At 42.2% G+C, this 143,389-nt stretch overlaps 4 protein-coding genes across 7 annotated transcripts; 2 read left to right on the top strand and 2 right to left on the bottom strand.

Annotated features, from left to right (window-relative positions):
- Positions 1–2,726: 2,726 nt before the first annotated feature.
- Positions 2,727–13,080, bottom strand: CHCHD4 (coiled-coil-helix-coiled-coil-helix domain containing 4). The gene is made up of 3 exons (XM_076346418.1): positions 12,953–13,080; positions 10,745–10,843; positions 2,727–3,889 (listed from the first exon to the last, which is right to left on the bottom strand). The coding sequence occupies exons 1-3, from the start codon at positions 12,972–12,974 to the stop codon at positions 3,594–3,596; spliced, it is 417 nt and encodes a 138-aa protein (XP_076202533.1). The 5' UTR covers positions 12,975–13,080; the 3' UTR covers positions 2,727–3,593.
- A 258-nt stretch (positions 13,081–13,338) lies between these two features.
- Positions 13,339–29,040, top strand: TMEM43 (transmembrane protein 43). 2 transcript variants are annotated; one of them, XM_076346419.1, is made up of 13 exons: positions 13,339–13,446; positions 14,226–14,375; positions 15,442–15,576; positions 16,300–16,394; positions 18,318–18,367; positions 21,258–21,327; positions 23,142–23,212; positions 23,378–23,499; positions 24,121–24,195; positions 24,277–24,378; positions 25,898–26,015; positions 27,087–27,322; positions 28,888–29,040. In XM_076346419.1, exons 1-12 carry the CDS (start codon positions 13,435–13,437, stop codon positions 27,287–27,289), a joined length of 1,203 nt encoding a protein of 400 aa, XP_076202534.1. In that variant the 5' UTR covers positions 13,339–13,434; the 3' UTR covers positions 27,290–27,322; positions 28,888–29,040. The 2 variants fall into 2 exon arrangements, with proteins under 2 accessions (XP_076202534.1, XP_076202535.1); XM_076346420.1 differs by lacking the exon at positions 27,087–27,322.
- A 1,284-nt stretch (positions 29,041–30,324) lies between these two features.
- XPC (XPC complex subunit, DNA damage recognition and repair factor) lies at positions 30,325–43,679 on the bottom strand. Of its 3 annotated transcripts, XM_076346422.1 has the most exons (16): positions 43,551–43,679; positions 42,599–42,797; positions 41,553–41,680; positions 40,597–40,720; positions 39,529–39,613; positions 38,852–39,009; positions 38,520–38,640; positions 37,043–37,132; positions 35,664–36,599; positions 35,025–35,185; positions 34,683–34,764; positions 34,096–34,230; positions 33,424–33,593; positions 32,996–33,089; positions 32,359–32,448; positions 30,325–31,695 (listed from the first exon to the last, which is right to left on the bottom strand). In XM_076346422.1, exons 1-16 carry the CDS (start codon positions 43,648–43,650, stop codon positions 31,483–31,485), a joined length of 2,886 nt encoding a protein of 961 aa, XP_076202537.1. In that variant the 5' UTR covers positions 43,651–43,679; the 3' UTR covers positions 30,325–31,482. The 3 variants fall into 3 exon arrangements, with proteins under 3 accessions (XP_076202537.1, XP_076202538.1, XP_076202539.1); XM_076346423.1 differs by lacking the exon at positions 37,043–37,132 and having other exon boundaries at positions 43,551–43,676; XM_076346424.1 differs by lacking the exons at positions 30,325–31,695; positions 32,359–32,448 and having other exon boundaries at positions 33,031–33,121.
- A 74-nt stretch (positions 43,680–43,753) lies between these two features.
- LSM3 (LSM3 homolog, U6 small nuclear RNA and mRNA degradation associated) lies at positions 43,754–47,092 on the top strand. Its single transcript, XM_076346425.1, has 4 exons — positions 43,754–43,813; positions 44,825–44,935; positions 46,264–46,359; positions 46,689–47,092. Exons 1-4 carry the CDS (start codon positions 43,793–43,795, stop codon positions 46,767–46,769), a joined length of 309 nt encoding a protein of 102 aa, XP_076202540.1. The 5' UTR covers positions 43,754–43,792; the 3' UTR covers positions 46,770–47,092.
- Positions 47,093–143,389: the final 96,297 nt, after the last annotated feature.

Here is a 143,389-nt window from a genome sequence, read left to right on the forward strand (position 1 = left end):
CCTTCTCCCCACCAATGACTACTTTTGACTTGACATACAAAAGCACATGATACACCATGCATAAAATCATTACAAAATGACTCCATGCAAGCAATTTCTCAAAAACATTTGAATCTACTGCTCCCTGCCCCCCAAAGAATCAGTAGCTCACTGATGGCAGACAGAGAACCAAGACATTATTTATGCAGAAAATAAGAAACACATTACAACAAGACAGCAATATGCAGCTCTAAGTTTTGTATCCAGACAATAAAAAATGTAACTTCTTATCATCTGCTTATTTCACAAGCTTGCCACATGTTGCCAGGGATCAATTTACCATCTTTATTACATACTAAAGTAACCACTGATTGATTTTAGACTTAAAATGGGAGCATGCAACTATAAGAGGAAAATCATGTAAACAAAGCAATGCTGGGAAACATAATAGAAACAAGGAGTTAAATTATCTATACATAGACAACTGCATTAGTTTACATAGCAAAAAAAGAAATTCCAGATACTTCCACCCTGCCCGCCCCCCCCCCCCCCCCCCCAGTTCATCTAGCATTAAAAACAAGTCTACTACTAGAGATGGAAAAGAAATCTCCATGTAAATTCTGTAATACTTTGAAGGGATATATAATGGTCAAGACAGACAACTTGACCCTAAAATTGCATCATCAAAATCAGCTGCAGAGTCCACACTGAATAGCTTCTCTTTCTTTACTTTCACAGGTCTAACGAAGTGGCAATATGCTTTTACTGTTGATCTACCTTCTAATTCCTAATCTTTCACTGAAGTGCAAGCTATACCACATGGTTGTCACAAACTTAAAATCCAGAAGGAAGTCTAACTGCATTTTACTTCTCTTAATGCAGCCAAATACAAAATCCATGGCAGGAAATGTACTCTAAGAACTGAACCAGAAAACAGGAGGGACTGAACTCTGTGTCTCAACCTATAGCACTAATTCCTTGTCAAGCAAATCTTTATTACTATTTTAGTTTTTAATGGTAAAAAAAAAAATTCAGTCAAAAAATAGAACAGGCTGGCACTCACAGCAGGAGCAGAAGTAAGGAAAAAAAAAAGAATAGGTGAGGAGAATGAGAGAGACTTGATTTTTTTTTTTTAGTCCAAGTTACATCACTTCCACTTTTAAGGGATTATCCAGAACGCAAATGCAGTGAAGTGATGACAGTTATGCTAGTTTCTAGTTTGACAAGGATAGGAGGAAAAGAAAGTGATAATTTCCACAAAGACCTCTTTAGGATTAGAGCTATGACTTCCTTTCTCAAAATACCTCAAACATTACATAGTGTTTTTCACAATTTCTGATGTAAGGCCCTTATACATATTCCGTATTTGTACTGGATCTAGCACAACAGGTTACCAAGCCACAGCAGAGTCAGAAAGACGCAACTCCATCCTAAGCACACCTTCAAATACATTAATTATATGCTGCAAGTTCCCCCTGTCAGTATTAGGTTCAGGTCCCTAGCTACTGTAGGACCAGGATTCTTGCATTTTATGTTTTGTACACAGATGCTATAAATACTGTTACAGAGGATAAATCCAAAACCTGTAGAGCATTGAGGCAACGTGGGAAAGAAAAGCACAGCAGAAAAAAAATAGGAGGCAAACCATTCTTCGAACAGAGCACCCCTTCACAAACGGCTCTTGCTTCTTCACAAATAACGCATTGGATTTCCATTTGAACAACCAAAAGCTTGGATGCATGTGATTTTTTTTTTTTATTTGGTGCCCAGTGTTTATCTGATTGCCTAAGATTTCATTTTCATGGTCCAATTGCCTAAGTGCCAAGGTTTATCACTACTGCTTTTGTGCCCATTTACTCAGGTTAACTTGGCATTTGTCTGCCTACACCTGAAAAAGTCACACTGAGAAGCTCTGTCACACTTTGTTTCTTTTAAAAGCAGAGATGCTGAGAGTACCTGCTATCTATGCCCTCAGAACTGAGTAGCTGTCAGCCACTTAATTGCCTACAGGTTTTTTTGAGGAATCAACAGCTGTACTGAAATATAAACAGCTCAAACACACTGTAAAATTTAACAGAAATTCCCCTCAAACATTCAGAAGCATCATCACTAACACTGAAATAACTTATGCAAACAACAAGATACCAAAACATTATATGGAAGCAATGTTGCTGAGCACTCAAGACTGCTGCCCAGAGAGACAGGCAAGTGTTTAAACATTACTAGACTTACTGGGCTGCATTATTGCCACTACAACTTTTTATGCTTTGGTTAAGTTAACCAACACATAAGGAGAGAAAAAAACCCAAACAACCCTGTAATAAACAGTTACTGAAGCCACAGGTAAAATTTGTTTTGTAATACAATTCTCACAGCCTACATTTTGTTACGAAAGAAAAACAATGTAGCATTTCCTTATCCACAGGTATTAAACTATAGTGAATTACTATTAAATTATTTGCACCTCTAAAGTAACTTCTAAATATTTTAATAGCTGTTCAGGTCCTCTGTAGTGCTGGTTCATGATCTACAGTCTACTATAGCTACTGAAAATGCTTTACATTTTTTATGCCTTGCTGCTTGGGGCTGAGGATAAAAGAATGGGACAAGAATAAAAATCTGACAAGCTGGAGCAATCTTCACAAACCACAAACTGATTCAAGAAGTCCGCTTACAACGCAGAAGAGTATCTCAAATCCAAGCAGTGTTAACAAAAAACCACACCACACAGAAACAGGAGCTTTCAATGAAGGTAAAAAGTATTTGTTTTTTAATATGCACTTAAGTCACAGTATCTGTTTTGATATCATTCACCAGGTAACATTTTCATTGTATTCTCAAAGTATTTTCAAGAGCCTGTCTATACACTAAAGGAGCAGGTGCTAACTAAAGGAACACAAAAAATGTGGTTTCAGAGCAAAAATAAAGCCAGAGACCAACATTCTTCCCATTCATCTTTATCAACGGTTGTACAACACACTGGTTTTAAAAATGCAAAAGCCATCACAATAAGTAAATTAAATCAAAGGAGATACACATGTCAACATTTTTCTGGCAGTCCTTACCTGATGCTGGTAGTAAAATGTAACCATAACAATAAGACCATTTAAAATTATTTTACAGATTCTAGATTTAGGCCATTTTCAGTGTCCTGTATCATTCTGGCAAAAAAAAATCTTTAAGGAAAAACAATCATTTAATGCAATTTCTATTAATAGAACAGAATACATTAAAAAAGAGCAGCTATTGATCAGAACATGCTGAAATGAAGACAGACCTGGTGTGCTAGTGGAATTTTAGTTAAAAGCTATATATATTTAATTACATTATTCAAGTCAAAACTCAAGGAGAACTTGAGGGTAAGAAACAGCTGTTAAAGTATTAACTGTGTCTGATAGCAGGTTACACAATACATACACGTACTCATTCTTTTTGCAGTATTTATTTGCAAGGCTGTAGCACTGAGATTTCTCCTTCGGCAATAAATTATTTACTATGACACAGTGTACAGAACAACGGTGAAACATTTCTTGAGGACTCAGAAGACAGACATACCGCAAAAGTCCATGTCTCTGAAAATGAGAAATGGAGACAACAGCCTCCTTGCATCTTCATTAGCTAGATCCCGTCTCCTCTTTGGCAGCAGAAGCCTCCATAGGAGTAGCTTCCAAATCTTTGCTTGTCTTCTCTTTTTCTTCATTTTCATCCTCTTGAGGGTAAAGATCTGGGTATTTTTGCATGCATTCCTGCATGGCACGGAATTGGTCCACACAGTCTGATCCCTTTATTTCTTCTGTGCTATAGTGGAAACAAGAAAAGGCTGACTTGAACTGTTCCCCACAGGGACCACTAGCCATTCCACCCAGACATGGGCAATTCCAATTGATATCTCCATTGGGCAATATCAATCCTGAACAAACAAGAGAGAAGAAAAGTTACATGCACTTTCCAAAAATTGATTTCACTCAGTGAAAGCTGCTAAGTTGCAGGTGTAAGTTGAAGTACTAACAATGCCATATTAGTTCTGTAGCTTCAAGGGTGCTAAACACCTTTCACTTCCTGGCCAGTCTGTTTCTATCTCTGATTTGTATGATCCTTTACTGGGCACAAGATGAGTTTATATCCATGCCTGAATTAAGTCTTTCTCCCTGGACTACACACCACTGAGAATAATCTGAGGAAACTGCAAAACAGATCAAAGTCAAGTCAATCCACTTGCCAGGCTCTGTCAGGGGAACAAGCAAACATTAAAAATCATGTCATACAAGTCATAAGAATTTAATCCCAGTATTAAGACTAGAATTCTTTTAAATCAGGTTGGAAGGATGAATTTTTCTTCTTGTTTTAAATGAACTCTGGAATACTAACCTTGAACTTTCCCCCTTTAAATTTGAACTGAAAAACCAGAATTACAAAAATGAAAATCAGTTTATTTGCAAGACACAGATTAAGTCACATGGCATGGAACACAAGGAATAGTGAGAGCATGCCAGCCTGTCTGGTTCCCAGAAACCAAACTGCACTTTAGATCACAACTGAAAGCGAGTTAGGTCTCATTTTAGACTCTAAACTGGAACAGCTGTAAGTTTTTGCTCTGGAACAGTTAAAGTCATCACAGAAATACTTTAGTGATGGAATAGCAAGGTGAAGATTTAAATGGGCATATATTCTTTGAGACATCAACTGATTTGCACAATGAAGTTCAAGCAGCAAGCCAGAGAACTCATTTCCTCTAAGTTTTAGAAAACCTTTTAAACAGTCAGGTATAGAAATGTAATGTAATGGACTTGGTTGTGTGGGCTTCTAGAGTCTCTAATATATTGCTCTAAAGCAATACATCTCCATTCCCTTTCTCTACTTTGCATGAACATACATGTAGTTATTTTCATCTACTAAGAACAAGAGAAATACTGTGCTGTGATCCAAGCTGGTTTCTTCTCCACTTTAACAGTTTGCTCTCCTCCTCTCTAGTAAACTTCCCTAACTTCATCTCCAGGTTGAGTTTCTGCAGAAGCTAACAGCATGTGCATAAACCTGAAGTTTAAGTACTTTCCCTTTGGAAGCAGGTATGAAAATATCATTGTCAGAGAATAAAGTTGTATTAATTCCGATCCAAACATGAAGTTATATTTACGGCCTGATGCAACTTGACGTTACCCAAAATACTCCCACAGAATTCAATAAGCCTACATATTGTCTTTGTCCTGTGGGATCATGAAGTTCCAGATATACGTTTCACTCCCACTAGCAACTCCTTGGACACTAGGCCACAGTATCATGAATCTTATGTACAAGTCAGCAAAAGCAGCTCCATCATATTTATTGCTATATTAAAAGGAATGAAAGGAAAATTTTATTCTGATTTGCAATTCATCATTGATGGGCTCTAACTCAGTCAATGCAGTTCAGCAGAAAATTACACTGAGTCAGTCAAATCTCAGTGTTGATCAGTCTCCTTAGCACGATTTAGTCAACTACAGTAATACTGTCATTTTTCATAGATCATGCTTTATTCGGCAAGATAGTTTTGTAAAAGATCTGTAATAATCACTATACTGAGAAGATACACCTAGTACAGTGCCTCACGGCATCTCTAGCTGCCTGGAGGAAAAGCAGAACTTCTGAGACAAGGAAATGGATGGCTGGTGCCAGATTCCTTATTGCCAAGGATGACAAAGCAGAAAGATGTTGATCATACAGTCTAGAAGAAATACAGCTTGCTTTGTAAACTAGATTTTGAAGTCCTATATTCCTTCTCACTAATATCAACCAGTCATTTTAAACAGTCATTTTTCTAATACTTCAAAAAGAAAAAATACATAGTTTTGAAATGTTCCTGAAGACACTACAGCAATAAAATTACTTGTAAAATAATTCTCTTAAAATAAATTGTTCCTTTTAGAACCAGAACTGCCTTGTAAGCATGCAAATTTTAACAACAATGTAAGAGTTATCCCATAAATAATACATTCTTATATATCGTATGAGCATTGATTTGCACCTATTTGACTCGATGATCTTAAAGGTCTTTTCCTACCTAAATGATTCTACGATCACTGAAATAGCATCAGTTTCGGATGTTATATGCACAGAAACCATGCTTTAAAAAAACAAAACAAAAATACAGATGAATAAGGCAAGCATTTCCTCACTGATAATTACAGCAGAATGCACACTTCAATGAGTAAGTGTATCAGCTAGCTTAGAACACAATTAAAATGGAAACATTTCATCCATCACCCTCCCTGAATCACAAGTCTGCAATCAACGGGACTACTATTTTTAATTAAAATTGAATTAAAACTTCTTTCAAATGCAGCCTAAACCTCACTGATCCAGCAGGTCATAATATACTTGAGCCTGCAATTGGGGAAGAAAAAACAACCCTGTTTACATCATAGCAGATCAAGGCTTACATTAGCAATTAACTGCTGACATCACACAGCATAATCTCTCTTAGCTCATGGGAGCTGTTAATATCATGGATGAAGGCAGGCCCATCTGCATTTATGTCAACACTTGTCTTTGTACTTGCTGTAATGAAGTCCCACTGTTGTTCTGAGAAAAGCTTCTTCCCTGTTATGTGACAAACATTCCAATAACAAGTTTATCTGCCAATGATTCACAATGTAAGATGACAGACACATAGGAAGCAGGATTGAAAGGGACATCATCAGTCATAAAAACAGTCCTGTTCATCTAATCATTCATCAAGTTCTTTCTTAAAAGAACTAGGGGTTTTGCTTCATCAGTCCTCTGTGGAAACCATTTCAAAACTGTCTCTAAAATAAGATGACAGCAACAAGTCTGGAAAAACAGAGAAGGGAAAGGACAGCAACCACCTGTGTTTGAGGTGCAATTCCATAAGCACTTTTAGCCAACTCTCCTATCACAGCTGTAATGCTAATAAAAATTACTGTAATGCATAAAACTCACCAGTGTTTCATACATATTCATTTATATTTCATATAAGCCTAATAAAACAAGAAATTATTCTAACTGATGGGAGCAAAGATCTCAATGAAAACTAGATGTCTTTCACATTTAAATTCTTCCATCTGCAACACATAAGATCAGAAACAAGCTTTACAGTGAGAATACTATTTCAAAACTGCTGCAAATGAATTCTTAATTTGTTTCCATCAGCCACAGCTGTTAAAAGGCACATACAGTGAACTTTGAGATACACTGCAATATGAAATGCTAACTTGAACCTACCCTGGTTTGTCTATCTTCCAATTTCACATAGCTTCATTTCTTTCCATGTTTTTGGCTTAAACTGAGCCATTAACATTTTGCCTATCGAAAATCCCATAACTGATAGAACAAAATAAATAAGTCTCATAACTGATAGAAATAAAGAATATACAACTTTATTTTCTCCCAAGGGAAACAGAGCACAAGTTTTCCTGAGTATTCTACTGACTAAACTAGACTGCTCCAAGACTAATGTCTGTTAATGCCTGAAGCAAAATAAGAACTATCCAAAAATACCAAACTACATGTTTATCTTAAGTATGAAAAGGGCCCATACAAAAAACCAAAACCTCAAATAAAAGTTTCAGCTCTATTAGAAAACAATACAGATTATGGTGTATCTATGTAATAAATCTATTCTTTCCCAGATATGATTGTTCTGTGTATAGTGCAGCAGAAAACATGAAGAATCATTATAGTTAATTATGCCACAGAAGTTGAACACTGGAAACCAAGTCTTCTATTCAAAGTAGAAGCTAAATTAGAAAAGCCTGCATGTTACTTTATGTACAGCAAAGCCCTCTCCGATTTTCTTTTAAATAAAAACCACATGAGCCAGAGCTTCTGCACTTCAACATATTCCAAAACATTTTGCCCATATGTCTTTCCTGCCCACAAATTTCACTCCCATTAGATGCAGCTACATTCTGTGATATGTCAATTGTTTCTGTTTTGATCTGATGCATTGTAGCCCAAGATTGTTCAAGTGACAAGTTTTCAGAGAACCCTTAAAACATGGCAGTTGACCACATGCTAAGGAAAAAAAAAAAAAGAAAACAAAAAACCCCCAACCAACCCAAACTTATTAACAGTATTTAAACAGAGTTTACAAAGTTTCTCATTTTGAATCACAGACACACATTTCCACTGTAAGGTGTCCCCGACATAACTAGCTTCTGGCTTTCTCTGTTTTCTTCTCTGCTCTATAGTTTAGGAAGCAAGTGATCTAACATGCTGTAAATACAGGATTGCTGGGGAAAAAACCCACCTCTCCTCCTCACCATGGCCTTTCCATATCCAGCAAAATACACATAAGAGGAATCAATGAATATGGCATTTAAACAAGGAGGAAGTGGGTCTTTTAATTTTGGCTAGTTTATTACCCAAATATATGGTACGAGACTATATACCTGTGGTATATGTACAACCAGAAAAAGAATAATTTGGGGCAGGGCGTGAGACAGAAGGAATCGTATCCCCTCTTTAGAGGTACCAACAGAATTGTATTCTATTTTCACATTCCAAGCCTTTGTAATATGTCTCTCTATTATGCTAGATCCAGGATGGGGACCCTTCCCTTTCCTCTTAAAAGACGGTGTCAAAAATAGATGCTTAGTTATAGGACCAATATGCATCCACATGCTGTTGCTAGAATATTTAATTATCACCAAAGACCATGAATGATTATAAGGGGAAGACAGGTGAACTTTAAACAACCACATGTAACATCAATACAGACTGCATACATGAATTTACTTAGCTGAACAGCAAGCCACTTTGTTTAGCTGTACACCATGCAAGGTAACTTCACAGTTCAGTGAATGATAAAATCTCCAAGGGTTTGTATGTTCTCCAGATGTGATATCTAGGAAAAAGTATCTTTCTTTGCTTTATTTTGCAAGCAGTCTCCAGTTTTTCAGAGGAAAGAGAAAGCCACAAGCCACAGAAAAGGAATGGGGAACTTAATTCCACCATCTGATCATTAGAGGCTGTTAACTCTTCACTTAACAGACCAATAATGGATTTTAAATTTGCCTGAGACAGGAGTTAAATACTCTTTATTTCACTTCCACATAGCATACTGACAGGAGCAAATACTCTTAAAAATGAGCTCTCCTCAGATGCTGTTTTCCACCTAAGGATGAACTACTTTACATGAATCATTTATAGGTTCCACCATCCATCCTGGCCAAGACAGTAACAGATATAAGTGCCACATAGATTTTATTGCCTGTAGGGGTCTCTATTTGAAATCTGTAGGGGCTGAAGCACCATTCCCATGGTGAAGATGATGACAAATCCCAAAGCATAGATTGTTTCCACCAAATAGGCAGTTTGGGTATTGGATCTTAGCCAGCAAAACAACCTACCTGAAAATATGAGGTAGAACAATTCCCGACAGATACTAAACTGGAGTTTTTAAACACCTTTCTGAAATTGAAATTCTCTCATTATTCTCATTTGGGTCATTATAAAACTGAACGGACTCATCACTGCTGACGAGCAAAACTTTTAGATAGATCTACCAACTACATACAGTTATAATGAAGCCAAGATAGGCAGCTAAATGCAAAGTCATTTCAACACAAATCTATGTATGAAAAAAGTTATTTTAACGATACAGGAAGATACGGTTCAAATTAAACTACATATCATATCAGCTAACAAAGCAACCCTGTGTGCTCCAGCTGCTAAACTGTGCTTAAATACTGCCCTCTAAAGGTCACAGAGCCACTTGCATAACTTTTACTAACAAAATTTCAAAAAGGGTGAAGCATTTACTTCTATCTCAGCTGAGCTGAAAGCAATAAGATCACTTCACACAAAGTGAAGAGGCTAAAAGACCCGTAAAGCATAAAGGCAATTAGAAAAAAATTTAACCCAAATTCACAGATGTTCATGACAATTTATTAACTTAGGGCAAAATTTATTTAATCATTATGATAGGAAGATTGTTTCATTTACCCATTAGAAACGACCTAAAATATGCTCTGTGCAATCAGATTATTACAAGTCTTGATCTCAGAAATATTCTGCTCTCTTAAATCTCCATTTGCAGGTTAGATCTACTTCATATAAGAACTGTAATCTTCACTGAAAACTTTAACTTACATCTTTTCAAGGCAAGATGGTTACAGTTGAAAACTGAGTAATTTGAACTTACCTGTCATGCCATTGAAAGATATTACTACTAGTTATTGATTATATTGCTACTAGTATGGTACAGGATTAGTCAGATACAATTTATATTAAATCGCATATTCAGAGATCACCAAATTAGGCAATTTCAGCTGTACACAGGCAGGTGAGCAGCTCACATCAATGACAGCGGTATGTAACTCACTTCAGCTTCTCTGAAAATTGCACTTCGTCATTTAAAACAGTTAAAAAACAACTATAATTTTCACTGGTTAAGCTCTAACTTTGTTAATAAAAGAAAGGAAGGAAAAGTTTTTTCTGGATATCTCTGGCTACTAACCAAAACTATAAGCCATCAACTGATGTATTTGAACAGTCCACTTTGAAAGATCATTAGAAATGTAGAGAAAACCCCACTGTAAGGAAAGCATATAATCTGTGATGTCCTAATTTGGAAGTTAAAACCGCTAAGAGTTTGGGTTTTTATCTACTGAATAACCAGCTGCCCTCAGTGTTCAAAAAATGAATGAATAATTTGCTCCTACTTCATACAAGGTTTGTTTTTTGTTGTTCTTGTTTTTTAAGATTGTTAGAATACGATATATGTGATGTATCACTCCTTACTTCCGTTCTTCTACTTACTACTGACCTTGTTCTTCATAAGGGTCATCTGGGTCATCTGCAACCAGCTCAGCACTGCTTGGTGTCTCGTGGTCCTCCTTGGTTGCAAATATAATTCTGTCTTTTCCTACCATATAGGAGACAACAAGCAAAAGTTCAGAGAAAGCCAAGACAGGAGGAATCATTTACAAAGCTGCTGAACACCGCAAGGTAGTAAGATATTCAACATGATGCATTAATGTTAATAGTGAATGAATTCTGTTGTACTTATCAATCACCTTCAATTAGAACAGTTGTTGGCTCAGAGGAACACATACACAGCTGAAATTCTATTCTTCTAAAGTTCCAATTTTCACAGCAACATACTGTAATGGCTGCAGATCACAGCACAGTTTATTGAACTGTGAAGTTAAAAAGCTGTTTCAAAACAAGCTCAAACTAACCTAGGACTAACCTAGATGAAAGGGTTAGACAAAAAAAGGAAGAGTGAAAGAAGAACTATACTAAATTACAGGAAAGTGTTCAATAGGATACTTATTAATAATAGTACTCTCCATTAAAGACTGGTGTAATATTTTACAGGAATTATCTGAATTAAATACTGAAAAGCACCTTAACAGTGTAGAACCAAGTATATTGAAAGGTGCTGTGAACACTACCAAGAATAGAAAAACAACACAGCGTACTTCCTGCTCTTGTGCCACTCTTGATTTAAGAAAGCAGTTCTGTAGCAGGGTGGGGGGAGGCTTGGCTGGAAACCTGAGTAGAGTTTTCTAACAACTCTGTAAAACTATAAAAGACATTGAGGCAGACACAAGCAGAAAAGAACAGCTAGCTGAAACTCTTCTGAACGCACAACTGAGTATTCATTGAGTTGAAAAAAAATGGTAAGTTCCCCAAGAACTTCCTTTCATTCTCCAAATTCATAAAGGCCACTACAATGACTCGGTATATTAGAAATTAGTATCTTCTTGCCCCTTAATGTGACCTCAACTAGCAGATGTTCAGCAACTCCCTTTACTTGCTTACTTAAATGCATAACTAATATGCATTTAAACACGTCTGAGAAACAGATAAAATTAAACCCTTTTAAAAAGGCAGTTTTCTGTCAACTCTGCATTGTACTCCAGCAAACTTTACAATGTAGAACGCCCAGTCATTTCTTATATATAAGGTACTAGAAACATATGAACTCTAAGCCCTGACACTGTAATTTTGTAGGATTCCATAAGACAACTTACAGACCTTGCAAAGATCCAAGATGCTGTTAAAATAAATAAATTAAAAACATAAGCAAAGAGGTCCATAGGTTATGACTACCTACCAGTTTATAATTGGCATTCACTGTGCCGAAGTTTATAATTTCAAAATGGCATTTAGAACTACAGAATGGCTTTTTTTTTTCACTTTACATTTAGTCTCTGCACATTACTTAAAGGGGGGAGGAATATATCCCCCAGGATATGAAGTGGTCAAGCCTCAAATTCCACAACCCGTACAACATAATACCTTATGCAGATACAGAAACATAAAGCTCGCACTCTACCCACCCTGTCCATCTATCGTGTTTTCCTTAGAAAGGTAAAAACCCCCCACCTCTAGCCACTTAAGCGAAGCTGATAGAAATTTAACTCCTACGGGACGATACCATTCCGCGCCGCGACAGGGAGCGTGCCCGCATGCCTCAGCCACCCCACAGCAAAGCCTGGCGAGCTAAAATAAGAGCCCCGAGGTGCACACACGCTCAGCTCCGGCCGTTTCGCGGCGATGTTTCAACAACCAGCTGCAGGGCGGCACCTTCTCACCACACCCGCAGCTACCTGCTGCCGGGACGCGCGTCCCGCGCACCGCCTCGCCCCGGGGCCCCGCCGCAGCCAGGCGGGTGTGGGCACCTGCCAGCCCGCAGCCGGGCGCGGCCCCCACGGCGCAGGCCGGCCCGTAGGGCGGCGGACGCCCTCCGCGCCCTCGCCCGCCTCACGGCCAACCGCCCCGCCGCGGCTTCCCGCCTACCGTGAGGGGAAAAGTCGGCGGAGGGAGGCGAGGCAGCCCTCTCCCCGCCGCCACACGCGACCCGCGGACGGCTTTCGCGCCTCTTCTCCCCTCAGGCTGCGCCTTCCCTTCAGGGGCTGAGGTGAGCGGGCAGCCGCCCCGCGTCGCCCCCACCCGCTGGCCGCCTTAGGGGGAGCCCGCCCGGCCTGTCCCGGCGGGGTGACATTAGGAGGACACCCGGACGCACCTTCTTGCCTGCAGTAGGACATGGCGGAGCCGTCCGGTGCCTTCCCCCGCAGCGCGCGCCCAGACTGACCCCGCCGGCACCCCGCCACCCCCTCCGCTCCTCCTCTACCACCGCCACAGCAAGGGGCAGCGGCGGGCTGCTCCACGCTATGACCTCCCGCCTCCGGAAGCACCTTCCCTGCCCGCCGGCGGCTGCTGACGCACCTCCTGCCGACCGCGGCCCGAGCGCTGGACTACATCTCCCACCTTGCCCCGCGCCCGGCGGGGAGGGCGCCATTTCACCAGGCGGGAACTACGTGTCCCGGCATGCATTGCGGTGGAGCCGCGGGCGGGGAGCGGCTCGGAGGCGGGAGGGCCGGGTGAACCCTGAGGAGGAGGGCGCGGCTGCGGGCGGCTGTCGGTGCGCGGCTGTCGGTGCGCGGCTCCTCCGGTGGCTCCTGCGGCCTCTCCCAGGTGGGACCCGGCGAGGGCAAGAGGCTCAAGATGTCGAGGAACGTAAGTGCTGCTCCGACCGGTCCTGCCGTTACTCCGCGCTGCGTGGGGCGGTCCCCTGGGTCGGCCCCTTCCCGCTCCGGCCGCTCCCCCGGGGCGGCCTGTTTGAGGCGAGGGGCCCTGTGCAGCGCCAGGTGCAGCGGAGGGGCCGCTGTCACATCCCGCCTGGCATCTCGAGATGAGCAAAAGAGAAGCCTCGCCTCCTGTCTTGGCTACGTGTGCTAATCTGAAGTTACTTCTTGGTTATTCCCCACAGCCAGCATACATGCAGATAAACCCCTGGGCCTTCATGCTTTAATGTGGCACTGGCTAGGACAGCAATAGCAATTTTGTTTTAAGTTATCTCTTTTTGTTGCTCTAGATGCAGTTATTTTAAAGCATGCAGGCACTGACCACTGGTGAGGTAAAATGTAACTTGTTATTTATAGCTATGTTTTAGTTGGTCTGGAATTCAGCAGTATTACTCAATTTGTCATGGCCCGAAGGCGGGGTGTGGGCACCAACTAGGGAACCTAGAGACAGACTGAAGAAAGCTTGAAGGAACATGTTGAACCACTATAATAGCAATTGTTTTTTCCATTATGCTGGAGTTTTATTTATTGACTGTATTTCTGGTATCAAAAGTGTGATGAGGCATTTAATAAGTGTGGGAAGGTTTTGGTTCAAGGCAAGAGGTGCTACTCTGTAGAGCAGCAGTATTAACAAAGCTAAAACACTTATTTTGAAACAGAGTGCCTTCCCCTGTCACACCAATATTGCATTTTTTGGTTTATCTCCAACAGTTCTCTGACACAGGAAGCAGAAAAGAACATGTTAAAATCACAAGTGAGTCCAAACCAGGGTTCCTGGAGAGGCTCAGCGAGACTTCTGGAGGCATGTTGATGGGACTTGTGACATTTCTTCTGTCTTTCTACCTTCTTTTTACCAATGAAGTAAGTGAAATACCGTCAGTGTTTATACACAGCTTTAAAATGTCACAGCTGAGGTGACACTCAACTAGTTTTGCATTTATAGGCTTACTAAAATGATCATGTTAAAGCTTTGTTACTTCATCCATGAGAAGAGGACATTATGTCTGGAGAGTCTGGTGCTTATCCTTGGGAAATAACAGAAGAGTAAAATCACTAGGCCACAGATAGTCTTTCTGTAGAACTGAGTGTGGTAGAGGCAGAGGCAGTGGCAGTGTGTGATGAGAGATAAGATCCAAAACCGGTGCTGGTGCAGAAACAGGCTGTAGTATTATTGAAAGAGGGTTGTATGAGCCAGCCGCATTCCAGAATTCTCTTTTCTTGGGATAACATGAGGTCCTAATTTCTACTGTTGTTACAATTGCATTAAAGGAATTCATATTCCATGTTGCAAAATTGAGGGTGCTAATTATTCTCAGTGTTATTTTGTGTCTTTGTTTTAGACTGAAAAAATAATTGAAGTAAGCAGGGAATCCTAACACCCTACCATTGCAAACATACATGCTTTTGGCAGTTTTGGAGTGGGGGAGCAGAATTCTGTGAATTTTCACCTAAGACTTCTTTTTATACCTCTACAAGAGGAAACAGAACTAATCCCAATTTTCGTGACTTTGCAGGAAAAAGCACACCGTAACATGATGGTAACGTAAGGAAAACTTCTGCCAAGTAGTCATATGGGTCTGTGGAAAAAGGACCATAATTGGCATAATTTTTGCAGTTATTCATGGACAATGAACAAGGCAAGAGGTGAAGAGCAATAACTTTGGACCCTTGTAGGAATAATCTATGTATGTTTGAGGAGCTTAGTCAATGTTAATGGTTAATGCATGGGTGAGAAGTACTGCGCCAAACTGTGTCAGACACACAGAAAGAGAGTGGAGAAGTACAAGTGTGTTTCGACAATATGCCTTGAGGCTGAGTATACAAGCATTCCTTGCAGTCTTCAGATCACTTGTCTGCTAACCTTTTTCACAATATACTGCTGTACCATTGATTCTCCACAACTTGATTTTGCTTTTCTTGATTGCAGGGACGAGCTTTAAGGACAGCCAAATCTCTTGATGAGGGACTTTCTCTTGTGATCCCTCTTGATAGCATCCACAGTGTGTCTCAGCAGAATGAAGGGAGATTGGTGCACTTAGCTGGCTCTCTGAGTACATCTAAGGTAAATAAAATAGTATCTTGAAGATATGAGTATTTCAAGCTTGGAGGGAAGGAAAAGTCTTTGCCAATTAAAATTATGTTTGATATCCAGGGAGAAGACACGTAGCTTCTCTCTTCCCCTGCAAGTATTGCCAGCTACTACCCAAGCTTTGGTTCTTGACCCGGAGTCGGGGAGATGCTGTACAGCATTGGTCTCCCTACTCCCAAACAACATGGTACCTCTAGCTGTGTTTACCCTCCCACTGCCTTTGGTGGATAATTTCAATTCCTCTTTGTGTAGGGAACCTGTTGTGTATTCATGATATTGTAAAGTCTTTAGGCTCTTGCAGTACAGCTCTGCAAGTTCTGACTTTTCAGTAGTGATGGCATTTTCCGTGGTCAGCCTGCAATGCAGAAGGTAACACAGCACGGTAGCTTCCAGCAAAATAAAATCTCCCCCTGGTTTAAACACTTAAGCCTGCATACCATTAGCCAGCATTTCTGGTTTTATTCTTCACTATGGCAATAATTTTTGATGATGATTCTTTAGGTCGGATTTATCAGTGATATAAAGAGATGCTTCTTTTTGTCTTTCATAACATTTATTCTATATTCAACTGTATGTAACATAGTACTAACTATGTACAGTGAGATATGTAAAAAGGTTTGATAATAAAAGTACAGTGTTTGAGTTTGTGAGGTACAGCATTTATGCTGACTTGTAATTTCTTTAATTTTTAAATAGCCTTTGTTTGATCCCAGCTATGGGCTCTCCATCCAGGCTGTCAAACTTAAGCGTAATGTGGAAATGTACCAATGGGTAGAATATGAAGATTCCACGTAAGTGAAAGAAATCTTTAAAAGTTGTTTATAAAGCTGTTGTATTAATAGGGTCCCATCACTTTTTTGTTTTCTCTCCTCACCCCCAAAGAAAAAAAGCCCAACAAGTCTTTATGGCAGGAGAATTCTGGGGTGTTTTTAGAGAGTCACTTCAATTTCCTTGGAGATGTCAGGTCTTATAGGTGGTCAGTGCTGCAGAGTTTGCATCTTACAAAATCTGGGTAACATCTGAGGCCTTTTATCAAATGTTTCCACTTCTTGATTTTGTATAACTTCATATGGGGTTTCTTGGCCTCCATGCTGCAGCTGTGGTTTTTTGTTTTCATTATTGTTGTCTGATGCTGGGCCACCTCAAAGCCCATTGATCTATTTTCTGTCATATGTATTGTCAACAGAATTCAAAGATCTTTACCAATTTACGAAAAAGAAAAAAAAACGCACTCATGTTTTTCCCAAAGACTCAGTTGATTTCTATCCTTTCTGATGTTGCTAAAGCTTCTTTTATTTATTGATGTACTTTCTGCCCATCAGGATTTCTGTAACTCCACCCCCATAATACTCCCTGCCTGCTAGTTGATTAGCAGAATCAAAACCAGTGTCCCAAAATACTTTGTCCTGAATTTTTTCAAATAAAACTTCATAATGCTCTTCTTCCCTGCATCTGCTAAGCCTTTCCCATTACTTTAGCCATTCTCTAAAACTTGATCATGGACCCTCAAGCCAATTTTCTTCCCTGTCCTCAAAAAGGAAATACAAAAAGATTTTTGCAGAATCCAGAAATTTCATTATATTTTCCCTTGGCTTTCTTCCTTTTTTCCACAATGACAAGGATTTACTTGGGTTTTTTGGTTGGTCGGTTTTTGGGGTTTTTGGGTTTTTTTTAAATCTCCCAAGGGGGTCTTAACTTTTGTTATAAAAGTAAGTGAACCCAACAATTTCAATTACGAATTCCAGATTAAACTCTGATAAACCCATTGACCCAAAAACTGCCTGGTTGATACCTACAGCCTAACATACACTAGAATATTTCAAAGCAATTAAAAAACTCTATTGCATCCAATTGAATCCAGAAGTCAGATTCTTTTTTCAGACTTGTGGACACTTGAGACTTTTTGGCGTGTGACTATGAGGGAAATCTCTTAATTTCTTTGGTACTTCATATGTGTGCAAATTGAAGTACTTAATTAAACCAAGACATGATTTCTTGATTTTTAGAAGACTGCTACACCTTATCCTTAATAATCAAAAGCCAACATTAATTTCTAGCTGTGAAAGTAAACTGCAAATTTTAGTTGCTTGAGACACTCAGATTAGTTTATAATAGGCAATATTGCAGTCTAGGTACCTTTTCAAGGGGATTTACAAAACTGTAATGAGATGTTAGCTACTCTGCTAATAGTTGCAAGCAGAAGGGGAAAAACATCTCTGTTATTAATAATAATTCCACTGACAGTAGTATAAAAGACATTAGCTATTGTGTAGGTCTGACTCCACAGAACGCACGTGCCAAATGTCTTATGTGTCATACAAAAAAAAAAAAAAGTCAGAGGTTGTGAAGATGTGAAAAATAACTTCTCAGTTTTAACATGGTTATGGTGCAGCATCTGTAAAAGACTTGTTAATTTAGGTCAGCTTGTCTCCCTGTCTTTAATACTGGTCATTCCACATCGATCTAGTCAACTCCTTATTGGCAACATGGGAATAAAAGGTTTGTGGCTGTTTAGCATTTGTGTGTAGTTTTCTCCTTGTACAGAGAATCTATGTCTTCAGAATAGGTAGTTCAGAGAAGAGTTAGTTTACTTGTAAAGATAAGTTTGTGTTGCCAGTGAGCTGTCTGTGCATTTCATTTGTAAAGTGTATTCTGCCCTGAGCAGGGGTGTGTGTGCACTGTTTTGGTTCTCATCCCACCCCTTTTCTCTGCAGGGAACATGAAGAGAATGGTGAGATTAAGAAAGAGACAAAGTATTCCTACAGTAAGTTGATCAACAGAAAGTCCCTTTTCTTTTATGCATGTAACTTTGGACTTTTCTGTGTGTGTATTTTATGTGTGTTTATTTTCATTTTTGTTATAAAGCCTGTATTTTCTTGTTGGGAAAGAAAGGAAAGGAATGTGAAGAAATAAGCAAATATTCTGTTTCCTAAACAAATGGCAGGACCTCCCGTTCTTGAGGTAACTGAGGTGAAAGGACGTGTGCTGTTAGCAAGCAACTACTGCAGAAAGTCTTGTCTTGGAACTCCTAGAGGTTCAGAGCAGCATCCAGGGATAGGATGCTCCGGAGATAGGACCCATAAAGTCCTCAGTGACGGGAGATGGGCAGAGATGGGAGCGTGTTCAAAGCTATACCTGAGGTTACTCTTCAGAAGTGGAGTAATTGAGCATATGTCAGGCGTGAGCAGAAGAGAATAGACAGGGAAGAACGGTGTAGCTCCAGCCTGTAAGACAGCCTGTTGAGAGTCTGTTGTGGTTTAACCCTGGCCGGCAACTAAGCACCACCCAGCCACTCGCTCACTCCCCCCAGTGGGATGGGGGAGAGAATCGGAAGAGTAAAAGTGAGAAAACTCGTGGGTTGAGATAAAGACAGTTTAATAGGCAAAGCAAAAGCCGCGCACGCAAGCAAAGCAAAACAAGGAATACATTCACTGCTTCCCATGGGCAGGCAGGTGTTCAGCCATCCCCAGGAAAGCAGGGCTCCATCACATGTAACGGTGACTTGGGAAGACAAACGCCATCACTCCGAACGTCCCCCCCTTCCTCCTTCTTCCCCCAGCTTTATATGCTGAGCATGACATCACATGGTGTGGAATATCCCTTGGGTCAGTTGGGGTCAGCTGTCCCGGCTGTGCCCCCTCCCAACTTCTTGTGCCCCCCCAGCCTGCTCGCTGCTGGGGTGGGACGAGAAGCAGAAAAGGCCTTGACTCTGCGTCAGCACTGCTCAGCAGTAACTGAAACATCCCTGTGTTATCAACACTGTTTTCAGCACAAATCCAAAACAGAGCCCCATACTAGCTACTATGAAGAAAACTAACTCTGTCTCAGCCAAAACAAGCACAAAGTCTGTTTAGGTGTTGATACCAGCTAATGAAAACCATCAGCACCTTCTGATGTGTGCTATGGCTTTTGCCAAATGCTTTTTTGGCAGGAGCAGAAATGAGAGCATTATTCTGATCTACCCAGTGGCAGAAAAATACTCTGAGTCATCGTATATCTGGAGATTGGTCTCTGTGCTTCATTTATCTCTGATTAAAGCACACGGATGTGTAACATGGGTGTGTAGCAGCTTCTGGGTGTGATCATAAAAATAGCCCAGCTCAGTGAAGCATGGGACCCTGCAGCATGGAGATACATAAGGAGCAAAGCTAGTGGTTGTGAGCTGTGAAAAACAGCCTTACAGTGGCAGGGAACAAAAAGAAATGCCATTTAAAAAAACAGCTGCCCTCTCAAGATTGATGGATTCTGTCCAGTAAAATCTGTATATTACTAGATGTGGTGGGTTAGCTTTGGCTGGCAGCCAAGGGCCCACACAGCTGCTTGCTTACTCTCCCCCTCAGCGGGACTGGGGAAGAGATTGGGAAGAAGAGGACTGAGAGAGCTTGTGGGTTGAAAGAAAGAGAGGGAGATCGCTTACCAATTTTAGCATTGTGGGCAAAACAGACTCGACTTGGGGAAAATTAACTTAATTTATTGTCAATTAAAATAAATATTTAATTACTGATTCGGGTGTTGGGTAAACACATTTGCTCTCACCCTTTCCCAGGCTCAACTTCACTCCAGACTCCTCTCCCCTTGCCCTCCCCACCCCCTGTTATTGCCACAGGTTACACTCACTCCCTATAGTGAAGCAGCAAGGGGTGCAGTGGGTGGGAGTAGGTTTACAGTCAGTATGTAGTGGTTTCTCTCTGCCACTCTTTCCTTCTTACACTTTTCCCATGCTCCAGCATGGACTCTTCCCATGCCGCAGTGAATATCTGCTCTGCTGTGGAGCACTTTCTCCTCTGACTTTGGTGTTCCCTCTGTTGTTTCTCACTCCTTTTTGTTCCCTCCCTTCCCCATTTGGTGTTTTCTGCTCTTTCTTAAAAATGTTTTCACAGAAGTGCCCCGAACTTCACTGATGGGCTCAGCTGTAGCCTGCAGTGGGTTTGATGTGGAGCCAGCTGTGTCCAACACAGGGCAGCCTCTGACCCATTCTCACAGAGGCCACCCCTGCAGCCCCCCAACTACCAAAATCTTGCCACATCCCCAATACACCAGAATATCCCTTACAGTGATCCCTACTCCACTGTTGAACCGAAGTCCCTTTCCTTCCTCATTTCCTCTCCTTCATGGAAGTAGAGCAAGCTATTTTTAATACGGAAGCTGCTCAAAAAAGGGGCTTTAGTTTTATAGGAGTTATAAGAAACCTAGTGGAATCTGTTCTGGGGATGTGAGAAGGCTGCTGTGGCCTGAACGAAGGTAGCATTATGTATTTTTGACAGTGGCACATACAGGTACTATCTCTATCTGTCGCTTGACTGCGCTGAAATTTGCTAGTTCCAGCAGAGCTCACAGCCCTTCCTCACAAAACCCAATTATTCCCAGAGTGGAGCCAGGAATCAAACCCAACAGTAAAGCTCCCACTGAGCGAAGTTGAGTTACAATTTTATTGCTAAAATCCTTTTTTTCTAAATCCTGCCATTCCTTGTTAATATGCTAGGAAGATGGATTTAAGTATCAGTACGGACTATCGCATACATACTTTGATGTAAACGTTATTATTGCAAGTGTAACTTAGAACTGATTCATTGATTGAAAGGTGTCTTCAATACCTAAGATATGAGTGGCAATTTTTCCTGTTTTCTCCTCAACCTTCATATAATTTTCTTTAGATACTGAATGGAAATCAGAAGTTGTGAACAGCAGAAAGTTTGATCGAGAAATTGGACACAAAAACCCTAGGTAATTTACCACTAGCACAGTCCCTCTAGATTCTGTCACTGTATCTGATCAAAGATGAAAGCTAAATGACTAATCTTCATGACACAGTGAAGTCTATGGAAACTGTTTGTCTTTTGGTAGTTGGGAGAACTAAGGCATAGAGAGATTAGAGAGCAGTTCAAAGCTGCCTGGTGGAACCAGAATTAAGCTATCCATTAGCAATGGCTGGACATCAGGCTATTATTGTATTACCTCTGGACCATGTGGTCTCCATGTAGGAGAACTTGAATGGGTTCCTTTCTGACTTTTATTGTCTGTTAGTGCAGTCTATTACTAATTCTTTCCTCTATTACAAGTACAGGGTTAGAATAGCAGGCATCCCATGAGCTTGTCACACCACTTGCATGCTGCTTTTTCTAAGCTAGCATGTGTGAGCTCACAGGCTTATTTGTGGCAATCGCCCTTATATAATTTGTTTCATGTCTCTCTCATCTGCAGCATTTCAGTTACACTACAATGTGCCATTTTTAATGCTAAGTTTTAGCTTGCTTGTCATTCTCACAGCACCTGAGGATGCAGGATGCCATCTGGCAAAAAACATCATGTGCGAGTGAAAAATACAACTGGAGAGATAGTAGGACCACTATTTCAACAAAACTTTGAACTTTGCAAAATCTCCAGAACTTTGTTTTGGTTCTGTGGGCTCATCCAAATACACTGTCCTTTATTTGGAAGTACTACTTCAGGAGGGAAAGCGAAGATCTATGTGTTTTTGATTATAAGTCCCAACTAGCAGACTTGTATAGACAAGAGATAATGGAAAAAAGGATGCACAGATGACACACCTGCTTTGTCTCTCCTCCCCATGCACACTTTTTTGTTAATGAAAATTCTCTAAGCATTCTCCAGTAAATGCAAATCTCCAGTTGAGAGTAAGAAACATTTTTCATTTAGTGCTATTGCAGTACATAATTTAAAAAGTGCTGCAGCTAAGAACATTTCGTCTGAGTGTATTGGTACAAACCAAGGAGACTGAGCATAACTGTGGAGGATCCTTGCATGAGACAGCACGATGTCTGCAGACGTGCTGAACTTTAGAATTTGTGCCTAGCATTAATAAGACTCTATTTTAAGTGTGTACTACATGTCATCTTCCTTCTGTCCATCCATCTTATCTTTTTATGCAACTTAGACATTTGTGAAAATAAAATCTGTTGTTTACTGCCAAGGAGATTCTAGTAGTACTACTTAGGAGAATGAAGTCAAGTCTGTAAGTAAAGCATTCCTGAGTTTGGAATGTAATTAACTTGGCCATGATGTAGAAGTACCTTTACAGGGAGAAGGTTTATGATCTAGGTTTGTTAATTTAGCAGGTAAGATCTAGCAGTTGACAGCCGAAGCTAAACAAATTCAGGCTAGAAATAAGTGCATTTATGAGCGAAGTTAAATGTTGCAGGAATTCATCTAGGAATGTGATTAATTCATTGTCTCTCAAAACCTCTATATCACCACTGAACAGCTTCCTAAGAGCTGAACTCCCTTTCAGCCCATTATAGGTTCAGTACAGAAAAAACTAGTGAAATCCTATAGTGTGAATGGAAGGTCAGGTGAGGGGATGAGACAATCATATCTTGTCGTATTTTAATGGCTCCAACACTATGAAGTCTGGACACAGTTTCTTGATGGATTTGTTTTCACATCATGACGGCCATTTAGCTCTTTGAGTTTCTTCTGATGTTTGACATAGTACCTTTTATGTGCTGTATATTACATACTGCAAATCAAGAGTTTGATCATAATTCTGGGACTAATCAGGGGCTCTCTCTGTTCCTCAGTGCCATGGCTGTGGAGTCTTTCACTGCTGTTTCTCCTAACGTCCAGGTTGGCAGCTTTGTTCTTTCCAAGGGTAAGGATTGCTTTGTACTGGCTTTGTGTCTGTTGTTGCATCAGCAGTGGACTTTGGTTCTTTCCACAACGGCAGTCATTTCAAGTGATAATCGGGAAGCCAGCCAGCAAATTGGCTGCTCCAAGTTAGACACTGGACCTGAGCTTGTTTCTTTATTCTGCTTAGGTCTTGTGGATAAAATTGATGACTTCAAGCAGCTGAGCTTGTCAAACCTTGAGGATCCACATGCTGATGTTACCCGAGGAGGAGATTACTTTTACCACAGCGAGAACCCCAGGCGTCCAGAAGTAAGATGAGAAAGATAAACCAAAGCAGTGATTACTATTGTGTGAAAAAGAAAGTTGGGGCATGTCCCATTTCTATTTAAATATGTAAAAATTGGAGTGCAGACCATCACATAGGATGACACCCTTAGTACAGTCCTTCAGCATGAGTGCTTCTCTTGCAGGAAGCTTCTGATCCTGCTTCTTCGTCTTCTGTTTTCTTGAGTCTGCCATACTTTTAAATGGAAAGACACGGGATGGTGCTGGGAGGTGGGTTCCACCTCTGCCCTGCTGTACTGAACAGAGTACAATGAAATAGCTTGTTGTCAGCTTGTGCTGCCTGCCCTACTCTGCCAAAAGATGAAATGGCAAGGGATGAACATAGGATCTCTTTGGTGTTAATGTACTCCTGCAGCTAAATCCGGGGGGGGTATTGCAAAACAGCATTTGAGCTATCCTGTTTCAGCTGTCAACTAGGCCTGAAAAAAGTACAGCTTGGAAATCATTCTGGGTATCCTCTGACTTGACATAAACATTCAGAAAAAGTGTTGATATATAAAGAGTGTTCCCATGCAGAGTTGTCTTTTCTGTGATTCTCCTTTGTAAAGAAATCTTTCTTGACTTCCAATATTCTCTTGTTTGTAGGTGGGAGACCTTCGTGTCTCGTTCTTCTATGCAGGTCTGAGTGGAGATGACCCCCATTTGGGCTCTGCTGATAAGGTGAGTCTTCAACTGTTTCTGTATTTTGCAAACTCTGTTCCCAACTCAGTAACCGGTAAATATTTTTCCCTTTCTTCCAAGGTGACTGTGATTGCTCGCCAGCGAGGCGATCAACTGGTTCCATATCATACCAAGTCTGGAGATGTCCTGCAGATTCTGTACCCTGGGGATCTCTCTGTGGAGGTGAGATACCACACTGTACTAGTTAAAAGTGGAGATGGTAGTGCAGAAGCAGCAGGGGAGTAAGCTCTCATTCTCCTTCAGACCTGCTCTAGAGGAGGAGATGCTCGATGTAAACATTGGCTTTTCTCTCTCCTTTTTCTAGGACAACGCGTTATAGCCTGTGTTTGCCTTCCAGGTTTCTGCACGTTCTTTGTGTTGCAGCAAAATGCCATGCTTCGCCCACTAGTAGTACATAATTTGGCTATAGTTATTCCTGATTTTTTTTAAATTTTAAAAAGGAACCATGGCTAAAGTAGCTATATATTTATTTTTTTTAAAATACCCTTGTGTTGCTGCTGAACATCCTTTGCTTTAAAGGCTGTTTCTGTGCCTTCTCATTTTGCTTTTATTTGCTCTTTGGTAGTTTCCCACTTACACATGCAAGCACGTGCTTTTGAAAAGGTCGTATGTAAAAATAGTAAAAATCAGGCTTTAATTAAACAAACCGTAGGAGCTGTCCTCTCTTCAGCTTCTAATAACAGGAGTTTAGGCTTGTTTGAAATGTTTATTGCTATTCTGGCTGAGAAAGAACCTTCAGGCAGAGCATTATGCTCCAATAAATCCTGCATGCTCCGGCAATTTGGTGATTCATTTACTCCTTTTAGTAGGTTTGTTTCCATTAATGATTGTTTCATGCCCTGCTGCAAAAATCCCAGATGCCAAGTATTTACAAGAGCTCCCAAAAGCAGTTAAAAAGGCTTTTGTTTGGAGTTGAAAGAGAGTAGCAGGAGAATCGGCTCTCTGCTGTGAGCTCTGAATCTTCATTAGACAGAATTTTAGTTCATTGGAAATTAACTCACTACAAATGAGTAATTCGTAGAGTACTTGTATGTACAAGTAGTCAATCGTCATACACGTCTTTTCCCATTAAGCACTTTATTATGTCTTAGCCATATTCATGTGTGCGTTTTATAGAGCCAGAGGGGCACACAACCCATTTTGAAAAAATCTTACTCAGAATTCTTGCAAATAGATGCTTTGCTTTGCCTTACACAATATACACATACCTTTTATCTTTTCTTCCCTGCATCCTGCTTGCTTTCTTTCATATACCTTTCCTTCAGTCATCAGTGGATATTGTTGTCTTTTCTTTCTTCCTCCAAACACAGTGAAGTCAGATTGTTCCTCCTGATTACATTTACTTATTAGTGTATTTATTTCCCACAGTAATGTTGAATGTATCCATTTGCAGCAAAAACTCTGTGCTTTCTGCCTGTGGTTATAGTGTGTTGAACGGTGCTTGTTTAGCTGTCTTAATTTAGAAAAATGCTGGTTTCCATTGTGCTGCACTTCGAATCTATTGTAGTGTGCAGTAATACTGCGCAAAAAGACCCTGCAGAATGAGCCATAATATATCTTCTACAAGAGAATTTGTACTCCTAAAATGCCGTTGGCTCTAGTTTGCTTATAATACACTGGAATCAAGAGGATCTCAAAAGAAATTGAGAAATAGGCTGCATATAATGGTGTTTGCTTTCAGGAAGTGTTTCAGAAAGAGCATGAGAGTAACACCATGAAGACCTGGGCCCTCCGTGCAGCAGGCTGGCTGGCAATGTTTGTAGGCATCAGCCTAATGACCCGAATCTTTTACACTTTGGGTAAGTTTTTCACAGAAAGGTAAAATGATTTAGAAATAGGATTGTAATCCCTAGAGAGGTCCTCTCTTGCTCACATATGCAATTAATTCATTTGGAGGTCAGGAGGAGTCTGGTTTGAACTCAGATTGGATTTGATCCGAAAGTCACTGTAGGCAATTGCAGGTAAACAGGATCCCAGAACCAGATGGTTGCTTTGTGAACATTAAAAAAAAATACACAAGTATCTATTGCCAGTCTCAGAAGATCCCAGCCCGGTGCTTACCAAAATCAGAAGCCAAAGCACACATTGGGCTGGTTCTTTCAGGTCTAACTCAAGGTGCTGCAGCCTAATTACTTTCTACACCCATGCACAAGTGGTCCCCCAACAGGTCTTAATTAGTGGTTGTATAGTAACATGTCTTTGTGTCTGGTTATTCTACACTACTGTGAACACACAGTGAAAAAGGTTTTTGTTTATCCTTTTAGTGTAGAAAAATGTTGGAATAAAAACTTAGAGAAAAGCAGGACGGTGCCTCCAACTTGTATAAACTTCAAACATCAAAGCTATCATTTGCTTTGTAGCAGTGCCCTCTCTTTTTTTTTTTTTCTTATTTACTTATCCATATACATGCTACTGCAAGATTTATTGTTGCCAGAAATTAATTTTTGTGCTAGCATATTGTATCAGTTGCCCTAGACTTGTTCCATAGCTGCAAGGCTATCGGGCTACACCGCCTCTCAAGCCTTGGACAAGACTTCAGACATAATTTTGTGCTAGCATATTGTATCAGTTGCCCTAGACTTGTTCCATAGCTGCAAGGCTATCGGGCTACACCGCCTCTCAAGCCTTGGACAAGACTTCAGACATAATTTTGGATTAGGATACCATTGTCTTAGATGTTTAGCTGTTGCTTAATTATCAAATGCCTTGAGGATACTCTGCTGAAATGCCTTACCCAGTGCTCTTGATAAATAATTTGAGTCTGTCTTTTGATTGCAATAGTTAGCGTGCAAATCCTAGGCATGAATAAGACTTCCTTTTAAACTGTCATCTTGTCAACTGCTTCATCCCTTGTTTAATTCTTTCTGCAGTGGACTGGTTTCCTGTTGTGAGAGATCTGGTTAACATTGGATTAAAAGCATTTGCCTTCTGCGTAGCCAGTTCGCTGTCGCTCCTGACCATCTCCGTTGGCTGGCTTTTCTACCGCCCTCTCTGGGCTTTGCTGATCGGGTTGCTCTCTGTAGTTCCAATTGTGGTTGCGAAATCTCGTGTTCCACCAAAGAAGCAGCAGTGAGAAGGAGGTGGTCGGGTTTTGCGCTGAATCCTGGTTAGAAACTTTTCAAGTGCATTTCTGTCCCAGTTACTGCAGCATGCTTACCACATCTCACAGTTCAGCAGTGTGCACCGGGAGTTGGGGAGGGGGCTTGAACATGGTTGTTGAGACACATTATCCGTGAAAAATATGACTATAGGATGCTGTTTGTAGGAAGTCAATGACATTGACTTTGGGGGGAAAAAAGCATTTTGGAGTGAGTGTCTGTATTGATGATAAGTTGGTGAACAAGCAGATTTGTACCTCTTACCACTTACTAATTCCTCCTGAATTGAGAACTGGCAACTCCTCACTGACAGGTGGGGCACCTTGTGTATTCTGGAGAAAGTGCCATCTTTATCACATGGACCGTGATTAGGTATCCTTAGGAAATATGTGTGTGTACCCGTCTCTGACAAACCCTCCCTCTGCTGCCTTTTCTTACATGCACAGTCACGTACGCTTCTTTGGCTGATGCGTTTGGAAGTGTCTGTGTTCAAAGGAAAACACAACTTAGTTGAATTTCACATAATACTTAACGTATAATGTATGCTTTTGGACTGAGGATTTTCAAAGTAACTTGAAATAATGAGTGGCCGGCCAGGTTAGCGGTGTTCTGAGGTAGGGCAGATTTGTCAGAAAGCATTGATTTCCCCCAACTTTTTAAAAGTCTCTGAAGTTGTTCTTGGTTAAGCATCTGAAATGGTAGCGTGGATTATACCATTGCATAACTGTTTCAAAAATTTAACTTGGAATTGCACTTAATTTAAGGGGATACTCAGAGGTCACTGACCTTTAAAAATAAAACCTGCTGCCTTGAAACAAAATTAACTTTTATAATTGAATGTATATTCTTTAAAATATTTGGGTTTTTTTGCTGTGTATACTGTTTCTCTCTTGAATTTCACTTAGTAAAGATAATGAACATACTCCATGAAATTAAATAATGAAAACATTTTTGCCTGATTAGATTTCATAAACTTTAGTGGCCTGAATTTTGAGCTTTATATCATGTTAGAGGAATGCCTTCTTGTAGTGCTGTGATGGCTCACGTTTACATATTTCTGCTGTAACCAGTACTTGAGCTTAGAGACTACCTTGTGCTGTTTTTAAGTCTCTCTCGACCTAGCTGAAGTCTGGCTTCCAGATGTGCCCTCCCTGCACTACAGTGGGTTTTTTTCTGTAAGTATACACAATTCAGTACAAAAATAATGTCTTCATTTATGAAATCCTGTTATGACCGTCAGGAGAAATGTGCTCCCCGTACCAAAGGAACTTAACTTGAACATACGTAGAAGCAAATGTTTGCTACAAATGGTACTGAAACAGAGATCTGAGTTACAAATCATGAATTTTTGAGAAGTAGTAATTACTTTATTAGCCTTAGTTCTTTCCATTCTTCTGGTATTTGGATGTTGTCAGTTCAGTCTCATGGCTCGGTTCCTCTGGTAAAAGCAGTAGTAGTGAGTGAAAGTTTATGGGAGGTGCAAATGGCCTCATGGATGCAGCTGACATGCATTAGCGATACTGCACAGTCTTTCCGCTGCTCCCTAACACCAACTTTTGCTCCATCAATTAAGAATCGCACTCCACTGGGGAGAAAAACAAGTGTTGGACTGCTGCCTTACCAATGATGCAGGAAACTAACCAGCATTACCATATTAGAGATGAAGATACCATTTTCTACAGAAGTGCTGAGCTTTTGTATATTTAATAAAATACAATTTTCAAAAGGTTGGTCTGTAGGCTTCTTTTTTATTACATTTAAGTATTGCACATTTCATGTCCAGGAATAGTGTCCAGCTACATGGAGGATTAGTTTGTAGCTTCCACATGAACTAGTTTTCTGTTGTTGGTTGAGATAAATGTGCAGTTGGGTTTTGTTTGGCCTGCAAATACATCCCCATTTTGGGAAGCAAGTTCCTAATAACAGCACAGCTGCTCTCTGGCCTATATACTGCTGTGTGATGGAAGGCTGATTCCAGCCTACCGTGGTTTCACTCCCCATTACTGACTACTTAAGTAATAGTAACTTCCTTGCCTCATTCCTTCAAGATTATTTGAAAAATACGATGGTTCAACCCGACTGGATACAGCCTCCTGCATTTTTAAAGAGACTGGGGGTTTACCTATGCATTCAACAGCTTAAAATACTTTTTGTCTTACATAATAGTGTGTACGCAGGAATGACGCAAAATACAGACTCCTTTCACTGGCAAGAACATCGTGTTTCCCAGGCCGGGCGTGCTGGTGGAGCCAAGGCTCGCTTTCATTGCACGTACACAAACGACATTTCCATAGAAACAACTGAAGCAGTATTTCTCTTGCTTCCTTACCAAAATTGACAGAACGTGTACTTGATCTGTCCATCATCCCTTTCTGCTCTGGTCTCCCTTAAAGCGTATTTACCCTTTCATCTTTTGCGTGCTTAGTTTAGGAGAGCTGGCTGCCTATGTAGCTGCCCTCTGAAGATGTTACTGTCTCTTTCCTTGCTGACTATAAATAGTCACTAGACTCGTAACTTCGTGTATCTGTGCCGAGTGTCCCAAGTTAGGAAGTACGGAGTCGCTTTGGTATAGCTGGTACCACCTTCCGTTTTAAGCAGATGACAAATTACCAATACCAGCAGGAGCTGGACGCGGGCCCTCGCATTCCAAGTACTTATCCCAGGATGTATCCTGTGTATCAGCACAATGACTAACACAGAAGGAACTACGTCCTCTGTGCCCTCTGCAGTTTTACCAGTTCATGCAAGACTTACTTAGAATTTTTCTTGAAGCCTTATATACAGGTCATATCTATTCCCCAAGCCTCCAACTTAGGCTGCTCTTTACTTATTTAGAATTCGGTAGCAAAAACTAATGACTCGGAATGAAGACCCTTAACATTAAAACAATTCACAAGCAGCCAGCTCTGGGATATCCTGGGACCCGATTTGTGACTTCTGGAAATACTACAGGGTGTTCTTATCCTTGCATAAGAGTCCTTCCAGGGAAACAGAGCTGCTCACAGAAGAATGAGCTGGCCGGAGGGGAGGTGTTAACGGACAACACACTCTTTTTCCATACTTTATTTTGTTCTACAAATACAGTACAAAAATAGAGTTTTTTCTGAACATAATTAAATGTAAGCCATTTTCTTGCATTTCAATCTGTGACCATGTCCACCAATGACTAGACTGTATTCCCCTCTATTTTTGAAGAGACAGTGTCAGTGTAACTCGATTATAAAAATACTGCAAAAGACAGATCAGCGTTTCTATTACAAAACTGCAGGAAAAGCTTGTGTAGATTTAACATTCCTTTCTTAAGTGTTTTTAAATGCTTGGGGACTGGATAACATTTACAAGAGCTCTCTGGTTTCAGTGAATTTCATTTCTCAGCCAGTTTTACATGTTTTGCTCCAGAACATATCCACGTGGTCTTGATTAAACAAAACTGAAACAAATATGTATATATTCAAGTTACTTAAGAAGACATATTTAACCCTAAGTTTGAAATGAGGACAGGGCTTCTCTCTTCTAATGCACAAGATTTCTGAAAGTAACGGAAGATTGTAGGCTGAAAAGCCAAACTGAGTTTTCACAAAAGGCAGGTATTCTTTAGAAAGCAGATTTTCAGATTCCTCCAAACCTTGACTGCATTTTTTTTTACACCTTAGAGGAAGTATTTCCCCTTCTGTGATGATGAGACAGTAAGACCAGAACTCTACCTCACCACTGATTTGGATAAGGTATGAATCAAAGAGGGCGGCGTTAGTAGTCCTTTGGCCAGCTCACCACAGACTATTAAATAGCAGCGGCATGCTTTAGTTCTGAGCAAGCAGGAAAAAATGGAAAGGAGAAAAATGGGAAAAGACAGTGCTAATGAAAAGAATGCCTCAGAAAACAGAATTATTAGTGCTGAGTGATACAAAAGAGAGCAAAAAACCCCAACAGCACAAAGTGATCTTCTCAGAAGGTACAACTGCACATCTGCTTCTCGTAAGTCCAAGGATCAAAGGATGAACCTAACTACCTGTGACAGCAAAAGAAACTCTTGATACTGAATTAGGGTGGTCCCCGGTAGCTCAGAAACACAAGTGCACAGGAAGACTAAGTCCTTAACTGGCAAAGGATACTTCTGTTGTGACTATCGTTCTTGCATCTGGAAACGGCAAAGAAATGCTTGTTCTGATCACAGTTTCTCAAAAGGGAACAACTGTGCTGCTTCTCCTTTCTTTTCTCGCTTGCTCTTTCTGGTTTTCTCCTCTTCTTTTTTTTTCTCTAACTGGCGATTTTGGGGCCAAGAAATGGCCACATTCCCTACTGCAGTCTCTGAACTCGGACCTCCTTCTTCATCAGAAGAGCATCTCGCTCCTTTCTCTGTCTCAGGTGCTGATGGCTCAGTCTGGAAAAAACAGGTGTGAAAATCGAAAAGTTGCTCTGGAAATCACTCGTAACTACCTCCTTCTGAAAGGGCTTGTCTTCCATCACAGTGACACTTAACGACATAACAAAAGTTGGCTGCTCTGGTTTGGGCTTCTTGCCCAAAGCAGTGTGTTTCTATTCCTGGATGTCAAGCATTTGTTCAACACAAGCAAAATATTTTTGGCTGTGGAATAATAAAAATAAACCTGCTTTAAAAAGATCATGCTTTTCACCTTTCTCAATGGGGAAAAGATTAAGAACTAAAACATCTGACTGCATAACAAAAAGCAGCCCCCTCTCATCCTGTTAGCTACTTGCTTGGCTTGGAGGAATAAATCTAGGAAGGGGCTATGTCAAAACAGAAACTAATACCAAAATAAATGATGCTTTGCGAAACACTGATCTCTTGTTAAACAATAATGAATCTTTCATAGACATGACCACATCGAATTTCTGGTGTAGTTTTTTTTACTAGTTGCTAGTCACATGCTACAACAGGAAAGAAAAAGATTTTTGAGCAACCACACTCTGGAAGTTCTACACTCTACAGCTGGAAATGTAACACATTGGAAAGACTGGAAAAAATCTCTCGGTCGAGAAGTATCATCCTGAAAAAGAAACCACTAATAGAAATGCAGAATACCTTGATGGAGTAGCGTTGCTTCAGTCTCTCTCTGATAAGAAGTCCTTTTGTCAGCAGCTTCCAATTCCCCAGAGCTCTTTTCTCACGCTTCTGTGTGGGATTGTTATTGAAAAATTTACTATTGTAAGTGTCAATGTATTTACACCAACAGAAAATGGAAGTTTGAAGATTTTAAACTGCCATTAAAAAAAACCACGCCAACTTAAATGTGTCACATTAAAAGATTATAGGCCAGTAGGATTCTTAAGAGTAAAATGTACTGGTGTCCAATTATCTGCTAAATACATGAATTACTGTCACTTTCTAATGTGCATCCTGACTCTGTAAATTACACCAGAACCACCTTCAAAACTTTAACCTCATATGTGTATTCCTCATTTTTGTTTCCCAGCAGCCACAGAAAACTATTCCAGAGTATGCACTATTTCGGATATTGCTACACACTTGTATTGCATCCCACTGCAGTCTGGACAGCAAGCCCAAAATGGGGGATTTGCAGGATGCAACTAGCCAGAGAGCTAGTCACAGAGCTCTGTGTCTGTTGCTTACACAGCCCACTCTTGTTTGACTGTCCACAGTTTAAATGAAATTTACTTAATAAATGTAACAATAAGGAAGCTGCAAAAATAATTCTCACCTCCTTCTCCTTCTTTTCTATTTCCGCTTGTTCATTCTCCCAGGCAGCAATGAGGACCTCTTTATACTCCTCACAGACAACGTAGCCATCGGTACTAGGAAGGAGAACACAATCCTCTGTCAGCTACTAGAAGAAAAAAGAAAGGGAGCAAATGCCTGCTGACCCAGCCAAACCAAAAGCAAGCTACTGAATATTGACAGAACCATCTCTCAGTCTCATAGGATCTAAGTGTGTAACTCATCACCTATCGTCCCCACACAAGTGCAGACTCTTAAAGCATATAAAGGCACTTCTGTATGCCAGGGCCACTGACTCCACTGCCACTACTAGCACAAGAGAGGAGGGTGTGTACTCCTTAACACAGGGTATACAGCTTCTGCAGGACATCAAAATCTATCAATCAGCTGCAACAAAGCAGCTTTACATACACTGGGTGCGAGTAGCCACTGTGAAAATCAAATCCAGTGATGGCTTGAGCACAGTCAATGTCCAACTTCCGCGCCAATCTGTTCAGGTTTGGGAGTCTCAGCTGCACACAGCCAATGGGTAACATGGATGGCAGGAAGAGGTAGACATTTCCATATTCATTCCGAGGAACCTGTTATTGCAAAATTAAAGAGAAATGGTGACACTCCTGGTCTCTGGAGAGAGGTGAAAATCCCTGCTGCAACCCACGGACTCTCCCTTCCTTCTGACCTGCTACATTCCACTCTAGTATACAATTAATATTCACATGACAAGGCACAAGCCTAGATTTTAGCTGCATGGTTATCTCCTAGTTATGTTCTCTGCCCAGGCCTTGTTACTCAGGCTGTAATGCAGAGAATTAGCAAAACAAACATGGGGTAGGCAAATTAGATCAACAAAATCATAAAGTTAGCAGTCTGCACTGCTAGCACTCACTACTTGTACTCAGGAAAGAAAGGCCTCAATGAAGTTTTGACCATTTCCTCCTGGGTACAGTTACCTCAGAAGTCTTAATCCTGAATCCAGACGTTATTGACTGATCTCACCTCTGAAACATGCAACTTTAGAAAAATAAAACCCACAGCTCCATACAAACACTTCCTTTAACACCAGCCCTCTGCCTCCCTAGCTACCTTTCCATCCACTGCTATAGGTGGCTGATACTCCTCTGTCTGCCAGCGACCAAACAGTGCCAGATCCTCTTTGTCCCGGTTTGCAGGCTCTGCAAGGCGCGCCTTCCTCGCCTGGTTGGAAAATCCTTTCACCATCTGTGCAAACACAATGACCAAGCCTGTAACACCACAGCAAGAAGCTGCCAGGGATTTCAGACTTTCCTAGGACATCAAAGGAGAAGGCTCTGGGAGAGAAGAAATGTCTATTTCCTAGCTTCAGCATCCATTGCTTATAAATGATAACCCACGGCACCTGTATGCAACAGCGAGCCAGATCCTGCAGTTCATATAAAACGCTAGGATGCCTTTAAAGATGAAAAGGGTGCAGTTCTGCTAGATACCCTTGGGGTGGGAAGAAGAGATAGCTGGGCTTCGGGTAGTATATTGGAACTATAGGCACAGTAGATTCACAGTGCAGCTACCACAAACCACGCAAGCAAGTGAGAAATCTACATTTGCTGACAGAGAGAAGGCAAAAAACAAAACAGAATTGAGCCTGAACTTTAGAGGGCAGACGTGTTGCACAGGGGGAAGTCAAACCCTCTTACCTTGTAAGGTACTTCTCCAATCCTCACCACTCGAGCTTGCTTCAGCCAAGTGTCCTTGGAGTGCAGCGTGTGTACACAGTCTCTAAAGAGGCCAGAAGGAAGCACCGTAAGAGTTTTGAAGTCTCTCCATAAAAGACTTCCAAACTGTTATTCGCATGTTAGGAATTGTAAAAAAGCTGTATCTAAGTGATACGCAAATGCTGTCTGAGCAGCTAAATGCCTCATCCTGTCTATGCATGTGGCCTGAGACTACTGCTGATACCATCATGGTCTTCACACAAATTAGCTCTTAAATTTGTTACAAAGATCACAGTCGCACATGACAGCATGTGCACCACTCACCTGGAGTAGACAGCCTCTCCCCTGCAGTACCCTAGGACAGCAGCTGACTCAGGATAGATCGCCTGATATTTCAAGAGGTGCCTCTTCAGTGCATAAAGAGGGTGGTTTTTATACTCTCCAATTGCTGTTGGTAGAGGTTGATCTTGAAGCTTAACTTGAAACTGTAGGAATTATACAAAGAAGAGTGATTTCACAACTCTCTTGCACTACCCTTTGTAATAAAATAAGAATGACTATAGTATGGATCAAAGGAAAAAAACACCAGAAACTTAATCAGATGAGCCAACAGACCAAAGCATTCTTGTTGCAAATAGGTACTTAGATGTGTACCCAGATCTACGTATTTTAAAGACTCTCTCCAAGAAGGGTAATGCTAAACTGTACAGAAAACACATTAGTAAGTTTCCAGCATGGGCTGTCCAGTAGTTTTACTATCCAGATTTCTCTGAACAGCCTCAATTTGATATTATTTTAATCTGTCATTGTATATTTCCTTTAAAACATGCTCAATCTGAACATTTCAAGCTCAAATACAAACTTCCTTCCTCATGGAAAGATTCCTAATGATTTTTGCCTGAATGAGAATCCAAGGACTGGACTCCTGGCACTAAATGTCCTGAATAACCCATTGCAATTTACCTCATTTTCCTCCTTCTCGTCTCTTTCCACATGGGGACTTTTATACGGTTGCAGCGTGTCTTCCCACCACTCAGGGTCCACACGACTCTTCCTTGTTGCGGTCATCCACACTGGGTCATATCTTTGCGTCACATCCCTGACACTCCCATCATTGTCAAATCCCACAATATAGAAAAGCGGCTTTGTGGCATATGTGAAGCACACCTGGGGCTGGCCAATGTTGCCATGAACACAGTCTACACACACCCACTTGTCCTCACGTTCAAGGAAAACCTCCAGCCACTGGTCTGTGCCCATCACTTTCCCTACCTCCTGCTGTCCGTCATCCTCATCACTAGAAATTATTTTGTTTCTCTTTCTCTGTGCAAGAGGCAAGGCTGGAGCTGTACTTTTTGCTGGCCTAGGCTCAGCTCCATATGAATTTTTGGATAGCCTTGATTCTGAAGTCTCAGTTTTGGGGCTTTTTATAGCTGCTACCTTTGACTTCTGGGAGCCCAGTGAGCTCCTCCGCCTTTTAGAGACAGTTTCAAAATCCTCATCAGAGAGATCACTCTCCTCCTCTGAAACCTCAAAGTCCGAAACACTGCCCTCATTACTTCCACTCTCTTCTTTGTAACACACTTTGGAGGCCACTCGTCTCCGGCGATCATTCTTGGGCCTCACTGGCACATCTTTTTCCGCCAAACTGCTCTCTTCATTACTAGATTCCTTCTGTTCCTGGCTGCCTGTAGTGAACTTTGACTTGTGTGTCCTTTTGGTCTGAGCAGTTTTGCGTTTCTCTGGCTCCTTGTTGTCTTCTTTGCTCTCTGAGGATTTTTCATCCTGTTTGGCTTTTCTGCAGGGGCATTTTTTTGCCACAGCTTTGGGTGTTGTGGCAGAGCTCTCCTGCCCCTCAGAGGTAGTGCTGAGAGACTGCCTCTTGGATGAGCTTTTTCCCTGCAAAGAAAGAGTTTAGGTCACTCTTATTACCATGGCTAAGAATATGTTAAAAAGAAGACTGAAATCAGCACGAGGTGCATGCAGACCAAAGGTTGGCCACCGTGGTAAATCTGCATGTCTCAGGGACTTGAAAACTTCAGGCAAATGGCTGAAGAGAGATGTACTCAAGCAGCAAGTGTTTGCTGTCTAAGTTTTAAAGAAATTTAAAACCATTGAAGCATAAGAAGTCTTTGCTGAAACACACAAAATGGGTGTTTTTTTTAAAGGAGAAACCTAAAAATTAAGGGTTTGCGTCTTCTGCACTGTAGACAGAACACTGTCATCACCCTGGTTCATGCAGTAAGCGATTCACTTCAAGCTGCAACAGCCAGAAAGTTTCTTCAATCCTACTCTCTAAACCAGTGACCTATTCCTTATTCCACACACGCAACAAAATCTACCTTTGCTCTTGTCTCCTTGAGAGGAATAGGCTGAAAAGACAGCACGAGGCGACACAGCAGCTGCAATGCTCGCAGAATAATTAAAAATATCTGCAAAAGCAAAAATAAAGCATGTTTAACCTTTTTTCAAGGTATATAAAAAAAATTCTTGAAGCTCTTTTACAATCTGGGTTCTGTCACAAATCATTTTCATTCCTACCTTTTACCCAGTGCTGTATACACTGGCACAGATGTGTAGGTAGCCCAGTTGCTATAGTATTAAAGCACCGCACAGTCTTCTCTGGCTCTTACTTATGCTACTGCTGTGGCAGGGGTACTGCTGTTAACTCACAGATGAGGAATCAATTCCTAAAGAGGCTAAATGAACCATCCTGCTGGAGCAGACACAGTAATTCAACCAAATCCCATCTACCCTATCAGTCTCTCATTCTTGAGGAAAACTGAGTAAGATGACTCTCAATCTTGCCTCCCAAAGGTGGCCAAAGCCAACCACATACCATCAGCTGAACCCAGCAGAAACACCAGCCATTCAGAGAATGTCATTACAGTCACAACCGAGTGGCTAATAGCTGTGACCTGGCAACTGCCTTCCTGCATGGGACTCAACTGAAGCTGCCTAAGCAAGGTTTGCTTTGTCTTTTCCTCCTGTCCCAGGAAGTGACATCTCTGCATTTCCACGGTTTCCAAGCCACCACAACTGCTTCCTGTTTTGCAGCAGAGAAGCTGCAACATCCCACTTTATCACCAACAGGGCAGAGCTGCAAGCCGTGCACCTACCTGCAAAGCAGCAGCTCATTTCTGCTCTTTCAAATGTCCCGTCAATTTGATCTTCTGTGTTTCCCCCTCCCTCAGTTGTTTTACCAAAATCTCCATGTGACTTGAACCAACTGACTCCACTTCTTCCCTTAATCCAATTCCACCACAAAATGACTGTAAAGTTGAAGTCCTTTTGAAGCCTTGGCCTCGGGCTGCTCTAAATCATAGCTCAATTCCTTTGGCCTTCAACGGTGCCTCATAGTAACAACCTTCTAACTCAAAGATCTGTAAAGAGTTTCTCTGGCTGCAAGTAAGCCCAAGAATTTCCTCACTCAAATTAGTATTTCAGAAGAAACCTATTAAGCTGGTTTGCTTTGATCTACACTGCTAAAGCAATATAAAGAAGGTAAAGCATACTTAAGAACAAGTAGCTCTATACGCTATACCTAAAGCCATCCACAGCAGAACATGGAGCGCGCAGTGACACCAACCAGAACTAGAGGCTCCAGTTAGGCACAGTTCAAATTGAATAATTTAATCACAGAAGGACTCCAGATAAAAATACAACAACAACAAAAAAAGCCACGGAATCACCCAAGTCACCAATTTGTTTTCTCCAAATCCATCCCTCAAACACCACTTTGTGCATGACCTGACAGCACTGCAGCACTGATCTAGCATGCAAACTCAGCAACCAACCCTGCACTTCCCAGTCACTTACATGAACCAACTCTTCATCATCTCGTGCGGCATAGATGGCAAAGCGCCTCTCCAAGGTCGACTGAAGGGGCTCTCCTTTTTCAGTGGAAAGCTCATCATTGACAGTGAAGGTTCCAACAAACCTGAAATATGAAACACCTACTTATTGTCTAGTGTTTGTGACTGTATTCTTAAACTTCATAGTTCATCCTTTCCTTCTGTGAAAAGGACAGACTGTCACCCTTGTATTTAAAATCAGAAAAATCACTGAAAATTGGTAATTACATTTACCCCTCTCCCTGAACCCTGGCTCTACATTCTACGTGACAGCATGATTAGGAGAGAGAGTTTTACCATTTCACCAAGTTGGAAAGGTAGAGAAGGTCCACTTGGCCTGCAGACACTTTTGTGAAGTGGGTGGGGATGATGGATAGACCAATGGCATGAAGATCTGGCTGGCTGCAGATCCTGTTCCTATAGAAACCATTTGCTAATAAACACAAGAGATGAACCTGAGAGAAAAAAGTTTCTATAGTGAGTTTACAAGAGATTTTCTTTGCTGGAACTATTGTCCATGGTATAGACGAGGAAGGCTTTACTGCTCCTTTTAACAGAGACGGGCAACAATGAAGCCTCCCAAGCATACACAGAGTGGACACAGGGCTGTCTTCAGATCACCATCAGAAGACAGTAAAGCCTTGAAGCCCCTATTAGTGCCTCCTGCTCTACATGACCGACAGTTTAACCCCAACAGAATGAGCAGATACACACTCAATGGAGAAAAATACACCCTACTCACATCTGCTTTGATTTAGAATCTTACTAATGCAGTCACTGATGTTTCTAACTTACAGTTTAGCAGAAGTCTAATGAGCATTTGTCAGGACTACAGCCTTTTTATTTTTTCACTACTAGCCATGGCTAGTATTTGATCAAATTATTTGATCAAAATTAGTTTGTCTTCATTACAAATCAGTTCAGACATCTTTATGCTCAGTTTTTACTCTGCCAGGTTTCTCGGTGACCAATACCTTATGTGTGTCCTCACGAACCTCCTTGCTGAAACGTTTCATCATTCTCCGAAGATACATCTCAAACTCGGCTTTCCTTTTTTCTCTGCATAAGATTACAAAAGAAATGGATGTTGTGGGTTTTCTATGGACCTGCCTTTCTAGATTCCTGAATTGGATCAGTTCACAAAGAGAATCCATCCCAGAGAATCTTCTGTGCATCCTTAACAAAAGTTTAGTTACTGGCTATGTGAATAGGCATACAGGCTGCACATGACTGACAAACTGTGAACTCCACATACCCAACTACTGAGAGCTTGGGTATATTCAGATGGCCTAAATTCCACCTAACTTTATGTGCCTACAGTTTCCGACCAGACAGCTTTGGATAGCTCCATACTAAAGTTATAATTCACCGTCTGAATTGTTTGACTTGTAGATTACTTCTAGCATTCCATTCAGACTCCTGGAAAAATGGTTTTCTCTTCCTTGATGAAGTCTTTTAACTTAGAGGCAACAGATATTCTGGTTGCTTTGTTATGAAGGGCTGGCCTGGGACAGTGCCCACCCTGTAACTGCATGAGGTATCATCAAGCCTCCAGCTGCCACACAAAGAAAGCCTTCCTTGGTATAATGCTCCCAGCTGCCAAGGACATTCATTCGACCCACCTATTCACACCTCAGGTATGGGCACACAGAGGCTTCCACCTGAGCTGTTAAGATATTTGCAGTACAACAATGCCATTCACCCACAGCTCTCCTTGAAGAGAGCTACTACTGTTCCTGGTTTGGAAACGTAGATATTAAAGCACAATGAAGTTAGAGGCTTGATTTTCAAGGAAGCTGAAAAACCTCCATTCCCACCAACCTCCACTGAAGAATTTTGGTAAAATTGTTAAAATTATTATGGTAAAAATGTTAAAATTTGGTAAAACTGTTCTCCATCCCATGACCTCGCATCATTCCAACTCAACAGTCTGCATGATGTGGGGATTTCCACCCAGAACTGAGCAAGTCAGTGACAGTCAAAACTTAGCGTATTTTTAACTTCATCCTTTAACGGCCCTCCACTGCCTCCCCTGTTCTTACCTCCTCTCTCTTTTCTTCACCTGCTCTGGGGTTTCAATCTCTATCTCGACAGGATTGCTTGGCAGCACCACTGCCGGAAGAACAGCAGCTTCTTCTAACTTATCTGTGGCAGGTTCCTGGAGTTCTGGAAAAACAAAATATTACTAAATGATAAGTAAACATGGAATAGATGCTCCAGGGAGGTCTGACAATGGGGTAAGAACCTACCTATCCTTCTCAAGTGTTCAAACAACCTACAAACAGAACATCCCCAGTAATTACCAGCTCCTGGATCTTCCATAACACTGTCTGTGCTCAGTTATTTCAAATAACTGTGGGATGCCAGCCACCTGCTGTTGAGGAATCGGCTCAGCACAGTCCAATGGCAAGTGACTGCCATAGGCAAACTGACAAACAGGAAAAAGGTGAATGAAGCAGATGTGACCTGAAGGGTACTTGTAGAGCAGCAAAGAAAAAAACTGACAACTGTTCACTTTAGAAGGCATAAATCTGTAGCAGCAAAACACGAAGATCATGATTCTTATCACAGTTTGTTGATGGCCACCTAATCAAACAGCTCAGTTGGTTTCATCTCCACTCTCCTTTACTAGGAAGTCGCAGTTTTGAATCTTCAAACCGACTCATTCTGAGCTGCTCAATATTAGACAACACAAACAGCTGAGGAAGTGCTTTGTGCATGGTAGCATAATTTTAACGTAAGCCAACAAATAGTCAAATTCAAGGCACTACCATAAGGTCAGTAGTTGTCTGGGTTTTTCTACTTTGGAACCATTCTAAAAGCATTGGGAGATATGAGCTTTTAAAGATACAGATATGCACATGGAGCATACTTTAGGTATACAGAGTATATACATTTACCTGAATCCAAATGAGAAATGGTTCAAAAATCAAATTACCAAAAAAAAAAGTGTGTAAGAATATTTACTCCTTAAAAAGAAAAAACACGCAATTGTTACCTTCCACATCCTCCCATTCATCTTCACTTTCATCATCATCATCGTCAGTATTGTCTTCATCCATCTCTTTTTTAACAGGAAATTCTCTCTTCAACTTTATCTCCTTCTGAGGGGGCTTCAGCGAGTCACTGTTAAAATTATCAAAATGGCTTTAGCATCAGGAAGTGTAGGTGCTTGTTTATTTAAGAAAAATAGAGAAAGAACACACTAAAAATAGGGAAATAAATGAAGCGTGACCTCTGCATCAGTAACAACACATTGAGTATTTGACAATTATATCACAGACACCTTCTCTGTAAAGGAAACCACCTTTGCCATAAATAACCACGGAGTCAATGGAGCAACACTTTTTCAGTGCAAACTTAGGTCCTGGTTCTGCAAGGATGTTTAGGAAGATGCCTGAACCTACAAAAGGCCCCATCCTTTAGAACAGCTTGTACAAATCAGTCCTTGGAGAAATGGTTCACTGAATCATTTGTTCTTACTGAACCTTCAGAGTGTACTGAAATTGGAGCTGTTTCTGTTTCACTACACTAATACCCAAGGCTCTGGCTGGCCAGTGAAATGAGACCAATCAGCTTAATTTCTCTTTATTAATTCATTTGCTGTAGCAACCTCCATGGGCAGACCATGCTGATATTCTATTTGGATTCCAAAAAACACCAGAGAATGATATGTTTAAAGATTTCTGCTCATCATTTTAAACCCAAATCTCAGGCCAACATTTCTATTCATGCTGGATTCCATAAAGCTTCCCTAGTCCCATGTAAAAACTATAACAAATGGAATAAAATTTTATATTTAAACCATTTAATTTGAAAAGGCTCACATATTTGATTCCCATACAGACCATCTTCCTCAGGACTGACTCTGCAGTGAATAAGACGGTACTTCTGTCCAGCTGTGTGACACAAATGTACTAAATTGGACTGATAGCCTAAAATAAACTGCTCACATGCACATATGCAGCACTGGACCCTAAACAAATAAGATGTAACCACGAACAGAGAGCTCCTATAGACTCGAATGATAATAAGTAAACTTACCTGCAAGTTTCCTCTTTGTTACGATTCCCTTTATTTCTAGTAATTTTTTTATTTTCTTTTATTAGTGATTTTGCCTGTTTTTGTTTTGAAGGCTTATTTGCTGAGTTGGAAACTCCAGTATCACAATCTTCTTCCTTCTTCCTAGCCAGAGCTTTTGAGTCGTTCTTCTTTACACTGGGCTTTTTCTCTTCAAAATCATCTGCATGGAACAGAAGAAAGATATGTTAAAGGATGAAGTCTTATCTCCATGGCAATCAGAAACAATACCTCCACAGACTTCATTAGAGACAGCTACAGAAGAAAGTGAGCACTCACGATGATGAGCATATCATTGTTTCTGAATAAATAGGTAAGAATTGAACAAGAAGACCTGTTTAAGGAAAATACTCATAATAATGTAATGCACAAGAAGTACATACAGATTCCTGTAGTCCCACCAACGGCGTCAGCTGGAAAACAAGCATCGTGCTTGCTACTCACAAGAGATTATTGTTTTGTGAAGCTGCTCTGGAGAACTTTTTTCAGGGCACCTCCTGGGACTCGGACCCGCATGTCACGGCCGCCGCCGCAGCGGGGGGTGTCCGCAGCCCCGCCACGGCTGAGGCGAGTCAAACCCTCACCGGGTCGCCCAGTGTCCGATTTTCAGCCTTTGTCAGTGCTTCCAGACAGCGCGTGGGCCCCGCCGGACATTTCACACACGGATTTAAACCCCCGATTTCTGCGTGAATCGCCCCGCCCTCTGGCACCGCGGAGAACAGTTATCCGCGCCTCCAGCCTGAGGTAGCAGCCCTTTCCCTCACGGGGGCTGCCGGGGTCCAGCGCTGCCCTAAAAGCGAGCTGGCACTCGCCGCTCCCTAGCTCCCCCGAAACGCCAGAGGCCGGGAGAGGCCCCAAGCCCCGGCGGTGGCGCAGCGTCCTGCCCGGCCCGGCATGGCCTCCCGCCCGCACTCACCCTCCTCCTCCTTCGGCTCATCCCGCGGCGCCCCCAGCCTCCCGGAGCGCCTCTTGCTGGCAGCCGCCGGCCGGGGCGACGCTTTGCGCTTCCTGGCCATGGCGCTCCGCCGGCAGCGGGCAGGCTGCGACCCCCGCTGCAGCCCCCGCCGTGCCACCACCCCCGCCCCGCCCCGCCCCCGTCGGAGGGGAAGGGGAAGGGCCATAAAATCTCGCGGGAGAGCGCGGGAGGCGGTTTGAAAGATGGCGGATGAGGTGGACCAGGTGAGCGGCTCCCCGCTTCCCCCAGGGCGGGAGGCAGCGGCAAGGCCTTCCCCGCTGCGGCTGGGCCTGCGCTCCCGCCGCCCCCCGCCTTCCCTCCGCAGGCCTGGGGAAACCTCCGCGGCTGGACGGGCGTAAGATGGAGGCAGATTTTCGGCTGCCCAGCTGGGGCTGGGCGTACCTCCCGGCAAAGCTCCCCTCTTGGGCAGCCTTCGTGAGGCGCAGCCCCCCGGGGGGAGTGTTTGCTGTGTGAAATGAAGTTACTACACGGCCTCGGTCCTTGTGCTGCTGCCGGGGCTGTCAGGAGGGCGGGCAGGGCTCACTGCAGGCCCGTTTCCCCTAGGAACTGCCGGAGGAGGGAAACGGAGGAAAGCAACTGAGGAAAATACTCTTGGCTCTGCCTCGCTGAGAAGGAAATAGGTAGCATGCTGCGGGATATGCACAAAAATGGTCACACGTTTTAGCTGTGATCCTAAAAGTATGCCTTTATCACAAGAAGATCTCAGCCCCGTGTGTGTTCAGGTTTCTAACCTGCCTTGAGGTCTGGCATGACTGCTGTGTTAAGCTAGGCCTCAAGGAGAGGTGTGTGGGGCAGGAGGGGCAGCGTGTTACCCGGCTGACTGTTGTGTGCTGGCAAAACTGGCAGTGGGTGTTTGTTTTTCCTAGCCTGTGCCATGCGATGGCACAGGTGTGGTGCTGGTTCATGCAGATTAGGCTTTCTGCTGCAGTATGGACAATGGTTGCTGATAAGCAATATAGTTTATACAACAGTATGCGTGAGGCATGATTGCTGCAAACTAAACTGAAGTCTTAACTCATTTTGCTCAGGCCAGTGAATATTTGTAGAGTGGTAATATCAGCTGCACTCAGGTTCAACAGGATGTGAAGGAATGACTTGGAATATTTGTGTCTGTGTTCTTACCTGTTTGTTTTCTGTGTCTCGCAAACACTGAGGAATGGAAAAGTTCACAGGCTTCTTCTGTACAAATAACTTTTTTACTTTTATTTTTTTAGCAACAAACAACAAATACTGTAGAGGAGCCACTTGATCTCATCAGACTCAGTCTAGATGAGCGAATCTATGTCAAAATGAGGAATGACAGAGAGCTTAGAGGCAGACTACATGTAAGTAAAACTTTCAGAATGCTACTATGCTTATTCAGCTAAGCACTGGGCAGCCTTTTTTACGTACAATGGTCTAGTACAGAGATGCTTCATCCCTTGAAACATTCAAGGTCAGGTTGGACGGGGCTCTGAGCAACCTGAGCTAGTTGAAGATGTCTCTGCTCATTCCAGGGGGGTTGGACTAGATGACCTTTAAAGGTTCCCTCCAACCCAAGCGATTCTATGATTCTTCCATTGATTGTTTAAAGTGCAAGTAATTGTATCTCTTGGCTAAAAATGCAGAAGTGGTTAGAGAAGGTAGGTTAAAGATCATCTTAGTAACAAGGGCTGAACCCTTTCTCTTATCAAAAGTGTAATGTGATTGGTGGCAAAATCTGATTTGTTCAGTACTTTGTCTGCTATTAAATGTTTCTCTAGAGATTCAAGAGATATATTTTGTTTTTCTTGTCTCCTGAACGATACCAAGAAATTCATTCCACTGCTTTTGGCTTCCATTTCTGCATCTGAAATAAGCAATAATACTGCAGGCCTCTTCTTGTGAAGTACACTGAGGTGTCTTTAAGACTGAATTAAGAATGAGATTATCATTATCAAACAAGTATCTCTTAAGGCACACCCTCTGAGGGTATGATGGGATATGTACTCAGCTGGATTCTCTGCAAATCGCATTTGTTGAAGTGCTTTCTTCTGAGAGTGATATGTCTCTTGATGAGACAGATTTCTTGCTTTCTGTTAAGTCAGTCATCCTTCCTGAGTACTGTACTGTGTTGGGGAAGAGATCCAGCTGCCCCATGCATTAACTGGGCCTCAACTCCTTTGGGAACACAAAGATAAGGAGAAATCCATGAGGCACACGTGTAGTTTGCAACATGCTTTTGTAAGGTGTTTGGAACGTGTGCTTATTTTAAGTTTTTTGTAGCATTGTATGAATTACAGCTTTCATATTATTTAAGTTGGCCCCAAGCAATCAGTTCCAGGAGGCTGGACTGGCAGCAGAGAATGTATTAGCTGGTTTAATGTTAATGAAGTGTGTCTGTCTCTGAGTTCTTGCATGTGTTCTCACTGAAAGCTTCAGAGATATTTCCTGGAAGAACATTTCAGTAAATATAAATGTCTTTCCTTTTTTTTTATGCTGCAGAGTACTGATTTGTTGGCATTTATCTTTGAAATTATAACTGTAACTGATACTACTTTGTTTTGACATAGTGGCACGTTTTGGTCAAAATCAGGCTAAACTAAGTATGTCTGAAAGTCTTGCTATAATTCTCATTTCAGTGAGCTTGTGTTTGAATTTTGGAAGAAATAATAAACTAACTTCATTCCTACAGGCATATGATCAGCACTTAAATATGATTTTGGGTGATGTGGAAGAAACTGTAACTACAATAGAGATTGATGAAGAAACCTATGAAGAGATTTATAAAGTAAGGACTTTAGCGTATTTATCCCCATAGAAAACTTTTTAAAAACTAAACTATGTTATATCATTGAAGTAGTTTATTGCTGACTACTTTTTGAACCAAGATCTAAAAGAAGTTTTGGGCAAATTGTTATGAAAGTACAAAGGATATCCAAAGATGTGGTGTTAGTTGTATTGATCTCTTAAGCATGCCAGAACGTTGTATGTTTGAGCTTGTATTTGTTGGAGTTGTTTCTGGTGTTTTGTTATGACTGAATTTGGTCATATGCTTAGCGGGATATGTTTTGTAAACTATGCTTTTGTAAATGTAAACTTTTCTTTCCTTCTTCATAGTCGACCAAAAGGAATATTCCGATGCTCTTTGTCAGAGGTGACGGCGTTGTGCTTGTAGCTCCCCCATTGAGGGTTGGTTGAAGCAACAAAGGATTTAACCTTGTTGGAAGGTTTCAGGCTTTTGGACAATGGTTTGTGTGTCTCAAAATTCTGTACATGTTTTTTATAGGATGTTTTTGTCTGTTCTTTTGGGAAGGGGCGGGAAGGGGAAATAGTTTGTCTTGCAGAAAGTACATGTAGTCAATTGAAGCAGTGTAAACCCGACCTGATTTTCTCAGAATTAATGTAACTGCTGTAAATTGGCTGTATTGTCACATCAGTAAAAGAATCCTTCATTTTTTTTTCAATCTTGGCAATAGTACTGTCTTAATTTTTTGTTTTAAATAAATTTGGTTTATCTTTCAGATTTGACTTGTCATGTTTTTGTTGAAGACATTATTCTTACGTTCTTCTATAGAGCTAGTGCTATACTAAGTTGTAGTATGTAGCCTCACTTTCTGAGAAAATGGTAACTTTTGTGTGTTGTGTTAATATCTGTCCTTACTAATACCTGAGTCTTGCAGATTGATGTTTGGTGGGGCAATACTACATTAATCTACCATGCTATAATTTATGGCTTTTCTATGTTCAAATTCTTGATGCATATCCTTGAGGCAGGGAAATAGTGTATATATATGCATCTTCCACTTAAGATATGTAAAGAAGATGGGCTTCTTTACAATGTTTTCAGATGTTTTTATTATGGCTTTGTTAACAGAGCTATGGTTTGCAAGGCCATAAGTAGAGACTGAGGTTGTTGCCTCGCATGCTGTTGAGTTGCCTGCTGCATGCATTTATTTCCCACTGTCTAGAGCCTGTTTCAGTTCCTGAATACATTAAATTCTGCTGAATGCTTAAGATGCTCATTAGTTATCTGTAGTCAAGGTGTACTAGAATCCTGAACATAGCTCTTTTTTAATACACACTTTCTCAGGCCCACCCTGTTTGCAATTTACTCTCCTAATTGTATGAAAACAAAAAAAGGCACATTATGAAATGTTTTAGTAAGTATGTTTGAAAGGCATATGAGAGATGTAGGTCTACACTGGGACATTTCCTACAGAGCCTGACTTGTGACTTAACAAACTTAATTTATCTAGGTTCTTAGGCATGCTCTGTGAGGTTAGCAAAAGCAGCTTGCTCTGGCACTTTCTCCTACAGTTAAAATCTTCATAACTTATGTCCATAGCTTGTGACAGTGGTGAGGAATGCAAGGTCTGCCTTGGTAAGCTCCAAGCCAGATTCTTAAAGGAATACTAACTCTTATAGCAGTAAAATTTATACACTCAGAAGATGAATGTATACTTCATGCTCTTTGAAATAAGGAAAGCAGGGACTGATACAAAATCTGCTCTGGCTTCTAGATGGCATCTGTACTCTGTTCTCATGCAATGTCCTCTAGCTTTGGGATAGATTTAAAAAATAGGAGTGATAGCTGAAGCTGAAATAGTGAAGCTATTGCTGAGAATTAGTGTGTTAATAGCAATTATAGTCTTAAATTTTTAATCACGTGGAGACTTGCTACCAAATTCCTTGCAGTTTGTTCTAAGAAAGGACAAATCGCTTCCACTTGTACATGCACGCAAGAGTTTATCTTAAACCTGTGTATGATGCTGTTTTCATATATGGGTCCCTTGTGTGCAAATGAAAGAAGAAAGCATCTGTACAACTTAGGACTGTAGCATTATTTGAATGAATAATTTTCATTCAAATTTTCCTCACTATACCATCCTTGCTTGAAGTTGGTCTGGGCTAGGACAGAAACCATTTTCTGTGATTCCTATCGCATCCATTCCTAGCGTGCTGTCTCTGCAAGAGTTAGCTCAGCGAGCATCAACTCCTGTTCCATGTGTACACAACCCTTGATGTTGGAAGAAAGCTAGTGATGCTACAACTGTTCCCCTTCTGAAAGGGGTACCAGGATGACTGCACTGAGATCCTTTTTAGTCTATTATCTTATTTCCTGCCACTCTAGGAGGCCAGAATAAACGCTTAGGGGGAGAGAGTAAGAATAGGTGAACACAGTGATAGTCCTCCAGTTCCCAGGGATCTGCACATCTGGGAAAGGAGAGAGTATGTTTCACAGAACCTGAGGGATTTCTCTTCTGTTAATTAGTCTACATCCTTTTAGAAGTCTGGTAAGCCCCTTGCTATGTATTGTTACGGTATGTCACAGGTTGAGCATGTGTTCTCTGAAGAAATACTTCTGGTTTTGGCTTTGTCTGGGTTGGGCTTGGTTTTGAACTTGCTGCCTGTCACTTTCATGTGTGTGATAGACAATGTTGGCTTGGTGGTATTCAGAGGTAGCAGAGTATACATTTATCTTTCCACCTTCTCTACTCCTAATTGTCCTTCGGTTCTCTCTTTCCCAGGTTGCAAACAGATTTTCAATTTAATAATTTTTGATGAAAGCTGCTCCATTCCTTTTTGTACTATGATTTTTGTATTGGAGGACTGACATGATACACACACAAGGTGTTGGTGCATCAAGAACTTCTGCCTTGATAAATTTTTGAATGAATATCTGTTAATAATATTTGTTAGATTCTCTGAGAATGATAATAGAGAGATGTGAGGTCTACATTGCCTTTACTTGAGCCATATTTGCCAACATAACACATTTATCTATATGTCCAGTAATTCTCTATTACAGAGTATCAGCATGGTTGAAAGAGGTCAGCTCACCTGACATAGCTCACCTGAATCCCTGTAGAACTCTTTTAAATAAAAAATTGTCTCATTTGTCACCTTCTGCTTCTTTTGAAGTTTTAAGTGAGAGATTATGCATGGTGGTTGCTAGCTCAGTTATTGTCTAATTGATTTCTTGGGTATTTACTGTCTGACTATAAAGACCTGTTATTGTTTATGTCCCTGAAATGTCCAGTAGCATCTCTTACTGACCCTCCAATTTGAAATGAGCTCTCCAGAGTGGGAGCTGGTCTAAGCTCCTCTGATAAATGTGGATTAAAAAAAAAAAAAAAATTTAAAAAGCTTTTCTGCAGTCTTGTCTCTTTCTTACTGTTCTTCCTATTCTTTGATCATCTGTTGCCTGTACTAAGCCTTTGTCAAGATTCCTGTTCCCAATGTGTTTGAAAAAGAATTTATCATTAATTTTCCTCAAATAATTCCTCAAGATTTCTCAAATACCTTTTCATATTGTTTTATGTTTTTAGCCTGCCAGAATTTTTAGTATTACTCAGTTTCTTAAAGGTTGCCTTTTTATTTCTAGTAGCTTTTTATAGATAGTAGTAGTCTTTCTACTACTGGTAGCTTTTAGCTTTTGGACTGCACCTTTTTGGTAGGTGGCAGAGTAATTTCTCAGTTTATTGACTTTAAAGAATTTCTGTTCTGCCTGCAAACATTTGACTCTCAGCAGCTCTTTTTTAACAGGATTTTTATTATGTAATTCCCTTTTTCAGAAGTGCTGGGAATAGTTGGTATAGTTGGACCTCTGGTGTCTTACTGCTTTTGTGAGAGTGTTAGCTACCTGTGAAATTTCTGTGTGGACTCATTGTAAAACTGATTTTTGAATCTCTAACTCATGTAGGACACTAGATGGTGCTGCATTTCCTCAAATTCAAGCTTGGTTGGCTTTGCCTGATTGATGTATGTAGCCTGTGTCAACAGGCCCTGTAGCTGTACAATTAGTCATTTGTTTTTAATTAGGATGGCACTTGCTGACAGTTTTAAATTAACTCTGCTGCTCACCCATAAGTAGAGCTCAAAATATGTTTTGATGTTTATGTAAGCACAGACCAAGCCCCCAAAAGAGTTAAAGTGAAACAGTTATGTGTGCCTTGCATTGTCAGATTTTAAAATGCATGAACTCTAGACTAGCAGCTTTGCTAGTAGCATTACTGAAGAATTATGCCATATAGAACAAATTGTGGTTAACCACTTTGCTGCTAAGCACTGCTTGGAGAAGAACAGCACATTGTTGCGTGTGGTATACAAGGCTGCCTCTGCACCCACTGGTTCAAGTGCTTGTTGTATGGCTCTCCAGTAACTTCGCTGGAGAACTTCACTGCAGTTAAAATTCAGCAGGGGGAACAGCCTGCACTTATGAATGTATGTACATTAAACTCCCGAAGTGACAAATATTTCAGTTTATTTCAAGTCACCAATGCTGCTGCCTTTTTGAACCCACAAAAATAGATTTTGATTCAGTCTATGTATTTGAACAAGATAGGATTTTGTTCTAGGTCATGTACGGTTTGGGGGGGGATGTTGTGGGTTTTTTTTTTAAAGTTGAACAGAGATTACATTATGTGTTTCATTCCTATTCCCCAGCACAGGACAAGCCCAGGATTTGGATAATAGGTTATAGTAAGACTTGAGCAGTGTGAGCAATGGCAGACTGCTGCAGGGACTCAGGGTTGGAAAAGCAGAACAGTATTGATCATGTTGGGAGTTCTGCAATAACACTGTCTCCTCTTGGTGCTTCTGTTCTTGTTCTGTAGGCATTGGAAATCTATAATTTGAAATATTTAAGAGAAGGAGGCTTGTAAGCCCTTAGAATTCTTACTAGAACTATAGCACTGGGAAGGGAGCTGATTCAGTGCAAGATGACAAACGTTGTGCATTGTTTTTGGACTGATGATGACATGTACAGAAAATCCCATCAGGCTTATTAAGGTTTAAGGCATTCATGCCAAGATCATTGATGGGCTGAATACATCATTACTGAGGGTGTAGGACTCCCATGTTTCTAAACAGGAAGCTGCTTTCATATACTAAAGAAAAAGAATGGGATAGAAAAATAGAAAGTTCTACAGAAAATTGAAGCACAGTGTCCAAGCCAGCCTTTTTTGGGGGGGAAAGAATGGGTGGAAGGAAGAGAATAGATGATGTGGGTTGGAGCGGAAAACAAGAACCACTGACGGAAAAAGATGTAGTCAGAAACCCCGTTTATGAGTGAATTTTTTCATTGTTACCCAAATTAGTTTGAATGGGTGAGGCCCACTCCCACATTTTGGAAACTTAGGCCAAAAAGCGTATTTAGTTTTACAATGGCATTTGATCAGTTTATGATGTGACTGCCTGCAACAGCAAGGGACTAGGCGTGCTGACTGTCTGTGTGGGTGGACAAACTATTGCAGAAAACACTGCATAAGCCCTTGGAAGAGTTGGGTAATGACTGATCATGAAGGGGGGATTTTAGGAATGTTTTCTTCTGTATGGTACACAGTAAACATGGAGATTTACTTAAGGTGCATACAGAAATCTTCAGAAGAGGTCAGAATATTCCAATGTAAGCACGTTTTGTGAATTAGAAGCATGTTATTTGATCCAGAGTATGTACAGTGTTCATAGTCTTAGACATTTTTGTATTCTGAAAGTAAGGGATAGCATAAACTTTAAATGGAAAAGATAAATTTTCTTATTTGTGAAGATACAGTATTCATGTGGCAACATAAAATAGTTCTTGAAAACTGGTATAGTTCCAGAAATTTCAGTAAGCCTAATCTGTGTTATATATTTAGAGCACAAAATCTCTTTAATACCTCAGGTAATTGATGCATTTCCAGTTTCTCTTTGGTTTTAATGATGAAAATTGCTCTAGGTTTTTAGAACCATTTTTTTAAGTAATTGTCTGATAAAGACCTGTGCTTTATGCATCTGTGCTGGCTAAACATGACACTCTGATCACGGTCTGTTGGTTCATGTCACCCAAAGCCCATGTCAGTACATAGTTGCTCTCTGCAGTAGATGATCTAGTGTTTTGCCCAGCCTGTTTCCGGATGATTTGAGCAAGGAACTTTCACCAGTGTCTTTAAACTGTTTGACAAGTGGAAGCCTCAATTCCATAAACTCTATTGCGATAGTGGATCAATTTTAGCCTCTAAAGGAGACCTTAGTGCTGCAGGCGCCTTAGTCCTGTTCCTTTCTCACAGCACTCAGTTCCTGCACAGAAAGGTTATCTTTTTGGTAAGGAGGCTGCAAAAACCTCTGCTAGCAATGGCACAGTTTATTAAATGATTCATAATCTGACCACTACCTAATAGAACTCACAGCTGTGGCACTTCTGCTACAGTAAATTCTCATTTGCTATTCTCGAATCCGCTAAACTGTTGGGGAGTAAAACCTCTAGTTCTGTGTAAATCATTGCATCAAAAGTGTATGTCCCTGGAGCCTGTCACTTAATGCTAATCAGGGTGAAATGCTGTGTAAAATTTTGACTGAGGAAGTCACATAATCTGTTCCCCAATCTGTTCTATGGAAATCACAAAGAACTTTCATGAAAGCAAACTTTTTCCTTTTAAAAAGAAGAAAGTATGCTGCTCTAAGTTAAGTTAAAGTATGTAAAATATTAAGTATAAAGCCTACAGTTGTCATAATTGCATGCATTACTGAATTCTTCCAGGGCCTTCAAATTTCAGTGGCAGGGAAAAAATTTGAAACAAGTAAATGGTGCTCCAAATATTGATTTCTTTAAATAACCTCTGCAACGGATGACTGTAATTTTGTCACTCATCCTTAGCATATAATTGCTCTGATTAAGTTGGCTTTTTATGCTGTAAAGGTGACACAGGCTAGGTAGACCTAATTACCTTTTTCACGGCAGGTAACTGTTACTAGTTCATCCTGTACTGTAGGTGGTGTGGTAAAGCAGTGTGTTGTAATTTCTTCTGTAGCACCTATATGTAGTACTTTTTACTAAAACAGTTGCCTCCCCCAACTGCCCAGATGTTGCATTCCAGTGGTTAGCAGAAGTCTGAGGAAGAAATGAGATATCAACAGATAACATCTGAGAGCTAATTTGATTTGTTTTACATCTGTAATGCATTCCTCCAAGCTAAATTCTTGTTGACTGAGATGCTGTTTATAAAAGGCAAGAGATCCAAAGCTCCACTGCAACCCAGGAGAATACACTACAGTTAAATTGAACACAACTCTTAAATTTTTTTTTATACCGAACCTTCTGATTGTTATTGCTGCCTGTTGGTGTAATTCAAATACTCAGAGTTGTTTCTGTATTAATGTGGTCCTATCCATAAAGCACAGGCTTCTAATCTCAGTACCAGCTAGTAGAGATTTTCCTCGTGATTAAATGTTAAGCCTTTAGAACTTATTTGTCCTGCGTTCATTCCCTGAAAGCCAACCTAAAACTAGCAATGCTATATGCATGCAGCTTCCAGATTCGCAGCATCCCGTAGGTAACACAAGAGATCTGTCTGCTGTACTCAATTCTAAAGCCAGCTGTCACAGCTATTTTTTCTTTCTTGAGGCAGTGTGATGTCTATACAATGATTACCCCCCCCACCATGTGCAGTCTCATGAGTTAAGGAGAAATGTTCTACATGTGGTGTTTCAGGTGTTGGATATGAAGCTTACTGTGTAATTTTCCATTACTTCTGTTTTTCCGTGGATTTTCTTTCAGTACTGTTGTCACACAGAAGGGTTACAAGGTTTCATTCTTGTGAAGGGCTCTGACATCTCTGGGGTGAAACTTCCTGGACAGGCATTTCTCCATCTTAGTCTTATCTTTCTGGTACCAGTCTTGATACACAGCTCTGAAAAGAGGGTGAGCACTGTTCTTTGACTGGCACAGCTGCGCAGAGAAGACAATCAGTCACACACAGATAGTAGTATCATCACACTTAAAACAGAGATCTGCTGGTTCTTGATGCAGTGTCTCTTCTGTCTGGATTCTTTCAGTACAGTTCTGTCTCTTATGATTTCTTTTTTGAAAAGGATGCGAGCTATCCATCTGATTCAATACAAGTGACTCATTTGATCACAAAAAAGTAAATTTTAAGGATGTAAACAAAACCACTGACCAAATCTCCCTTGCATGCCTATAGCTAGTTAAGTTGTCAGCTTCAAGAATATACTCTAGTATGTTCTTTATTGTGACTGATAGTTTTTTTCATTTCTCTTCTGTTCTCCTCTAACTAGTATTTAGGTTTTTTAAGTGTTCAGTGATGTTTAAGGTTGCTTTTTTTCTTTTAAACATCTACATGTTGATGAAGCTTCTGTAGACACTGCGTTGATCTCATAGAAGAAATGTCAGTAAAGTTGGCAGTAGTGGACATCTGCCACATCAAGCAAGTCTCTGAACTCTTTAAACTACAGTCACAAACTGCAGTTGCAGTTTTGAGCTGATGAGAATCTCAACGTACTAGTGGGAGAAATGTCAGGTACGTGACTTCCTTTTCAACACCACCTATTCTCATCAGCTATTTCATAAAGAAGTGCAGCCGTGTAAGGAGGGATTTAACTTTTGGCCTGTTCCAAACATGCAGGTACATCTCTGAAGCATTTGTTTTCTGTTCAAGGTGTTTCTACCCTAGTAAGTCCTCTCCTTGTGCTGAAGGGAAGGTGTTAGACTGTGAATTGCAGAGCATCCTTCGAACTAATTGTCCACCCACTTGTTTTTTTTGTTTAACGTAAGCCTTGCCTGTGGCATTAGCAGTTGCATTGTGCTAATGTTAGTCATTAATCCCTAGGATTTGTATTTCTGATGACAGTTAAATGATGGCTGAGTATCTAAAGCCATGGAGTTGTGTGCAGAAAGTACATCAAAATGTTTGAAAACTTTTTTGAGTCTGGCTCCAAAATTTTCGATGTCCAGAGATGTAACATATATATGGTCTTTGTAGTATTTTCTTCTTCTAGCTGGAGATGAACCCACTTCTTCCTGCATTGCTCTGCTGAGGGATATTCTAGTCTTGGAGGAAACTTGATTTTGTGTTTCCACTCTTGAAACCCACTGTTAGAGCACTGCTTGAGTTCTCATCTCCTGCATGCCTAGCTGATAGGTGCAAGTCTGTGTGATGGATGAGGGAGAATTTCCAGGAATTTTTAAGTTTTTCAGTGCTTGCTGATACAAGTGCTTGCAGGGCCTAAGTAGGAATTGTTTGCAGTGTCTGAGCAGCTTGGGGAACTGATACAGGTAGAAGAAGTTGGGTAGCTCTAACCTGAATCAATTCTCTGGTCAGTTCAGGGAACAGGAGCTACTTGTGCTGGCACTGCAATTGGGGAAAAACGTTCATTAAGCTACTGCTTAAAGTAACATCAGAGTCCCCTTAGTGAACAGTGGAGGTTTCAGAGTCCCCTCTTTAACTTGTTAGTACTGATACGAAGTGGGAATATATACAAGAGAGTTCAGAAGAACTGAACGTGGTGGGAATTGCGGTCTCAAAAAGGAATTCCCAGGGGGTATATGGAAGGTATCCCCACTCATCATACTTAGCCTATTAAAGGTTTAGACATTTTGAAAAACAAACAAACAAAAAACCCCTCAGCTAAACATGTGACATTTAAAAGACTATGTTCAATTGAAATTTGAGATGAATGTTCAGTAAGTTGTTTGTTTTTTTTCTTATTTCATCACAAGATACTCACTCATGTCTTACATAGCAGAACTGTGAGATTCCTATACAGAGAGGTTGTAAACAGCATGAAAATATATGATGCAAGCAGCCAACTTGCCTTGAGCAGTTTTTTCTCTTCCACAGGGCCCTGTTGCATAACTGTTCCCTTCAGTCTGGCTTTGGCATTTATGGGCTGGATGGTTTACGTGAGAAACTAATCAGAACATTTTTCACTTCTAAGGACTAGGAATTTCTGGAGAAATCTGGAAGTTCTGCATGTAGTAATAGCATCCAGAGAAGCAAGGGTTAATTTCCATAGGATTCCTTCCCAGACTTTTCTCCAAATAAATATTCTTTATAAGTTAGGAATCAGCTTAGTATTTTGTGTCCTTTGAGCAGTAAGCTTAGGACAAGAGGCTTTCTTATCTCTTTTTTTACTGTTCTGCTGCTCTAGGGAGTTGTGTAAGGTGACTGCTAACCCTTGGTGTGTCTCTAAGAGCAGCAGAAGCAATTACTGCAGGTCATGCTGACCTCGTGCCAGGTTCCTTTTGTTTTTAGGTTGCTTATTAGTTACCCTTCTAACCCAGCATTCTTTGTTTCAGACAGAAAGCCATTGTAGGAATGCAATAGCAAGGGAAGGAGGAATGCTTCATTCATAAATCTGAGAGCATTTACAAAGGAGGCTATAAATTATTATCTAATTTCTTTCATCTGAAGAAAAGAGCAGGATATTGCAGTTAAACATTTTGTTCAAGATTGCATGCCGAGACCATGGCAGAGCTGCAAATAGGGTACATTGCTGTCCTCTGTAAAGGGTCTCTTAAATCCTAGAGCCCAGTAATGCAGGCTGCACCGTGAGTATATGGATCATTGTTTCCACTATTATACTGGTAACATGGAGGAAGCTGGTACCTCCAATACTGAAGGTATTGGAGGGGGAATTAAACTGAACCTACAAGGTAAAATTTAGTTTCCTTCAATACATAATGCAAATAAAAGTGAGTAATGTTAGTAGAAAATAAGTTTCAGTTTTAAGATTTCTATGTGGGTTTAATATTAAAAAGATGAAAATATATTTTTAGTGTCAGCCTTAAAAAAAAAAAGATAGTTATATCTATCCTAAATAACTCCATCTCTTTCTCTACAGAGAGCTGATAGTGGTTGATCATACTGCTGTAAAATTCAAGTCAACAAAAGGTAACTCAAAAGACGGAATAGAATGCTAGGCAAAGAACCGAGAGGTGATCCTCAAATTTGGTCTAAGCTTTGGGAATGAGAAATTACAAATTTATTCTAATCCTTTCATATTCTATTGCCACAGCTAAATAACTTGGGTGTCATTAGCACAACTGATACTTGTATAAGGACTTTTGTACTGGTAGCTCTGGATCTACAGTAGGCAGTAAACTGACTTGATTGAAACTCTTGGCATGCAAACTCTTTGTGTCTCTGCATTTCAGTCTGTTCTTAGCTATTTCACAGGTGTATTGAGAACTTGTCTGTAACTTTTTTTTAATAGTAAGATACTATATCTGTATTAATTATAATAACAACTTTCCACTGGCAGTGTGGGAAGGTAGATTATGCTACCAGGTCTCTTCATTAGGGTGATACCGTGAAGTCCTGTAAAGGTATTACAGAGATACAGCTGCCAACTGCATTTATTCAAGCTTCATTTTTCTAATACTCCTTGTTATTTAACACTGGGTCATATGATAGAAATTATCTAATGTGAAGATTCCCTTGTTTATGTGAAACTTTGCATGACCTTATTCCTTGCTGTCTTTTCAGACATCTTTACAACCAAGCATATACTCTATTTCTATATGGTTTTGGTTGTGTATCATTGGAATTTGGTGATGTAGGAGGGAAATGCACTTGGTTTATATTTTTTAGTGATTTGTAAATATTAGTGTAGAACATACATTACATGAGAATGCAGTTCATCAAGAATCAGCAAACTGGGTGAATATATACACTGTCAATTACTAACTTCTGAGCAAGAAGCAGCCCTGTGGGAATCCTGCTGGTTACATTAGTGACACCCTAGGTCTCATCCTCTTGAAATCCAAACTAAGCCCCCCACCCCTCTAGTACTTAAAGATACAGCAAGCTGGGAGCCTACTTGATTGTGGTGTGACAGTACGGCTCATGGAAGGTACAGGCCCTAGCATGTGATATGCGTTACGCTGGAGCAAGATGGAGCACTGCATGTTGAGATCCTATGGTATCTGTGGGCTGTACCTTGGGGTGCTGAAGATGAAAGCTTCAACAGTGTGAAGCTCTGCGTGGGCTGTGTTTGGCCCACAGGCTATGTTCACCATCACTCATGTTCACTGGAATGTAGAACTTTCCAGCCTAATACAGATTGTGTTTGTTTTTTTTAACTGTTTAACAAAATAGAACTTGTAATTATCTGACCCTAAGTGGGAGTCACTTAAAATGCATTAGTTGAGGCCAAAGGAATTTCCATTTCACCCATGGCTCACACTAACCCTCATTCTAAGCTCTTCTATGTTGAGAAATCGCCAACTCAACTGCGGGTGAACAGTCTTTACTGGCATGATGTTGCTCAGATTGATGCCAGGCATTCTCACTTTAGACTCGGGCTTTTACACAGTAACCCTGCGTATCCCTTAGGTACGCTTTTACACAAGTGTGAACTCCCTGCTTAGCTCTGTGCCTTCTTTGAATCTTGAGGCTAAATTGATAAACCACAGCACCCCAGCTTATCCCTCCTTCACCGAGGAGACTTAAATTCTGAATGAGTTTTACTTTTTAAAGAAACGAGGCAAGCAGTTGAGAAGAGCCTTGCAGCTAGACAAGATAACCTCTCTAAAATAAACCAGAATTCACTGGTTGTCTGGATTAGAGTGCAGTGTTAAATAATTTTCAACAAGGGTTCAGACCATGAAGTTTGTCCCTGGTAGACTCCAGCTTCTCCAGCATACTGGCAGTGGCTTCATCCTTCTCTCCTGCTCTCTATAAAGAGTCTCTCTCCATGTTTGTTAACAAGTCCCTTTGAAGGTGGATGGGAATTCACTTTTAAAAGTCAGTGTTTGATACTCAAAATCTCTACTGTTTTTGGCAAAATATGCTGTCTCAGATGTAATGTTTCATTCACATTTGTAGAGGACAATGTACAGCTTGGGTTTAGATGAATGTAAGCATCTGCCCATCTCCTTATAGAATCATAGAATCATTGAGGTTGGAAAAGACCTCTAAGATCATCGAGTCCAACCATCAACCCAACACCACCATGCCCACTAAACCATGTCCCTAAGCGCCTCATCTACACGTCTTTTAAATACCTCCAGGGATGGGGACTCAACCACTTCCCTGGGCAGCCTGTTCCAATGTTTCACCACTCTTTCAGTAAAGAAATTTTTCCTTACATCCAATCTAAACCTCCCCTGCCGCAACTTGAGGCCATTTCCTCTCGTCCTATCGCTTGTTACTTCGGAGAAAAGACCAACACCCACCTCGCTACAACCTCCTTTCAGGTAGTTGTGGAGAGCGATGAGGTCTCCCCTCAGCCTCCTTTTCTCCAGGCTGAACAACCCCAGTTCCCTCAGCCGCTCCTCATAAGACTTGTTCTCCAGACCCCTCACCAGCCTCGTTGCCCTTCTCTGGACACGCTCCAGCACCTCAACGTCCTTCTTGTAGTGAGGGGCCCAAAACTGAACACAGTATTCGAGGTGCGGCCTCACCAGTGCCGAGTACAGGGGCACGATCACTTCCCTACTCCTACTGGCCACACTATTTCTTCCAGACCAAGAAAATAGAAGGAGGCTTTGTCTTTTCCTTGTCCTTACAGAAAGCATCTACAAAGGTGATGAGGCATAAAGAGCAATCGTAATATGAAATATTCTTAATATGAGATTATGTGAATAATCAGATGCAATGGAGGAGGGAATGTGTGCAGCAGTTCTGCCTTGGCTAGCCTTGCAGCCTTAGTGATTGATGATCTGGGGCAGGGGGGTAGTATTTTTCCTGTTTTTCTCCTGGAACTTCTCTGATCAATAGACTTTCCAATAGTTACATGATGGAATGACAAAAATGGTCCTGTTTCCTAAGAAATGTCTCTGGTGGCAAAGTTTTTAAAGGTCTGGGAGTTTCCCTATTGTATTTAATGGGGCCTTTGGCTCATAAACACATTAAGCAAAGAAACAATAGATCCCTAGGGGAATTTTAAAAGCTGAAGTGTAGGAACTTTAATAATATTATGAGGACCTAATATGTCTGATGTGGGAACTTAAATCTGAGGCAAGAATTATGAAAAGAATGTTTGAAGTGAAGATTTAATTACGTGATTTATTGTTCATCATTTATTATTATATATACAGTGCCAGGGGCACTCCTGGTGCTTTACAGATGATTACAGAATAGCAATTCCCAGATCAAAGATCTTGATCATGCAATCTTTATTTGTGTAAATATTCCCCATGGTCCCTGATCTTGTTCCATGTTAAAACTCAATAATCCCCCCACCAACACAGCCCATCATAGACAATTAAAAGGACTTCAGCAAGAGAGCACTGATTAATTATCCTCCCCAGAACACTGAATATTTGGTGCCATATATTGTATTGATAAAAGATATCTATTGTGTTTTAGCAAACCTCACATTTTTCTGCAGCTTTAATTCTTAATTACAGTGTCAGCAAACATTAAGATTATTTCCATGATAGAAGCAGCTTATTTCTGGAAGAAAAAAGTTCACTGGCTTGTCCCCATATGTTTCAGACCCTGTTGATTTAATGGAGCCAATTTACTTGCATGTAAGTGTTCCCTCAGTGGCCGGTATAGAAAGTTTCACCTTCAAAGACAGATGCTGAATGTGAAATACTCCTGCAAGCTATGCAGATGCTGAAATCTCTACTTGCAGAAGGTTCTGCTTTTCTTTCTTTTGTCCTGTGACACTTTGCACTCCACTGGAAATGCCACCAATGAGCAATGCACTTAGATGGTTTTCTTATTCTTCAGCTGAAATGGCTGTTGTTTATCCACGGGGTTGCTGTAGGCAGCCACAGAAGCGAACACAGCTTGTGCAGCCATCTTTTGGCTTATGTCTCTGAGACATAACAGCTCTGGTGGGGAAAGATTGAGGCGATTGTGCGTAGGAGGCACAAAAAGGAGGCTTTTTCACCCTCCATCTGTTACTGGATTTTAATATAGCTTTTTGCAGTATGCTGTCCCATTGCTCTAAAAGCAGTGGCATGTAGCACAGAGAAGGGTATTCTGGCTAGCGATGTGTGGTGATCCACGTGCCTAAGATTCCTGTGTAGTGATCAGGATTCAGATTCCTATCTGAATATCGTTGGTCTAGACAGCGAGTAGGGAGTATTGCTAGAGGAGGCACTCTGGATGATACCCAACATTGCCTGCTCTTGAAAACACTTTTTTTTTTTTCTTTCAAGGTTGTGTTTAATCATTAAGATTTAAACAGTCTAAGGTATCATATAATTACCCAGGATGTTAATGAAGTCTAGTACTTAGTGCAGGAGTGAGCATTGCTCTGGCCAGTAGCTGGATGGCACTGACCAATTTTGTGTTTATAGCTAATAATAGGGAAACACTTTTTCGTGCAACTCCTAATTACATTTAGAAACTTACTGCCACAAGATGGTGTGGAGGTCAGAAGTCTGTGTAGGTTAAAAATGGGACTAGGGTAATTTATGGAGGATAGGTCTATTTGTGACTGTTAAACACAATAGTCCTGGTGTGATCTCTCAGTCCTAAACTGTTAATTGCTGGAGAGTAGGAGGATGTCCCTGGGGAAGAATTGTTCTATATACACACCCTATTTCTTATACTCTTTACCTTACTGTTGAAAACAGTGCATTGGGCTAAAGGGAGCTGTCAGATGGCTCAGCGTGATTGTTCTTACATACTCACATGTTCCAGGTTCTTGGAAGCTTCTGATTTCAGACCCTAATAGTGTGGCTCATAGCATTATTAATCCTCCTTGTATTATTTCATAGCCACACAACCCTTCCTAAACTCCCTAACTCCTGTCTCAGCGTGCCTCAGGTTGAATTCTAAAGAAGGGCTGGTCTGTAGTTGCTACCAATTCTACACGTAAAATTCTGACTCCCCTGAACCAATGACAAACCTTCAGAGGGACTGAAGATTCACTGCAGTCATGGAACCCTTGGAAATTGCTCAGATTCAGCAGCAAACAAATGCTAACTAACCTGCACAGCTCCCTTCTAGCTCTCTCCTAAATGCTTTGGCAATAAGCAGTTTTGACATGCAAAGTTGAAGCATGGCTATGAAGTGATTTACTTAAGGTACAAGTGAAGGAATTGTGAACCAGAATTAGGATTATCTAGACAGAATGTCAAGTTTCTGGCCAAATAATATAATAGCACTTTTGGAGGGCTTCTAAACCATGTCATATTATATTAAGGATCAGCTTTACAGTCACAGGCAGGTTTGGCTGTCATCAGCAGAAGATGTATCCCTGCCTTCCCCTCTGTCTTCCCCCTTTTCTTTTCTTGAGCTATCACAGTTCCCAGTCTAACATATTAGCAAAGACTGCAGCTAATTTTAGTTTACGTGAATAAAACAAGCTATATTGCATGGTAACTGGATAGGACTACATATACCATTCAGTCCTCCTTGTTGTGAGACCAGTGAACTCTGGCATAAAAATGGTGTAAACGGATGGAAATAACTGCTTCAGCTCCCACAGCTACATCCACCTCTGATCATAAGCCAGGCCTTACAGTGCAAAATCATCTGGGAGTGGGACAGACTCATCCCATAGGTCGGATACAGTCTGTAGGCTATCACTTTCTCTGATCTAGACAGCCGTGGTATTCAGGTCTAATCAGAAGGCCCTAAACATGCTAATTTTTGTTAATTATTCTTGTGCATATTCTGGTAGTGTTTGAAAGCCCAAACTGAGATTGGGATTCCATTGTGTTAGGTGCTGTGCTAACACACACATTGCGTTTGTTTTCAGTCTGTCTTGAGTTCAGTAAGGAGCATCAAAACAAAAGTGGAAATTAAAGGTAAGGGACTACTGATATGAATTGTCATAGCTCCACTGAAAACAGTGGACATTCTCAGGTTCAGGTTTTTTGCAAAGATATGTTTTCCTGGAGACTGAAAACATTCTCTTCACTTTTTGAAACAACTTTAGACATGTTTTTTTTATCTGTAATACCTTATGTCAATATAAAGCCTCACAATAGAGCCTGAAACTAGACAAGTGATCCTGACGTGATTGCAACCAATCTTCAACAGTAAGTAGAAGGAGAATTGAGACTCACTTTATCCAGAGCTATATGTTTTCTAAATTTACTGTAAATGGATGCTTAAGAAACAAGTGACCTCCTGAAGACCTCAGGATTCAAAGAGTAACTCAGAAGTGTCCATACAGGTTAGTGTGACCCACAAAATATCCATTACTCATTCCTCTTCAACTCTGAAACAGCAATGCCTTTGTTTCTCTCTCTCTCTCTCTCTCTCTCTCTCTTTTTCTCTAACTTGAAGGCAATAACAGGACCTGTGGCTTCGCTCTGTACATGTCACTGCCTGCCAAGAACAGCAGGCAAATGAGTAATACTATTCCTCCCTTGAAATTCTTTCCTTGAAGTGAAATTAATGAAAATCTTTACCATGAAAGAGAAGAATCCAGTTTTGTGGAGAGTTAAAGGAAGGATTTAGACTTAGATGGGTTTATCCCATTTTCAATTGTTTTTACAATAGTGGTGGTGGAAATACCTAGAAAAACAATGGGAAAAGGAAAAGAATGATTTAAGTGTAAAAAAAAAAAAAAAATCCTTATCTTCTGGCAACTGGCTAATTAGAAGCTAGTAAAGCGAACTTAGGACAGCATTGTGATCAAAATGGGAAATCCAGTCATAAAAATACCTCTCTGTCTCTGATGCTGGAAGAGTCATCGTTAACCTATTTTTGCACCAAGAACTGGGAGCTTCAGGACAGGACTGTAAAGGCCATCAGTTGACAGAACAAAAATCTGTTCACCACTAAGTAAGCTGCTATGCTGATTCTTCAAGGCCAGGAGGTAAACATATAAACAATCTCTAGAGTAGCAGAGGAGATGAGTGGTAAAAGGACTTGCTTTTTCTTTCTTGTGTTTAAACAGAGTGTTCACCAGATTTTGGTGGTGTTATCATCAGACAAGTATTCTCTTGTAAAATTGATACCTCCCAGTCTACTTCTTATTAGTAATGTAATAGCTGTGTTGAAGTCATGGTGGTCTAAGGATAGAATGGAAGCTAGGCATTCAGAGAGAGATGATATCTTTTATTAGTTATTTGTGCGTACATTCTGCCTTCCCTGAGAGACCTTAAAAGAATCTAGTAGGCAAATTTATAACATAAGCTCGTGAATAAAAGGGGTGCTTTCTCACCCTTAAACTTGTTCTCTCTGGGCATGGTGCAGGAATGATAGCAGGGTAATGTAAAGAAGCAGCTTCCGCTATTGTCTGTACTGTTTGCTGTGTGAATAAACAAAGGACTTCAATCTCCAGCACTGGTTTTGCTATGATGAATGCTTTGTAAATGCTGATGGATGGATCAGGAGAGGATAGAAAGATAAAAGTCTGACACATCTTGCCAGTACTGAATTCATATATGGATCGAAACTGAAGTGTAATTACCACCCAGATCAAATTCTTTCAAGAGCCAGAGTTGTCTAGACCAACAGCAGATATTTATTTTTAGGGTTGATCTTTGTGGGTTTTATTAGCAATGCTGCCTTCCCTGGGGTAAAGGCAGGGGAGGGAAGAACACAAAATCCTCTTGAGCTTCCATTGTTAAAACAAGCTATGTAAAGCTTACAGGAAAAACCTTAATTCTGAAAGCAAGCTGTATTTTTGTGATGTTCCTTCTGAAATATTCTCTGCTTTAAATTGGCCTGACGCATCAGTGTAATAAATCTGGCATTTGAAAACTAAATGATGTATTTAGAGAAAAAGTAACTTTGTAACTCAGATAAAGGGTATGATAATGAAGTTTTTTCTTCAATTGAGACAATCTTGGGCAGTAATTTTACCAGTAGTCACAATGTGTAGATGATGAGGTTTGTAGGTTAGCGTAAACCTAGATATGGCTCTGTTCACTATAGCTACACAGAAGGAAGGAGTTGGACCCATTCTGCTAATAGTACCCCCCTTTTTTTTTTTTGTTAGCAAATTGGTTAGCCATTGCTAGGCTCTGACATGCATTGCTTCTGTATTTCGGTTTGCCCCCACGAAACACCTGCACACAAATCTTTCAAACGTAGCAAGCACCAACTTCTTCATTATGTTCAACTGGGTTGTGGGAAATGAGCAATCTGAAGGTGTGTTACGAAGTTTTTCAAGTGGGCTAGTCAAATTGGAAAGCTGAAGGGATGAACTTGGATATGTTGTTAAACAACAAATCTTCTAAAGAACCTGGAGTGTGATCCTAGCAACATGATTTCACCACCTGTAAGTGGGTGCTAATATTCCTCTTTGCCATCTGGGGAGAAGATAGACCTGCTTTCAAAATGTTCTAAGGGTCTCACATTGAACATCTCTGTACAAAATCAGGTTTTATTTCTGCAGCATTTTGTCTGAACAGGACTGTTCTGCCCAGCAAAGCTTGGTAATGGCCTATTCATAATGTACTAACATCCCAGCACTGGAAAGTATTCGTCCTTAAACATGTTGAATCACAGACCTCTAGCAGTTGCTCTGAAGAACCTTCCAGTTAAGGCAAAAGTAAACATGTTTCTTTCTAGTACCCTTTTCAAAATGGGTTATGGGGAGGATGAGAATAAAAAAAGAATGAACAGCATGGAATTCCTGTTTGATATTCACGACAGTTTATAAGTGAGAAGCAGCAAGTTGATATTTAGTTAGAGGTGGGTGACTACTTTTCACCCCTCATACCAGGTACTTGGCACTGTAGCTATGTGGCCTTGTAAGAGCACAGCTGGTCCCTGCTCTCCGGGCTGGCCTCCACTAGATGACGGTGTTGTACCAAGATAGCTAGAGAAGGCCTGTGCCCGATCCTCCTGCAGCCCTGCGTGCTTTGCTGGTGACGCTGGGAGCAAAAGCAGGTTCTTCTGTATTAAATAGGTGCTTTGATGGATTTGCTGTATAACTGCATAGGGAGATGCTGAGAATGAAAAGACACTCTGAGAGGTGCTGCAAATGTGTCAGCTGGTTGATCTGGGATTACAGACAGGATTCAGGGTTCCCACATGTCAGTGGAAATGTCTATATGAAGAGGACGGAGTTTCAGCTTTGCTGTGGTACCTGCAGTAGCAGTTCAGGGTGCATGCCTGCGTAACAGCTGAGTTCTTTACATTCCTGTGCACATATATAATGCAATTATTGCTTACAGGTGGCTCAAAGACTAGCATGAGTTGTCTGTAGTTTTGAAAACACAGAAATTTTCATCCTGGGAGCAGAAATAAGGTCTTAAGCAGATGTGGCATCTCAGGTATTAGAAAGGAGTATTGCCCATGTTCTCATATGGGAAATGGGATTCAGTGGCCTGGATTAGCGTGTTGAAGTTTCTGGCTTCCAGTCCAGTGGGGAGAAGAATAGATTATAATTGATTTTGCTTTTTTCCCAGTTATGTCAATACCCTTTTCCTCTGACATGCTGTTTCTATCATTTCTGGACAGATAGTGAAGTTTTTATGTAATGGTGAATAAAAGAAGACAAGTGGATCAGGAGCTTCTAACCTCTATCTCAGGACTTGAGAACAAACATCTATATAATTTCCTGACAGCTGACAAGTTCGTACTGGATAAAAGCAAATGCTTTCAGCCATCGTAAAACAAAGTTCTTTATTATACAGCGTGGAAAATGTTGCAGTTGATCTTTCTTGTTTCCAGGCTCTTTTCAAGACATTTGGGATAAATTACTGTATAAAAGAAAATTTTACAGTTGCTTTACATTTTGCTTAAATTTTTAAGAGTGAAGACTTTGTAAAAGCAGTTCTTCAGGAGCATGCATGTGTGGAATGGTGTGATTCTGTGTCTGAACTGAGTACTTTATTACCACTGTGATAACTCCCAGTGCACAGCCACCTGCATGCATGTCCTGTTTGTGTATCTGGAAGTTTAAGAGCATACAACCTGGGGGGCAATACAGATATAAATGCTTTGGTTACGTTACGTGAAATGGCACATGGTCTGTTGATTGTCTATGGCTTCACTTGATACAGCTGAAGCAAATGTCAGGGTGATGCTGCAGGCTGCAATAGTAGGTACAGCTGTATGATTTGTCTGCCTTGGAAATGGGACCTTCTACCTGCGCCCCCTGATTTCCCACCTCTTTGAGTTTCTGCTTTTCCCATATTCCCTGTGGGCAGTTGGATGGCAGTTTATGCCACCTAGCTTCTTGATGTGTTGGTCAAGACAAGGCTCAGAATATACTTTTCTTATGATATTCCTGTACCTTTCTCTATGGCACAGCCACTCCCATTGCTTTTTCTTGGGTTTCCTCTTGTCCACTGTTTTGGTGGGGCTGGAGGGCTCTAGGAGGTGTGACATGAGAATGCCTGCAAGGCTTTCAGAGATTTCCTGCTCCAACAGGACTGCATCCATTCCTGCTCCATCTTGACCCTTTTAAGATGCCCTCTACTCCTGATGTAGTATCTCCTCTGTCCTATCCTTTGACTATAGTCTCACATGGAAAAATACATGTTCATGTATTGCCCAGGTTACTTAGGAAGACCTATACCTACCTCACACTTTTTTAATGATGCTGCTAAACAAGACCCTCTATACTTACCAAGAATAAGTATAATTTAATGGCAGGATTAGTATTGCACTGTTTATAAAGGTCAAGATAATGAAGAAGTCCATAGAAACATTCTCCCAACCTAGGGAGAACAAATCACACTAGAGAGGGTGCCAAAGCAGAACCAAGACTTGATTAGCCCTGAAATTTGAGGACATCTGGATCCAGATAAAAAGCTGTGGTCAGCTTTCTTCTCTAATATGAACTGAATCCAGACACCCTCGGACTTTGTGTTGAGCCAGTTCTGGAACCCATTCCCCTCTCTAATCTTTATTGATCTATGTCCCTGTTTGTGTGGAGCTAAATTAAGAGAATTTGGCATTCTCATAAAGTGGCCAAGCCAAACACTCAAAACTTGCGAAATGGAAGAATTTAAGTTGTTGCTACAAATTCACTACAGCCTTTGTGCATATGCATTATGGTATTGTCTTTAATCACAGGCTCACATACTATTAAATCTGTGCTCTGTTTAAAGTGCAGGATGGGTATTGCTCACTTAATGAGCGGCTATTTAATATTTTATTTTATCTTCATTGTTCAGTGTGTACCCCATGGCTTATTTACTGCACACTATTCAAAGCCTGTTCTGAATACAGAATTATTAATTTTCTTGGGAGCTTTCCTTCAGCAGTCATCGTTATTGTATCTGGGTGCTTCACAGACATGAAATAATCTATTTTCACAACGCCTCAATGAAGTGAGGGGATACTGCACCCCCACTTGGACAGATGGCAAACAGAGATATGAAGCTGAAGAGAAAACATTGCCAAAGATTGAGTGTCTGGGACTTGATGGGTTTTTTTCTGAGTTCACAGCACTGCAAAATATTTTATATATTCAAAGTATAGTTCCTACCAAATTCAGTTCTAGCTGTGAATGCTCAGCAGTTTTGCAGATCAGACTCGAGGGTCTCCTGTTGGGTCCCTAAGAGGATGACTGACAAGCTGTAAAAATGTGGATTAATTGATTTGCTTAGCAACACATACAAGCACTGTGGTGGAGGGTGGGGCGGAGTCCAGTTCTGCAGGAGCAGCATTTATACATCTTTAGGAGACACCTGGGCTGATAAGCAGAGGGGGAAGAGACTCGGTTCCCCTACTCCTAGATGAATTCCCAAACCCCTTTCTCCAGCTGAACTCTGGCAATGAATCATCTCTCGCCTTTGCCTTTGTCACAGCTTCTCTTTCACAGAGTCTAATTTTACCCTCTGGAGGCTTATTTCTCTGGTGAGAAAGGTTTCTCCAGAAGGCGATTCAAGTTAGGAGCTTAGTTTGGTCACCGTGACCAGCAATCCAGTGGGGCAAGTGCTTTTCCCATTGACCACAGAGGGACCCAAAGGACACCATCCTCACTAGGCTGAAGTTATTCAGTGTAAATGACCTAGGTTTCCATCTCTGCTAGCTGCTCTTAGGCCCCACTCAGTGCATTTCTAGGCTCCTGGTCCCAATAGCTGTTTCATCTTCTTCCCCCTCCCTCCGTCCCCAGTTCTTACACCTAAACATCCCTGCACTTAGTTTTTACCCATCCTCTAGTCCTTGCCTCACCAAACTCTGTTTCAACCAGTTTCTTTCCCTTCCTACTAGTCTTGTACTTTTTACCTTCTGTGTCAAGACAGTTTCACTATCAGTATTACTGGCTTGGCAGCAAGGTGGTCATTAAAAGCACAGGGGAGTTGTGGACCTTCCCCTGCCCTTTAATGCTGGGATGTATCTCAAACAGGTTGGAATGAGTACACAGAAAAAAACCTAGCTCCAACAACATAATCCTGAATGCTGCATGCTCAGCTTGGAGGTATAAGTGGGCTGGCACACCCATGCACACCTTTCCCATGTAGGTGCTGCCACAGAACAGAGATCTGTAGTGAAAATTGGTGGGGTTTTTTTTGTACAAACTTTCACCTGGTATTGCAGATATTTTCCCCTTCAAGAAATATTGATTAAAGTCTTTGAAACACAGTTTCTGAGTTTCACAGGAACAGCATGAGACACGTGCATGATAAAAACTCTCTGTTCTTCTTCAGGATCTTTTCTGAAGTATAGAGATTTCCAGATTTTTTTTTAACGTGGCCAAAATGATGTATTTTTCTCCACTTTCCCTTTAAATAAATAAATCAGCCTAAGAGAGTCACACAGCATGGAGAATTTCAGCCTGGATAGCTAAAGGTTGGCAAAGTTTTCAGCAATTGAAAAGAGGATTTTATAATGAATGGGAAGTGTCAAGCAACCTTTGTAATAATTGATGCTACTAGCCCTTGCTTATAATAAGTACAATTATCAAATGTTTCAGTAAAATCATCTCTGCCCCAGAAAGAAGCTCCATTTTAGTGCCAAATCCTTCAGGCTTAATACCTTTGTTACTAAATGAAGCCTTGATTGCCAACCTCTAAGTACTTAGAAAGGAATGTTCTACTTAATTCCCATTCATGGTTGTAATTCATGACTAGTCTGAACTTTCAGTGCACCTGTAAAGGCACTGTTTGTGTGTATTGTATTGCTGGCAACAGTGACTGTAGTAAAATGCATGGAATAGATACCACAGTTAAAGTGTTTTCCTGAGATAATAGGAATATTAGTCAATTACAGCAATTCAATTGAGATCAAAATCAGTAGAGATGGTAGGAAGATGAGGTAACTGGCACTGCTGTTACCTGTGCAGTGTTTTCTAGAGAAACAGAAAATGTCACTCTCCAGTCTTAAGTAATACTAATCTGATGGTGAGAATATTAGCTGTGAAAATGAACACAGTGTATCTGTGGGTAAAGGTTATTGAAAGCTGAGCCTATCTTAATTCTGAGGGTGTGCGTGTATATGTGTAGGTGATGATGAGTCCTGAGATTGGTTTTCAGATATAATTCAGAGACCAACTGCAAGGAAACCAAAATGAGAGTCAGGAGCTGTATTCAGTTAAAATGCAGCTACATCTTTTAAAGGGGGTATGTCAGAATGGGATCTTCCCACTCAACGGATTTCTGGGCAGAGTCAGAGTTACGGGCTTGGTAAAACCAAACACATTTTTCTGCATTTTGCCTTGTTCTTTCTTTAAAAGCCAAAGCAGCGTAGAGGGAATTGGACAGCATTCCTCCTTTAGGATGATGCTTATTAAGTTATGTTTGGTTCCACCGAGGCATCAATGGGGTTTATTTTCAAGGCATTGGAATTGGATGACTGTCTTTGAACACCTTGTTTGGCCTGCAGAATCTTTACAGATGCTAAGGACAAAAGGATCTAGTCAGAGTCCAAAAGCGGCACAGTCAATTTGCAGAGTGAATTAAAAGGTTGTTTGTCCAACATTTGATTTTTAATCTTGTTTTTAGGAAAAAAGAAATGAAAACTGGTAAGGAACAACTTACAAGAGAAACTCTGCCTGCAGTACTTCATTCATAGGTGTGATGCAGACCACATATCTTGACACTTCATCAGATCTTTAACTTAATTTCATTTCTCCATCTTGTGGCAACATGCTAGAGTGCTTATATACCATCAGCTTCCAGCACTGAATATAGCAAATATGTAGGAAAAGTCAGTTGATGAGACTAAAGAAAGACAAAACGGAGACACAACATAGTAGGATAAAATGGTAAATTAGGAAAAAAGGGTGGCAACAATCTAAGACCTAGAAATCTACTGTTTTTTTCTACCTAGTTTATTATTTTGATGGACTGGTGTCCCCTTCAGTCAATCTGATTTGCCCAAGAATCAGTTCTGCAGGCCATGTGAGGCTTGCAGCATTAACAGCTCTGTTGGTACCCAGGAACGCTAGTTTTAAACACCTTCCCTCTTTGATCTAGATTTGTCTAAGAAAATGACTTAAAGTTCTGATGAAGGGATGGCTGCATTTTCCTAGAAGATAACTCTCCTCAAAACAGAACTAACAAATTACCAGTAACAACCTGAACAAATGTCCAAACCACTTTCTAATGATTCCCAAATGCGCCTTTGTTTCAGTGGATTTTCATCTGTCACCTTAATATTTCATAATCCTGTGACAGTCCCTGTAGGCATGGAACTTTTAGTCTATATAAGGCTGATTATGATCAGCTTAGTTTTATGCCTTCATGTAATACTTTCTTCTATCAATAGTTTAAAAAAAAGTACCTATTGATTTAAGTTACCAGGACACTTCCTTCCTTTTTCTGAAAACAGATACTGTAGATTTTTACTTCAAGGTAGTTATAAGTAACTGTAGATTCAAGTAAACCTTTTCTCCAGATTTAAGGAAAATTCATACTCGTTTTCAAACTCAGATCTGAAACTTAGGACTACCTTCAGTACATATTTGGAATCAAACAAACTTTTATCTGACCAGCTCAAAATTTGTGGAAATTTTAGGTATGGATATGAATCTAGGTATTAATTTTGTGACTCAGATTAATCTTTAGAGGGGAAAAAAACCTTCTTTCCGGCTCAATTTATGATTGGTGTAAGATTTTAATAATAATGACTAACCAAAGAATAGAGTAGAATGCCTCCTGGTTTTTCCTGTGAATAGCTGCCTTTTTTTTTTTTTTTTTTTTTTTTGGATAGCAGCAGTGGCCAACAGAGGCCTTGGGCAGAATGATTCAGGCACCAAGTGGAGCATTCTCCTAAATTATTGTCTGTTTTCAACACTGTTTGCCTGCAGTTGGCAGAAATATTTCATGTAAATATTGCTTTAAACTGCTTTAAACTCTAGGAATGGTGGCTTTGTTGTCTCTACCTACCAATTTCATGTGATCTTAACAAAATATTGACTTCAAACACAATCTTTGTCCCTGAGTTATACTCCCCTGACATTTTGTCCATGACTCCTGCATTGTAAGTATACTGTCTCAAAGCATTGGATCCAGCTTCTTTTCATCACATAACAATGAAAATGATTTAATTCTAGGGAAATACTAGTTAAAAACAAAATCAGTGTAATTTTCATTACTTCATAGGTTAAATAAGAGTCAAAAATGTCCCTCTGTAAAAGTGTTTAAAACATGCCACTTCAGACATGTAGTCATGTTCCTGTTCAAAAGAAGATTTCTCTCATCCCACATAGATCATACCTGGAATGACCGCTTTTCACTCACTGATCTTCAGCCACTTCATAAAGGTGGGTAAGATGGAGGGGTTCCTCACCCTTCGTTTAATGCCTTTTCCATTTGACTGTGCTGGCTGACACTTAGTTTGTCAATAAAAAAGTCCGAATGCTACATTTTGTGCTAGAGGAGATTACATCTCCTTTTCATTGGTGCAAAGCATCCAGGGCCAATTGTTCTCACAGAGTACAATGGTAGCACTCCCAATGAGGGGCAATCAGTCCTGGGAATCATTTGCTTCACCAAGTCTCTGTTCAAATTGCTCTCTGATGTCTCCAAATATATCCCTCATTTTCGTCACACAGTTTCTTCTGTTGCCTCAGTACACAGGCTTCTGCAGGGACAGTACCAGCTCCCTTAAGATACTTGTAATCCTATTGCAGCACTGTGTAAACTGCACTAACGTTTTTCCCTCTTTAGATAGGGGAAATAGTATATGCTTTTACTGGCTATATTCTGTAGCCATTTTCGTCTATTTCTAAGATACTTCTGCCCTCTTACTTTATCTTCTTCACTTGACTGTGTCCTGAACTATCCAAGTGTTCTTAAATATATATTACATCTCCTACATTGCTCCATTTGATTGGCATAAGATACAACATTGCAGCTCTCAGTGAGCTGCTGGTGGGTAGGACTCCATTTGCGATCCAATTTTTATATGCGTTTGATATCAGAAAAAATTGGTAGTATTTAAACCAAACCATTCATCCACAAGCAGGGGAAGGACTTGGGCAATTAATGAATCTCTTTGCTCATTCATTTCTCTATTTTCCAAACAGTTATATTGTTGTTGTTAAAGAAGATCAGAAAATTGTTTATAAGCTCTTAATAAGGAAGAAGAGAAAGCACCTAATGTTCTTCCCTTGTGGCTGATAGACTCAGCTCTTGAGTGGTAGGCATTGCAGATGCTACAGTTAAGTACATTTAGGGGCAATCCAGGGCATACATGCTCTTATTTTAAAGACAGACAAACAGCATCTTTTCTTCTTCTAAGCTGATTCTTGAGTGCAACCCGTGTGACACTTTTAATGTTTAATTTTCTCCATGGCCATAAACAACCTTGAAATTGTGATTCATTCCCAACATATTGCTTGTCACTCTGATGCTTTCTAATATCCTCCCAAAGCCATCAAATGCAGAATTTGGAGTTGGACACTGACACTGTGCAGTATTGTGTCATGTTCTGTCCATGTCTGTTTTTATCCTAAACTGTATCCACAGTGTAATGTCACCTAGAAACATGCTGCTGGGAAGGGTTTGAGTGTGGTATTTAGCTTCCATAACTAAGATTTTTTTTTTTTTTAAATCTGCTCTGGATGGTTTTGGGGGGTTGGTTTGTCTTATTTCAAGAACAAAAAAAGTACACATCTTTTTAGGGGAAAAGTGAAGATAGCGATATGGCCAATCTGTAACCCATTTTAGTAAGTGAGGAACAGGGTCTAAAACTGAAGAGTTTTCCAGGGAGCGCAAGTGTGAGAACTGAATCCTGTAGCTACTAAGGGATACGTGTCCATCATTTGCAGCTTACACTTGTATACTCAGCCTATCCACATTTGAGCTGCATCTCCACAGAAATAATAATCCTGATGACTTTCAGAGACTTAATGGCTTTGAGACACTTTCTGTAAACAAAAGAAAAACATAGCCAGTCTAGAATGGTCTAAGCCGGATGAAATAAAACAAAGGCATCATCAACAGAACAGTACTTTAAAAAATCATTTTGAATAGACTAGAGTGTTATCCCAGATTTATGGTGATTGTGCCCCTTGAAGCACTTGCCAAGTTTATATGCAGTTTGTGTGTGGTTTTTGAATGCTCGGCACAAAGTGACATTGAGAGGGTTTTTTTCACATGCTCTGCTTCTCCCGTTAATTCAAACTCCCTAGGGCTTCTCATAGAATAATTTCAGATACTGTTAGCTAATATGTTCATCTGCACGATTTCATCTTTAAGACTTTCTCCCTATTAAGTGTGTGATCAGTATGAGTTTTTGGGGAGGTCATTATCTGGACTGTGATCTTAAGGAAGGGGACTAGGTATTCACATGTACATCTTTAAGAGCTCCACCGCAGTGCTGTGATATTTAAGAACTGCCTAAGGTGCACTTTGTGCCAAGAGACAAATTGAATGACTGAAGGAAGAGGGGGCAAATCAAAGGGTCCAACTGATGCATACAATGCATAGGTCAGGATGAAACAAAATGTTACCTAAAGCACATCTATTGGATTTGGAACACTTCGACTCATATCTTTGAATGACTGCAAGAGTGTTTCCCCCACCAGAGGTATTACGCTAATTACCTTGCTTTTAAAAATAAGACCTGGCTTAATTTGTCAAAATCGAAGACTAAGCTGTGCTCTTGCTGTGATGCCTGGGAGAAATCAACCAACTAATGATGCTAAGCTGAGTAGTATTTGGAGATAAAATGACATTGCTCAGAGCCATTAAGCTGGACAGTAGCTACCCTGTCCAGCTGTGCAGGCTTATCATTAAGGAATTTGTCGGGAGCTTTCTGACAAGACACTTTTCCTTCAAAAATGCCGATTTGTCAAGAATCAGCTGGAGCAGATGTGGAAGTCAGCCCTACCTCAACTTAGCTGGTAGTGAAAGTGCTACAGAACTGACCTGCAACAGGACTGAGCCAGGATCCAAACCCAACTCTGTCGAACTAGCACAAGGGACTTCAGCTTGGCTTTTTGCTGCCAGGCAGTAAATCAGTGGTCTCACATGTACGCGCATGCTCTCACTAGTTTTGGCCCGATTTGTATTAAATTATTTATACAAAATAGAAATTCCTAAATAGAAAGACTAGGTCAGAAACGGATTAAAAAATAATAGTCGGGATATTTAACTTGGATGACCCAGGGACAAGGTCTAGGCCTGACTCAGGCAGAGCAAGGGCTTGAATTTGTGTTTTCCCCGTTCTTCGTGAGCACACAGAGCACTGAGCAGGTGAGGCACTCCAGTCATTGGTGTTTTCCTTCTGCTCTTAGCCCCTAGCCCTGACTTTTTCAGCTTGTTTTTGAACTCTTACAAAGAGTAGGTCTTTGAGGCAAAGGCTTTGCTTTACTCCCTCTTTGTAGAGTGCCAGGTACGGTGAGACCCTGACCCTGATCAGGACCTCTGACTGAAAATGAAGCACATTGGCAAAGTGTATCATTGCCCTCTGGAATTGATAGCTTGCCAGCAAACAACAACCTGCTATCAGTTGAGGGACTTGCACCGATAGTTTCAGTCTAAAGAGGTCAGTGCCATAGATTTGAGGGCATCCCATTCAAATCCAGAAGGGTTTGCGTACGGACCCAAACATCACCCTTAGAAATTTACACAGTAACAGGCTGACTGAAACCCTGTGTGAAATAGTTGCACAGTTTCAGTGCTCGCAGGACGTATGCTTGATACAGAGCAACCCGTAGTAGTAGCTGTACAGCTGCATCAACAGGAAATTTTTCTGTCCAAACATACTCTAAAGGACATTAGCCTTAAGGGCATGGTAACATACTGAAATACATGCTGGATGATGCAGCTAAGATGTTTTATCCACTTAGACAGAAATCTGTTGATTCTAGGGAAGAAGAGCAGGTTTTATCAGACTTTTCACCCCTCCGGCATGTATTTCAGATTTTGAGTCTTAAACAAGCCCATTCTACTGCTTCCTGCTCTCCAGGAATCTGAGGCTTTTCTACTAGGACAGGATTATTAAGTCCAGCGTTTCATGGAATTGTAGATAAGAGGTGGCAATACTGGAGCCAGCCCAATACTTCATGTGCTCGCTGGGCATGAAACAGGTGGAAACTTTCTAACCATGCCAGTCATGGTCCCTGCATAGTCACTTCTCATGACATCCTCAGGCTGCACTTTTCAAGACATTTAATGTTGTTCCTAAAGCCACAGCCCCTTAAGTCATGTGATTTTTGACTTTCATATGACTTTCATAAAAATAGAAGTTTCTAGGCCCTAGTTTGCAGAGAAAAATCTAGGAATTAAATCTCCTCAATGGTTCAGATAAGAGCAGATGGAAGGCGAAAGAAACAAACACAAAGCAAACAAGCAAATCTGAGGGTTCTTCATTTTTAACCCATGTCATTAGTTTTGGCAGGCAGGAATTGATTGTGCTGTAGGACAGGCTGTTAATTTGAGCTTTCCGTTTGAAAGGCAAGAGGCCAAAGAGGCAAATGAGGCGGCCATCAGCAAGTGTCTTTAAAATTACATTCCAGTAGAGAAATGGAAAACAGTAGTGGGAGAAAGGGAGAAAGTACCAGTTGTATACAGCACAGAAGAAAAAAGAGTGAGGGATCAAAGACTTCATAGTGAGGGAAAGGGTTTCAGTGAAGTTGAAAGAATAACAACATAAAAAAGAGGGCAAATTGTAGCACGATAATAATGAGATCATTTGGAGTTAACAGCCTGGCATTCCTATGCTATCGGTGAAGTTGTTGCAGCTCTACTGTGTTAGCTACGTCCTATATCATTATGAATGTTGTTTTGTAAGGGTCAGTATTTTGTCCATTTGGACTGGCACTCATAAATGGCACAAGCTCCTGAATGGCAATTTCTAGGCACAGAAGTGTAAATTGCCTGCAACATTAATGTAACACCAACAACTAAAACGTCTCCTTTGCAATGTCATTAGAATGGGAAATGGATTGTAATGCAAGTCTGGAGGGAACTGAAGTGATGCTGTTTGAATGTGAAATTTTAGGGGGGAACAACTTTGTGCTAGTCTAAGGTTATTGATTATGGCATTTAAGATGTGAAATTCCATGGAAAGCTATTCCAAAGAGAGTTGGTCTGTGGAGACCAACAGCACTATAATATGTGGGATATAACAGGAAAATGGTTTCAATGCAAGTCTGCAGGGAGAAGCAACAATGTTACTTTACATAGAAAAATTATTTCAGTGCAAGTCCACAGAGACCTGTAACAATACTGTTTGGGTGTGAGATTCTACGGGAAATGAATTTCAGTACCACTCTGTTAGGCTGAATAAGGTCATTAGATTATGATGAGAAAATTATTTGATGGAAAGAGGGCTTAAACAATAGCCACAGAACAGATCAATGTCAGTAAGCTTTCATTTGAGGCAGCAAAGGTACCCAACCTTTCCTGTTCCTTAAGCAGTGGAGGCTCAGCTTGGGCTCCCAAAGGAGCGTATCCGATTTTTAGCACGTGGTGATCTCAGAGGGCCTCTGGATGGCTGAGGAGCAGGTAGAGGACTGGACATTGCCTTCTTTTCCTCCTCTGGCCTGCCCGCTCCCCAGTCTCTGCCTCTGTGATGGGGAGTGCATGGATCAATCAGTTCAGAGAATTCACGCCTACCGCTCTGAGGCAGCTACTGATCTGTTTTGCTCTGCAAAGCTCAGCACAAAACAGTCCAAACTGGGGGTATGGGAACAAGCATCATGTCAGGGAAATTGTTTTCTCTTACTCACTTCCTCTAGGTACAGTTGTAGCAGGCCCAGTGGGGCATGCTTGATCCAGATTTGTTTCAACAGCTCATGGTGTATTACACAAGTCTGTTACTCTCCCTGTGTCCAAACATAATCACAGTTTAGGGAAATTTGAGCTCAAGTCATCCTGGCTGTCTACAAACCTTGGGATTTCAACATCTTATAAGGTAGTTGAAGTTTGCATTCAAATCTAAATTTCACAGTTCCAGCCAAACTATCTCAGCATAAGAGTGCACCAAAATAAGATTCCCATTTTAAGAAGAGAAGGACAATTTCCAGGCAGGTGATTCACCTTGAGTCCTGTAAGCACAAATTCTTGGAAGATAGCATTAAGTAACATCTTTAGCAGATGAGGTTATGATGAGACAACCTGAACATTCTTATGTGTTTCCTATGTATCATGTATATAGAAATAGCTTTTAACTGCCAAGGTCATCAGCACCCAAGAAATACCATAGATAGGTGGGAACAGGAGGTGTGAATGAGTGGACTGATTTCAGTTATGTGTTTTGAGACTATGCTCTTAAAGCCACATTTTATATAATTTATAAGCAATACTTTCCATAATATGACTATAAGAAGCTGTTTGAAAATTTAGTCGTGCTTGTTAGATTAATATGAATACAATAGGTACCAATAGGACAATAATCTAAAGCATTCCTGACTTGCTAGTTAAAGTACAACCTTTTCTGAAATGATAGCTCTGCGTGGTCCCACTGTATTAACCAAATCATGGTTGGTCTCTCTGACTGAAGCAATCTTCTTCATGGCAATCCATTTGTTCACCAGTTCTTTCCCCTGTCATTCCAGAGAGAGACCTAAACTACTTCTCATTTGTCATGAATTTCTGTATAAAATTAGCCATATTCTGGGCAAATGTAATGTCCCTCTTCTAAGTGTTCACAGCAAAAATAATGAATCGTTGTGCAGAAAGTCCAGAAAGAGCTATTTGTCTGAAAGGAAGAAATTAACATCTCTGACACAAATTGTCCCTCAGCGGGTCTGTGTCACAACCTGTGTCTCCCATTTCTCTTGTGGCTCGGGAAGATGTGTTCTGCAAAGTGTGAAGGCAGGTCCAAGTTTGGAAGGATGTTCAGGTGCAAAAATCAATTTGTGTCCATCTCTAGTTGCCAATATATGTTGATGTGAAATTTAAGGAAAGCACTGTGCACTGGTTTTTGTTTTTTTCTGTAATGATCAGCAGAAGCAATAAATCATATCAAGAAGCATGTAGCCATGGCAAATGACTCAGTTCTTTCTACTAATAAAAGCAGAGGCTTCAGTTCCTGTCTTACAGGATAGCTGATTGATTTACAATATAACAGCTTCTCTTTCAGGCTTCCCAGTATTTGTGTGCAAATAGATTTGGAATGGGAACTGATGAAACCTGAAGATAGGGACCAGATTGTGATCTTAATTGCTTCTGAGAATGGATCTTTTCAGATTTTCTAGATTGTAAAGGCGGAAAAGCCAATTTATAAAATCTTGTAACAATCCAGTGGAATTTTTTATCGTTGTTTGAATTAATCATCTGCCTATCATTAATCTTGATCCTTTGGAGAAAATAGACAGCCTGTGTCTCATTATCTTCCAGCAGAGCTCCCTGGGCTTTCAAACTTTCTCTTAAAAGGGCAGAGGAAATCTTATCTGTTGCATTTCATCACAGCCATGTTGGCAAAGTATCTTGGGGATGTTCACAGCATGGTTGGAAGCAACATAAAAGCAGAACCCCTTATTATTATAGATGCCTTGGTTTTAGATGTATCCTCCCAAGATCTTGGAGCAGCAGCAGCTTATTCTTGCTTTGATCAGCTTTGAGCTGATTCTTGCTTCTTGTGTATGGGAAAGCAGCAGCAAATCTGCTTTCCCTGGGGATGTATTTGATAGATACTCCATGTGAGAACCCTGGGAGATTTTCCTCCCATGTACTCTGAGCCACTGGGCCTCATTTACACAAAGGGTCATTCTACACGGAGAAACTACCCAGACTTAACAAAATTATTTCCCAAATCCCTACTGTAGATTGCTACATCTCTGTTACATGGATGTACTTACACTCATTTAGCTTAACTGAGTAACAGACCAACTACAGTCAGTAGAAGCTTGCTGAAGGAACAAAGCTTCATAAAAAAAAAATCATCTCTGTATTTTGGTACAACAGTTGGGACTGTAATTCAGATTCTCAGCTTGGCACATATTCATCCGAAATCTCTTTGTATTTAATGGAGTCGCTCTGAATTTGCATTCAAAAAAGGGCAGAAACAGAATTTAGTTCCTTTAGAATTCCTGATTCCCTGTTGCTTGATTTCCCAGCCTTTGCAGTGCATTAATATTACTCTCTTATCTTAAATTGTTTATGGCTCTTTATTTTAATACCTAGTTAGCCCATCATGTTACAACACAGTATATTGGGAAACAGTTTATGCAACCTTCTATTACTACTAAGAAAAGCAAATGAAGCATCAGTTATACTTGTTAGTCAATGAAGAGGGAACAGAAGTAAATCAACTTAGGCTGTAGCAAGGTGATTTAAACTAAACATTAGGTAAGCCTTTATGTAGAGTATTTTAGCTGTGGATCAAGATGCCTAGGGAAGTTGTGGAATCAGCTTGACAGGAGATCAGAGATTGACTGGACAACTGCATTTCAAGGAATATTGGGGGATAAAGAAATCAGTTGTGCTGTACATGATGAAGTGCTTTGGACGCGATGACAAGCTAATATTTCACTTCAGCTTAAATGACCTTATGTCCATTCCTGTGTAAAATAAAATATCCTTGGGTTCAAAAAAGGGAATGAATGTACACAAGGGAAATCAGGTGAACAGCAAAAATTACCAGATCCTCTCAGTGCTGGAAATGTCCCATTTCTCTTTCCCCCAAAATACACACATCAGAGTAATGAGACCTACACTTTGATGTTAATTCACATCTATACAGTCTAGAGCACACACACAAATCCAGTAATCCTTTGTGCTTCTGAAGCACAGATTCCTTCTCATTTCCCAGCGGTAGAACAAAGAATCTTGATGGATATCAGAGACCCATCAGAATGGACCCTACAGATCAGACTTCTGCTGTTCACTGAATACCACACACAGGCCATAACACTGAGAGCACATGCAACCATTTCTTTCCTTTAAAAAGCCAGCATTATTTTATTATTTCAGAGTCTCACATAACTGCGTGGTGAAAATGAGAACACAGATCTGGGCCGCAAAACATTCCATCAATTCTCATTGCAAAAGAAACATAAACTTCAGCATCCATCAAACAATTCTCCCTCCAAATGAATAGTGAACATACAAACCCACCATCTCAGCTTGAGTTCCTTTGCAAAAGAAAGCCCTCTGGAGTTATTAAAAATAATAATAAAGTAATCCAGGCTCCCAACAGACAGCATTTGAACATCATGTCAAGTTCCTATAAAGTAGCGCAGCAACACCTCCTTTTACTAATTTCCCTAAATCCCTAGTGGCTTCCCACTGCCACAAATTAAGCTTACATTCCTTTCTATAAACCTAGCAAGAATTGCAGTGCCAGTGTCCCCTGTGCACAGCTCTTTGAGGTCAGAAGCTTTGGGCTGTCTGGTTGTTACTCATGCCTCTCACTGTGGGGCCCAGTATTTCCCCTGCCCCATCATTTTTCCTCCACTCCCCAGCCTGTTACAAATGACTGTTCCTCTGCAGGGTGTCACGGAGAATGACTTTGTCAGGACAATGTAGGGTCAGTGACAGCATCAGGCGCGTGTTGAGTGATCTCATAGGGAGGGAGTAGTGTTCCGCGGAAGGCAGCAGTCTTCTGCCTTTCATTTTAATTGGTTCTTCACTCTGATGGGTTGGAAAAGCCCAGCCTGAGATCTGTGCTGTGCCTAGTGCAGATGTGGCCATCTGTGTTCAGTTTCTCTTTGTGTCTGTAGTTCTCCCTCCTTTTAATCCCAGTTTTACCTTCCCTCTGTGTTCAGACCTCCCTCTTTATTTTGTTGGTGCCCTCTTCTCTGCATATTCCTGATCAACTTCTTCCCATTCTTTCCTTCATTGAAAAGCACCACACTGCTTGGCTTGGCTCAGCTCACAGAAACCCACCACATGGCTGCTCAACGTGTCAACGGCAAGTCCCCATGTGCTGCTGAACCAAATCCAGAGAAAGCAGAGAAACGTGGCTAAAACACGGGGATACCTGTCATTCCTCACCTCCGAGAGCCACCAACTGCCAGATGGAGCAGGAGCTTAGTCCTAGGAGCAGGCAGGTACTTAGGTGGCTTTTGGGGAGCACAAAGCAGCTTCGTAGTGGGAAGGTCCTTCCTGTGGGATGCTAGGGAGGACTGAAGGCCACTCAGCCTTTCAGTTGTCCTAATTAAGGACCTCATGGTCTTTGATTAGGCTAACAGACACAGTACTGTTTGTACGCTTTATTTCAGTGACAGTAAAAAAACAGTGGCATTGTTGAGATTCAGTAAGAGAGCAGCACGCTTTGAGGTTAGGTCTGGGAGCATCCATTTTTTCGTCAGCTTGGCAAGCAACATGTAGTGGTTAGAGCCAGAGACCGGCAGTGTCTCCCGTTGGGTTCTGCTCCATTGTCTCTGCCAATGTCTTCTGCGGAAGTGTTTCACCTTATTATACTTCACTTTTTCCACACTTGTCTTCATAAAAATAAAGATAAACAAATTTGTCCCCCCTTGTGAAGTACTATTATGTCATTGGGTCAAAGACACAATATTAGCATAAAGTGTTATGGTCATTACTATTCATTCAGTGAGCATATTCAAGGGAAGTTTGTTTAAACTAGTGCCGCTTTGCCTGATTAAACAGTCAGCCATGAATGAAGCCACTCAGAGATGAATCTTTGACCTGGTGCCACGGTCACCAAAGGTCAGAGCAAGGGCAAGCGGGACTCCTCTCTCCCCATGCTAAGGTATGGCATGGCAGTAGCTACTCAGCAAAAGTTAGCATTCCACTCACAGGCAGGTGGCAAATGTATGTAAGAAACCCAGCTTCCAGAACAGCATGGGTTTCAAAAACCCTTGGTGACAAGAAAAATATTTAAAGTGGGAGGAAAAGAGAACATCAGAAACTGTTACAGACATTAGCACACTTAGAATTGGTGGTGACATAGTTGTAGCTGAACCTGCAGGCACAGAATAAGTTTGCTTGTGTTTTCATATGAAAGCAATATGCAAGTGAGAGGGACAATGTCCATACATTATTTCCCTTTCCTTATCTTCTCAACAGGTATGTTTTTTACCACTCTGGTTTTTTTTTCCCCCTGAGATCTTCTGAAATGTCTGGAGAGCATCAGGGGGTGAGCAGTTCCGGTGAACCATTGGTGAAATGGAGCCGTGGTAGAGACAGAGCTGCGCAGACAAGTAGGGCCAAACTTTTCAGAAGCTGTTAGGAAAGCAGATCGATACCTCTACTTTGCTGAGAGGGTTGGCCCGATGAGTGCCTTCTGTGCTGTGTGCCCACCAGTAATCCACAGAAGGACAATTTTGGACAATATGCCCTGAGCCCAGGCTAGGTTAGAGAATGCATGGATGGCACCATCACAGTGCCAGCAGCTGTGAGTACTTTGGTGGGGTGAAGTAATTCATGCTTTTCTCCCCAACAGCTAGAACTTGCAGTGGGGACTGTCACTGGGAGAGGCTTCTAGATAAAGCCTGGCCCTTTCTGGGTGTTGGGTGGCAGCAATAAACCTTTTCCATCACTCTGACCATCACTGCTTAGAGCCCACAGGCTCACTGTGCTCCCACCACACAAAGCTCTGCTTTGTCAGCAATAGCTGTCACTTCATCCTCCTGCTCCAAGCCTCTGGGGACTTAAATACAGTTACTCTACAAGTGCATTAGCAGCGAAGGGGGTCTATATGTCTCCTCCTCCCACCGCCTCTAGCCCTGTTGACACAGGGCAGGACATACATCATCCTATAGCCCCAAAGCTGATTTGCCATGCGAAGCAGCTCCAGTTAGATTTCTTTCTTGGACAGATTCCCTGGCCTGACTTAGGTGCCCAGGATGTGTGTCGTAGGCTCAGCAGATCGCACCCAGGCAGTGATTTAATCTGACAGTTATACTTATTCACGGTGACATCCTGGGCAGCCAGCAGTGGCACAGAACGTTCAAGCAGCGCAGGGAGGAGGAGGTGGGACGGACGGGTGCCACCACCGCATACCAGAGCCAGGCTGAACTCCCTGTCCCTGGCAAGTACCTTCCTTTGCCTGCTCTTCTCAGATAGGAGGAGGGCTGCCTTTCCGTTCAGCATGTACCAGTCCAGCTGCTCCCAGAAGGAGCTTGTTACCGACAGATACACACTCAATAGGCTCCCTCAAGCAGAGTAAATTATGTGTTTGGAGAAAAAGGGGAGGAAAAAAAAGAAGTGCAAAGCAGTCAGCATGATGGAGCTGTCGCCTGGCTGCTCTTTTTGGGGATCACAAGTGTGCAATTAGCATGGAGAACTAGGACATTTTTCTTTGCCCTAAGACACCCACTGCAAGTTCCTGGTGGGAGCCTGGGCTTGTAACTTGTTTTCACACACAAGCGGCTCCATGGCAAAGTGAACGGCTGCAGGATCAGGTAATGGAATTGTGGTAGGGCTGCACTGACTGAGCTGGGAGAACTGGGAATCCTGCACTCTTGAAAGTGCGAAAGGAGTGTATGCGCACACATGCCTGAAAATGTGGCTTTTGGTGTAGAAGTGTGCAGCATGAACATGACTCTTTCTTCAGGTCCACGGTGCAGGCCTGTGGGTGTGCGCAGCACACGTCCTCCTTGGCATTAACAAGAGTTTTGTGGTACTTAAAGGATATAGAAGAAGATGTTCTTTATGATCCCTCAGGGCTTTCTCTGAGCTATGCATTCATTTATGGAAATTTTGTAACCTGGAAAATTTAATGGAAAACTGTGCTTTGGAAATGCTCTGGCACAGAAATAGGAATACTGAGCTGAAAAAAAATGTCCAGTTTTGTCCTCAGGTGTACAGCTGCAGCTTCTGTTGGGTTCAGTAGTTACTCACAAATATCTCAGGACAGAAGTAAGGGTATTAGCATTTGCCCCCACTAATACTAGGGTAACTCTACACGAGGAGTCCTCTCAGTCTTAGCTGTGTATTTTCAGCCTGTTTAACAGCACGCGCAGGAGCAATGTGTTCCTCCAGGATCCCAGACCACTGGGTTGCACAAATGCCCATGATGTGATGTGCGAGTTTGCTTTGTCTATCCAAGCAGATCTGGAGAGATTTCTATATCTTGTCTGTAGACTGTAAATAGTGAGAGGACAGGAGGGTTTTCTTGTTGATGCTAAACCACTTGCTAAGAGATCTGGCCATCAGAAATGTATTCTATGCTGCACGCTTGGTCTGAACATGTGATGTTAGAGTTGGCAGGCATCCCAATTAATTGGGACAGTTTTGATTTCTACAGATTTGTCCCAAGTTCCTGGTAAATCCTGAACATCTGAATTTGTTGTGTACTGCATCTGACAGCCTACACAGAGCACAATTTTGCTTCAGGAGCCTGTGAAGCTGGGACCTGGTCTCAACAAGCGCAGTTTTAATTTTTTGGAAGTTTCTGCTGGGATTTTAAAAGGAGCTGTGCTCTGTGTAGACTGGTTTAAAAGCCAAAAGGAAAAAAAAAGAAAAAAAAAGTTAATTCTTGTAAAGACAGTGTGTCCTGAAGCTGCATCCTATTTTTTTTGTACATGTCATTTGACAACCCTCTGCTTCCCCTCTGCTTCTCTTGCGGCAAAATCCAGCTACATTTAGGATTTTTCTGTGTTATCTGTGCATATGTGCAAGGGGATTGGATGCAAAACAAAATTCTGAAGTCAAAGGCTAAGGATGCTAGGAGAATTCTTTGTTCCAGCAAAGCATTTATGGGTTAATCAAGACTGGAACAGGATCCTGGAAGGGGATCTCTGCAGTGAAACAGTCAGATGTTTACTGACTTCTTAGACATAGGAAGGGGGAGTGAAAAGTTTCCCCCCAAAAAATGAGTAATATACAAGACAGCCAAGAAACACTTAAGGTTGGAAAGGTTTTGCAAAAAATATTGTGTGTGCTTTTTTTGAAATGTTACAAATTTTTAGAGCTGGTGATCTTTGTGAGACATCTGGCTAAGTGTAGCTTGTTGTGGATCAGTCAAGCCAAGTTCTTCTGAGGTTCTTTTCTCCAGAGAGATGGATACCTTCCCAAGTGATCCTACCTCCAATCCCATTCCCTCCCCCTCATCTTTATCTGACTGTCATGATATTTTGATGGTAGCTTCCTCCTTCTCCTAGCTATAAGGGGGACTGTCCTGAGTCCTCCCTACTTACTATCAAGATCACTCATGTGATCGCTATTCAGATCCTCCAGTGACCCACTTTGCAATTGGCATCAGTGGGTGGAAAGATGTAATCACAGGTTGGGGATCGAATTTGATATGAAAAGCCAGGGGTAGCTGCAGTGGTGACAGGGAGTGATTTTGGCACAGCTATGGAGAGCGTGCTCTCCCAGACAGCAGTAAGAAGGACACTTTTGCCCTAACACTGCTCCCCCAGACCCTGTCATCTCGCCAGAAAATCAGTTCCTGCCTGTGAACAGTTACTCTTGAATTGAGAAATGAGATAATTTGAGAATGGTAAAAACAACTTGTTTGGGAATGAGCTTATTTCATTGACCCCAACTCCCAGCACTCACAGCATCGTGCATAACGCTCCAGAAAATCATGAGATTTGCATTTACATTTTAAAAATAATAATGAGTTGATACTTATTTTTATTTATTGCCTGGTGCTGTAGCCTCCAGGGTTCATAACTTGAAGCTGCACTTTGCAATCAAGACAGCTAAAATCTTTTCTTCCTTTTTTTACCCAAGCAGAAATTCTCAGTTTATCACATGAATTTAGAAGCTGGGGATTAGAAAAACTATCAAATACTAAGGGGGCCATAGAAGAAACCCTGATATTTGGCAAGCTTGTATTCTGCAGCTGTAACTACCATCTCTTTAAGTGGGAAAGATCAAGGAGATTATACAAATTGTCTCACAGGGGCAATTTCCTAAGTTTGGGTGCTCTGAAATTGTTTGAAAAACTTGTGTAGAAATTTGCAGGTCACAAAACGAGACGTTGCTTTTCACAAATCATTATGAATTCATAGAAATGGCATTGCTTTGCTAAGAACAATAAGAAGTTTCATAGAATACTTTTGGCTCAATAATGGACTGATTTGGCAATGAAAGTAGGTCAGTTTCAGGCTTCTTTTTCTATCCTTTCTTTTCTGGGAGTTGGAAAGAAAATGTATTTTTGATATTCAAAATACAAAATTGTGCAATCTTGCTCTGGCATAGGTCGGTTGCTCATGATATTTATTGAACAAGCAATCTAATTTCAGCTTCCAGAGTTCATTATAAAACTGCCAGTTTAAACTTTGCTGTAAAGTGAGCAATTAAAAACTGTGCATTTTATACCAGTGAAAATTACTATTACTGGTCTTTAGGAAAGATGCCATCTCTGATATTAAGGCGATAAGGCCTTATAAAGACTGGTTAGATAGATATCCTTGGAACTTTCCAAAAACAGCTTGTTCTTACAAGAAAAAAACCCCCAGATGGTTAAGATGAGCTAAAATCCTATTGAAGAAGACAGAAAGATTTTTCCTATTTGTGTGTTAGCAAGCCAAGTACAGACAGTTGGAGACTGGGCTGTGTCATGACTTGTTGATAGGTGAGAATTTCAAACTGCCTTCTCCTCAGTAATATTTTTCCATGTGAGAGGACTACATACACCTTTATGGAGGAGAGTGAATGCACAATAGACAATACACACAGTATCTATGTTAGGCTGCTGTAGACATACAATATAGACATTCAGAACAAAGGCTGGCCCCTCAGGAATCATTGAGGAAGGAGCTGATTAAGTGGTCCTGGGTTACGTGTTTATAGTGGACTGACGTCATCCTCTGAATGTCACCAAATGTGACCATCATGCTTCTTCAGGCACAGTCCAATTGAGCCCTGTGCCCTGATTTGTGATGGCAGAAGGTGCTTTCCTCTCTCCTGCTTGAGTACCGGGTATCAGGGAATATTTTCAGAACCCACGTTTTGGATGTCTGGTGCTAGTCCTCAAACTAAGCTTGGAACCATGAGATCATTGCTCTCTCCTAGTGTCCAGCCTGGCCTGCAGCAGCTTTTTGTGGCTCTGTTTCAGCAGTGCAGTCCATGCTGCCATTCTGCTTGTTCAGGACCCTGAGCCGTGTGTCCTTTAGAGCCAGACCTGCTCTTTGTTCCAGGATAAGTGTGTCTGAGATGACAGACACCCAGGCTCTTGGTCCTCCTGCTCCCACTTGGCCACTTAGTTTGCGTCATGCTGGCTCCCTTCTCCTGGAGTTGGCCATACGGGCTTGTACACAATACCCAGAGACAGCCAGGGCACAACTCCTGAGCTGGCAGGCTCTCCAGCTCATCACTACAATGTGTGTAGTGATGAGTGTGTAGTACACCAGCTGAGGGCTGGAAATAGGGATTACTAGGGCAAGTGCAGCACTATGGGAATGAGACTGGGCTGCTACCAACCCTGAACTGAGGCAGCTCAGTTCACGGTGTTCCTCCATCATCCCATTTTCCAGGCTACAGGCAGCAAAGTCCTGTAAAGTGCCTTCATGGTGAAGACATGCTGCAAGCACCCCATGTTATGTCCTTGAAGAGCTGTACCCAAAACTATTAGTCCGAATGACCTGATGCAAGTGTTTTCTAGGTGGTGCTTGGTTTTTCCCAGCGTGTTTTGGAGATGTCAGTCTACACGTGCTAGCAAACCACATCTTACGCTGCAGAATTGTCACGTCACTACATGTGTTGCTGCCCGAATGCTTTGATATCCTGAGTGTCCACATGAGCATTCCTGCTTGTCTGTGAGTGAAACCTGTGCCTGTGGACTTGGCTGGAGATCTAGAGTAAAGGACATGTTGCCCTTTCAGCTCTGCTCCTAATTGCCACTTTGAAGTAAGGAGGCATGTGTGGACCCAACAGCTGTCCAGGCAGTAAAATATATCCCGTTATTTGTTGTAAGAACAGGCTTTCTGGGCTAGGCTAAAAATCCATGTTACTCTGAATCCTGTGTCTAGCCAGTGGTGGAGACAGAAGATCAGGAGAGGTGCAGAGTGATCCTTTGCCCGGTATGTCCTCCAGCCTTCCAGCAGTCTGAGATTAGAGATCTCCATAGTCAGAAGTGGGATTCCACCAGTAACCTGGGAAATGTTGGCCCTTCTTAACTTAGGGGCTTCAGGAAGGCAATATCCTCTTATTGCGGTGGTTATTTTTTCTGGATAGGTTGCAAAAGCTTCTGAATAAGCCAATGGGTAGGTAGGGAGGAAACATGTACTAGAGTGATAAAAATACCAAATTGCAGCCTTGGCATAGTACTGCAGGTAAATCGTGGAGAGCGTTTGCTTTGCCCCAGACAGAAAGTCCTGGCTGACATCTCTGACTATGTGGCTCCAGATTCTGGATACAAAGGAGGACTTTGAGGGATAGAGCGCTAGGGCAATGTGTGGTTTGCTTGCATCTGGTGGCAGTGATGACACATATCCCTCTTTGCTGGTCAGCAATGCCTCAAGCCCACTCTTGATGAGAAGCATCACCAGTAGCTGTACCAGTGTCTGTAGGGCTATGCAGTGAGGGCATGCCAGCCAGAGCTCAGGATCTGGCTCTCAGAACCCAAAGGTTCAGAGGTTAAAACAGAAAACGATAAAGCAGATCTCCAGATATAGCAGCGTGCGTCACCATCCCTTCTGCCTCAGCTGCTGAACTCACAGCTGCCCTCATGCCAGCTGGTCCAGGGGAGTTAAGGCAGAGCTGCTGCTGGCGGTACACACATTTTGTGCCTTTAAGAGGTTTGGCTTATCCAGGCTGGGACTCAGTGTAACTGTGTGGGCTGGCAAAGAGCGCTTGTCCCTTCCCCCATCCATGCTCTGCCAGAAAATGAATTTGTGAGACGCTAGCTTCTGCCTCCAATCTGCTGCCATGTGGGAGCCTGGCACTCGCAGGCACCGGCACACAAGCACGTGTGCATGCACACACAAACAGGCACGCACACAGAAGCACTCGGAGGCGCAGTTACTCTGGCAACGTGTGGTCTCACATGGACCGAGGCGAGCAGATTGGGGCTCCAGGCACTGCTGCCACAGCAGGTCATGGAGCATCCTGGCTGTCCTGAGCGTGGGATGGGGAGCGAGATGCTGCTTGTGTTATGGGTTTGGGTTTCTCATGGGTAGGTCCCAGCCTGCAGAAACTCCTCAGGAAGATCAGATGGGAACATTTGGGGATCTTAGGTCACCTGGAGGCATAAGCAGCAGGGTTAAAGGAGGAGAGCCCAGCTGGGAAGGCAGGTTAGGGGAAGTGACCCTGGTAGCCCTGAGCATGAACATCTGTCAGCACAAGGACCGCTGGAGCTCAGCACAGAGCTGCTTGCACCGTTACTCACTGTGGGTGGTACTGGGAGGGCAACAGCATGTTTCTTCAGTTTCAGTGGGAGGGGAATGGCACCGTGCTTTGTTCTTCCCATCTTCTTAGCACCTGCTGACCGCGTGCAGTGGCTTAGGGCTTGGGGTTAGGGAGGATCTAAAAGTCCTGGGAGTCAGGAGATGTGGATTGTATACACTGCTTGTTCACGGACTGAGCGTTGGCAAGATAACAAGTCAAAGCACTTCCAGCTTCTGGACAAAATATGGTATGTTCCCCTGAAACTGAATTAGTGCAATTCAGCCAGAGCCAAATCTTGATGTCCTTCCTCTACACTTCCATAGTTGTTCTTGAGATTGAAAAGTGATTAGCTTTCATCTGGAGTTTTGCTGATATTATTGGTAAAGACTATAGCACAGGGCCCACTGTTTAGTTTGACTCACAGACAGGTACTCCCCCATTGATGCACTGTCTAAGCAATAGCACACAAATTCAGGAGAGGCTTTTGCTCAAGGCGTACATTTCAGGTCAGATGATTTAAGACTATGTAAAATCAGCTGCTACAGAAAGAGTTAATAGCAAGAGATGTGGAGGGGGAGGGTTTGGGGAAAGTCACAGTATCAGGTTTTCCTCCAAGGGGCTCTCAAATGATTCTCAGCCCTGCCAGAAGTCAAACATCTCCTCCTCAGTGAAGCTAAGCATGTCTGTCTTTTTGACTCAGCTGCCAGAGTCATGTTGCAGAATTTGATCCTTCTGCCTGTGTCCCTTCTCCCCTCTTCTGAGTGGCTTCTGCCCACTACTCCTCTGAAGCTTGAAAGATTTCAAGACCATGAAAGTGCAAGTGATCTCATCTGGCCCTGTGGGCAGTGCAGCAGGTTCTGTCTTCACGTACGATACAGTTTCAGCCTTCATGCTGTCCTGTGCTGTAATGCTAGACGGGCTGAACAGATGGGGAAGTTCGATGGCAGGGCTCAGGGCTGACAGCTGCTTTGCAATTATAAGTCTGGAATGCGATTTGAGGGGTCTAAGATACTTAGTGCTGGGGCCTTAGTGCAGGAACATGTATCGAGCACGCCAGGCTCTGCACCAGAGGAAGAGTGCAGGGAGCTGTGTGACAGGCAGCACTGGTCCTTCCTTAGTAGGTTTATGTTTTGACATCATTTTGATCACTGAGATTTTAACTCCCCATTTTTTGGCCATTAATTTCTATGTTTTATTCCTAGGCTTAATTTAGTATAAAGACCTTGTATATATATAGTAAATATATAGTATAAATGCATGTGGAATGGGACTGAATTTCTTACATATTTTATGACTTTTGGCAATTGGTCCCTATTGGGAGTGTAAGAGGGTTTACCCTGGTTTCTTATGTGGGAAAACAGAGGTTTGTGGAGATTAACAGGTTTGTCCAAACTTTGGCCTCACTGGAAATTCACGTGGAATTCAGCAAAGCATCCCTGTTCCGCAGCATCCTCCTTCTCCCTGTAAGCACCCAGGTTAGACTAACTTTAATTCATCTGAACCTGATTTTTCACTACGAGGGACTCTCTTCTAAGGAGACTAATGGCATGTCTGGATGGCACCTGAGTTAGCTCTGCCCACATGCTAAACCATAGTGTGGACCTGGCCTGTCGGGTCTCAGCTGGCTGCGGGATCTCTGCACGGTTCTCCATTGCATGGCGTAGATGCAGGGCATGACCATTCTGCAGGTGGTTACAGTTTGCACGTTGGGACCATGGGAACAGGACAGGATGGTTTTTGGCTCAAAGCCAAAAAGCTATGCAAAACAGGCAAATCACCAACTCTAGCGAGTGAAAGCCATGCTAGAGAACATGATAGCCAAACGCTTTTTTTTTCTATTTTCATGCAGCAGCTGAGATAATTTACTGCTGCTCCCTTTTTATGGCTCTTCAGTTTTGGCACAGTCATGTAATTAGGACCTGGTTTGTCTGTGGATGTTTTTGCTTTGTCGATCTGTCTCGTTACTGAGGAGAGGTAATCAGGGACTTACATACCACAATGTGTTACGCGCTTTTGACTTTTACAGGTAAAGTTCCTTTATGCAAACCCAACGGTATCTATATTTAGCTGACATAGTGTTTTCAGCTTCCATCCTTTTGAGCTCAGAGTGTTACTGTAACTGATCTCTGCCCCTGGGAACAGAGTTACGTAGTCTGAAAAATGGCAGTGAACAGTAACTGAAAAAAAACCAGGACAAAGTCAGCAAAAGCAAACCATACTGGTAAAGTCACTGGTATAAGGCCTTTTCATGGAGGGATCATAGCTCTGTCTTCTGGTATCTTCCGAGTTTGCAAAGCACCTTTTATAACTTCAGTCCAATGGATTGGTATGACCGCATTGGTTTCCAGCTTCCACAGGCAGCCACAAGGGATGTGGGACAATGCCCAGTACGGTATTCTGGTGTAGGCTCATGGTCAGAGATGCCTGGGAGGACAAAATTAGAAGACACTGTGGTTTGGATGTTACCTGTTCACTCTCTGCCTTGTACTATGATATACTTTAAAAAGTACTGATAAAACAGAGATCCAAAGGATTTTCATCGCCATTCTTAGAGGCAGAAGACTTGCACTACTCTAGAGCCACTGCCTATAGCGTACAGCAGGGTTACATCTATAAAAAACAGTGTGTGGAGCAGGAGGTCATTCGGGAAACTTTTGTCACTGTCATCCTCAAATATTCCTCTTCCAAGATCTCTGAGAAAACGGGCATATTTGGATCATCTGGAAGTGGAAATACTCATTCTTTGATGTTTCCATCAGACCTAGAAATAATTCCATTTTTACTGGAGCAATGTCAAGCAGTGATTTACAAAGTATGGGTCCAATGTTAATACCACTGCCTAATTTCTGAACTTTTAACAAAAGCAGCAAACTCAAATTCTGAGAATTTTTGCCTTTCCTTGTAAACATTTTACCCCTTCAAATTATGGTAATCATGTAAAGCGGTGAGATTTCCTGAGTCAGTGGACAGTCTCCATTCTCCGAGTATAAATCTTCAAGGGGATTGTGTGGGAGACTGATGTGGTCTAACTTAAGGGGAGAAGTTGGCTTGTTGCCCTTATCCTACATGAACAGATATTGCTGTCTCATAGTAATGGCATCTCTAGTATTACTAACCTCAAGTATTTAAATCTTATGTGTTGCGTCTTCACAAATGTAATGAAGTGAGCATAAAAACCACTAGTTTTTTTTTTAAGAGCAGAATTTGTTATTAGTCTTACAACTCAATTTTAAGTTGCTTTTTCAAGCTTTTTTCCCGATCTTGTGAACTGGAAAATTGCTTTAAAAAAAAAAGAAAATTAGGATTCATATCTTCCCAAGAACTGGAGCTAAGAAACTGGAAATATTGGCAACATAGCAACTTAATTTCTGTATTATGTCCGGTCATGTTTTGCTTGGTAGCAGTTCCAGCAGCAAGTGTAGAAAGTGCTTACCTTGGGCCCTCAGCCTGAACCTCATGTTCACGTGTAGCAGGGGATTTCTTTAAAAGCTTGACCCTCAGGTCAGGCTTATGATAAAATGATGGCACAAATCCAAAGTTTAGCATGTGATGAGATACTGAATCAGAGCATTGACCTCTTATTTTGTGGTGCGCAAAAGAATAATGTTTGTTTTGCAAGAAATACAGAGGCTTTTGAAACATGTACCCAAACTTGGCCTGGCTGACCCAGATCCATCTTTGGGACGTTTAGGAGGGTCACCGTGCTATTAGGCCACAATGTTTAGTCTGATCAGCACTGCTTTTCGAAGTCAATCTTTGCTGCATCTTTGACATGTGCAAGGGCTGGTCTTGCAATGTCCCCCTGGAACAATGGCTGCTGTCCTCCAAATTGGGTGCTGAGTCTACCACTGTCCAGTGTCACTGCCAGGTGCCCCTTGACCCCAGATCAGGAGAACAGCTTTGGCAGTGTAAACATCTGAACAGATCTGAAAGCTCTGCAGGATTTTTTGCCATAAGGAACAGCAGATGGTGCCAAACCTTGCTGCTCGTAGGCTTCCCATCTCTTGCTTGGATGTTTAGGAGTCTCCACTCAGAAAACCTGCATCAGTTTTGCCATGGTGATAACACCTTCTTTGAATACTGAATCTCCCCGATCCAAAGGGTTTCTCTTGGGTGGTCAGCAACAATCTAATCTGCATGGCTGACAGCTTGGGAAGTTTGAATATTAACTAATGAAGTTAAATAACTGTGGATTAAAGTGTTTGAGGTCCAGCAAGATTAACAGTATATCCCCTGCCAGTGTGAAAGACTGAGCTTTATAGGAGGATATTTCCAGCATCTGTGTGAACTGTATGAAACAGTAGCTACTTACTCAGCCTTGGACACAGGATGGGTTGCTTTCCAGTATCACAGGAGAAGTTCATCTCAAATTAGATTTCATGCATTAGCACAAGTGCAGGGTGACCAACCTCCAAGCCTTTGAGATGTCCCTTCCCTGTAATATACCATATTCTTCCTCCCCCAGTGCCAGCCTCCATCTCTCACTGCACACAAAGCGGTATATGGGAGGGGACACTGGCTGTGCCAGACCGATTTTTGCTCTCTGGCCTAGAGAACTGAGCTGCTGCAAGGTAACGAGGAAGGTACGGGGCGATGGTTACTATTGCTAGAAGAGGTCTCTGTTTCACGTCTTGCCTCCCACATTTCTTCCATTTCCCTGGTCAGCAGCAGTCCAGGTTCTCGTGGTGTTGTGGCAGGCACTGAAGAAATCATTCGTTTATTCAAGTTCCTGTTTATCAGGCATTCCCTTCCCCTCCAGGAAGAGGTCACAGAGAGGCAACCTGGGGACTTGCTACATGCTCCCTCATACCTGTGAGACCCATCCTGCAAACAGCAGCACAAACTGGTCCTTTCCACTTTCTGCCTGTAGACTCTTTGACTCCATTCTTCACCATCACTTACTATCGCAGTAAAAGTATGAATCTGGTCTTTGCTCAGTGCAAGGAGGAAGCAGTACACTTCTTTGGGAACTTTAAGAGCTTCTACTGGTAATGGTCAGAAGTAGGTCTGAGAATGCCAGGTCACCCTAGGTATAGTCAAGTTCTCAGATTTACTTTCTATACCTTTGTTGTAAGGTATCCTTCATCCTTTTCCCCCTGTAGTGATCAAAGAATTTTTTTCCCACTCTCAAGAGATCACCACCTTCTTATATCAAATCCAGAGGGACTGATTCTGCTCTGCATCCTCCCTCCCCCTGGAAATCTGGAGTAGCTCCATTAATTTAAATGAATTTGCTCATGATTTGCATTGATGTAACTGAAGCAAATCTGGTCCAGCGATCTGAACTGCAGTTCCCATGGCAACAGGCAGCCGTTTCGGAAGCATAAACCACCAGGCAGAAGGTATGTTTAGCGTTGAAAGGGGGGACTCCTGCATTCAGTTTTCAGCCATGGGATGAGAATGTAGGCTATATTTGGAGCACGAGTCCAGGGCTCTATTTCTGACTCTACCAATGAACCCTTGGGAAAATTGCCTCCCACTGCCTTAGTTTTCCTTCCAGCAAAATGGGGATAATGTTACACAGGAGTGTTTTGAAAATTGATTCAGCCTCCTAAAATGCTTTGAGAGAGATCCTCAGATGAAAGGTGCAGTAGATCACAAACTATTAATAATATCACTTTATGCCAGCATCAAAAAAAAGGGGCTGCATTGTCAGTGAGTATGTTCTTATACAAATGCAGGCATTTCCACAGGACCACCGCGAAGGTAGAGCATTAAATGGGAAGCCGAGCGGGGCTTTTGTTCAGGTGTGCTGACGTATCTGGGGTTATTTTGGTCTGACCCAATGGAAGGTTCTAACACAGCTCAGTCCCAGCTCAGGTTCAAAAGCAGCCAATAAGCAACATAACTGAGCTCCAAATCCTCTTCTTAAATTGGATAGAGCTGTGAGTATTAGCTGGGTCCTCTGAATCCTTGTCTAACACCAGGAAGGAAGCAGTAGGTTTGCAGAAGTATTAACAGCTGATGACTTAAATTCATTATGAGAACAGTATAAAAAACAGTTCGCTGAGGGAGGCTGGTCAAGTTCAGGTCATGCCCAGGTGTGACCTTTGGTCTGAGTTGAAATAAAAAATGCCTCAGTCCAGGATCTTTATTTGCATATTCGTGAGAAGCAAATAGACTTTGTGACAGATTGCAAGAAAAAAATCCCAACAAATCCACCTTGCCTTGCCCTGGGCATGCAAAACTCTGTTTCTATGGCTATAGGAAGGCACAGCTGAAGGATTTCAGAGCATGTGCTTTTGCTGTGTTTTAGTTACAGCAAAGATTTGTGGTAACAACGGAGATCTAAGTAATTGCAAAAGGGAAAAAAGTAGCAGTAGTTTCCAATGAATGGAAGCAGTTTTTGTAGATTGCTAAGTTTTAATATCAGAGGGGACCATTCTGACTTCCCGCAGAGCTTTCACCAGACAGCTTTGCTGCTACACTTCTTCTACCAGTGCTAGAAACACTATTTAAACATTTCCTACCATTGCTGAATCTAGCTGAGGTCTCTTTACCTGTAGTGTTTCAAACTTCGTGGAAACTTGAAAACTTGCCTGCACACTGTTGCCACGATGGCCTGTATTGTACTGACACTGGTCTGTGATATGAAGAGAAGGGATATACACTAGAATAAATTTTTTTAAAGACATCAGAAGGTTTATGATTTTTTTGCATTCTGTTAGAAATTTTGAATTAAAAAAGAGCTGCTTAATTTCATTTTGATGAAGACAATCATACCCTCCTGGTCATTTTTTGTTAACTTCCTCCCCCCAGTCAAGAGAAAGGCAGGTAATGGGGTACCTACTTTCTTTTACTCATCCCCATAGGTTTTCCCAAAAAAGCACAAACCCCCCAATATCTTCCTGATTAAAATATAACTAAAAATTGGATTTTTTTAACTTTAAAAGTTCATTTGGCAATGCTTACTAAAAACAAGCACATTTAAAAAACGCAAAACCACTTTTCAAACACATTTTTGACCAGCCATAGTTAGATGACAAGTGCTGGTGCCAGTCCATTTGCTCTAGGGTTCCCATTGTTAACACTGCTGGAACTGTACTGGTAACAATGGAGGAAAATATGTAGTAAATTTTGCTAATGAGAAGGCGACATTCTCATACAGTCATTTTTTAACATTTAAAAGAACATTCAAAAGCACAATATATAAAGCAAATTCCAAAAAGATTTATCCTGGGAGAGAAGGCTGAAGCAGAGAAGAAAGCCTTTTCATTCCACCAATATTAATTCAGAGAAATGCATTTGGCACCAGGATTAAGAAGTTCTGAATGTTGAAGGAGTGCAACTTTTTTTCCCAAGAGAAAATACTGTCAGAGCAGCCAGGCTAATTAGCTTTCCTGTTTTAGAGGATGAATATAGTGTTCTTGAAAGCAAAAGGGATTCTTTTGGATTGTCTCCCTATATTTCCAAGCTGTAAAGTGGGTTAAAATGCTCTCCTTCATCACCCTGACCCGCACATGCCTGCAGAGCGCCCCGGGCTGCAGAGGTGACTGGTCCCTTGGACTGAGGGTAATTGATGTTCAGACAGAGCGGGGAAGGTGAAGTGTTATTTGATGGGAGCATCTTGCCTTGCAGTATAGCAGCTAAGTAAGTAAGGTTAATGGAGCTAAGTATACGTGACCTAGCTCTACAAGATGATTAAAAGGTGACTTTAAAACAATCTACAAATGTTTGAAAGGAATCATCATCATCAGGAAAGGAAAGAGCTATGGATAAAAAGGAAAATAGAACTCAGGACTTGATGCTGAGCAAAGGAAGACATAAGCTGGGCACTAATACCTTGTTTTCTGGGCATAAAGCCAGTGTAACTAGGGAAAACGATAAATACTTATTATGGAAGTTTGAATGCAAGAGTCAGGTCAGTCAGTTCTTCCTCTGACACACAGAGAGACTGTGTAAAGAAGAGCCTGCAGCTGATAAAAGCAATACCATGGATGATTGTGAAGGCTTTTTCCCTCTGAAGCTCCAACAATTCATTCAGACGCAAACATAAAGGAATGCATCAGCCCTAAAGATATATCTCTATGAATACAGTGAAGTTTGCAGGGTCTGATGGACCACGAGTCTTTACATTTCATTTGCAGAGGCCACTGCACAGCGTGGGAGGCATCCTTGGAATGGCTCAGACGCAGCATCTGGAATCTCCTGGCTTGGTATCAAGGAGATGAAGTGCACGCTGAGGTACCTGAGCATCGATCAAACCTGATCAGGCAGAGCAGTGCCCAGGGCTGTATGGCCAAGGCTTCTGGGAGTGTTTGTACATTTGTACAGAACCATCTCCATTTTCTTCCTACTATTTGCTTAATGTCAGAAATGCCCTTGGTAGCATACAATTAAAAAAAAAAGTCCCAAAGTGTTGTATTAGTGTGATAGATTGTTTCCTGCGCTTGCCTTAGTTGTGTTATCCTACAAGGAAGATTAAACTGAGACAGCATAGTTCTCCCTAGCTGTCAAGTCCAATTATTTAATTCCACTTTCCCATGGATTTGTAGATGAGGAACTGCTCCAGTAAGTCCTCTAGTGCTTTCAGCTGGAATCTTTCTGCACATCAGCTTCACCCACCAAGCCCAGGGTCCTGTTTTGCCTGAGCACAGCTCCTTGCAGTTTTTTTGGGAAGGTTCCTGTAGTGGCACTTGTGGAATGCAGAGCAAGGGTACCGCAAGCAACAATAACGAAAAGCCCTTTCAGCATCAGATGCACTGATGAGGCACGGACTTTCAAGCATGGCTGCTTCAGCAAGTCATTTTATAATGACAGGTGTTGTTTATTTTTGGATTCTGAAAATGTTCCAGTACATTTGCTTTCAAATCCTGACTCTGAATCCACAGGTGCAAAAAAGCCTACAGACGTGAGGGCACCAGCATGTAAGGGCAAGCAGCAAGGGCAAGGCAAGAGCACCTGCAGAGAGACCGCCAGCACCCCTTGAGGTGTGCTGCTGGAGGGGTGCTCACTGCAATTGACACTGGAAAATCAGTCACAGCATCTTCCAGCATGTCCCTGCTGTGGACCGTGATGGTATCAGACAGAGAGCGGTACCCACCATCTGACAGCAGAAGGAGGCGCTCCTGGGACTGGAATTATTTCCCCTCTGCCTGTGGAGTTCCCTTGTGCCTAGAATAATTAGTAGGGCCAGTAGCATTTAAAAGCAAGCACACATGACTCTGTCTCTGATAATCACACTGGAAAAGTAACAGAATCTAATTATAATTAGAAAACAGCCCCAGCAACGTCCCAGCATCACAACGACCATCCTGACTTTGCCACAACAAATGTAAAAATATATCAGCATATTTATAGCTTGGCATCTCTGTCCATTTGCAGCCCGGTGACGGGCCCCCTCTTGCCCTGTTCTGTGTACCCTGCTGTACTTCACAAGCAGTAAATAACAGTGACTGATGTGACTGATGTTTATATCGTGTCTACCGCCCAAAGATCCTAATTTTATTTTTCAAATTACTCAGTCTACTTATTAGTCTAATCTGCCTGATCCGAGAGATCTGTAAATTGATGTATATTATTAACAATTCCAAAGTCTTGTAGGACACAGCAGCAAGCCAGTCTGAGAGTGACAGCAGAAACTTGAAAGGTGCTTTGGGCTAAAACTTTCAGCTTTTTAAGATTCCCTTATTACTGCTCACTTTTTTTAGTCAGGTAATTAATTCCTTCTTTCTTCATCCACTACACAGAGATTTATAAAGGTAGTTTTTAGGATTAGCCTCTCTGAGCTCAGTTTGTGCGAGACATGGTTTTCATAGAATCATAGAATCATAGAATGGTTTGGGTTGGAAGGGACCTTAAAGATCATCTAGTTCCAACCCCCCTGCCAGGGGCAGGGACACCTTCTACTACACCGGGTTGCTCAAAGCCCCATCCAACCTGGCCTTGAACGCTTCCAGGGATGGGGCATCCACAACTTCTCTGGGCAACCTGTTCCAGTGCCTCACCACCCTCATAGTGAAGAATCTCTTCCTTATATCCAATCTAAATGTACCCTCTTTCAGTTTAAAGCCATTACCCCTTGTCCTATCACTACACGCCCTTGTAAAAAGTCCCTCTCCAGCTTTCTTGTAGGCCCCCTTCAGATACTGGAAGGCTGCTATAAGGTCTCCCTGGAGCCTTCTCTTCTCCAGGCTGAACAACACCAACTCTCTCAGCCTGTCTTCATAGGAGAGGTGCTCCAGCCCTCTGATCATCCTCGCTCCAACAGGTCCATGTCCTTCTTGTGTTGGGGGCCCCAGAGCTGAACGCAGCACTCCAGGTGGGGTGTCACGAGAGCAGAGAGCAGAGTAGAGGGAGAGAATCAGCTCCCTCGACCTGCTGGCCACGCTTCTTTTGATGCAGCCCAGGACACAGCTGGCTTTCTGGGCTGCAAGTGCACATTGCCGGGTCATGTTGAGCTTCTCATCAACCAACACACCCAAGTCCTTCTCCTCAGGGCTGCTCTCAACCCATTCTCCGCCCAGCCTGTATTTGTGCTTGGGATTGCCCCGACCCATGTGCAGGACCTTGCACTTGGCCTTGTTGAACTTTGTGAGGTTCGCACGGGACCACGTCTCAAGCCTGTCAAAGTCCCTCTGGATGGCATCCCTTCCCTCCAGCGTGTCGACTGCACCACTCAGCTTGGTGTCATCGGCAAACTTGCTGAGGGTGCACTCGATCCCATTGTCCATGTCGCTGACAAAGATGTTAAATAGTGCCAGCCCCAATACTGGCCCCTGCCAATGGAAGGCGTTTGTAGTGAGGGGAATGTGAATTTGGTAGGTGAAAGTTCTGCCTGCAGGGCAGGAGGAGGGAGATGTTTTGCTGGAGTTCGTCTGAATGAGTTGCTACAGGACCAGATATTCCATCCTAGATAATTGTCCTTTACTTTCTGTCTTAGCCTGCCCTGGCGTGTTGCCATAAGCATTCAAAGGGTTGCCACGCTCCCTTTTGGAGGTGGCTGGATTCTGCAGGGGGAAATTGATGATTTGTAGAAACACAGATTTGCACGTAGCCTGTGCAGGCTTTACTCCTGAGCAGAAGGCAGGTGTGGAGGCAATGCTTTCTCTGGGAGCTCTGCAGCCCAGTGGCCAGTTTCTAGCTATTTCTGTAAGTGGGCCCCAGAGCATCCCCTGAACTCACAGGTAGTTTGTTGATATCTTACCTCCAGCTTTGGCTGTCCTTGGCTATGCTCTAACACTCCCTTCAGCTGGCTCTTCAACGTTCAAGGTTATCTCTGCACTTTTAGTCTCCTGACTGGTGAAGTGTTTGGATTTCTCACTGTTTGCATCAGCATCAGAAAAAGTTCATAAAACATTTCATTGCTTGTTATAACAGATTAAACACAAATTCTAGCTAAAAAAATAAATTACAAGCAACTCAAGACCTTCAATGCTTTCCCGCCTCTGAAACTTTCTTTCCAAATCACAAATTATTAAACTAGTTACATGGAAATAAAGGGTCAGTCCTGTCACCCTTTCCTGTGCGAGTGACTCCCCTTGAATCATTGCTGAAGGTCTCATAATGCTTTTTTCCTCCAGTTCTTGGAAAAACTTCCTCTGAAGTCAGTGGTCAGATTCTTATCGTGGTTACACTGGGTTAGATGAAAAGTTGGCTCGAGGAAGAAAACAGAATTATCCTGAACTTGTTAATGATATAATTGATATCTGAGTCTGATCTAGTAAATATACCACATTTCAGGTGTTTTCTCTGACCTAGTAAAGGTTTGACTGCCTGTGAAGCAATTCCTGACTATTCCCAACCAATTGTCTCTACGAACACTGTTAGTTGGAAAAGACTGACTGACTCTTAATGAACTTAAACCAGGTTGGGGATGAGTTGCACTGGTTCAGAGTTAAGCATTTTTATTCCAAAATAGGAGTGACCACAGAGGGAATTAATCAGGAATAACTGTTCTGCTTTTAATCCATACTGCTTGAAACCAAATTAACCTCTCTGTGTGCACAAGCCTGAAGGATTTAGCTGAAATTGCTGAAAAGCCTCCAGATTTGCATGATAATTTCAAAGGGACTATTCCTCTGAGTGAATGCCCTGTAGAATTGTGCAGCAATTCTTCCTCCATCCCCAAATACCAGTTTCCTCTCTTGCACTTAATAGCTTTATGTTTGTTTTTTATGTTAAAGGCCATTACAGATCAAGTGTGTCCTAAAATTTATTTTCTGCCCGTATAGCCTATGGGACGAGCTAGCAGTTAGAATCAGTGTTTGTATGTGATGAAATAATACTAATGCAATTACAGCATGGGACTGGACACAGCTCTGGCAGATGGGGATGGAGGCAGCTTCCCCCACCCCTCCTGCGTCAGGACCTCTGTGATGTGCGCTCCAATGTCATCTGATGAGGTCCCAGCTCTGCTGCCCGTCCCCTGCCCCCATGCCCCAGCCTGAACAGAGTAGGACTTGCTTCTGCCTGATACTCAGTTTAGTTTCATTTCCCCATTGCTTGAAGATTCAAGGTGAACAAAGGTGTAAAGTGACTGCAGTGTTTGTGTTCATACGGTATTTAGGCAGCAGGAGGGCACCAGCTTCATTTGGAGCCAGGTTTGTGGGTGGATACTGGTCTGCTCAGGTTTAGACTGTCATTCCCAAGTCACTTTGTGGAGCCAGCTCCAGACAATAAGCACTGAGCTCTCACTTCCTATCCATTCATGCAGCAGGATGGAGCTATGGGTTTGTGTTGTAGAACCACCTAGAGAACAACACATAACCAATATTGGCAGCAAACAGCTTTTGAGCACTGTAAGCAGGAATATCTGAAACATCAATCAATATGGGAAAAGCCTGAAACCCTTAAGCACACAATTTACCATCTTATGCAAGTAGAGGCAAATATGGGTAGGCTTATATAGTGATTTACTTTGCTCGGTTCAGTCTCATCCAACTTTCAGAATCGTTCCTACTAGCCAAAAGTCAGCTTGGAAGCAGCCTTCAGATACTGCTGCCTGCATGGCCCTGGGGTGAGTTGCTGAAGAGGAGGAAGGAATATTGGTGTGAGGGAATGCAAAAGCCAGGAATGCTTGCAATTTTAGTGCGTTCTCTATTTTCCATGTTAGACATTCTCCAGATTTTGAGGGTAGAGGTTATGAAAAGCTCAATAATAAAAGTTCTTCATCTAAGCAACCAGGAGCCGTGCCAAACAGGAACAATTCTGGGAAATAACCGTTTTATCTTTGGTACCTAACTGTATTAAAAAAAAATTAAAAGCCTTTTATTATGATTAATTTCTTGTGCTCAGGAAGTTTATGCAGCTGTCCTTGATGTGGGGTGCTTGTCCCTTGGTTTTTCAGGTCCTGTGAAGCCCAGCAGTCAAATAAAAATGTTTTTCAAGTACAGCTTTTTTATTTCTCCTCTGGGTACCTTAACTCAATGGCAGAATTAACCGAAGGAACTTACTGTGAGAAATACAGAATCCTGTAAAGGGATTTAGAGGGATTTGGGAGATTTAAAGATTTTTCATCATCATGATTTGGAATGATCAATTTATTTTTTGTACATATTTTCCCATGTTAAGCTCGTGAGGAGTATGAAAATCCTATTAGGAGGGTGAAGCAGATATTTCTGTTCTTAGAGGATGCAAAAACCCACCTCCTGTAAGAGGTGGGCGATGAAGGCCATCTAATTTCTCTTGCTTCACCCCTTCCACTGGAGTCACTAGGCTCCAATTACATCAACCATCACATCTGTACCTGTGTCCCACTAAGTGAACAGCACCCTGCTTAGTCCAGCCTTGAAACCTGTGATGAAGCTGTTGTAGCGGGGAGAAAGTGGTATGGATTGAAAGCGTTCACCTGTGGACTGACCTCCTGTTTGTCCTCAAGCCATTCGTCTGTGCCCACATTGCAGAAGGCATTCCTTATTTGTTTTAATCTTTATTTATTTTGTGTGAAACAATCCATTTTATTATCTACTATTTATTATTTACTATCTCCTATTATATTTAGTACAACTCCTGTTTATTATTTATGATCTGTTTTATTAATCTAAATGCCTTTCAACTGGAAGGCATAAGAAATCCTTCAAGTTGCCCACACAGGGCAGCTCAGTGCATTTCCAAGCAATCTTGATTTGAAATGGAAATTGCCAGTACTGACTGCTTTCCCTGGGTAGAAGGCTAGAGCTGTAAGCTGAGTCTGCCTTGATTTTGTTTCCTCGTATGTGGAAGCTCCAGGAGAAACAGTCTTAAATCCCAGGTGTAGATTTTGGAATTGTCTCCACCCATCTCCTGATGTTCTCCAGAGACAACCACTGTTCTTTCTCATGGAGGAGAATATGGAAAACATATCATGAAACAAATCTTTGAAATAATAAAATCCTCCCAGGCTTGGCATTGTTTTTCCCCATCAAGAGGCAGGTGGGGCAATGTGGATCTATAGAGAGCACGTGAGCAGGGCTGGAGCAGAGTCCAGGAATTAGTCAGAGAAGTCAAAGCCAGAGTCAAAAGTAGCTGGCAAAGTAAGCATGAAACTTAGAAGCTAGAAGGAAGGAATGAGTGACTTCAGTCAAGGCAGCTGCCAGACTGAGGGACACAGGGAAAAATGACAGAGATGAAATCAAGGTAACAAGTGAATCGGGTAATGCTTTATAGACTGTACTTCTGTCCAAAAGTGGCCCTGTGTTTGAGCCATTGAAAGACCTGTAAGGTAAAATAGGGTTTACCTGTTCTTAAAAACTGCAGACCTGGTGGTGATGAGCAGAAACGATCAAGCAACCTGCTTTTCAGAGGATGGGTCCCCAGTCACCAGCAATTATTCCCCTTCATATTCCAGCCATGTTCCTCTTCCAACAATGAAAGGCTCCACAGGATTTCTGGTTTTAGCATCCACAAATGCCACAGATTCTCTCTGTAACTTCAGGTCACGAAGATACTGTGTTGGGATATGGAGGTGAAAACACTTCCATGTGAGAGGCTCACACAGGCTGAGTGTGGTGCTTTGAACTTCTTAAATGAAAGGTGTGACACAAATTCTCATTTAGATCATCCCACAAGATCCTTTAAGAGAGGAATGCGTGTATTGGGGTGACACAAAGGCAAAAATTGTTTGAGGGAACCTGTTTATTTGAAAAACGTGCCTTGCTGCTCCAGTCTGAATTGTTTGTCTTCCTTGGAATGAAAGAATGTAGGACATGGAGGGGAGGCTTGCCAGAAAAGCCTTTTGGAATTGCAACGAAATGGCTGTGTTTGTGCTCAGAAGGGTCTCAGGCTTGTTGTGTTCACATCTGCTTTAAGTTATCCTGATGCTGGTTTTTTTATTTTTTTTTTAACGGAGTTTAACATACTGAGAAATGCACAAAGCTCTCTGGCCCCCAGGCACAAAAGGAAAAACCTCAACAACATCCACTGACCCTGCCACCATGTGCTTCCCAACAAATATTCCCAAACAAATGCTGGCGATGACAAATCGGCCTAGAAGCAACTTGATGGCGGGTGCTTAATTGCACACTACAGTGCTCGGCGCCTTGGAAAGACGAGGGTGGAGAGCAGATAATGAGGGTCGGATTTGCTAACAGTGGGCATCGTCACAGTTGGCAGGTTTGGGGAGCACAGATCAAGACAATCATCGCGTTTGGCTGCATGATGGATGTTTGGCTGAGTCAGCCAGCTGCTAACCAGGACCAGAGGGAAGCTATTCTCAGGTCTTCGGTCCCACTTCTTAGCAAAGGTGGCTCTGAGCAACCTTTGAACTCCTCCTATATGTAGAGTTTCTTCGGGCCTATATTATTTCTGGAATAAACTGCCCGCAGGCTTTCTGTGATACCCAGGCAGCTGAGGACGGCTGCAAATCAGCATGCTGTGACCATGCCTTTTCCTCCCTGCCTTCTGCATGCCCTGTTCCCAAGGGGCAAGCAGGGAACGAGCCATAAGCCATTCAGGCAGCTCTGCTCTGGCCTAAAAATACCAGAGGTTTTCACTGAGATGATTTCTACCCAGTTCAAAGACGGAGAGCACAAAAGGGATTGGGCCCTGTGGGTGTTGGTAGGCCTAGACAACAATTCAGTTGGCATGGGCTTGGTCTGCAGACAGCAGCTTTATCATGTGAGCCTAAAAGATGACAAGGGCAATCACAGTGCCTGGCTGTCCTGGGGGAATCTCAAGATTTCCACCTTTTCCTTTTGCACATGAATGCCAGTGAGTAGAGATTGAAGAGAGACCTGTGTGCTGGGCTGATGGACCAAGCACTGGTGCTTGTGAGCGCGCTTACCCTGGAAGAGGGCAAGGCAAGGGATGTAGGTCTGTTTTCATGTGCAAATATGTGGTTGTTTGCATGCAAGCGTGTACAGTGAGAGGGCACTACATGTGTGTATTGTGGACCCCAGGGATCTGCTATAAAGGGGACTGTAGTCTTTACTGGAAGGCAGATATGGTGCCTTCCCCTTCCAGCTTTGGGAAGCTAGTCCAAAGCTTCTGTGTTTTAAGGAAAACTGGTTCTGAGTTTGTTTGCCTTAAAGCATCAGGTTGTAAACTGCAGAAGGATTTCCCTAGTAGTTCAGCTACCAATGCAACAGGCACATGGCAGAGATCTGGAGGTGCCATGTGGTGTCACCACACGGCACGCGCTAGCACGACGTAAGTCACCCCTGCCAAGTCACCACCGTGGGTGTACAGGGAGATGGGGGGGGTAGCTGCCCCGCTGGTGTTACGGGTGTGCGTATACGTCAAGGGCGGCTTTGTTGCTGCGTGCATGGCTGTGCTTGCGTGTCTGCTTGCAGGAAACATGGACAGTGCTTTAATTATGTCAAACTGTGCAAAGCTGGGTACCTGGACAGGAGTGGGCAGAGCTGTGCATGCATCCATGTAAGAGGACTTCTTGTGGTACACACGTATGTGAGCATCTCTGTGCAATCTCCTCATTGTGTCCAACATGCCCCTAAAGGTTCCTCCTGCCCCGTTTTGCACATTATTGGACTCACTGGTCTGTTCTCAGGTGCACTGAGTGTTTGCCAACGAAAGAGACTGTCTAGACATGATGTCAAGCTGACCAGCTTCAAATCTCACTCAGCCCTGGGGGGGTAATCACAAGCCTAGGAGAGGCCTTATCAATAAAACATTTTCCCTGCAGGAGGGTAAAGAAAATATGTAGCAGGTGATTCAGGTTTGTGGGAGAGAGGGGGAGCTCTGTCTTTCTGTCCTGCCAGGCTAGCCCTAATTTTCTGTGTCAGCAAGGTGCCCATTGCTTGCTGTACCTTCTTTGCTGCATTATTTGTTTTTCATGATTGTTTATTTTTAGATAGCAATCTCAATCTGTGATGGTGGGTTTTTTTTGCTTGTGGGTGAGGTTTGCTTTTCTTCTGGGGAGGGTTGCAATTTACCACTAAGCTCTTTTGGCATCCGAGGACAAGTTCAGTTATAAAAAAAAAAAAAAAAAAAGCCCATTCAATCAGCAGATAAAGCAGGATGTTATGTAAGAGGAATAATATTGACACGGGGCTCCCCAGCCTCGATACATCTCCCCCTCCTTATGTGATTAAAGGTTTCAGCACTCCCAGGGAGGGGGCTGGCATTGCATAAGAGCCTCTTTGCTTCGAAGCATTTTCCCCTCTTTTAAATCTAAGGGACCCAGTGGATTTATGACCAGCCTGGGCTTTTAAGCAGATGGCTGAGTTTGTTATCATTTTATTTGAATGATAATGATAACTCTGCAGGCTGAGAGGATTAATGCAAGAAATGGAAAGCACTAGCACTTTTTTTTCCCCCGTGGTGTTTTCCCACACTCAAAGCACCAGATCTTTGCATAGTGTAAAGCAAGAGGTCTGCACTGACAAGTGCCACAGGGCTGGTGTGTTATTTCCATAGGATGGTGTTAAAGAAAAAAACAAGCTCCACTCTTCTTTTTCTTCTTTATGGAGTGAAAAGAAGCCAAAAGTATATTGGGTTTTTATTTTTTAACTTTTTTTAAGTATATACTAGCAGCTCATGCCCTGCCTACCTTATATTTCATGAAAGACTGAGGACAGCTAGAGAACCTGTAGGTAGAGAAAACCACAAGCCCCAAGAGAGGAAGTGAGTTGCATTCCATTTATATTTTCTATTTGTATTAACATCTCTCTTTGTTAAGCATCTGATAAGCAGCTGAACAAAAATCTTTGCTTATTAAAGAATTCAGCAATCTGCCATTGTAAAAAGAAAGTGAGCTCTCACCTACTCTACTGCTGACTGTTTAAAACATTGAGAATCTGCCTTCCTTAACACGGGAAGACTGAGTTCAAAATAACGAAATGGAAAACAAGTGTTTCCATAAGCACAAGAACTAGCAGAGCCTGGTGGATTTGCACCTGTGGTTGAGCGTCAGTGTGGATTCTTTCATGTCTAATATGGTTTGAATCCTGCCACAGCTTCTGTGCACATAGTGAGGGAATGAGCTAGAGAAGCTAAACCACAACCAAATTTCAAAGCATGCCCCCTCTCCATGGGTGCTGTGTTTGCCAGTGCCACTGAACTGCACGGCAGGGGGGTTGGACTAGATGACCTTTAGAGGTCCCTTTCAACCCAAACTATTCTATGATTCTATGCTTCTATGATTCTAAGGTCAGTGTGCCCTAAGGGGGCCTTCGCAGAGGCAAAGACTATTAAAGAGCTTTGTGTGCAGAGGTGGGAGAGGGCATTTGAGCTGATTTTGAGTTTCACTGCTGAAATCTAGAAAGTGAATCATGGGTAGAGTTTGCTGGGAATTCTCTGACAAAATGTTTTCTTCATCAGAAAGCAATGATTAACTGAAAACAAACAAACTCTGTTTCATCTAAATGAATAAATTCCCACTGAAATACAGGCTGAATTCCCCTGGATCTGTGCCTCGTTTCTAGTATGACTGGCAGAAAGCCAGGCAGGCACTGAGGGTCTGCAGCTCCCAGGTAGCTCTGCCATGCTGAACTGGGGCTCCCAGAGCTTCCACACTCCCAGCTGCACATCCAGGAGCCCAAGCAGATTTGGGAGTCCTGCAGCTGACAGCATGGGTTAGGGCTCCAACCTTCTTCCCTTCTGCAGGAAAGGCAGTTTACTGATACCAAATGCTGTGGTGCCCAAAAAATAACTTGCAGTTTTTCCAAAGTGTTGCATCAGTCTGAAAAGCTTCTAGTATCATGGATGTTGGATTGCCCCTTGTTCACGCATTGTCCTCCAGCAGAGAGAAGTTGGCTGGTTGATTTGAGCCATCATGCCTTGCTTGGAAAAAAGTCTTTCCTTCACCAGAATGTACTAGGCACAGGCACTTTGCAAAGATGGACTTAATCCCATGGATGGCTCAGCTCCAGATGCAGAACATCTCCTTTGGAGAAGGAGTAGTACTGCTGTTGGCAGCACCTAGATAACCTATCATCACAGGCAGCACAAGTTCTTAGGAGGGCCATGAGGGTCCTGAGGCACTCCCATCACATTTTCTTTAGGATAAGGAAAATCTGAAGAAGCCAAGCCTTCACTATTTAAGGATGTTGAGGACAGCTGAACTCAGAGCCAGATCACTACAGGAGCAGGGCAGCAGTGCCGATAGGATGGTTACCTGGAGAAAAGCCTGGCAGTGAGCAAGAAGACTGTTATGCAGGATGACCTCTTATTCTTGATCTTCCCTGAAGCTCTTGGACATACCTGAGGAGCAAACACCAATTTAATGGATTCACTGTACATTAAGTAAAACGTAGCAGGAAAGCAATGAAACTACTATAATAGAGCTCAAGGGGATGCTTTTCCTTGTTTTGGTGGAGACAGGCTATTCAGTGGTTGCATAGAGCACATTTATACAAACTGCTCTCTGGGAGCCATCTTTGTTGGCTGAAGGGGATCTCAGTAGCATCACCATGAGCTTGAAAAAGGCTATTAAAGATGAGGTTTGTCCTAAGATCTTATGTAGGTTGTCATCCATTGGAAAGGCAAAGCTATCCCATTATACTTATACTTTTCCCAGTGTTAATTTTCATCTGCTGTTACAAGGTTAAAAAAAAATTTACAAAATTTGTTCTTCGTTGCTGTTAAAATGCTCAACATATTTAAAACACTTTGAATTCCCATGCTGAGAGGTATTGTGAAAGCAGTGTTCATATTTATTATTAGAATGAGGTTAACAAGCAATCTTGCCTGTAGAGACATCTGGCAACAAACCCAACTGAACGGAGCGGAGGCCACTTACTAATAAGGTTTCTAAGTAGGGAAAGGGACAGGGTGTTCTCAAAGATCCTGTAGCTGGAATTAAAACAGGGAGATTGAGCTTATCTGTATGATTCGCACGTCTCGCTTCAGGACCCTTTCTGCACATTACCACACATATAGCTGAAATCAAATAGTCATATAACACTGGTTTCAACTTATAGAACTAAAAATGAACTGCCTATAGACAGTCCAGAAGCATTCTGGGAAGGCATTGCCAGCAGCCAGAATATTTCTTTCCTTTCAGAGTGGATAATCAGAATCAGTTTCTCCTGCTTGCTCTAGGAGTTACTCTATTCTCCCTTGGTATAAGCTGTTTCAGGTGAGCTAAGCACATATGAGCCAACAGGCAGAAAAGGAAGTTTGTTGGAGACATAAAGAATTTTTTCTCCCTTCTTATTTTAAAGGCAGAGAGGAGGAAGAAAATACAAGAGTGGCATCTGAGGAGGAGAGGCGAGTCAAAGATGTGCAGACACAGTAACAATGATTTGATGGAGAAAACGGTGGGTGTTCCCCACCTTTTTTTTTTAAGTGGATGCCTGACACAATCTATGTGTGCATGAGGTGTGATGGGGGTCATTAGAACTTAAAGTCCAGGGATGACCCAAACATGTAATAGGTACCTTTTAAAGATGCTGAATGTGGAAAAAATGCAGGCTGGCCAATGGGCAGGAAAACACAGGGTGCTTAACTGACCTGTGCTGGGGAACCAAACAATCTTCACTCTCAAATTTTAAGAGGCCTAGTACATGAAATTGCAAGTTTGTTAGAAAGTATTTTAATTAATCCATCAAGTTAAAGGCAGTACTATATGATTAGAGAATAGAAAATGTAGTACCTATACTTAAGATGGAGGGAGGAAGCAATCTGGAAAATCATAAACCTATCAGTCAGACCGCAGTAGCATATAGGGCTATCAGAACAGTTTTTGAAGGAAACAATAATTAAAGACAAGGAAGTAACGGAAAAATGGGATAAAATACAAGTGTTTACCGAGGATAAATCATGTCTGATTAACCTCATGGTTTTCTTTGATAAGATAACTGATCTAGACAAAGGAGATGTGATAGATCACATCTGTCAACTTCAGTGAAACGATAAAGGTATAAGGTCATGATGGGGCATTTTTAGCAGAGCTGGAGAAGTTGGGGATTACCACAAGAGTGAAAAAATGGAAAAGGAGCAGGCTAGAGGGGACGTGACAGAGGGTAATGTTAAAAAAGGACAGAAGAAGGTTACCAGTACAATTCTTCAAAGAAAAGCTTGATGCCTATCTTAATAGCTTCATGAATAACATGTTTAAAAGTGTCCCAGTGAAATCTGGTGATAACACAAAGCTGGGATAAATTGTCAATGCAGAGGAGAAACAGGAAATCAAATGGGAATGAAGTGGTCTATTAGGCTGGTCCTTGTAGAGAAGCTATCATTTAAAATGTTAAAATAACCTTTTCTTATTATGGCCTAAGAAGATGAGGCCAAGAGGGGATAGAGTTGTTCTGGCACACAGAACCAGGGTGTTAAAACCTATTTAAGTTGAAGATCAACTTTGGCACAGAAATAGAAGGGCATGAACTGGCCAAGAATATTGTTATATTCTACTGAAAATATATGTTTAGCCGGGGAATTAGAGTTTTCAAGCTTTCAGAAGAGTGCAGTTCTGGAGTGACTATTCAGTAGGAGTAAATCACCTATTTCTGAGACAACATTTGATCATTTTATGAAAGGATTTTCTCTGATGCATGAGGACTGTTCCTGTCCAGTTGTCCATATTGTCTGTCCTTGCCTCCCCTCCTAGGGAGACTGATTCTGAGGAACTTTAGGTCACAGCGGGTCTGGAAACATTCCTCCATTTACTGGGGTGTGTTGGTTCACTTCTGACATTGTAGATATGAGTCACATACAATGTGTCTGCGAGGAATGACAATCTGGTAAATAGAGCCCTGGGACACAGGGAATCTGGGTTTCATTCCCATCCTATTCCAACTTGTTTGCATGCTCCTAGATAACCCACTAAGGATCTAAGCAGCTGAATAAGAATTTTAGTGAACTGAAGGCTCAATTCTGAGCCCGCTGCCCTCAGTGAGTGGTCACCTAACATAAGGAAGCAGTAAAACCTTGCTTTCTCATTTGATCAGAAAGTACCTGAGATACCCAACGCTCTTTCTAAATAGGCTCCCATCAGAACACCTCAGCGCTCATTTTCCATCTCTGCCCACTCACACATTAGGTATTTGTCAATGTTCTTCCACCAACTCCCCCAGGGGAGTTTCAGCTAACATGCTATTGGGAAAGTTTCTCATTTGCAAGCTGGAGGGGAGGAGAGAAGAGAAGAGACCCCAGCATTGGGCACCACAGTGGGGTGGGCACTCCCTGCTTTGAACCATTGGGACATCTTCCTCACAAGAAACTGAAAGAATAATGTCACAGCCTGATTTGGAAAAGCTCCAGCATCTTGCGTCTCTGCCCAGCCATGAAGGCACTCACCTAGGATAGGGTCTCTTCTCAGCAAAGGCTAAACTCATTTTCCAGGGAAGATTTACACATGTCTCATTTCACTCTTGTGCAGAACAAAAACAGTTGCTGAAACCTCACTGTTTTGATTTTTTGGATTTCCACCAACTTTACCTGAGGTCCCCCAGGAGGTCCTCCTCCCTGCTAGGAATTAATAGCATTGTGAGGGCTGCCCTCCGAGCCAGTGAGTATAACAGGGGAAGCAACTTGCTTTGATCTCCACCCGAGGGGTCAGGGACGCTGAAGGAAGCAGCTGTTCTAGTTGTGGCTTTTCATTTTGCTCCCCGTGCTGGAAACAGAGAGTCTGATTTCCTCCGAGTCCAGCCAAACACTGGCTTTGAGTGACAAACCCCACAAAGAACAGCAAGTTCGTGGACTGTTTTTGCAGCTGTCAGCTTTAACCCAGAGCAAATGACAGTGAGGCAGCTGCAACCTCTTGGTCCTGGGGCTACCCAAACCCCAGCATCCTTTCCTCTTCCAAAGTGGAAGGTTTGCATCGGCTCAGCTGGTTGCGCTGACTGCACAACCTGTCTGATTTGCCTTGGCATTTTGAGAGTCCTGCCATGTTGCAGCACATATGGTCCCTGCAAGGCTCCACGGGCAGTGCAATTCCTTATCTCCCTGTCCTCAGAGTGGATATTCAGTGAGTGCCTATGGTTTTCTTCCATTTGTCCTTTGATCAGTGTCATCATGATGGTCATGGTTATCATTGTGGCTGGTCACAAAGTAGCTTGCTGCTGCCCTTTAAAGGCTTCCAGTCTTTTTCAGGTCAACGCAGTTATTTGGGATTATGTGCTGAGGTCTAGTTTTCTTTATGAAACATTGCACAGTATAAACACTTAGATTTGCAAATGGTGATGTGCACAATGGCTGGCAAAGGCTCCCAGCAACTTTGTGATACATTAACCTGCTTCTGTAGCTGGAGAACAGCAAGATCACAATGGGATTCATCTCAGGCGCTCAGCCAAGTGCAATATGTTGCAAATGTTTACATGGACATGTTGGTACTAAGCTGAGAAGAAATATCAGGCTTTACGATACCAATTATGCTCCTCTAACCATTAGGCTACTCTGCAAGCCCTAAGTGCATGGGGAATTTCAAGGAGGGCCCTGGAAATAAATCAAGTGAATATCCTCTAGATCTTGATTATTAATTGACGGCTCTTCCTAAATACTTAAGCCTAATGGCCAATTAAAGTCACTGATTATTCCTGCTTGAGTGCCTATAAGCTTGCCTAAGATGTGATTGAGGACCCCAAGAGAAGACAGGTAAAACTGACAAAAGCAAATACTTTTTTGTGTAAGTACTAAACACTGTAGCAAGGGTAGAACATCAATGAAGCCTATGCATACATTTCAGAGAGCAAATTCAGACAGAATAACATTATGCAACACAATTCTGTCTCCTAAAGCCAGGAATATTCATGTATTCTCTGAGTCAGGATTAAGGAAGGCCACCCGAAGCCTCATAGCAAACTCTGCAAAACATCCTTCTTTATAGAGCTTGTGTCCTGGATGCTCTTCTTTTCTTTTTTTTTTTTTCTCCTTTCTTTTTTTCTTTCCTCACAGATTTATGTCTATCGAGATAAATCGTCAGCAAGTGCAGTCTTGGTTTCATCCATCTAGTCTTTGCCATTCGTGACTCCTCCTGGTAAAATCACAATTATGTAGCTGTATCCAGAGCAGAGGACTCAGGCCGCTGCTGCACACTTTAACCAGTTGTTTGCTAATGATGACCAACATTTTCAGAGGGGATTAGGATTCTGGGTGCCCATACACCAATAAAAGGCCTCACATAGCTACACAGTGCTCCCAGAAATTGAGTTCCTTTGCCAGGGGCTTCAGCTGGGGCACCAGAGATTAGAAAACGGTTCTGAGAGGCTTTGCCCAGGAAGAGTTGCAATAAATAATTAATCTGCTTTTCACAGCGGAGACCACAACATACATGCTTTTACCAGTTATCTACAAGAGAAAAGGAGAAATTGAAAGAAAATACCTTTCCCCAGTTCATGAATAACCACATGAATCTGTTTCAGAGATTATTTGGCTTTGTCTAAGAGTTTGATTTGCCAGGACTATGTGAGCAGGATGTCACATCAGTATGTTTCTTCAGCTGTATGTATAGAAATGTGTGCAACAGAATGGAGGGAGTGTTGCCTAAAGGTCCACGCACAGCACTTCTGGATCGCAGTCTTAGTTCCGCCACTGTTTTGCTGAAACACCTTATGAAACCCCACTTAATCTCTCTGCTTCTGTAACAAAAGAGTTCAATTACAACTAAAGAGTCCTACATTGTGTCAATGGTTGTGAAGCCTCCTAAATGATGGTTTGCAAAGAGCTCAGAGGGCCTGAATGCTGGAGGCGTTGAGGGCATTGGCCTTGTGGTATGTAGTAAGAAAGGCAGAGAAAGAGATTCCTGTGTTTAATGTTCATTTGTACAAACTGAGATGAAGACAGGCAAGCTGACTGGAGCTGCGCACTGACCCATGAAAGTGCTGTGGCCTGTGAGGAAATGCTGGGAGCCCTGGGCTGGTTCGTACCGCGGAGGAGACAGGCTGGCTGTGCTCAGATACATTAAGGGATGTTCTGAGGGAGAGCACACATCAAATACTCTCATTAGTAAAATGACAGAAAATGCTGTTATGGCTTGAGGCTGCAGCAGGGAACATTTAGTATAAATATTAGGAAAAAAAAATCATAATTCCAAGAAGAGTTACAGCAATTGGAACAAACTATCAGGGGACACTGTGGAATCTCTTCTAAGCTTCCAGCCGTTGCTCTGGGAAGATTAAATAAATCCCAGTCTGTGGCAGTAGTTGGGGTGGTCTGCATGATCCCCGGCACTCCCTTCAGCCTCAAACAATTCTCTGAATGGGAGGAATGGCTTGTTCATAGAGCCCGCAGCTTGGATAATGCACTGACTGCTCTTTCAATTATACACGGCTCTCCAGGGCAGGGCCCATGTTTCTCCTGCCTTTGGAAAGCACCCAGAACATATTAGGCAGCACCACAATATAAATAATAACAACCCACTGTCCCCATTTCAGCAGTGGAACAGACGCTTTCTTCAGATTCCCTCCTGCGCTGTGAGCTGCAAGGCCAGACAGTAGCCCATTCCAGCTGAGCAGTCATTTAAGAGCCAGCTGAAGGGCAAAATCCCATGGCTACAGCACATGACACAGAGAGTTGGTGTCGGTACAGCTCTGGCAACTCTCCATCCTCTTCCCTTTGCATCTTCTCAAGCAGGTAGTGGCTCCAAGGACAGGACTGCCACTATCCAGTGGACAGTTAATACCTGACCTGGGGAAGGAACACTGTCCTGCCTGGCAGATGGTGTGCCGGAGAAGACAGGATGGTCACAGGTTATGACAGGCACAAACTTGCTCACCTGGTAGCGATACTGGAGCTGGACCACAGCGAGTGGTAGAATGGGTGCAGTGGCTGCTATGGGTGGCAGTGCTGGTTAGTGGAGAGGACAGGCCTAGGAGGTGCCACGTTACAGTTTTTGGCATAATACTAATTATTGCTGCCATAGAAATATAGGTATTTCTATCACTGTTATGCTGCCACCTGCTCTGCAAGAGCTGTCCTCAGCAGGCTGAATTGCACTGAATAAATTTGAGTTCCCCTTGCTAAAGCACCTCCCTTCCTGCCAGACTGTGGGGTTTTGGAAAGAGGCAGGATAGCATCTGAAGCCAGAGTTTCTCTCATTCACACCAAGCGGGAGTAGAGCAGACAGCTGAGAACCTGGGGGGGTGCCAAGAAAGAGCATCCCCGGGGTTCCCAGCTCTCTGCTGCAGTTGTTGCACAGATGGGAAAGTGGCTTTTGCAGTGCTGCGAAGTCCCCTTTGGCCCCATCGGCTTGGGTTGATGTTCCTTGTTCTCGTTCTTGTCTGTAAAGGGGCTGCTTTTCCTGCAGTAAGCAGTCTTCAAGCATGCCGCTACCCTCTTCATACTATGAAGGAAAGTAAGACTGGTAGCTGGTTTTGGCATGGGAGAAGAGAAAGACCGAGAACACACAGACACCCCCAGTGACTGCCAACTATACCTCTTCTGGGTGTAGGTCCTAGGAATACTAAAATGCAATGATGTCTCCTGTTTATTTTTCACTCATTTGCTGTAACATTTGAGCAGGAAAAATCATTTCAGTTGAGAGACATGCAGAAGTCCCTCTCCAGTTACTGAGTGGCTTTGTCAGGTGTTCATATGCCACATCTGTCTAGCTGGATTGCTCCAGCGTGTGTTCCCAAACTGGAAACAGAGCAGGAACTCTGCATTTTTTTGGCACTACACTCCTACTGCAGAGTGTCTGCAGATTTATAGAGCTATAGCAATAGTATTGGCCACAAAACAATACTGGCTACAAGACACACTTACGATGATACCTAAATAAGAACAGCTTCAAGCCAAAAAGAACATTCCCAGGGATGTCAGTAGAATCTAATTTCCTAGTTGGAGGGTGTTGAATGACTTATGGCTTCTGACTTTGGTGCCAGCAGATAATTCTTAAAAACGTAGGTTTACAAAGCACTGTGCAAACATGATTCCTCCTCCACCCCCTGCAGGGATGGATAACTGAAGGCAATGGCTTTATTTTCAATATGGATAAGACGATCTTCAAGAGGAGAAGGTGCAGAGACATTAACTGATTTTCTCAATGACAACAAAATGATGCCTTAACAGAACACAATGAAGAGCACAGTGGCACTTCAACCCCAGCACTATGCTTAGACCATAAGGTCTGCGTTTGTTCCTGATTTTTCCCTAGCTAGGGCAGGCTCTCCTGACTACTTTGATGAAACTACAAAGCAGGAGCCACTTTCAATGGCAGACGACATCTGTTTGACATGCCAATAAAAGACAGGTGATAATACTAACTAGAAAAATACGAAGAACCACGATACAGATCAGAACTAGGGTTCACAGCTGATTCAGAGTTAAAACCAGGGTTTCAAGGATTAGAAATACACAGTGCTTTTCCACCAGAAGATCTACAACCAAACTGGAAATAGCATATGGGCTCCTTCTGGTTTCAGCTGTAATTGTAAACCACGAAGCCCCACAGAATAGTTAGTTGGGGATGAAGAGGTATACTGAAATCCACCCCTGTAGTCCACAGAGTACTTCTGGGGAAAGGTCAGAGCACACCTAATCAGCCCAGGAGACAGACACCTTGGCAGCCTCGTTAACCTGATGAGGTGCAGCTCTAAAAGGCCCTACCCAGGAAAGTTTCTGTTTCTCCTATTGAGGCTGTGAATTTTTCATTTGTAGGCTTGGCTTGAAGGCAGATACGCTGCTAAACAATGAAAGGTGGCTGTGTTGTGAAGGGTGAGTGATACTGAGAATTTGCTATGGTTTTTTTATCATTATTTTTTATTAAAAAAGAGGCAACTGCAAGCTATGTCATAAGAGAAAGATGTCTCAGAGCTTGGTAGCTGACTGTATGTCACTAGTAAGTAAAAAAGACTAATTGCCTAGAAGCTGGGGCATTGTTGATGGTCATGGTAAGGCCTCTAAAAATTGTTTGTTACTATTGCGCTCCACAGCAGCTTTCTTATCCACGAGCATCAAAGGCGTTGTGGTCTGACATTCAGGTTTCAATTCATTGCTGTTTGTATTTTGTTGCTTCCTAGGGGATGTTAATGTGAGACCATAGTATTGCTGCACATAATTGTTTTAGTGATAACTGACCACAGCTTTTACAGCCTTCAGATACTAAAAAAACTTCCTACTGAAATCCCTGCAAAAAAAGAGGGAACAAACTGTTTGTGTTTTGTGGCAAACTGGACGAGAAGGAATGGGTTTATGTTGCTGGAGGAAAGGTTTAGAGGGGATTTCAAGGCAGTGAAGTCCTGGGACAGACTGCTTGGGAATGTGCAGAACCTCTAGTATTGCAAAGCTCTAAGGGCAATTGGAGAAGTGCTGATAAGGAGACCTTATAGCAGCCTTCCAGTACCTGAAGGGGGCCTATAAGAAAGCTGGAGAGGGACTTTTTACAAGGGCGTGTAGTGATAGGACAAGGGGTAATGGCTTTAAACTGAAAGAAGGTACATTTAGATTGGATATAAGGAAGAGATTCTTCACTATGAGGGTGGTGAGGCACTGGAACAGGTTGCCCAGAGAAGTTGTGGATGCCCCATCCCTGGAAGTGTTCAAGGCCAGGTTGGATGGGGCTTTGAGCAACCCGGTGTAGTAGAAGGTGTCCCTGCCCCTGGCAGGGGGGTTGGAACTAGATGATCTTTAAGGTCCCTTCCAACCCAAACCATTCTATGGTTCTGTGACAAAGGTAGAGCTAATCCTGTGGCATGGAAATGAGATGACCTGGGTCTTGGGGTTGGGGTTTTTTTGATTGCTTTTGGGCTTGGAATATAAAGTGAGCATTTCAAAAGTGCTTTTTGTTGATTTATATCCGTTTCCACTGAAATCTATCTATATCTCACTCGATGTCAGTGGTAGCAGAGTTAAACCAATTTTGCAAGTCTCAGCCCTACCAGTCACTTCAAATGACCACTGTGATGCTGAAGCTTTTGGCCTGGGGTAACTTTGCTTCTTCTGGAATGAGGAAGTACTGCCCTGAACAGCAGACTAGTTTGTTTTCTTCTCTTCTTCCTTTCTTATTTCTTTTGTGGTTCTGAAGGATTCTTTGTGATAGATGTTAGTGTTCATCTGTTGCTTATTAATATTCCCATACTATTCAGTAACACGTTTCTGCTGCTACAGTACTGCCTGACAGCTTACACTTGCAGTATGTTGAGCCAAGATGTGTAGAAGTCCTGTCTGGCTCCATTCCTTCCTTATGGCCTGATTCAGAGGGAGGTTAGCTTGGCGGAGGGAGGAGGAGAGAGGAATAATTATGCCAAGACAATGTGTTTGGCAAGAGGCTTCCGTCTTCCTCCCATAACAACTACATAAAATGTTTGTAAGTGAGCAGGAGCTAGTATTTTTTTCCTATTCAGGCATCTTCCTTTCTCTGGATCCTTTTCTGCAGCTGGGATTAGGCTGAGTGTGTTTTTCTGCTTCTCATCAGGAGCACCAAAGTTAGGACTGGTGTTTCCAGAATTAGGTGGGTGTTTTTGAGGGGTGGGATGCTGGCTGTAGAAGACCTGACAGAGCACAGCCAGCTGACTCGGATATTCACCTTATGCCAGGCAGAATAGAAATAGCTGAAGCATCTGGACGTTTTTCAGAAGTGTCATCCTTCTGAGTGACAGCTTGGAGCTGAACTAGGTATGGGGAGCTGGGGGGGGAGGAAAGTCAGAGTACTGCTGGGTGTAGGAGGGGAAACAAAGCAGAAAGAGTAGGCTCAGCTGGTGCAAGAGGTGAGCTGGAGAGGGGAGCAAGAGGTGCAAATGAAATTCCCTCTTCACCCTCACTGGTGCTGGACCTGCCCATCAGTGTGAAACTCACATCTGAGCATCTCCCCCTGTCCTCTGGGCACCCAGTGCTGGGCAGCTGGCTTGGGGCCATCTGATCTAATTCTGGAACAGTTCTCGGGTTTTCTCTTCTTGGTTTCCCAAGTCTGTCAGGAGAGACGCACAGGCATATATTAACTCAGGGACAACTGCTGCTTGCCAGTCTCAGACTGCTGACCCTCTCAGTTGAGGAAATACTAGTGGCCTGATGACATGACCCCACTTCTGATTGCCTGGCTAGTCAAGAAATGGAAACATCGCCGCAGCGGAGGCTGTGCCTTACACTGATCTGTTTGTTTGTTTGGCTTTCCTAACTCCTGGGCAGTGCTCTCTGGGTTAGCTGGTGTTTTAGATGAGCCCCAAAGAGGGAGAAAGACCTTGAGGGTTGACTTCCTTCCAAGCTGACCTGTCTGTTCCAAGAAACAGAAACTTTCCATGCTGTATAAAGCAACTGGCCCTCAGCTTGTTTACAGGGTCTCTCATATGTAACTCTGCACGTTGCATTTTACAGGACATAAATAAAAAATGCATAACAGGCTTTCATCTCCAAGCTCAGTGAGGAGCTCTGTCCCAGCCACTGCTGTATCCACCCGCATGGGGAACACCTATTATGTCTAGCAGAGGTGGGGAGATGAGGAGTAAAGGGAATAAGGCAGAATTAGTAGTGGTTTAAAGAGAGACGTCATGAGGTGAATTTTTTGTGCAAATTTCAGTCTTAATGTGTGCTCTGAGAGCAGGTCTTACTTTATCTGCATGTTGGATGATATAATGATCCTCCTTAATACATACATATCATACGTATGTATAGTGAAGGGTGGGAATGGAAGGAGGGGGAGGAAGAAAAGATGTGGAAATGGGAAGAGGAAAGAGGGCTGGGTATAAACAAATAAATGAAGAAAAAATCTATGGGTGGTGAAGAGAGCTTGTTACTCAAGGTGCTGTACCTTCAACCCTACAGTGTCTACTTGAATTTTGCTGGGGGAAAAAATTGCTGCTGAAACCTGTGATCTAAAAGGCATTTTATCACTGCCAAATGACTGCAGATTTTATTTCTTTTCATTTATGAATATCAACATTAAAATGACAGTACCACCTAGCCTGAAAGAATTCGCTGGGGCAGGCTGATATTCAAGGGATGGAAAGACGTGTAAACAACCTGTTGATAGGGGAGATTTCTGCCAGAATCAAAGGTGATCGATCTGTTTCGGTAGGTGGTGGTAGCTGGATCTTTGACATCTTTCCTGAAGAGCAACCAGTTCCTTCCTCGTAGTATAAAGTGGGAGAGAAGACTGCCTGCCCTTGAAGGTGTAGCTGGCTGGAAACTGGAGAGGTGTGTTTATCTTTGGCTGTAAAATCCTTCTGGCCATTGAACAAGCAGCACTGTGGATTAGATGGTTCCTTGTCCTAGACACCTGGGTGACTGTGGGTACCTAGAGCCTTTCACATTTTGCCACCAACTCAGGATTTGCATGGGATGGGAGGAATTGTAGGTCAACACTCTTTGACAGCTGTTTAATGGCCTGTAGAAATAGAAGTGTTGGGCACAGTCCAGTTTCTGTGGGGTCATATGTCAGCACTGCAGATCCTCCCATCATAACTGACACTAATTGTCACCCTTATTGGCAGCCTCAGCAGAATGGCCAGGGATGAGGGAAACCTTGAAGGCTAAAGTTCAGGTGTGCTGGCAGGATGGTGTGGCAGAAGGTTAGTGTTGCTTCCTTTGCTGCAGTTATTTCTGTAGAGAAAAGTGGTCAGGCTCCTGTGTTGCTGCTCTTGTGCCTCTGGGGAGTGTCTTGTTTGCTGGACTATGAGATGTAGGCAGGTGGCTTGGTTGATGTCTTCTGTATCTACTTCCTGGGGAGCGAAATAAGTAAAATACCTGGAGCAAAATAAGTGAAACACTTAGGTCCCCGGACACAGGTGGGGTCACTTTCTTTTATTTTGGGGAGCAGGGGAGTGGTGAGCTTTGGTTGTAGATGTAAAACAGAGGTATGCTTTTTGTTAGAGATGAGTGGTGGTACAGGTGGATGAAGGACTCCCAGAAGGCTCCACAACTCCTCCATTTCTACCATGTCCTTAGCTTTGTGAAACACTACTTTCTCTGCAGAGAGCAGTGTGATGCAGGTTTAGTGCAATTACATGCTTAATTTGCACATGGGGTTACTGGGACTTACGAGCAAGCGGGATAATGCAGTATGCACCACTAACTAAATTTAAAATGTTCTGTTAACTGTGTGTAGCAGATGGTGTGTATGGTCTGTTTGGACCTTTGATCCAGGGGTTTCTACCATAGAGAACTGCAGAGTTGTGAGGTTAGAAAGTTGCTGATTTGGTCATTAACTGTAGTATTACAAGAGAAAAGATGATGGATGGCAAAAACCTGGGGGTGTTTGCTGCCTACAGAATGGCACCATTTTTACGGTGTGAACAGATGCTTTCAAATGGTTGATGTGTGAAAAATGTTTTCTTTCTGCTTTTATTTGCATGAAACTCATGAGGAAAAGCCACACTGCTTTGTCTTTCATCAGGACGGGATTTATTTTTTCACAGACATCTCAAATGACACCATGGATGCAATAATTATCTGGGAATGCCTGTACTGTGAGGTTTGGATGGCAATAATTAATCTACAGATTGATTCACATATAGCTTGATTCTACAAGTCCGTAGGCTTCAAACTTGTAAAGGTGTAATGTATACATATTCACATGCTTAAATGCTGAGCTTTTGTTGGGGGGGCAGCGCAGCAGCAGTCTTTCAGGGAATAGGAAAGTCTGTTCCTTGTGTCTGAAGTTTTCAGGTTGTTGTTTACAAATTGTTTCTGCTGAAAAGAGCCATTACTTAAAAAGTCTAAACACGCTGCTTCAGTGTTTTCAGAACAAAATATTACAGAAATGCCAAAACATCTTGACATTTTTGAAATTCAGTGATGAGTTGATCTAAATTTAGAACAAAGAACAAACACCTCCTCCTTCCTGCTACCTATCTCCCCCCACCCACCCCCCAAAAAACCCAACAAGCTTTCAATATGGTTAAATAACCTGAAGAGAGAATTTTTGGAGGAGTCAGATATTTCTGGCTTTAAAAAGTCCTTAAACAATTTCTATTTTTTTAAAAATAAAATCTTTTGAGTCAATGCAAACTGCACTTCCTAGATTTTTCAGTTTTGTACTGGACTGAAAACTTAGCTATTTGCCCAGCTGTGGTCACTTTCAGCTGGAAGTGAAACACGTCAGTAGAAGCGTTTGCAAGGTTTGAAACTTGAATGCCATGCAACTCTACTACTGTGAGTGGCACCATTAAACCTGAGGAAGTTTTGTACTTTTAGGCAGATGGGGGCAAGAATTTGTAGACTAGGGAGGAGGGCTTAAATGGGACTATTTTACAAAAGACCAGAAATCTGGCATTTTGTCTCAGTCTATTGCTTTCATTTAGAGACATGCTGAAGGTTAGTTAGGCTCCAAATTGTTTTCCTATCTATTGGCTGGAATAAAAGTGCCACACTGAAATAACTGTGGGCCCTAAAAGTAAATACCTGGTGCTCATATTCACGCCATTCTTAATGTGACTTATTTTGAACTCCCAAGCTCTAATATTTTTACCTCCCTTCAAAAATATAACCCACCTGCTTTTTTTAAAACCAGGTACTTATGAGCAACTCTACAGTAATAAACCTCTGTGTGCAGCAACTGTTAGTCAACAAAATACTGTGTGCCCTAGAATAGCTCCACAATAAAAAGCCAGTTCATCTGAGAAGTGTCAGTGCAGTGATGAAGTGCAAACACCTTAGGAAGGAGGCAAATATGTTGTTGGGTTTGGCCATAAAGAAACTATTAGAAGTAGTAATACCTTTTAAAATAATTTTAATATGTTTTGGTGCTGCTTGAAAGATGCCAAAAAAACTTGGGGTGGTGCAGGGAAAGCCCACTGAAATGCTGTCCTTCAGTGACTTCTTATTTTCCAGTCATCTCTGTCCTCCTTTAATGATTGCCCGGCTCCTCAAATGTTCTGTCGTGGTGCTACGTCACCTTTTCCTCTACCATGTCAGCCCAGTGACACTCGTGGACTCTGAATCCAGTACACTTAATGTGAGTCCTCTCAATATCACTTCTGTGCACAGTGCAGTGGGTTTTGATGGACATGCTGTCATATAACAAAATCTACCCAAGCCCAAATTGGAAATATGGAACACAATGTGGTCATTGCTCAAAATGATGGTCATAATTATTTGTATTGGAAACTTCCCACACTGCAGTTCTCTTCCTCAGCATAATAAACATCTTGAACCTCAGCTCTAGGTTTTATTTTATGATGTCAACAGTTCTTAACCATAAAAGTGAGGAGACGCCAAAAATCTTACACAGCAGAAGATCCTAATGTTCCCATCTAACGTGGTGCTTAGGCTCTAAATGCTGAACTTGTGGTCTGCTTCAAGTGAAGAGCGTTGTGTTTCACAAAATAGGGACCAGATGAGAAGGATGCTGTCTGTCACTCACAAAATGCTGTCAGATGCCTCCTGGCTCTTGATGTAAGTTGATGTCAAAACAGTAAATATTCCTGCAGGAGGGAGAAGAGACCACAGAGAAAAGAAGGAAAGGGGGGGGGGGGGGGGGGGAGGTCCTCCAGGTTTGGAGCAGGCTTGTTTTCTTCAACATGAAATACAGGCAGTGCCTGCTAGCAAAAATTTTGACAGAAGCAGTAGGGATGTGTTCACAGCAGCCTACTGTGGTGTTGCCAATAATTGTGTTGGTGAACTAGACACAGGTTGTCGTAGTTTCACCTCCTTCCTTGCCAGCATGTTCCACTGTGGAGCTGAGATTGCAATCGCTGTTCTAGAGCGGATTCAGCAGCAGCTGAGACCTTCAGCCTCGGAGAGCCCAGAATCATGGTTATGATAGAGTAGAGCTAGTTCATCAGCTGGGCTGGCAGGTAGTGAAATGAAATCTCCCGTCGGCTCTTGCGCTGGGTTACAAGAACTGAACTGCAAGAGGTAGGTTGCAGGCTGTTGCTGAGAAAGCTGAAGTCATGTTCCTTGCAGGCAACACACTATGGCCTGCATGTACTTCATGCTCTGGGGTGCTGGTGATGCAGAAGACGGTGAACTCTGTCAGAGTCATTTCAAGACTCGGAATCCATTTTTAAGAAAAGAAATTTTGAAAGGATCATTCTAAAACCAAAGAAAAGCACAGAGAAATGCTGGTGATGGGGGACATGGCTGATCCCAGGTCAAGATGTGCTAGTCTTCCAGGAAGAGTTTACAGATGAATACAGTGGAGCCCCTTCTGCTAATATATGACTCAGGAAAGGTGCTTGTGGAGGAAAGGGCAAAGCAGGGAGGCAGTGCCGTAGCTCTGAAGCGGTGCCAGCTAGCTGATATTTTCAGCTCTTGCTGACAAAGCTGTGATCTCTGCTAGAGCCACGTGTGGCTTGCTCTCCTCCCTCTTGCCTGCACTGTCGTACGACAGGAAACTTACTGCTGGAGCATCCAGGGATGGATAAACATGGCAGCAGAAGCCAGCTGCCCAGTGCTGCCGTGGAGGCGGCCGCTTCCTGCGGGCTGGCCCTGGCTCCACGTGGGAGGAGGTGGTATGTCACTCTGTGCCACTGCCAACAGATTTATGGTGAAGACTAACCTTGGCTCTCAGGGAAAGCTGCTGTTTTTCTTTCCGAGTTTTATTTTTTAACCTGACTACAGTGTGACTGGTCCAATCGCCATCCCTAGGGCTGCGATTCCCACTTCCTCTGCAGCGGCACAGCTCTCCGACCGGTGGTGTGGTTAATTAAGGCCTATCAAAACCAGTCTGTCTAGACTGGTTGTTGAGATGGCTGACTGGTCTAGCCTGCAGTCACAGGGCACGCAAGCCATGCATGGTAGAGATAACTCCCTGTGTTTTCAGGCTAAATTATAACCACATTACATACCACACAGTTCTTGCTGAAATCAAGTCCAATTTGAGTCTTTAAGCTGGAACAGATTGAATAGACCACATCTTTGGGGAGTGTGGGCCAGCCAATGGCTGAAAAAACAAAACAATAAAAAAAACGCAACCCAAAACACAGCCAAAGAACTCTAATCCAACCTTGCTTTGTGTCCAGAGAGTGAAACATAATTTGAAGTGACTTGCTCAAAATCCCTTCGTGTGGTGTGGGTAGCTAAAGCCATTGGGTATTTTGTTTACTTGTCTATAGAACATGTTTCTGTTGAGTTCTGGCACTGCACACTGCTGCTTGTTTAAACATGCCTGGGAGGAGAGGCACTGTGAAAACACTCTTTAAATCAATAAAAATAGTTATAAGACTGAACAAACACTCCGGATTGGAACAGTTCATGATCTTCAGGATCAAGATGTTAATTCTTTTGGTGAACTGCAGATCTCTGCACCTACTTTGGTGATCAGGAAAATACGCATGGCTATGGAGGGAAAACTGAGCTCTGGAAGAATCCAGATCTAAGAATACGCTTAGTGTCTTGGACCTATTTTAATCAGATTCAGAGCTGCTGCTTGATGGGTTAGTTAACTAACGGAAGTATCACTACTTTTTTTTTTTTAAAAAGGAAACATAGGGCTTTTGAAATTCTTAATGTTAATTTTTCAAAGCTTCTGAGGAAAGGTTAATTTTAAAGATTTATTTTGGTAAAAGTAGTTTGGAGGCTTAGGAAAAAAACTTAAAACTGATTAATTTTTAGAACATCTTAGAGTAAATTAATCTTATGCCATTTTTACTGAAAATATTTTAATGAGTACTTTTGATCTATTTATTTATATACAGCCTCTACACATTGATAACAATTCTAATGTAAACTAGCGATGTATGGTAAAGCTTTTTTCAAACTATTTCCCAACATTTTTTAGGATGAAACTTCAAAACAATGAAATATGGATACAGCATGTGTTTTACCGGTTCTAAATTAGGGAGGTCATGAAAAGGATTCTGAAGCTCGGAAACCTTCCAAAGAGAAGAGTGACTTTTTAGACAACACTTGAAATTGTTTTTTTTTTTCTTTAGAACCTGTTCTGACTTTTGCACTTGCGGGGATACTTTCAGATAACTCAGTTTGAAGCACTGAGGTTTGTTCTGTGTTGTATTCGTGTTTTCCCTCATACTGAGCCTTGGATGTAAAAAAAAAAAAAAAAAAAAAAGTAATGCAAAGTAGAGCAAAACCAGGAGAAGTGTGAAATCTCTGCAAACAGAAACTGCCGTGTATCTCACAGCGCTAACCAAGCCCAACAATCAGTGCAAGACTTAAAGCTGGATCCCAAGGCTTTGGAGCTGCAAAATTGCTTCCAATTTGCTCCTACTGCACTCACAGGAGAGGGCTGAGTGTTGCATGTCGTCATGCCCCCATGGGCAGAGTACAGGCCAGGTCTTTATGCACAGCATGAAGTAGTAACACCCTGGGAAACGAAACAAGGAACAAATGAAGAAAAGTAAGTCTTACCTATATCACTGGTAGTGAATGGACATCAAAATGCAAAACCAAGCTAAGCAGTTTCATTTCCCCACAGCCATGCATAAAGAGAAAATATAAATTCCCTGCACATAAAGAGCACCTTATTCTAAGAATGAGAACAGCTTGGCCACCTGACAGTTTGAGCTGGAAGGTGTCCAACCCAATTGGTGCATCTCCTGTGGTGTATAGCACTGCTACAATACAGTGTGTTTTGGAAATAGCTCTTGATTAACAATGTTCGGTGGGGTGGAAGCGAAAATATTTTAAAGCTCCCTTTGAATGTAATCCATGGGAAGTGATTTTAAACAACCTGTCAGCTTCAACAATCTCAGATGACTCATGCAAGGATAAGTTCAAGGGTAGTGATATCACTCCAGTACCTGGTACTGCTGTTAGCATGAGGAGGTGATTGCTATGTCTTTAAACAAGCATGTGCTTTTTTCCTAGGAACTGTAACTTGTCTTTTCAGTTTGTTTTAAATGAGCACAAAGAGGCACTTAGTGTTAGATCCTCAGGTGGTGAAAAAATCATATCTGTGCTGATTCATCTCAGCTACAGATGTGCCTCAGTCCATGGTTTGGGCTTTGCAGAAGCACTGACCCGACTCTAGCGGTGTTTCTGCATTGACTTGACAGGACTGGTCCTGAGCATTGTGTCTGTGTATGTGTGCACACATGTATAGGCATTTATGTACAGGTATACACATGTGCATATTTACATCTCAAGTCTGAAGCCATGTTTTGGAAAAACCAAAGGCTTTGTCCCACAGCAATCATACAGGGTAGTCTAAGCTGGTCTGTGTATGCTGGGGGAAGGAGGGGAAGCCAAGAAAGTATCCACACAGTGACTCCAGTGAGGGTCCTCAGCCATAAGATTTGGAGATAACTCCAACTTCATTTTTCTCTGCACCCCAACTCCGCTTCTAGGAGCAACTGATGACTCCTTTATGTAGGTTGGGTATAAAAGGCTCTCACTATAATTTGAAGTGCTGTGAAGCCTCATACTATGTATCAGAAGTATGCTTTCCTCTCACACTTTTTATATAGTCTGAGGAGTTTTGGTTAATCCTGATTTGGTGAGTCCTGACTCTTTCTGCATCATTCCCCTTCCAAAAGAAATTCTGTGGGTGCAACTGTTAACAAACTGGTTGTGAGGGCCTGTGTGAGCTGGTGTTGCACGCTGGTGCTGCACACTTGTGCTGTACAAATGCATTTAAACAGGAGCATGAATGTGCACAAGGAGATGCTCTTGTCGTGAAATAGTGTCAGGAGACAGGATGAGGCTGACTGCTTTGGGGACAGCTACTAGGGATATTGTGGTCATATTACCGGTGCCCAGTATGAGACCTGATCTTGAGAGATGCTGAGCTCTATTGAGTTTATGCCTTGTGCGCAATCTCCATTTTCACTTAGTTTTATTTATACATCCCGTTCCGTGGTGGCTGCCACGTGATAAAGGTTTAGTCTCCTGTGCTGTTCCTAGGTGTTTGAAGTCATCGATGTCCTCTCATATTTTAAATTATCCCACTGATTACTGCTCAGAATTGTGTGGACTGGAGCATCTGCCTAAAACCACCAAGTTATACTTAATCCTGTAGGCATCCTGGTCTATTGTGTATAAGATCGTATATAGCTTGGTGTATGGGTTGTATATTGTTTGGTGTGTAGCACACAACACTGTGCAGTTATGGAAATAGGTTAGTTCATCTGCCTTTTCTCCTTGCAAGGCTATAATATGCTAGCAGTTTTTCCTCCATCTCTAATGCAATAACTTTGGGTGGCTACATCTGTTCAAATCCAAAGTTTCAGAGTGTATTTTAAGTCTTAAAAGTAAGGCACCTCTTGATTTAGAGTATCTGAAAGGGAAGAAAAAGGAATGCATCCAGGCTCTGTCATGGTTTCAAGCACCTCAACGATTACCTGTTTATCAAGCAACTACTTGATGGTACAAGTGCTGTAGGAGGTCATGATGATTCCTCAGGCAGCTGTTCCTCCTGCTTCCCGCTATAGCACGTCTTGATGCTTCTGTGGTATCAATGCCTCTGTCCATCCTCTTAGAAGAATGTTAGTGCGCTACTGCTGACACATCCAACACTGGTCAAGTAGTGGTGATATGCAGAAGAAGGGGGTCAGGAGTTGTTGGAGTAGGATGAGGGGGAAACAAGGCACCTCTAGAGAAAGAAGAGCACCTGGGGCTGCTAGAAGCAACTTTGGGGGCTATAGGAATTGGAGGAGGGGCAGGGAGAAATGGCTTACAGACATAGCCAAGGACCCTCTGTTTGTAGCATCTAATTACTACCTGGTTGGAGAGGGCTTTGAAAGCAGAAATCTGCTCTTCAACCTAGCTTTTAGCAGCCTGGAGCACAGGATTGCTTTCAAGTATGCTGTAAGCGTAATCAGTTACGTGGTTATATGTTTGCTTTTTATGCCTTTGCTGTGAGGAAAGATCGGGAAGGAATTGCCAGCTGGTGATTCTGTAAATGGTCCCAAACATGCCTGGGATGCTCCTGGTATTAGTATTTGGCTTGAAGTGAGGTGGCTTCACACAGTGACCTATGACTCATATGCGCTGCCATGTTTCTGCCTTCAGAGATGTGTATTAGAAGCTGTGTCTAAAGGTTTCCAAGAGGACTTAGTCATTGGAGTGCTTGAATGGAGCCCTGCTGACGTTTGTTCTGCTTTTTTTCCAAGGCAGAAGACAGCTTACCTTTAGCCAGGCAAGCCTCTGACTTATTCCCCTCCACCTGTTTCATTTCAGCGGAAAGTAACTAATAACTTCAATAACTCTGGCCAAGCAGCCTGAGGGGAACTAGGTTACTGAGAAAATGTCACCTCAGGTTCCTCTCCGCTTCTGGATCCTGCGTATACAAATGCAAAGACTCTGTTAGAAGAAGTGCAGTTTTTTGAATGACTCTTCTCTAGTAATTGAGAGATTAACTTCCATGCTCTGATCTCGCTCTCAAGAAAACTAGAGACTTGTTTCTCACCTTAGCTAGCAATCTTTTGCTTGTCCTGTTCTTCCTCTGCCTCTGTTGCCTGTTTAGGTTGTGAGCATTCGAGGCACAGTTTATCCACATGATGTGTTTGTGTAACACACTGGCCTGTGGTTACATGTCCACATCTGTGCCCGATCTGCAGAGGATATTGGTCTGTTACGGCTCCCAGCTGGCTGGCCTGGCTTTCCACCTCAAGTTGCAGAGAATCCTGCTTTTATTGTTCTGATGGTCCCTGTTTCAACCCTGGCAGATGGCATCTGCCACATTTGTACAGAGCAGGGGAAACTGGCCCCGATGTCTGCGAGAAATGTTATGGCAATAAAAATAATAAGAGGAAAAGTAGAAAGTGAGAATCTGGCCTGTGAGGCTTGATTTTTGCTATAGGTCACTGATGGAAGTGTGTATCATCTGCTCTGCCAAGTAGTATTTTTCCAGCATCTTTTACTACTTTCTTTTCTTCCCCCTTATCAGTGTTACACTGCATTTATAGGAATTCCCTCCCCTTGCCTCCAATGCTTCCAGACATCAGCTCATCCCTGGCCCCTTCTGATAGGCAGCTCCTTTTATGTTTGCTCTCTCAGCCTTACCGTTTCAACAGAGCAGAACGCTGGTGTTGGTTTTCTCACTGGGAGTGACTCAGAAAGGGGATTTGTGCGTGGCCAGGCGCCAGGGAAGAAAACACACTGTCAATGTACATTAGCGCAGTGCCAAGCCCTTCCTGGGCACAGTAACTTTCCTCCCAAGGCTGCTGCGTGCCAGGAAGGGAAGACACGCTAAACAGGAGAGGAGGAGGCAAATGGGAGCAGCTTGTGCTAAAAACTGACCTGGCAAACTTAGATCAACTACGTGCCCTTCTGCTGGCACTCGGAAGGTACTTCTCCAGAGACAAATAAAGGTCTCTAGTGCTGTCTGGCGATTGTTCACGTCCCACATGGTAAATGCTGTGCCTGCAGATTTCATGACAGATACCTTTATTCTCTTGCACGTGTGCACTTGTAGGGTCCTAGAAGTGCTTTAGGTGGAAGATAGGATAAATTACCCAGATGAGAAGAAGCAGCTATTCTATGCTGGAGTAAGTCAGGCTGTTTCACCCAGTCCAGTTCTGTGCTCCCATCACACAGCCTTCAGGACTCCTGGGCAGGCGGGAATAGTATGAAGAGCATGAAGGCTGGTGTTATGGAAAAGTGATCTGTGGGGCAAATGAGGCATGGGAATCTTGCATAGTGTTAGTGGTGGATTTTTACCCCTCCTGTCTGTAAGTACCATATTCAGAACACGCTGCTGGGATGTTAATTCTGTTCCTAGTGTTGTGTAAGGTGGCATAGTTTCTTACTGAGAGATGTGTGTTTAAGGAGCAAGGTAATTCATCTTAGTGCCACCTGTTACCATTATATGGATACCTGATCTGACCTGCTGGAGGACCTGTGAGTTCATGTTTATTATGGGAAGCGTAGCTGAGTTTAACACATGAGTTTTCCTTGAGGTTAGTCCATTCATATTCAGGTCTCAGATGTTTGGCACTCATTCAGGGCCAAATTCGGATACTCTTGTGAACACTGTTTAGTGCCTTGCCTTCTCTTGGTGCAATGGCAAGGGCCTGTTCTGCGTGAGCAAGGGGTCAGGATGTGGCAGCTGGTGTCTAACATGGTCAAACCTCCCACATGCACGTAATACACAGCAGGGGACATCACTGACAGCCCCAAATGAACAGTCATCAGGAAAAGAACATGTTTCTGATACAGGAGTAACTTGTATTTCCAAGGGTTGATAGGTATAATTTGTGGTGTCTACAGATGCGAGAGAAACAAGACCAGGAAAGAGAAGATATTTTTTCACTGAGCCCTGCTGGGAGAGAGGCAGGGAGAAAAGTGGGGCTGTTCATAAGTGCCTTATGGATCACAGGCAGCAGAAATGAGGCTCTCTGGGGTTTTCTTACCTCTGCCATGGGAATGTATAATCTTGAACCAGTTGATGAATCTCAGCTTGCACATCTTGAAAAAAGATGTTCCAACATTTACCAGCTTCAGGAATGATGAAGCTTAATTATGTTTTCAAAGCTCTTACAAATCCTCAGGAGGGAAACTGCCATGTATATTCCTAAATACAGAGTACCTTGGTAGGAAAGCATGTGTGAAATGTTTGGTTCTGCTTAGATTTAAAGCAAACAATTACAGGTAGTCTGTTGTGTCCAGCAAATAGAGGAGTGGAAAAGGGAAGCAATTTTGGTACCAATGGATCTTAGTGCTGTAGGCTCTGAGCTGCTAATAGTGTCCATGTAGCTGACTGAGCTGAAGAGAGCAGGATGACTTGGCTATAACTACAGACTCTTCAGGACCCCTCTGTAAGAGCAAATGGTAGGAATGTGGTTGCCTGCCAGCTTTGTGTCTGGGGGGGAAGTCCTACAGGTGAGACGTGGGCAGCCCAGCACAAAGCCAGCAGGCTGGTAATGGGAATGGGACTGAAAGGACAAAAGGAGCCATATGTAAGCACTCCAGATTCTTATAGATCAAGAAAAGAATAATAATTGCAAATAGCAGATTCTCACTTTGTTTCATGCAGCTGTGAATACTTGTCTCTGAAACCAGCCATGAGATGAAAGCATGTGAGAAACAACGGTTTCCCAAAACTGTTCTCCAACTCATGCGGAGAGGAAATGCACAGTGTGTTTTAGAAGCTGGCTGAAGGAAATGTTCTTAACTTTTTTCTGCCTTTTCCCCTAGTGACTTCTTTCCTTAACATCCCAGTCTTTAGGAAAAACTCATGTTCTAATGTAACAAAAATATAGTTTCTCTCTATTTTTAGAAATTACATAAACAAGTTTAATAAATGGAGAATGATAGTGGTCAGGGAGCTCAAATTGGCTTTGGATATTGAGCAGAAATAAATGTGGACTTAACCAAGCGAAGATCCCATAAAGTGCATTTCTTTTCCTTTTTTCTCTTTTCCTGGAACTATTCTGATTTCAGGATTTTGGGATCATGTATAAATAAATCTGGCCAGCAAACTTGGCCAGAGGTCTGGAAAGATCTTGCACTTTTTTTGAAGAATGACTAAAATTAAGCATTAGAAGTTTTACTGATAACTGTAAAACATTATTGGGTGATTTTTCTGTTAGGTTTCCCAAATGCTAAGCTAAGGTCCAGTAGTCATTGGGAAACCAAGTCCCACTTTGAGGACAAAAAAAAGAAAGCATTAAAAAAAAAAAAAAAATCCTTGAGGGATAAACAATTTGAACAAGAGCAGCAAGGTGATAAAAATGAGGCAAAAGCAATATGTAAGCTGTTTTTTGGCAAAGTATTTCCTAATTGCTGGCTTGTTGGTCTGTCTAAAGGACCTTCAATTCTCGAGGCTTTTAAAGCCAGACTGCACAAAGCATTGGAGAGCAGATAAATACTGCGCAGGGTTTAGAGGGAAGATAAACATTGCAGGAGCCAATAGAGTTTTCTCCGTTTCTAAGCTAGCATCACCCTTGCACCAGCTCCTTGGTGTACAGCTTTTCTCAATCTCAGCAAAAGACTGGGGTGAATGGGATGTTCACCAGCCAGGAGGCCTTTTGTCTTACCTGATAAAATAAAAGTCTTTTGAGTGCATTAGACTCTTGGATCCCTCTCAACTTGCAGGACTATAGATTCTACCTCAACAGAGATACTGGTCTTTAGGAGCTAGTAAAGCTAAATAAAAAGGATCCTGTGTTGGTAGCCATAAATAGACTAGAAAGTCAAGGAAGATACTTCAGTGTTTTCTGGCAGTTGGTACCAGAAGGGCTGGGTTTGCAGTGAGACCTAGGCTGTACTATGCCAAGTATACGCACAGACACTGGAAAGCTGGAATCAAGCCCTGGTCCTAAACTGGGAAGCCCAGGGATGAATTCTGCTTTCCCACATCCTGTAATATGCTCTTGGCCACAAAATTACTGGTTGAAATAGGAACAGAAGCCAGTCAGTGCTCTGACTGTTGTCCCCCTAGCTGGGGTTTTTGCGGCAGGCCCAACTCAGGATGTTTTCACAGTCTCTGGCATATGAGGTTTTACAGGTGGGATTTTCAGGCAAGCACCTGCTTTTTTAGGTTTTAAAGGAGTCTCGGAGGCTCCTTGGTAGATCTGTGGTGTTGGAATTTAAAGCACGTGTGACAGCAGAAACTCGTGTACCTAGAGCAGTTGATAGGCACAAGCAGAAACACCAAGTGAGTTTCTGAGTTTGGAGCAGGCACTGAGATACAAGCTCAACTGACCCCTAGATGAGGAGGAGACTATTTATACATATGCGATGAAAGAGAATAGACTGTACTGTATGTAACAGCTTTAAAAAGTGTTTGAGATATAAATATACTCATTCCATTGGGTCCTTCCTCCAAAATGACAGCTACCTGATGAAAGCTGTGTTCATGTCAGGGTCTATAGATCAAAGTCATATATAGAAAGGTTAGATCAAGATTGCATTTGGAGAGAAAGTTCCCAATGCAGACGCTTTCAGAAAGGCCAAATCAGATAAAGGCTCCCTCTCTTTAACTAGTGTTCAGCAATACCTGGACAGAGGTATGCTGTATGCATGCATTGGATTGGCAGAGAAGGATAGCAACACCAAAAGCATTTATCTCTTTTCTACAAGTATGCCTGCTCTGACCTGGCTGAAAGGGTCCATTGGTAGAGGAAACGAGTTCACTTAAGTTTCTCTCAGTGTTTCCCCATATCTCTGGCCAGCTGATACATGTTGCCCCAAATGCAGACACATCCTGAGTGGTGGACCAGCTTCTTTAAAGATGCTCTGCTGGTAGGAAAGGACCTTAAGGCAGCTGGTGCTCTTAAACCAGCCCTTTGTTGCAGAGGCCTCATCAAGTGAGGATTATCTTCTGATTCATCTTTTCTGCCTCACTGGCCCCAGTATCCAGCATAGTGTTCGGGGAGGAAACTCGTACACCATGCAGTCAGCTCTGTCAAATATCCTCCAAGGGGGCCCTTAGTAATTGCCAGAGAATGGCACTTTCTAGATTTTTTTTTTTTAAACCCCAACCCACTTTTAACATTTTTTTTTTTTCATGGAATACCTTTCTCAGTAGGCTTTTAGCTGAGAACATCAGTGATGAGAGTGGTCTCAGCAGCTGTGGCCAGCAGTACCCAGTTCTGGCACCTTTGGCTTCAGAGCAACTGTCTTGCTGGGACATAAATTCACTCTAGAGGGCATTGGTCACACAGATGCATGCATACACGCACTCACATGTGCACTGTCACACATGCCCATGTATGCAGAGCCCATGCATGACCTTCCAGGTTCTATAGTGGTCAGCAGAAAGTGAAAAAAAGAAGGGTTTGGTGGCTTATGTGTACTGAAAGGTGCCAGGCAAGCTGAATTTCAGCTGTTAGCAGGTACAGTACTGATAAAGTGTAAGGCCTTGGGACCTCTCGGCACTCCCCCAAAAAGAAACTGCAAACCCGCTTAACCACATCAGGTGATGTAGCTCTACTAGAGTAGAAGCTAAGCTTTTCAAACACCTATGTTTTACTCTTGCAGTGTGCGTGCAACATGAGTTGGACAGATGTCCTCTGCATGCTCTTGTTTATGTTAAGCAGAGAAAGGAATCCCAGGGTGATGAGCACCAAACTGTTGAGTCCTGCTAGAAATGGATCTCTTCTAAGTATTTCTTCAAAGTATCTTCCTTACTTAGTCATAAGGAGATGATGGGTTCCTCATGAACTCTGGTCTTAAATTACTGAAGATGTTTTGAAGACCTTGATATGTACTTGATCAATATCAATAAAACAGAGTAGGTGTACCTTCCTAATGACAGTAGGATTCTTGGCCTCTGCTCTTGCTAGAGAGTAGCATCATGATGTATTTATACAACACCAGCATAAACAGTATTTTCCAGAGAGCTTTACCACTTGAGCAAAAAATGTTTTGGAAACAGAAGTTGAAGTGTTCAGAAACATCCTCTTCATCTGAAACCTGCCATAAGTCACTTCATGTCAGTGCTATCCAAATATCCTGTGGACATAATGCTAATGGACAGCTTGATGCCAATGTCCCAGACTGTTGATGCAAACTACTAAGTTGACTGACCCAAATGAACAGTTCTCCATGGACTAAGGAGGCTTCAGGCAGGCATGAAGCCTGCCTGAAAACTGACAGCGAGGAGAGGGCAAAGGACCCTGTTGCTTGGTAAACGTAATTTGAGCCAGTTGATAACTCTGAGCCTTTCCTTAGACGTGCTTGTGGTCAGAGGTGCTGCCTACCCAGCTGAACCCATCAGGAGACCACAAATGCATGGCCAGGCCACCCCTTACATAGCTCCTGGGAATTGCTGGAGGGCTTACACAAACCAAAGGCCTTGGGGCTCCTGCTTGGCCTACCTGCAGTGGATGGTCTCCACCTGGAAGCATCTGGAGCACACCCTTGGTCTGCCAGTGACTGCTGGCTCTGTGGGCTGAGGAAGGCAAAAGCACCAAGGGCCTTGTGGTGACATCTTCCTGGATGTCCCTTCTCAGCAGGCTGCTGCTGGCAGGAGCATACTCAGTGCTTCACTTCTGATGTGCACTACTACCTCCACGTGTGCAAGGAGCATGCCAACTGCTCTCTGAGAGGCAGCATCGTTGTGGTGGCTGAGCAGGTGACAGCTCATCTCCCTCCTGAAGGGAGGTGTTCCGGAGGGAAATTTGTTCCAACTTGAACTTAACCATTCCCCTTGTGTTACAGTGCATGTCAAATGTGACAACCAAGCCAATGCATGACCTGTTTTTTTATCTTCCAGTCAGTAGGTTTGCCTCACCCATTCCCTCTTTCTTTTACAAATGTTCATGTTTTAAAATTCTCCCAGCGTTGTTTGTTTGTTTGTTCGTTCGTCGTCCCCCCCCGAAATGGTACGGTTTGGGGATCCTTGAACTAGATCTGAACAAGTGCAGGCCAGTGCTTGCAAGAGGCAGATTCAGTTTTGCCTAAAACTGAAATGAAGGCTAAAGTTATAAGTTAATAAGCAGTGTTTTTATAGGTACTGTAGTTCTTGAAGCAATTTTCTTGAATTTTCTCCTGTTGTGGCTGAAATAACCCTATGCATCTGATGAGAAGCAGCAAGGAGGTCTTCCATCTATTAAGATATCAGAAGAACTGGTTTAGGGTTTTAACAAGAAGGAGCAGAATAAATTCCAGGCCTTATCACAGGAAGGACCTCTAATTACTGAAATCTGGAACGTTTTGAAAGCTGCTTAAGGAGTGTGATAAACAGCAGTTCTCGGGGCTGAAGTGTAACTATATACAATGAGATGGAGAGTAGAGTACTGTTGAATGAGAGGGAAATCTAGTTGAGATGGTCACATAAAGGGCTTGATTCAAATCCCATAAAAGTCAGTAGGCATCTTTGCTTAACTGAGGACTTGGGTTAAAGTGTGCTTCAATTGGTCCCCAGGTCAGAATTTCCAGAATTTCCCCTGAATTTCCAGATGCTTTAACTGCAGGTTTCATTTTATTGAGCTTCTGGACCCACCTTCCCTCTACATCCAACCAATGGAGGTTTAGCACAGTAAGTCCTAAACAAGACAGGCTAGTGACCAGAAGACCAGCATCCCTTCTCCAAAGCACAAATATTTTGAGACAGACCCAAGAAATCCTGTAGATGATAATAGAACAACCAGGCTAAAGGTGGAATTTTCTTTCTAAATAAGTTCTTATTCATAGGGTCTAAAGTACCCAAACTTAAGACCCTTCCTAACTTTTTCCAACATCTATTGCTTGCTTCTGAATTATTATCTGTGTGTCCAACTCATGGTTTTGGAGAAGAGGAAGATAATTTTATTTTTGACTGCAGCTAAATACTTGTGGTATAAGTAAAGACTTTGATTGCTTTTGCTTCCCCCGTGGGTACATGACATTGCCAGCTTTCCCTATGCTGTTGTCTACTCTGTATAGCTCTGCCATGTCCCCTGTGATTTGTCTTCTCCTTGAACTGTGTAGGTCTTTCCTTCATGCCTTTGTGTGTAGGAATCTGTCTCACATTCTCATTGCCTATTTCTAGACTCTTTCCAGGTTTGCCACAGGGTTGGAACGTGATATTTTGGGCAGGATAAACTATTGATAAGAATTGAAGCTTCATTATTTAATACAGTGATGAATTGAACTAGACTGCAGGGCAGCAAAGAACCAAGGAGAGAGAGATGCCAGCAGTTCATACCAGCTCTAATTACTGCTATCAGCTTATATCCAGATGGATCAATTAGGTCTCCAGGCCAAATCTATTCTTTGCATAATCTAAACGAAGGCAACAAAGTTGTGCCTTGGATGAATCTCATGTCTTGATCCAGACTGCTCTGCAGTTGGCAAGATGTCTCTATTTGTCTTGCACATTTGCCTTGCCTCTCTCAAACCACATTGCTGGATCCTACATGGTTTTTAATGGAGGACGGTGGAAAAGGCTTATGTCACCACTGAGGGGTGTATATTATGTACACCTGAGAATCCTGGAGACAAGATTTGTTGGAAAGGGAGTGATTGCTGTTGGGGGAATCATGCTGTTATTTCACATGGGGAAAGCTGGGTGGGTGTGCACCTGCTAGCTACTTGGTACATGGAAGGAAGGAATATGCAATTATGTGGTAGTTTGGGGCAGTTGAAGTGTGTAATGAGGGTTGCCGATGACAACAATTCCATTTTCTTAGCAGATAAGTTAGTTCTAGGTTGCTGGCTGAGTGTGCGAAGACAGTGCCTAGTCCGAGTTTCAATTCTCTGACTCTCTCTTGCTTCCGCTCCAAGTTTTCTTCTGTCTGCCAAGTATGTATTTTGAAGGAGCATATGCAGTCCTGTCTGGAGGAAAAAATAGCTCTGCAACCTGTTGGAGTCCTGCTGGAGCGCTGGTAGAGCTAGCAAGGAGGCTTCTTTATCACTTCTGACCTCACAACCCTTCCACAGGGGCTGGTCAGAAAAACATTTGGCCTCCGTTCTCTTAACAGTGGCTGTGCTCTGTTAATTCTCTTTTGGGTGACAGCCATTCCCTCAAGAGAACGTTTTCGTGATTAAGGCCAGCCTAATCTAGTCAAAGTTTGCTGCTTTAAAATATGCAGGATGGATCCCTCACGTGGTATAAATTGACATGGTGGTATCCAAGTCACACTGAAGATCTGGTCCATCTGTTTTAAGTGGTTGCTCTTGGGTTCGTCTCCTTGATTTACAAGTGGTCTGTGGATTTTACTCTTGACTTTCAGGAGTTGGAGGGCTTTGATTCCACCATCATCCTACAATAGCAGCAGTTGTTTTTCCATGACTGGGAAAACTTGTTGTTCTGTGAACCTACCAAGTTGACACCCTCCTAAGAGCATCTAACAGCAACAGCTGTAAAAATCAGAGTGGGGAAGGAGTCCGTGCCTCTGCCAAAAACTCTAGATCACCTTTCCTACCCTTTCACTCTTACTAGATGCAGGGCTTTTCTATGTCTTCAGGCTTTCATTTCTAGTTGGCCTTCTGTAGTAGCTATGGCCCAAAATAATTGAAGGTCATCCATTATTTGGAACAAGCCCTTGCTTGAGGACCAGATACTATTTTCAGAAACCAGGTCAGGCTGTCTGTGGAAAGGCATGTTGAAGAATGGGGAGACACTTGGCTCCAGAGTAGTACTTGGCACCACTGCTGGGAAAGGCTTTTGGGTACTGAAGTGCCTGCCTGTGGGGAAAGGAATGACACCCGTAGCCTATATGGTGGGTCTCCCCCCCTTGCCCGTCTGGGTGATGCAGTGTAACTCCTGGGGCGTAGGACAGTAACACTTGCCGAGTTCAGATAACTGGAAGAGCATCATAACACGCTGCCCTGTCCCACAACAGAACCACACCTTTCTTTGGTGATGGATCTCCATTTCCTTTTGGAAAAGTTTGCACCTTCAAGCTGTTATTTTGGCTGTGTGTCTGAATTATTTTTCTGTTTATATCCAACTTTTGGGGGGTGAGAGGGGAGAAAAGGCAGAGATAATCACCAAACAAGCTTCAACCCCCATCTAGCTGCTTTTTGCTTTTAAGGAAATGAAGTCATGTTTATGTGCAGAGGTAATCCAGAAATGTGAGCTCCTGCCAAGACGTTTGCTTACACCAAGCTTAAGGGAGATGATGTTTGTGTGTGCCCAAAGCTTGAGCAACTACCTTGCATTAGAAGGAGGGTGGCAAACATTTCGGCCCTGATCCTATTGATACAAAAGCTCATCACTAGCAGAACCAATATTCCTTGCCATCCTGATGTGCCTGGGAGCACACAAGGCAGACTGTACTCACCCAGCCTTGTTGCTGCAAGTAGTACTATGAATTTGTCATGCTGTCCAGCTGAGATGGAAAAGTGATTTAAAAACACCTTTTGAACTGTTTCCCTTCCATTCTGGCTATTTTGTTCGATATGACTATTTTTGGGTTTGTTTTTTTTTTTTTTTAAAAAGAGAAATCAAAACAAAGAGAAAGTACTATGTAGAAGTTGCACCGGAAGCATGAACAGGGCTGTTGACTTTCTGGCTCAGTCCTGTGTTTTATAACCATGAGAACGTTGTTCCTTTTAACCACTGTTTCCCTTGATGTATGGGAGCAATGAAATAGGAAATATGTTGCAGTGGCTGACCAGCCATTAACATCTTTCAGAGACTTTTGGGAAACTTATTTGTTAGAAATGTTGTGTTTTATTTGGGTTATATTCTTTTTTTATTGGGAAATAATGGGAAAATGGGATGTACGCATGATTATGGTTGTTCTTATTACTTTTTTAGCATTTTGTCATTGCTGTAATAAGGGCTCTGAGAACTGATGTATTGTAACAGCATCTTTCCTGTATTGTTATTAGCTGTACCACTGTTTTATTTGCCTGGTACTTCACAACTGAACTTAAGAAATTAGTGATGTTCTCCTAGTGTTACCACTGGAACTAGATAGTTATGATGTAGCATCAAAGACCTAGGGGTTAATTTTTATGAGGTATCACTGACAAATGAAAATCACTGATTAACAGTTTTGTTTCACCAGTCCCACCAATCTTAGTGGAATCCACCATATTTTTTAGTGAAGCTGCTAGAATTAAGGGATTCTTCAAAATGAGAAGAAATTTGTAGTGGGTCTTACCTGCTGCCTTTGTTCTTCGATATCACCCTACGGGCTCAAGCAGTAAGTAATCATCTAAGAGCTTCACCTGTTCAAGAACAAGCCAAGATTCAGTACTGAAGTGAGGAAAAATGCTGTGACTGTGAAGATAGTTTCCTCTGAACACCAGGGCTTGGAAGATAAATTACACAGCAACTCTGAGTCCAAACCATAAACTATATTCCCTTGCTGACCTCAGCTTCTCAAAGTCAGCTCTCAGCATAAACAACTTCAGGAAAAGCAACTTGCCCAATAGGAGTCTGCGTTTACTAAATCAGCATCTGCCCTTGCACCCATTGCTTCCTTTTTGGTAAATTGAGGAACAAAGCACTCCGAAAAAGACACTTTGCTGGAAGCTGAGTAGCCTGGAAACGGCAATGGGAGTTTATTCTGGACACTTGAGATGTGTAAATTACTCTGTACTTAATAAATGTGGCAAGTTAATTTCCAGCTCTTCCTCATGTCAGGCTGGTTTTCCTAGTTCATCTACGTGACCCCAGATCTGCAGATTCTGTAAAGGCAAAAATTATCATTTAGGAAGTGGGTTTTGCTTCTGTAGAGGAAGTAAGAGTTGATTTCATAACTTTGGTGTCACCCACTGTTTAGCTTGGTGGACACATAAAGATAGCTGGAAAACACTACGGCTGCTTTGCAAAAAATAGCACGAGAACGCTATTGCCGAAATCTGTCATTGCATCTTCAGAGCTTTTTCCTTATTTCTCCATCTACCCTCACCCCAAAGGCTGAAAACAATAAATGCTTCCATATCTTTTTAAAATGAGCAGTAGTTAATTGACTATTATTCAGATAAAAAAATTTCAACTATGTACTGTAGAGTACTTCATGAGAAAAGAATGGCACTGAGAGCAGGGAATGTTTAGCAAAGACTTCTTTAGCCCAGCAGAAAGCTTTAATAGTAGGAAAAATGGTTTCTAATCAGAATAGGAAGCAAAAGTTGAAATTTTGAGCCATATAGTAGAAAAATATTGTGAAGAGTTTTTCAAATAAGAAATGTCAACATTGTCCAGCAAAATAAAGGTGCC

This window comes from Aptenodytes patagonicus, chromosome 8 (assembly GCF_965638725.1).
Source record: "Aptenodytes patagonicus chromosome 8, bAptPat1.pri.cur, whole genome shotgun sequence".
Classification (NCBI taxonomy): domain Eukaryota; kingdom Metazoa; phylum Chordata; class Aves; order Sphenisciformes; family Spheniscidae; genus Aptenodytes; species Aptenodytes patagonicus.

Excerpts from the sequence above, each read along its gene's own strand:
- CHCHD4 (XM_076346418.1), bottom strand. The coding sequence starts at position 12,974 with ATGTCCTACTGCAGGCAAGAAG. Across the intron at positions 10,844-12,952 it reads GTCCTACTGCAGGCAAGAAG|GAAAAGACAGAATTATATTT; the intron begins GTGCGTCCGGGT and ends CCTATATGGTAG. Across the intron at positions 3,890-10,744 it reads TGACCCTTATGAAGAACAAG|GATTGATATTGCCCAATGGA; the intron begins GTCAGTAGTAAG and ends TTGTTTGTTCAG.
- TMEM43 (XM_076346419.1), top strand. Across the intron at positions 14,376-15,441 it reads ACCTTCTTTTTACCAATGAA|GGACGAGCTTTAAGGACAGC; the intron begins GTAAGTGAAATA and ends TCTTGATTGCAG. Across the intron at positions 24,379-25,897 it reads CTGGGGATCTCTCTGTGGAG|GAAGTGTTTCAGAAAGAGCA; the intron begins GTGAGATACCAC and ends GTTTGCTTTCAG.
- XPC (XM_076346422.1), bottom strand. The coding sequence starts at position 43,650 with ATGGCCAGGAAGCGCAAAGCGTCGCCCCGGCCGGCGGCTGCCAGCAAG. Across the intron at positions 38,641-38,851 it reads CTTTCCAACTTGGTGAAATG|GTTTGTTGGAACCTTCACTG; the intron begins GTAAAACTCTCT and ends TTCATATTTCAG. Across the intron at positions 35,186-35,663 it reads ACGAGAAGGAGGAAAATGAG|TTTCAAGTTAAGCTTCAAGA; the intron begins GTAAATTGCAAT and ends TAATTCCTACAG.
- LSM3 (XM_076346425.1), top strand. The coding sequence starts at position 43,793 with ATGGCGGATGAGGTGGACCAG. Across the intron at positions 44,936-46,263 it reads AGCTTAGAGGCAGACTACAT|GCATATGATCAGCACTTAAA; the intron begins GTAAGTAAAACT and ends TCATTCCTACAG. Across the intron at positions 46,360-46,688 it reads CCTATGAAGAGATTTATAAA|TCGACCAAAAGGAATATTCC; the intron begins GTAAGGACTTTA and ends CCTTCTTCATAG.